Below are 144,179 nucleotides of genomic sequence, written 5' to 3' on the forward strand. Positions count from 1 at the left end.
TTACATCAATATTCTGCTTAGGTTTGCTTTTTTGCGGGGGTGTCTTGAAAAATGCTTCAATTATAGGCATTAGTATCCTGGAATTTTGTTGTCTTTTGCAAGTTAATGTCTTCCATGACATGATCTAAATGCATTGTCTCTAAACAGTTTGGCCAAATGTTGATAAACCTGTACGTTCCCAAATGTCTAAACCTCTCAGGTTTATTGTGGGGTTAAAAATTCTATATTCTTTACTGTAGACCTGAGAAGTGCTGGGTATGGGTTTACTTTATGAATAAATTATCCCAAATTTCTATTGTTGCTTTCATAAAAGGATGATTTATATTAATGCTGACCTCTAAGATTTCTTTATCCAGGGGATCATGTGGAATTTGATTACACAACAATAACTTTGTTCTATCTCTACCCAGTGCTTAAAAGGGTTTGGTTTTAATCAGTACATCAAATCTCTAAACTGACTAGTGCTAAATGATTGGTACAGCCAATCCTTGCACAAGAATGGCCATACTGGGTCAAAACAAAGGTCCATCTAGCCCACTATCCTGTCTTCCAACAGTGGCCAATGCCAGGTGCTCCAGAGGGAATGAACAGAACAGGTTATCATCAAGTGATCCATCACATGTCATCCGTTCCCAGCTTCTGGCAAACAGAGGCTAGGGACACCATTCCTGACCAAACTGGCTAATAGCCATTGATAGACCTATCCTCCATGAACTTATCCAGTTCTTTTAAAAACCCTGTTATAGTCTTGGCCTTCACAACATCCTCTGGCAAGGAGTTCCACAGGTTGACTGTGCTTTGTGTGAAAATCCTTCCTTTTGCTTGATACAGTCTTTAATTACATGAACATTCTATATTTTCCTCAGGATCCCCTGCTTCATTTAGTGAATGGGTAGTTATTCAATGTATGTTTTCATCCTCCTCATTCAATTGTGGACTTCAAGCCTCATTTACTTAATGCCAGCCAAACCCTGCATTGAATACAAATTAATAAATTTCCTTATGAGCAATTTTTAGGCTGTCATCACTACAGTATCTGAGCGCTTCACAAACATGAATGTATTTATTTTCATAGTCCCTCTCTGAGTAAGGTCATAGGTGCTGGAAGTGCAGTAGCACCCCCTGGCTTGAAGCTGTTTACATCATGTACAGGGTTTACAATTTGGTTCAGTGCCTTTCAGCACCCCATTATGCAAATTGCTCCAGCACCCCTGGGTGACGTGATATTATTATTTATGTACTTATTATTAGTAAAACTACCATCCTTCTTCTCCAATCCATGCCCCTCCACTGGATGCTGTCCACCTTCTGGCACCTGCAAGCCCCCTCTCCCTGCATTCTAACCAGACTACATCTTCCTCCTCTCATTGCCTGGGCACCATCAGTAGGAGCAGGAAGATCAGAGGAGAGACAGTCTCCCTGCTCTCAGTTCCTGTGCCCAGCTCCACAGCAGCCCTTAGCTGCCAAGAGGAGCAGATGCAGGTTAAAGTACTGTTTCATCCCTGCAGCTCTTGACTGAAGCATGCTCAATGTAGTTAGAACCTTTGGAGAATTTAGATGCCAAATTTTAACAAGTCTCTACTGAGGATTTGTGAGCAGTGACATTTTTTGTTTGAGAATTATAACTTAGCCAAATAAGGATGAAGTTTAACAGGAAGGGCAAAAGGCACATTCCCAATACCAGGGCCACCCTCCCTGCAGAATTTCAAATCCCTGCTCTGCTCCAAAGTCTGAAGGTGTAAAACTTCTGAAAGTCATTGGAAGACTATTTTTAATATGGGCAAAACAATGTATTTATCCCTAATCTGATTCTTGGTCACAGCGGATCCATTTTAGCTGAAACTTTAAAGAAAAAGAAATCAGCCTGATGAATTTTAGCCTGAATGGTTAAAGTTTGGCAAAGTTAAAAGCAACTGACAATAGGGTCTTTTAATGCGAACTATCTGGCAACTTTAAGTATAGGCAGCCTTATCAGTTCCACCTATAATTTGTGAATCCTACACTTCTAAGAGAGAATGGGAATTACTTGTGTTCATCAGGAATTGTGAATAGATAGCTCTGTTATTACTTCCATTATTGAATTAGCTACAGCAGTCAAATGTAGGTCTAATTGATTTTCATTAATTTCAGCAGTGCACCTGAAAGAAAAGATCTTTCAGCCAAGCCCTTCTGTATTTTCTTTGATGTACTACAGGCAAACAATATCCATGATACAATCTTTCATAAAAATAAGCTGAACCAACAATGTTTCATTTGTAGGGATTGTCATGTATGAGGAGATATGCTAATTTCTTTGCAAATATTGAGCAGTGGTTCTAAATTAAATGTTCAGACACAAAGAATTATCTTGTATTTTAAGGGTACATTTTTGTGGTTATAAAAACTAAAGCCTAATAGCATTGATTATACCCAGGCAGATAAAATTTACCCTGTTTAGAAGATAAACCAAACTGATGCATTTAAGTCCTGTGGTATTGACTATCCAGTTTCATAGTCTGGAAGATAAAGTTTACTTTCTACACCTCATGATTTGTGGTGACTATGGCCACTAGGATACTTCTTTCACCATTTCTGTTTTATTTTACTAGAGTCTCCTGTGGAACACTTAGGCCTTGATTCAGCAAAGCACTTATGTATGTGCTTAATTTAAATACATTTAAATGTTTTTCCTAATAATAGAATTAAGCATGGTGTACAAATAGGGGTTTTAGTGTGATCTTTGTATCTGGATTAGTGAATAGTTTTGATGTCACCCTCATCAAAGGCCCAACAACTTTTTAATCTTCTTAATGCCCTGAGAATATGTATTCATGACCCTTCTGCTGTGTATAGGACAGTATTTCAAAATTTCAGTTATATCACCGGAAGCATTAGCTTCCCCAACTTTTGTCCCCAGTCTAACAAAGCACTTACATATGTGGTTTCTTTAGCCCATAGGACTATTCACATACTTAAAAGTAAACACATGATGACAAACACTTAAGCAAGATCTTCGTTATTAAGTAGCCTGAATTTGCTGATCTTCAAGGCATGCTGCCAAAACCATCTGTCTGAGGAGGACTGAGGGTATGGGGCTTTGAGTTGTGGGGGTGGGATGGGATGAGTATATTCTGTTGTATTTACTGGCTGGTATGTTAATTCTTTTTGCATTATGCAACTGGATCACCCTTCTCTACCACATCAAACACAAACTATTCATCTTCATTTAAGGTTCTTCAAAGCTTAAACCCGCCTTACTTTTCTCTTGTATACTACTGAGATGCTCACTCTTACCTCTGCTCTGCCATTGATGCTGGCCTTCTTAGTTTATTTGTTAAATTTCAAAGGAGCACCTCTGAGTTTTCTCCCATGCTGCCCCCTAAGCATGAGAGGAACTCCCTGTAAAAACAAGACCACCTCATAGTCTTCCTTGAAACTAGTCCTTTGCCATGACACCTTTAAAAAATGGACAGTCTTTAGGCAGCTGATATGAAGTCACCACTGCTTTCCATGCTGGCAGGTTTTGTCTGATTGTTTCCTTGTGTCCCTCCACCCCATCGCCCTCAATCTGTTTGTTATATCCATCTGTTGTCTTTTCCCCCCTGATACTTAGGTTTCATGCTTATAAGGAAGCCAAAAGAACATTATGGTCCTTGAACACCTTTAGTGTTATTGGTATGTTCATAAAGGAGGACTGTTCTTGTGGTCTTATAATAAAAGCATGAGACTGGGTAAATTTCATGATGTTAACTAATTCCTGGGTTGTACTGAATTCTGTTATAATAATTCTTGGATTGTATTGAGCAGTTCCACTTACTGAGGGTCACATAATAGCAGGGGTATTTTTAATCAGTTTACTTAAGATAATTAACTACCCGTATTGGCTCAAAAAAAATCATCTAGTTTGTTTCTTGTCTCATACTTTGTTCCTCTTTGTATAAGTTATCCAGGAGAACTTATGACCTCTTACTACTTTTAATGTGATGCCAACTTTTTTCCATTCCCAGCGGAAGTAAAGCCACCGATCATTTATACAACAAATGTTGGCTACAACCAGCTAATCTGCACCACGTATTTTATTGCTGCTGTGAGGCTTTCAGATCAGCTCTCTATACTTCTCCAGATGTTTTCAACCTGGCATTCTCCAGCTTTTTTATAGTTTTGGCTACATCTTAATAGACAGATTGTACTGTTGGCAGTTCCTTTCCCATTCAGACTTGTATGGATCACCTCCCCTCCCATTTGTAATTGTATAACATACCTGTGGCAACTGCAGCAGTTGACCACATGAAAAATTAATATTAGGAAAGTACTTAGTGACTTTTTAAAGCTATATTTAAATATGATTTAGCAGCTGAAGCTATGCCAGAATCAGGTAACCAGATAGCTCTCTACAGAGTCTTAGCAAGTGTTACAATTTGGGAACCATTGATCTAAGTCTTTTACCAATTTCCTCCAAAGCCTTGTGTGTCTTTTCACAATCCCACTCTTTATACCATCTGTCTCTAACCATGACCATTCACTGAAATACAAGAGAAACCACTTTACATCCTAAAGAGAGAGTCCTTCAAGCCCATGTCTACATTATCAAGCAACTGCACTTTAGCCTGGTTTAGACAGATTAGCAGTTGCTTTGGTTGTATCATATTTTGACTGGCCAATGTGAATGATTCCAAGTCACAAATCCAGGGTTCATGGCCAAACTTTCCCCAAATTCAGGGGTCTGTTCACCCTATATGAGAGAGAGAGAGAGAGAGAGAGAGAGAGACCTCCCCCTCCACCCAAATAATGAAATTCCGATTTTGATCTTCCTGAGGGTTGATGTATGTTTGGGTTCCAGTTTGGCATTATCTCTAGTCTACAGTCAGATTTGAAAATACCTTGCTCTAGCCTACCTGGGCTAAAGCACATTTAAAAAATGTCTTTAACATATTTTTCCTTTGACCCTATTAGCCATCCAAACAATGTTATAATAACCTGGTAGTGGTCAAACCCAACTCTCTTGCTGTGATAATGCAGATGCTAAGGGGTCTAAAAGAGGAATGGGTGAACTGTTTTTAACACAAAGGCAACACAGTGATTAATGACTGAAGGTTTGGATCACAAGTGTCCCAGACCTGCAGCTTTTTCTTGGCAGCCCTGTTATGTTGCCTGTCTCTGGTTACTCTCCCATTGTAGTTCTTATTACACACTTCCTTTGGGTGAAAAACACTTTGTTTCTTCTTCGTGTTGGGCCTCCCCCTTGCCTCTGTCCCTATAAAATCAGGGCGACAACAGGAGCAGGTGCAGGCACAATTGGCTATGATTATGTAGCACAGCTGTTGTGGAATAGAGCCACACGTAAATGTTTTTGTTGCACTATGGATAGAGCTGTGGGCAGGATAGTGTTAGGAATGCTAGAAGGCAGCAAGTGGCTCTCAGAACATACTTTTGCTACGTCTGTGAAGCAAAAGAACTATTTCTTTTCTTGTTCTGTACAGTCACTTTTACCCCCCTTTGATTTTTTTTTACAAAATTATTTTATATCTGCAACCTTGAGCCCCAATCCTGCAAACGCTTATGCACATGTTTAACTTTATGCTTGACTTCAATGGGATTATGTGTGTGTAAATTTAAGCATGTGCATAAATGTTTGCAGATTTAGGGCCACAGATGCTAAGTTTTAGGCCCCAAATCTGTACTAAACTCTATCAACAAATACTCGGGGCCAAGGAGGAGCCCCACTGACTGCAGGGATATGCCATGAGGAGCTCCTTTCGAGATAAAGGCCTTAGTCGACAGTAACCTTTCTTTTGGTCTGGAGTGGATTTTAGAACAGAGTAGGTAAAACCCTGAGCAAGAAGATTGGAACAAAAATGCAAATGACATTTTTTAATGTTTTAAACCTATGCACATGAAGGCTAAAATAACCCACCATAGTAATTTTTTTTTAAACAATACTCAGGTTCCTTATGGCACTTCCTGCACATGGGTTTTCTTTCTTGCTCTTCCCTCTTCTATGTTGTTTTTGTTTTTTAATGTTGTGTACTGTTTTTACCATTTAAACATAATGTACATCAATTGCTAAGGAACCAGAGAAAATACCTAACATTGCTCTGTTTTAATTGTAGCTCTTCTTTCACCTTGTGCAAGTCATTCAGGCCTCGATCCTGGAAGCTAATCTGTGCAGATGGACATTTGCTGTACAGTCAATGGAATTCTGCCTAGGTGCTTGGGTCTGGCTGTGTGGATCAGCTTGCAGGATGGGAGCCTTAAATCCTCTGCCTCACTTTTCTCAGTTGTAAAGGAAGGATAATACTGACCTACCTCATAGGCTTGTTAAAATTATTAATAGTTATACCACAGTCCAGCCAAGAACTCTGAGTGGACCCCTCCATCTGTACAGAACCCACTGGCATCATGCAGTTGCAGGGGACTGCCTACCAACATCACATCACAAGATCAGGGCCTTAATGTTAACTGTGTGCTTTGAAGATGATGTGATATATTTTTGCAATCAGTTTTTATTCAAAACTCTCCATTGATTGGTTAATGATTGTACAGTGCAAAGCTTTGAAGATGTAAAAAAAAAGAGGCCAAAGTGGATTTCAGAAGGGAGTGCTATGTAAAAACTGATGACAAGATATGTTCTGAAAATCAGTATTTAGACAAGTATTATTACTATTATGTTCTCTCAGGATCCTATCCATACATGGAGGGAGGAGACTCAAAATAGTTCCTCTGCTCTGGTATGGAAGAGAGTTGCTCCACAACCCAGTTGCCTCAGTTCCTGCCACAGGGCCCCTCTGTGGATCTATGTGTGAGGAAGAGTTGATTGGGATTTGGTGGGGGAAGGGGCAGTGGTTACATTTGGACTGCATGAACTTTGTGCTGGTAGGGTTATGCTCGAAGAAAGCCATGAGACCAGGGAGTAGTGACCCAGTTGAACCAGGCTCCAAGACTCAATTCTTCAGGGTTTTTGTTGCAGTGTAGATATACCCTCAGTGTCCAAGCCATGGAGTGTGGGGAGGAGACACAGGATTTGTGGAAAACTCTGCAAGGAGAACCTTACTGAGCTTTCTTCTCCACCATCCTGAGTCTTCAGAGATTTTTAAGACAGAAGGGACCATTATGATCATCTAATCTGATCTCCTGCATAATATAGGCCACAGAATTTCAACCATTATTTCCTGAATTAAGAACAGGAGTACTTGTGGCACCAGAGATGAACACATTTATTTAAGCATAAGCTTTCCTGAATTAAGTCACATGGGGCAATTTGTAGAAGGGGGTGAAACTGTGTGCTTTCCCAGTTAGTATCCAAACACCCCATGGCCATTACAGATCATGGATACTGTCTATTCAAAGTATGTGTTCATAGGGTTGCCAGGTGTTGCAATATTTATCGCAGGGTTTACTGTACTATTTGTCCTTTTAAAAGCCCCAGTTCCTGGATTTTGTAGGATTACAACTGAAGCTCAGATTTCATTTTTGTTAAAGTAAATGTCGAGCCCTCAGTCATATAGAAAAGCTTCAGAGGGGTAGCCGTGTTAGTCTGGATCTGTAAAAGCGGCAAAGAGTTCTGTGGCACCTTATAGACTAACAAACTTATCGGATGCATTGACGAAGTGGATATTCACCCACGAAAGCTCATGCTCCAATACATTTGTTAGTCTATAAGGTGCCACAGAACTCTTTGCTGCTTTTATAGAAAAGCTTGACAACCTGAACTCCAAAGAGCAAATAAAAAGACCTCAAAATGCTAGCCTTCAACAATCTTGTGTTTTGTTTTGTTTTTGAGCCAGTGTCATGATGTTGGAATGCTTGGGGTTGGCAATGCTGCACGCTTTGATGTTAACATATTGTAACATGTAATGAGGGATGGGGTCAGGGAGATCACCACTCCAAACAAGGATCTGAAAGCATGAAAAAAAAGTCAGATTGCAGAGTCATAAAAAAGAATCTTTCCATGGGTATGTCTACACTACGGGATTATTCCGATTTTACATAAACCGGTTTTGTAAAACAGATTGTATAAAGTAGAGTGCACGCGGCCACACTAAGCACATTAATTCAGCAGTGTGTGTCCATGTACCGAGGCTAGCATCGATTTCTGGAGCGTTGCACTGGGGGTAGCTATCCCATAGTTCCCGCAGTCTCTCCCGCTCATTGGAATTCTGGGTTGAGATCCCAATGCAAAAACAGTGTCGTGGGTAATTCTGGGTAAATGTCATTTCTCAATCCTCCGTCTGTGAAAGCAACAGCAGACAATCATTTCGCGCCCTTTTTCCCTGGATTGCCCTGACAGACGCCATAACATGGCAACCATGGAGCCCGTTTTGCCTTTTGTCACTGTCACCATGTGTGTACTGGATGCTGCTGACAGACGCGGTACTGCAGTGCTACACAGCAGCATTCATTTGCCTTTGCAAGGTAGCAGAGATGGTTACCATCCCTATTGCACCGTCTTCCATGCCATTGTAAATTGGCGATGAGATGATGGTTATCAGTCGTTCTGTACCATCTGCTGCTGTCATGGGAGCTCCTGGCTGGCCTCGCTGAGGTCGGCCGGGGGCGCATGGATAAAAATGGGAATGACTCCCTGAGTCATTCCCTTCTTTATGTTTTGTCTAAAAGTAGAGTCAGTCCTGCCTAGAATATGGGGCAAGTGTACTAGAGAACCAGAGAGCACAGCCGCTCCGTGTCAGAGCCCCAGAGATCCTACAGAAATGATGAGCTGCATGCCATTCTAGGGGGTGCCCCTGCAACAACCCCACCCGTTGCTTCCCTCCTCCCCCAACCCTCCTGGGCTACTGTGGCAGTGTCCCCCCATTTGTGTGATGAAGTAATAAAGAATGCAGGAATAATAAACACTGACTTTTTAGTGAGATAAAATGAGGAGGAGGAAGCCTCTAGCTGCTATGATAGTCCAGGCTGGACATTAAAGGGTGGGTGGGGGAGGAGAGGAGCCCAGCCTCCCTCTGCTGTGATAGTCCAGGCAGTAGAGAATCTTTTCTTTAGACATGAAAGGGGTGGGGGGTGGGGGGAGGGCTGATGGAGCTCAGCCTCCAGTTGCTATGATGAAGACGGTTACCAGCCGCTCTGTACCATCTGCTGGGAATGACCAGGAGTCATTCTCATTTTTACCCAGGCGCCCCCAGCCGACCACACAGCCAGGAGCACTCACGGGCTGATGATGACGATGAATATCAGTCATATTGTACCATCTGCCACCGGGAAGGAGATGCTGGTGTTCAGCGCTGCAGCACCCCGTCTACCAGCAGCATGCAGTAGACATAGGGTGACACTGAAAAAAGGCAAGGAACATTTTTTTCCCTTTTCTTTCGGGGGGGGGTAGGGTGTAAATTGACGACATATACCCTGAAACACCCGGGAAAATGTTTTTGACCCTTCAGGCATTGGGAGCTCAGCCAAGAATGCAGTACCTCCTCCCTCCCTCCGTCCATGAGCGTCCATTTGATTCTTTGGCTTTCCATTACGCTTGTCACACAGCACTGTGCTGTGGACTCTGTATCATAGCCTGAAGATTTTTTCAAATGCTTTGGCATTTCGTCTTCTGTAATGGAGCTCTGATAGAACAGATTTGTCTCCTCATACAGCGATCAGATCCAATATCTCCCGTACGGTCCATGCTGGAGCTCTTTTTGGATTTGGGACTGCCTCGTCACCCGTGCTGATCAGAGCTCCACGCTAGGGAAACAGGAAATGAAATTCAAAAGTTCGCGGGACTTTTCTTGTCAACCTGGCCACTGCATCTGAGTTCAGATTGCTTTCCAGAGCAGGCACAATGGTGCACTGTGGGATACCATCCGGAGGCCAATACTGTCGATTTGCAGCCACACTAACCCTAATCCAACATGGCAATACCAATTTCAGCACTACTCCTCTTGTCGGGGAGGAGTACAGAAATCGGTTTAAAGAGCCTTTTATATTGATATAAAGGGCCTCACTGTGTGGACGGGTGCAGGGTTAAATTGGTTTAACGCTGCTAAATTCGGTTTAAACACGTAGTGTAGACCAGGCACTAGATTATTCTTTTATAGTGGCCCAATTCCATTTGTATTAACGAGGGCAAAAAAAAAATGGTGGGGGGACACCAAAACCAAAAGTTGCTTGGATGTGTGGCAGGAGAAATGAGAGCTGCTGCTGCAGCAAATCCTCCCTCCTCCCACTGGCTGCCTGAGCTGCCAATCGGTGCTGTAATCCTGCAGGAATTTCTCCTGGGTTTAACTAGGAGTCGCACTGCTGCCTCGTCTCACACGCAGAGGAGGAGGCAGACTCTGGCCTGAGGGAGAAGGGAGCAGATAGCGACCTGCAAAGCTCTGCTCTCCCAGCCGCTGCCTCTGCGCTCCCAAACTTTTGTTCCCTCATTTATTGATGCAGCTGAAACTGTGTCAGGAAAAATAAAATCCTCCCGGGCAGGAGAGAGACATCCCCCCGACCAACCAACTCCGCCCTGTGTCTAGTGGGATTCCTGTCTGCAGGCAGCCAACAAGTGAGAAGCGGCGGCGCCAGAGGCGGCTGCGGGAGGGAGGGAGCAGAGCGGAGCGCCCGGGGTCTCTGCTGCTGGTGCTGTGGGCTCTGGTGGTGGCAAAGCAGCCGGGGATCGCTCGGCGCCTGGGTTTTGCCTGAAGCGGCAGCTGCCTCGCCTGCACCCCGGGAATAATGCGGAGCGCGTGGATACTGCTCACTTGTGGCTTGGTGGCCTACGTGTCCGGGGAGTCGGTAAGTTGGGTGGGAGTGAGGGACGGGGTTTCCCTGGGGGTGGCAGCGCCAACCCTGCGTGGCTTTCTTGGGAAAGCTGCAGATAAACAAGCCTGTATCCCAGCCGGGCACCATGTAGTTCCGAGAGGGGCAGGAGTTACTCTGCAGATGTACAGAGATTCGTCCCTCCTGTTGAGTCTTTGCAGTGACTAGGCAAAGTCCTGAGGAGAAGGGGATTGTGCAGTAATCCCCCCCTCCCATTCTGGTGGGAGACTTTGGGGTGTGTGTGTGTAAAGAGACAGACGAGCCTCAAAGCTGCCTTGGGGAGAAACGCGCTTCTTCCATACTGGCTCAGGAAAGGGGCTTTAGCCCTGCTGGGGGGAAGGACGAGCTGCTGCTACATCTGCTGAGCAGCAGTCTGCTGAAGTCACTTTGATGATCCATCCAAGAGTGTGTTTTTCCCCCTTTGCGGGGGCTGTACATTATGATTCGCACAGACATCTGTTGGTAGTTGAAGACTTCTTTTCTTAACAACAAAAACAAACCCTAGGCCAGCCCGTGGTTGGGGCCGGGGGGGGGACAGGGGGGAGAGTGTGTGAGAGAGACTTGACTCTCCTTGGTGTGACCCTCGCACCCTAGAAGATAAAGTTTAGTGTTTTTCCGGGCTCCGCTGCTGCAGAGTTGGTGGTGGACTGAAGGCGAACGTGATAGGATGGGGCTCAGAATTCACACAGCCTTGCACTAAAAAGAAATTTGAAAATCGTATTGCATTTAGATTAAGCTCGCGGTGTATAAGGTTCTGACAGAAATTACTGTCCTATCATATCTTTTCGGAGGTTTGTGACTTGCAAAAATTATTTCCTTCTCCTGGTTAATACATTTTGGTGGTGCGGAGAGGGGCATTTGGTGGCACAGTTAGAATGTGGAAATGTCTATCTTGTGCTCTTTCTTGCTTGTTTTCCAGTTAGTAATAGGCTTTTCAGCTGTAGAAACCTCCAGGGATTCCTCTGGGCTGTAACAGTGGTGCTCAGGACAGTGGAAGACTTTTGGTCTTTAAGTGGTTGCACTGCTGTCTCCTGCTTTTCCTCCCCCCTTCTCCCACCCAAGTAGTAGGAATTTGGTATTCAGTTGACTCCTATGCTCTGGTTTAGGAACTATATGTGTTTTCTGATTTGCTCTCCAATACACTGCCCTGCCTCTCATTCTTTCCTCGGTTCTTCTGCAGTGAAGGGAATTGTTGCCTTACAAAATAAGTCAAATCCCTGTTCCTGAAAATGCCCTTGTGAGTTGACAGATTTAGTTACAGCACTTACTTGCCCCAGAAGGCTGCATTTTGTGTCTCCATTACCTACCATATGACCTAATTAAGTTATAACTTTTTTGAGGTAAAAGAAGACTACAAAAAATGCTCCCATAAGACGTTTCTGTGTTCTCTCCTGCCTCCCCCCTTACTTGGAGGCTAGAAGTAATGTTCTCAAGTTTGTGAAATTTGGAGTCAACATGACTTCCTGGAGGGATTTGTTTGCATTCTATATTCCCTGTGCAGCTTTCTGTGTAACACTTGCATCACAACTCCAGGGAAAAAAATCAATAGCTCAGCAAAGTTGAAGTCTTATACCCTTATTTCTCTAGCACATAAAGTGACGTTGTTTATCTCAGCTTGCCTCTTTTCATTTTAAGGATTTTTTAAATAAACTTATTGAGAATTTGAGCTTGTCAGACTATTTTATACTTTGAAAAAGGAGCTTCCTGGCGCAGACTGAGTATTTACCCTTGAGAAACATTCCAGGCAATCTGGTATCTAAAATCACAGTAAGGGAAAACAAGAGTGCCTCTGTGAGAGAAACGTAGAAGTGGAGCCTCCTCAAAACGGAGAGAGGTTTAAGGATGACTCTTCCGCTGATAACACTTTACAGATGTTTTTCTCTGAGAAGCTTTAGTATAATGTTGCTGTGTAGGCTTTCAAAAACTACAAATGTATTTTCACTAACTTTGGCCGTCTAGTTAATTAAGTCAGCTGCAAGGATTTGAATCCCTTGTAGGGAAAGAGTCACTTGCCTTCTGTGTCTTACTTTCTTTCTCCATAAAATGGGAATAAGAATACCTTACTAGCATTTGAGGCTTTTTCACTAACGCTTATAAAGTGCTTTGGAATTCTCTAAGGGAAGATGACATGAAACTACATTGCTGCTTCAGTATTTTTAGGGCCTTTAACATTTCTGAATATGAAATATAAGTACCCTGACGATTTAATTCAATTACAATGAACTGCTCCACTGTGGTAAACAATATTAACTCACATGCAATATCTTTTGAAAGTGGTTTAGATATTATTTAAATATGAACACAATAAAGAATCTCTATTTAGTGGTGAGTCAGTCGTTCATGAAAGCCATTTAAGGCTAATAGTTTCTAAAATAACTAAAAAGATATAACCCAGCATAACTAGTGATTTGAGTTTGTATTATGAAAAATAAAAATTCGACTCAGTAAATTATAGCAAGTCTTCAGTGAGGTACAGTATATTTTAATACTTTCTATTTAAAGTTTACAGCTATAATTGCTTTTAGAAGTGCCATAATTGTGAACTTCTGTGATGGTGTGGTAACCATTAAAATGCCACAGCAATTAGTAAAGTATTAAGTTTTATGTTTTGCCTTAGGACTATTGCCTTCTTCCGCTGTGAGCCATGAGGCCAGTTTGTGGGAATGTATCACTGCTGCTTGGTTTATGGGTTAATGGAAGTGCAGCATAAAGTATCTAGGGGAGCAGTGCTGGCTGCTTGCCTTTAATGTATGTAGTGCCTTTGCAGCTAGAGGAAAGTTGTGAAACTTTTTTATAAGTAAAGGAAGAATAATTGCTCTTTCACTGTGTCTCTAGTATCTGGCTGTAAGTATGTACTGTCCTCTCCAGTTAAGTTTTCTTAGAGCTATCTTTAGGAAAAGATAGAGGAGGATTTTATAAACATTGTTATTAATAAAAATGAAGGAATCTTGTAGATAAGAGGAATTAATATGGATGTTTAAAAATCTACCATTTCTCAGGGGGCATTGTCAAGTAGTTGTTTGTAAGTCTGATTCTATTAGCTCTCTGGAAAAAAAAAAAAAGACAAGAATACACAAGAACCTCCAGCATTCCTTTTTTATGGAGATAAATTAGGCAGAATTTTAAAAAGGAGTGATTCTGTTTGCACAAGAAATTAACAGTATCTCTTGAATCTGTGTGCTGTGCTTTATTACAAAAAGCCCAACGATGCACATGATTGGTCTCTTGTTTTTAGTACAAAATAACACTGTGCAGTGACATATCAACATTAATTTAGTAATAAATCTCCGCAGTATGTTTTCCTTCTTATAGTCTGAGTACTGTGAAGTAAAAATACAGCACAGACTATGACACCGTGTGTTTCAGCCATTAAAAGGATAAATATTAGGGCAGTATCCAGTATCATCTGAAAAATATTTGACCTCTTAAGAGCTTAAATCTAAAATCTTTTCCTGTATTGACTCGTTGTGTCCTGGTTGCCTGTGAGTTTTGGGCTATTTGGTATTGAATTGAGAGGAATTAATGATATGGACTTTGGAGACAGATATCTGAGTGAGAGGAAAAATGAAGCAATGAGTCACGTTAGGTTTATCTACCTCCTGGATTGTCCATTTTCAGTAAATTTAGTTTAATCTGCTGGGCTACTCTGAGTATCTCACTGCATTTCTAAACAAAGATTACTTTTAAATCTTGCTTTTCCCACTGTACATACATAGACTGTAAAGACACATTAAGGGGACCATATTTACTCCAAACCAGAGGGTGGGGTATTTCCTTATAGTGTCTTGTTAAGTATCCGGCACATCCACTAAAGCTTTTGCTCAAATAAATTTGTTAGTCTCTAAGGTGCCACAAGTACTCCTGTTCTTTTTGTGGATACAGACTAACACAGCTGCTACTCTGAAACAACGCTAACATAGTGTGTCATAGCTGCTCCTTCTTACTTTAGCTACATTTCTGACTAGACCCATCCCAGTGCTTCATCCATGTATATTTAAAATACCTTGTTAAACATCTGAAATTACTGAACCACTTTGATACTGGCTGTGCTTTGACAGACTTATGCTGGTGTGTATTTTTAATATATTTTTTAGCACTGCCATGTACTTGGAAATATTTTCATTTGTCAGAGGATAGTTGGGGCTGAGCTTCAATACATATTTTTAAACTTAAAATATTGAAACCCAGTTGACTATTTGGCCTTTGGTCATAAACCAATTTCCATTTAAAACATGGTAGCCATGATGCCAGCAATGCATCTAATTTAATACTTGGAAGTCCTTTGGGGCAGAGATGTTGTCTTTTATGTCTCTGTAAAATGTAGTCACTGAACAGATAATTATTAGAAAGTAAATGAGATCCTAATATTCAGGGACAGATTAAGATAAACTCCTTGGCGTTTTGGGATCCGGTCCCACAACTGGATGATGCTTGGACATAGAGGCAGAGGTGTTAGTGCAGCTTGGCTGCCTGCTGTGGTGGGTTTGGGCTGGCTAGGCTGTTTCAGATGATGTGATGAAGATGGACTTTGACTTGCATGGATCTTCCTCACACCAATGAAGAGCAAATCTGCCTTGGGTGGATCTAGACCTCATAATGATGGCCATACTGGGTCAGACCAAAGATCCATCTAGCTCATTATCCTATCTTCGGACTGTAGTCAATGTCAGGTGCCCCAGAGGGAATGAACAGAACAGGTAATCTTCAAGTGATCCATCCCGTGTCGCCCGTTCCCAGCTTCTGGCAAACAGAGGCTAGAAACAGCATCCCTGCCCATCCTGGCTAATAGCCATTGATGGACCTATGCTCCATGAATTTATCTAGTTCTTTTTTGAACTCTGCTACAGTCCTGGCTCCCACAACGTCCTCTGGCAAGGAGTTCCACAGGTTGACTGTGTGTTGTGTGAAGAAATACTTCCCTTTGTTCGTTTTAAACCTCTTGCCTATTAATTTCATTTGGTGACCCCTAATTCTTGTGTTATGAGAAGGAGTAAATAACAATTATTTACTTTCTCCACACCTGTCATGATTTTATAGACCTCTATCATATCCCCCTGCTTTGTTGTCTCTTTTCAAAGCTGAAAAGTCCCAGTCTTATTAATCTCTCCTCACGTGACAGCTGTTCCATACCCCTAATCATTTTGTTGCCCTGTTCTGAACCTTTTTCAATGCCAGTATATCTTTTCTACATGCAGTATTGAAGATGTGGGCATCCCATGGATTCATATAACACTTCCTGCCTTTCCCCCCCAGTTATACATGTCTATCACTAAAACTCAAGATGACCAAAACAAGGCCAGACTGGATGGTAGAGGTGTGGATTTTTAAAAATCCCCAGCCTGTTTTTTGCATCCTGTTTTCCTGTGGTTTTAGCATCTTTGAATGTTGGATTGTTCTCACTTTTTAACAATCCATTAAACATAAATCTAATAGCATTGGCATTCAGTGCTTTACCTAGCTCCTGACAAATTCCTTCTTGATTAGAGATCATTTCTTTATACTGATCAGCAAGGACTCCTCCAGCTAATTAAGAGAAAAGACATCAGTGGTGTGTGTAACTTGTAAAGCAGGGAATCTTGGGCATGCAGAGGAGCTTCAAAAGGGACAGGCAGGAGACCTTAGGAACTAACTGATACATGGAACGGATTTTTGTATGCCTCTCTTTTCATCACCAATTGTCTTAAGATAGCAGCAGCGGCATATGGATGGCATTTATTAATCAGATTATCCTACCAAATTGACTTTTGCCATTCATTCAATAGTTCAAACATTTTCCTTATGGCAGAGAATTACTAGCTTTATTGAGGCTCAGACTTCGAACAAAGAGTGCTTGTCTACTTCTGGAAAAGCACCTTTTTGTAATCTTATTAGATTTGACTGACTATATTTTTTTAACAGAGAGATGTTGTTTTTTGAGACTGGAAAGCTTATTCTAGACACTGCTTTATAAGACGCTGCTTATATCTAAGCCATAAAGATGTCTTTTATGCTGTGCCTCTTGTCTTAACTGCAGCAAGCAATAAGTGAGCAATTTGGTCTTGGTTCAAGTCACATTACTGGAGTGGCATGACATGGTTTCCTGTTGTAGCAAGTATGGGAGAACTACTTTAGGCTGTTCTATGAACAGATTTGGTTTAGTTGTCTTTAGCTCATGCTTACAAGACAAGTGGTAATCTTTACAGACCTGGTAATTTATGCATAGATTGCATTGCATGACTGTTCTGAGAACATGATTTCTCTTGTTCAGATTGAAACATGATTTGAAGTCCTTATTCAAAAGAGAGTGCATTAATGGCTGACCCTGTAACAATAACCATCTCTATTTTGAGTAGCTTTGTTTATTTTTTTGAATAGCATGGTCCTGAGGGATAATATCAAAAGGATGCTAGATATTACAGGCAGTAACCTGAAATGTGTGTGCTCTGCAACAGCAGTGGAAAAAATATTGTACTAGAGGACATACTTACACTGAGTGAATTATTTTTGTCTGGATCTAGAGCAGTGGGTTCATTTAGAGTGAAATAATGACTAATGGTGCAGTGATGAATCTGTGGAATTTGTCCTTGTCAGTAAATAAGCTATTATAGTGCCACATAAGCAATGTTTAACTCAAGTGTGAGTTGGGCATTTCATTCTAAATCCCTATTTTTAGTGCTATACAACAGTTTACTCAAATGTCCCTTTTAGGCTAAATTGTTTCAGCCCAAAGGTGAATTTATTTTGGGAAGTTTAGATAAAATCCATTAATCTATGTTTGAATTATGTACATGAAGACAAATAAACATTCTGAACTCTCTAAAGGTGCAGCACGATTAAGTGATTTGCCCAAAATGAAACCGAAATTCTGTGGTAGAGCCAGGAATTGAATCAAAATATCCATTAGCATTTCAATCATTTAACCACAAGTCTAGTACCATCTGGATTTTAAATATTATGTGATATATCAAATGTTCTTGTTGCTATTATTTCATTAGCTACACAAGTTTGTATTAGTTGTTTTTTTTTTTTTTTTTTGGAGGAGTTTGTATATGATTTAAGGTTGCTTGTAGTCTTTCAGATCTTTTCGTGTATCTAATAACCATCCTTAACTTCTCGCTTGCAAGACAATTCAGAAATGTTAAGCTAATGGGCTAATGTAATTTTAAAAAATACTGCCAGTGCATAAATTATGGGAATTGTAGCCCTTTTCAGACAGCATCTGGATGCTTGACCAGCCTGGCTTTACAAGCATCGGCACCCAAGAATACTTTTCCTACATCCGCAAATGAGTCAACAAAATGAGTCCTTCATCAATGTAAGAACAGTTTTCTAGAGGTCTTTTTCAATCTTCCTCTCCTTCCATGGGGAATCTGTTTTGCAGGTCAGCCTGCCTCCTTCTGCTGCCTGAGTTTTAGCGTCAGGGTAGGTGTTTAGATTCGACAGTGGTGAGCATAGTATAAATGCCTAGCTAGATAAATAGGTGAACTTCTGGCTGAATGGAACACCTCCGTCAGGGTTTGTGCTGGTCTGAATGTGCTTTATCTCATCTGACTTTAAAAGCAGATCTTGGTTTGGCTTGATCAGTATTAGATGGGAGACTGTAGAGGCAAATTACGAGACAGTGCTTGCAGGCCCATGGACGGTCATTCAAAGTGCAGATTCTCCTTTTTGCTCAGTTAAGCAATCCTACTTCTTTTGGATGGAGAGATCCCTGGTTCAAAGTGTTTCGTAAATTGATTCCAAACCAAAAACATCTCCTTTCATTTAATGTCAAACCATTTTTGGTACTTTTCCATATTGTGTGATCCCACAGTCAAATATGGAATTATAAATACATCAGTTTGATGGTTTTTTCTGGTATTTAAAAAACAAAAAACAAAAAATCCCGCAAAGAAGATATAGGAAAAAACTAATTCAGTGTAATGTAAACATACCATAAGTCAGGAATCCAAAGTTTAAGCTTCCCACACTAATATTAAATCTGCCACACTGCACATGCATTTTGAGGCACACATTTAGCATCATAAACAGTAATGCAAAACACTGTGTATGCATCAATAGGCCAGGCTAACATTGCTGGGAGTACATTACACGCTGTGAATTTCCTGTGGATTAGGGACATCAAACATATATTCTGTGATTTTATTGAAGTGGGAATTCACCTCGTATTATATAATTAGGTCTGGCAACTCATTGATGCACAAGACTGACATATGGGTCTCTTGTATCAATGGTGAAAGTTTATCCATGTAAATTTTTGTGCAGCAAGGGGAGGAGGAGTCCAGGAATAGGATGTACGCATATAAAAAAATTAGTGACATGAATAGATTGCTTACGTAAAGTTGATGGTAAAAAGTTCTCCAAAAATGCAGTAGCAGCAGATAATATGTATGGAGAATACGTTTAAAAAGGGATGGAGGGAAGAGAAGAAAACAGTGTTTGTCCCAAGGAAGATTAGTACACAATGTTGGGGATGAGGTTGGGTGTTGCTGCTGTTTTATTAATTCAGTGAACGTTTTATATCTGTCTATTGTATTTAAAATGCCATATGTAGCTTCCAGTCTCTGGTCTTCAGTGGGGTCGTTTATAATTTCCTCCGCATGTTACTTGGTTATTTCTCAGCAATGAAGCTATGTTTTTTCACTATAACATTGAGTGGTTTAAAATGAAGCTGCCATGTTTCTGCAGAAACATGAGATATTCCAGAGAGTGTTTTATGTTGAGTGTTGAACTGGCTATGTTTGTTACACTCCCACTTGTGGCTCAAAGTTGGAAGCTGTTTTTGTTTTTAGAAATGTTGTAGATCTTTAAAGTACCACAGAAATCCCCCGCAGAACCTTGGAAAGACAGCTAGTTAAATAGGCATAGAACAAAACTGCTTTTGAAAAATTGCATTTGGTCTTCATAGCTCTTACCTCTAGCACTCCTGGATGTTAGAGACAGCATCAGCATCTTTCCTTTAATTCCACAAGCTAAATACATTATGCACAGAGGGTAATCTTTCAGAATCTTTTTTGACATATTTTTAAAGCTTTGATTAAATTACAATGTATATTAAAAAGTCCTATTTAATTGCACGTTTAAAATGTTGTCCAGTCCTGTCTAGTTCCTACTTCTTCTCTTAGGGCAGGTCTACACCACTGCTTAAGTCGATCTAACTTGCATTGCTCAGGGGTGTGAAAAAGACAACCCCTAATCAACGCAAGTTACAGCAACCTAAGCGCTATCAACACTGGCACTCTGTTGGCAGGAGACGCTCTCCTGCCGACATAGCTTCCACCTCTTACGGAGGTGGAGTTACTATGCCGATGGGAGAGTGCTTTCCTGTCTGCATAGAGCATCTTCACCAAACGCACTACAGCAGTGCAGCTGCACCAATGTAGCGCTTCTATTGTAGACCTGCCCTTAGAGCTACCCCCTTCTTCAACATCACCTCTGCCCTCTTGAGCTGTAGTGACAGAACAAGTGTTTCAGTTATACACTGGTGAATGTGGTATAAATGCCTTGGTATATAAATAGGTGAACCTCTGGCTAACGGAACACCTCAGGATCACGTTTAGAGTGGAGGTTCTTATGGCTGTACCTGACACTGCCTTGATTGATTGAAAGAGCATAACTGGACTGTGATGGTCCGATTGCTCTGATCTAACCATGTGCATCCTGGACCCAGTCTTCAACCTACTCTATAATATTTGGATCCTTCCTGGGAACTGTTGAAGACTCTGCAGGGATTGAGGTTAAAGGAGAAGCAATGGGAGCTTCGTACAATGGGTACCATTTTAAAAAGTAAACACCATTACCACAGTACTCCATTCACAGCACTGTATCACCTAGGAATAGTAATGTACTAGGGTTACTGTTGGGACCTGGGTCTATACCAGTGGAATAGGACTGGGTAAATCATACAGTATGTCTTACTGGTGGTTGTTTGAGACAATGAACAATACATATTTCAAGGACAATATTGTTTTCCACAATACAATGTAAGATACTTTTACATATGTGGGCACTAAGGCTCAGATCCTGTACTGACATGTTCGTGGGCAAGCCCCTGCACTTGTGCCAGTCTCCACTGAAGTACATGAAGCTCTACCTGTGTGAATGCCACTGTAGGATCAGGGCCTAAATGATATGTGAGATCACTCTGTTTTACATGACTGCCAAGCTGAAAATATCACTTACCCCCACGGTGATGCTATATCAGTCTCCTAGAACTGGAACAGACCTTGAAAGGTCATCAAGTCCAGCCCCCTGCCTTCACTAGCAGGACCAATTTTTGCCCCAGATCTCTAAGTGGCACTCTCAAGGATTGAACTCACAACCAACCCTGGGTTTAAGTAGGCTAATGCTCAAACCACTGAGCTATCCCTCCACCATGCTCTTGTGCTCTGGGAGTATGACCATCTTTTATTGCTGTGGTTCAAATGCAGAAAATCTTCTTGTATCCTTGACTGCTGCTGGATTCCCACATACCACTCTTAACTCATACTATTCTTCTGCCCCCACCTCTCCCAGCTGGCTAGGAGATCATGATCTTTCTTCTTTGGTGATGAATATCTGTAGCTGGATCACTGGATTATAATTTTGCATTATAACAAACTTTATCAGGAAGCTGCAATAACTGCATAGGGTCAGATGTTTGTACGCTTACCGCAGTAGCATCTTATTTCATGAATAGTCCCATTCAATTCAGTGAGCGTATTCAGTGGACTAAGTTAATGAACACAACAAGTGTGTCAGACCCTTGCCGTTGGTGGACTCAGACACACTCAATGCCTCCTTTATAAGATGTTGAAGTATCTTTTCTGAGGTTAAAGTACACTCGTGCCTGTGAACATCTTGAGCTGATACAGTGGCCATACCCTGCCACCTTCCCATGATCACTTGGTTTTTATTTTTTAAGCTCCCCATAACCACTTTGGACCTAATCTATGGCTGTGCACATCTAACTTTGGAGACTTCTTAACTTAGTACTTCTCCAGTTTACAAGAAGAGCATTGAAACTAAGAGGACTAATTTCATGCATAAAAGACTCCATGTTCACTATGATATTCCTTTACCATACCAACCTTCGCTCTTTCATTTAAGTGTTAGAATTTTATATATTGATATACTAGCTGTGCATGTAGTGACATTTGGCACATGGAATCTCAAAGAAGAGTGAGAAATGACCACTTTCAGGAAATGCTATTTGTTCAACCAGGAATTTGTAAAGTACATCTTTCTGCACACTATGGCTGTAAAGAAGGCTGGAGTTGGCACAACTACTGTATGATTAAGAGTAACACATTCCAGTTTTTGTGGTCCCTGAGATGAAATTGTTCTGAGGTACAGTTTTTCAGTAGTTTGTTTTGTTTCCTCAGGATTTCTCTGTGGATCTGTACAGCTTCCCCCCCCCCCCAACCCCCCCGAAGTAAAAGCTTTTGTTCTGCTGAGTTAGCTTAATCAGGTTAGCTAACACAATTGAATTGGGAACCCAACCTAACACCTCTACAACTGTGTTAGCCAGTAGTGCTAGGGGGAGTGCCAAAAAAACAAAATAAAAATAAACACAAAGGATGGTGGGTAACCAGTGGCAGATCTCTTGTGTGTAGAAATAGCTAAGGTTCTCTTAGTGACTTTAACTGTGAATTTTCATACTTTAAACATCAGAATTCTAAGAAATTTTAGATCTTAATTCTGAATAGCTTGACTTTTTAATGATCGTTTTTATAATACAAATCTAATATAAATTATAATTTGCTCTAAAATCACTTTTTTCTACAATCGTAATCCCTATTAAAAACCCATCTGTTTTGTCTGTCTGAGAGTATGATTTATTTATTAACCGTTGTTGGTATATTTGTGGCAAAGAATTAACAAAAGCTGTCCGTAACTGTTCTATGCAGACATGCATTTCTGTGCATGGGTATTGGGAGGAATGAAGATCCAGGTCGGTCACTTGAAGGTTAAAGCTAATGTCTGTGATCCTGATCTTGTAAACTCTTGCGTACGTGCACAGGTCTGTGGGACGACTTGTGTATGTGAGGTTAAGTATGTGTGCATTTATCATAATGGGGTGCATGAGTGGAACAAGGTAATTGGAATATATGGCCTATTGTCCATACTTGCTAGTGGTTGGCATAAAGGCTGAAACTGAGTTGGGAAGATGATGTAATATATAACTTGGTGCATTAGATATCTGGGAACAGATCTGAATTGGGCTACTGAAGTGTGCTTTATGTGGGGACATCTCTGAAGACTACTCAGAACAGAATTTTGACACTGAATGAGTCTTTTTCACTTGATGATGCTTTTCCAAACTGTGTGATAAGTGAGGCAGGGATCCTGCAGAAATAATAGGATTCAATCGTATAATTAAAGGCCATGCACATGCACAGGGAGCAGAGATAAGGTCACATGTGTATGTTTAATATTGACATTTTCTGACTTTGAACTGTTCACTGCAATCTTGATGTGTAGGTTTTTTTTTTTCTTTAGAAAATGTAAGTATATGTAACATACATATTCTCTCACATATACAGAAGGCATTTAACTAGTTTTCCAATTTTTCTGTGGCAGTTTTCACTCACCCTTTTAAATGAAATGCTGCTTCTTGAATTATGTTTTTCCCCCCCTGTTGCTGGAATCTGAAATATATACAACTCTTTGACTCAGTGACTTATTCTGGGGAATTTAGAAATATAGGCCATTTAATTTTCCACAGGTGGAGAAGCAGGCAGCAATATATATAGTACTAGTAATAATTAAACTGTTAGTTCTAATCCGCTAAAAAGTATTTGATCTGAAGTCTGGTATAGTCTTCAAATGGACCCATTCAAAGCAATCCTCACCTAGTTTTGTTGAGGAAGTGAGCAAGCCTGCCTTGTCCTGCTAGTTTGTGGCAAAAGGTTTTGATGGTAGATTCTTCATGTCTTAAACACACCCATCTCGCTGCTCAGCATTTGAACAGAAGCAGCCATTACAAGGCTAGTGTTAAATATAGCATACAGCTTAACAGGAATGACCTTCAATTAAGTAGAGGCAGTCTCTTATTTTGTACTCTGCAGTTGTCAATTAGCCTTTATTATGAGAGTCTTGTTTGCTTGAGACTTTTGTGAATGGAAGCTGAACTTGAAGTATGGTAATCACTACATGCATGAAGAGGAGGTTTTTTAACGTTGTCATGTTGCTCTTTATTTTAATGTGTCTCTCTGAAAAATGGTAAGTAGTTAAAATAATAGTCACTTCATTTTCCACTGAAATAAAGCACCAAATTCTGGAATGTTAATTATTTGCAGAGTAGGGTCCCTTTTTTTTAGTATTGTTGCACGTTTTAATTTTTTTGATTTCTTGCTAAATAATTCACAACAGATGTGACTTGATTATGTCTCTAAATATTGCTCAGGGCTGGGCTACACTGGAGAGTTGCAGCGCTGGTGGTGGGTTTACAGTGTGCAACTTACTCACCGTCCACACTTGCAAGGCACATACAGCGCTGCATCTCTCTGGCTGCAGCGCTGGCTGTACTGCTGCTCTGCCTGGAGTGTAACGATTGCTGTGCTGGTGATGCAGCGCCGCTCCGCCAGTGTGGCCACCAAAAGCGCTGTAATTGGCCTCCAGATGTATTCGGAGGTATCCCAGAATGCCTGTTCAGCCACTCCCAACAGTGCTGCAAATGCTGCAAACGTGGCCACGCTGCAGCGCTGGTAGCTGTCAGTGTGGCCACACTGCAGCGCTTTCCGTACACAGCTGGACGAAGACAGCTGTAAATCCCAGCGCTGTACAGCTGCAAGTGTAGCCATATCCTCAGGCCAAGTCTAGAAAATTTTGTCCCACTTTTCAATAATGGTACGATTGAATCAGTGCCAGAGTTGGCATAGCTCCGGTGTTTGTTACAAGATGTTTCAAAATAAACACCAAAATCCCAGACTCCTAAACCCATCTAAGCTAGCGTTGGTATTGTTGCTGGTAGCAGTCTAGCTGCCAGGCTGTTGGAAAATTATCACAGAATTTTCCATCATAGTCTCAACTTTATTGTGGTGCACTGCCTTGACTTAGGAATTCCATAATTCATAGTTAAGGCAATATAAATACCTAATTACTGTTTACACTTTGGTGCTGCTTCATGTCCAGTTTCTGTGCTCTCCCCTTTTTCAAAATGTGGTTCCTTAGGATACCATAATCCCAAAATGCCAGTGCTCTATGGTTTGGCTGTGGGGAGCTGTGAACTGCTCCCTACTTCTACCAAACTAATCATTACCAGAATTCAATGCTGCTCCTTACTGTGCCAGCTCTGCAATGTTCATGGGACGGATAGGAGGGAGTTTACAGTGCTCAACCAGATACCTACCTTAACCCTGTTTCAGAATGCCTTCAGTCGTTCTCCTTTTCCGGCTTGACAGGCATGGATATTTGATAGTGTTAAACCCTGTAAAGCAAATGTTTAAGCAGAGATGGGTCCCAACCTTATTTGAACACTTTAACCCTTCATCTCTGTCCCCTCCCCCAAAAAACTGTTGGAAAATTAGTGTGCAGAGCCAGCTCTAGGTTTATCTCAAATCTTAGGATTTACTGAGTAATGACTTTTTGGGGACCAGGGGCAATGTTTTGGTAGAGATGACATTTTTCAAATGATGCACAACACATTGGGTGCCCTTTGAAACATAGTCTGACTGCACTGTCTGTGTAAAGGATAAAAACAATAACTGTGAGTTCAAGGTAGAAGGCACAATGTAAATAAAAATTGAGTAAAGCAAGAAATAGTAAGTTAAGGGTGCCTAGTATTTGAAACTAACCTAATTGTAAATTCACTTTAATTACAGTTATGTTGCTAATGCAAGATGGGGGGAGGGAGAGACAAAACACAACCCCCAAACAAACATAGAACCCCATGCCAAATATTTTAATCACAGTGCTTCAATATTGGCAGCATGGTAGTGCAGTTTACTACTTCAGTTTTTCATTGATTATCTTTTTTTCCATGGATACCGCGAGGAAAAATGACTGTTACTCTACCATGACAGCCTATATAAACATGCATGTGCACTTCAGAACAAATCTAAAAGGAGAGAGATCCTGACTTTCTCTAAGTCAATTCCACATCAGTCACTGGCGTAATGTGTCTGGAACATACGGTCCAACCAACGCAGGCTTGCTGCCAAGCAATTTCACGAGGGTAGAAAGAAGAAGGGTTCTGTAGCAGAACTCTCGAAGGATTATCCTCAGCTCAGCAGCTGCTGTCTGAGAGCTTGCTTTTGCACACCCGGCATCATGAGCAACTTATTAACCCTCGGACCCTCCACAGATACTTACACCTACCCTTAAGTGACTCTTTTTACTTTGGCTGCCTAAAAAGAGACACTGGTGGAATTCAAGGGTAAAATCGGAGAGGCGCAATCCAAGATAGGATTGACACACTGCTCTAGAGGACATTTATTTGAGGAACAATCCTATAAGGGTCCATAGACTTTTTAAGCTATATTTACATGTCTGAGCCTACGGTACCCATACATGCAGTAGATTTTTTTAAAATGCATACTATATGCCTTTATATTTTTGTACAAATCACTTAACAGGAAATTCCCCTTTAATGATGATGGTTAAATGAGTGCACACTCTGGTCTTGTGTCTTTAAGTCCTTGGGAACTAAACCTGTTTGTTGTGACATTTCAGTTGGAACTCCATAGTTGAATAGAAAGCTAGCTGCAGCAATAAACTCTGTTTTTGATCACCAGCTGCTCACTGCAACAGCAAACACAGGTAGTGGAACATCAGCTTCCTTCAAAGAAAGGAAGATCTTCCTCCTGTTCTCCTATTGCAGGCAAAGAGTGGCAGAGAAAATTAGAGGAACGAAGGCCAAACTGGAAAGTGTGTGTGTGTGTGTGTGTGTGTGTGTGTGTGTGTGTGAAGGTCTGAGGCATGCGAGCCAGGGAATGGAGGTGAGCCACCACCACCTTCCCATTCATTTTTCATCAAGTTTAACTCTTTCAGTACTGTCACTGTTTTTTCTCAACGCGTGGCTAACTCTGCACAAGATGTAATTTGTTCCCTGTCACATCCCATGCACCATTCCCCCTCCTAGCCTAACAAGTTTCGCCAGTCAAACTTGCCAGAGCAAGAAGCTTGTAGTAATAAGTTTAAATCAAGGCATTTTATTATCATGCATCAGTGTGTTTAAAATACTTCAGAAAGAAGGAATTCTAGACAAACTCTTAATATATTGTTGTTTTAAAATACATAACAGTTTAAAATAATGGAATGGTTTAGTTAATAAAACATGTTGTAAAACCAGGAAAAATCTGAGGTTCATATTTTTCTGCAGAGCCTTAACTCTGACCCTGTCATCCTCCTTACTCATGACTACCATACTCCATCTATATTTCCAATAGTGACTTCAGATCCTTGCCTCATATTGGCCACAGACCCTTCTCCAGTCAATTCATGGAAGAGCACATGGCATCTCGTTTCATTTGTTATCAAGAATGTGAAATATTCCCAAAGAGTTACTTCAGAATTGAGAAATGTTATTCCTATTAGGCAGAGAGAGTGCAGGGGTACCAGATCAGAGTCAAGTTCTTAGTAGACTATGAACTCCAGTTCCCTGGCTTTCAAACATGTAGTTATAAACATCCAATTTAGCCTTTTGCAGTAGCTCCTAAGACTGAACGATTGAGACACTAGTTTAGAAGGTCTGCTACCATGAAAGCAAGGAAGCTGTTTCTGGAGCTATGGTAGTGCAGCAGTTGCAACATCTGAAACGGAGCTTTTGTATCTAAGGAGTTCTGCTCTGCTAAAGTCTGGAGAAGGCAGGTGGGCCATCAACAAACATTCTCTGAAGATTATCAGGCAGCCAGTTTAAAGACAGTGAAAGTAGCACCGATACTTTTATAGCAGGAAATATTTATCTTAAGCTTTTCTAGGAATGGATGGTGAGGTGTTTTGATCCCTATTAATACAATGTGAGTACAGTATGTTGCTACCTTTGGAAACTTTTAGTTTACTTTTACTGTGATTAAATCGTCCAGTTGCGAGGCTGGCTTTTCTTGGGAAGTATTAATTTTTTCCAAGGGGGGAAGAAACAAACACGAGAGAAATGAAGGGGAGAGGAGTTAAATAAGAATATTTTTCTTTCCTTTGGAATTTTTTTTGTTAGTTTTTAGGAATTGGCAGTAGCAGAAGAGTCTGAACACTGAATAGTTAGTAGGTGATACTGTTTTTGTTGAGTCTGAACTAAAAATGAACAGGTGGCTTGCCCTATAATAAATGTTTGCTCCAGAATTAACTCTTTATTTTTTCTAGAGGTGGAGGAACTCTCTTTCTTCCAGTTCCACTTCTATGAGAAAAATAAAATAAATATACTGGGGAAGCAGGATATATATATATATATTTTTGAAAGCTTAGGGAAAGAATGCTGTGATTGAGAAACTGTTGTGGTGGTTTACTGTGAAACTCTCTTTGTATGTCTGATGTTCATATCATGCTGCTTATACTGACAGTTTGGAAAAAATCCACAATAAGTAAAAGGAAATACTTTTTGGGAAAGTTGTAAAGTGGGTGGTATTTCCCGAAAGAACGGAATGTCTCTTTTGGTGGCGTCATGGTCTAACAAGTAAATATGTATTTTGGTAAGGAGCCTAATGCTGAAAACAACTATTGATCTGTCCTTAGTGTGTTTATGATCCTATAGGTCTCTGATAGATCACAGATGTCATGCTGACCCATTTCCCAATGGCTGCTTTTTATGGGCTGTTTGGCAACCTTAAAATAAAAAATTAAAATACATCGCAGTTCTATCACCCTGGAAACTGAAACATACTTTGTCCACATCACGTTGCAACAATGCAAGTTAGCACAGCTCTGTCATTGAAACCCAGCATTGTTCTAATGGAACCACTTCTAGGGGTGAGAGGGCAGTTCAGTGTCCATGTCTTTTCTATCCTTGGCCTCTCTTCTGAGGCTGCCAACAACTGTAAAATTGCAAGGTTAATGTTGGATTGCACACTTGTGACATGGGAGTGTACACCAAACTGATCAAGCATTTTAAACCTCTCTTCTCCCAAATCCAGTCAGAGGAGAACACTAGTTAAAATCTGCCATATGGTGCTAAAAGACCATGCTACTGCTACTGTTAAGTGCTAGTAGTATATGAGACTAGAGGAGTGCAGCAAGCAACTTGGCTAGTGTTGGGCAAGGGGGGAAGAAGAGAGAACTAGGCAAAAGTGAGGATTTACCATGTGGGAAACTGTCCTTGGAAATGGGTAGAGTGGTAGATTAGGGCCAGTAGCTAGACCTAAGGTGAAAGATCTTGTCATAACTCTAAATTTTGATCAATTTTTTTCCCAGAATTTGTAGGCTGGTGTAACTAATGTTCATGCTGGGTTTCTTGTGATTATGATTATGAATTGGACTAAGATCTCAACTTCATACAAGTCCCTATAAAGCAAGTGGAAGTGGTGACCTGAGCTAATTCAGATGAGTAACCTGAAGACAAATTGCTTCAGATCAAGTTGCCAGTCCCCTGAGCCATCAAAATCCTAGAAAAATAGCTTTATAATGGAAGCTGTAACTAAAGTTTAACTATAGGGTCAACAGCACTACTGTGAAAGATGGGTGCAGAGTTAATACTGGATTTATGTAGGCATATACAAGATATGGCACTTAAGTCACACAACCAAGTTGAGGATATGTGCAAATCAGAAACGACATTCATCAGTTATGTATGGGGTGGGCAAACTTTTTGGCCCGAGGTCCATATCTGGGAATAGAAATTGTATGGTGGGCTATGAATGCTCACAAAATTGGGGTTGGGCTGCGGGAGGGGGTGAGGGCTCTGTGTGGGGGTGTGGGCTCTGGAGGGGCTGGGAATGAGGAGTTTGGGATATAGGGGGGTGCTCTGGGCTGGGACTGAGAGGTTTGGTGGGTGGAAGGGGGATCAGAGCAGGTGTGGGAAGGGGTGCAGGCTCTGGGCTCGGGATGCAGGCTCTGTGGTGGGGCTGGGGATGAGAAGTTTGGGGTGCAGGAGCGTGCTCTGGGCTGGGATCAAGTGGTTTGGAGAGTGGTGGGGGGATCAGGGCTGGGGCAGGGGTTTGGGGCATGGGGAGAGGCTTGGGCGCAGGCTCCGAGTGGTGCTTACCTCAGGCGGCTCCCGGAAGCAGTGGTATGTCCCTTCTCTGGCTCCTACGCGGAGGCACGGCCAGATGTGGACCCCGGGCTGTAATTTGCCCATTCCTGAGTTATGTGGTGGTAGGAGAGAACTGCTTAATTTCAGTGTGAGGAATAGGGCAATAGGTTGTGCTGGATCATTAAGTTGAGGAAAGCAAAATTAAAGCATTTAGCAAATATGGCTGGCATGAAAGTTCCCAAATTGTAGGTCCACAATGAATATATTTCTACATAATGTAATTCTGTAATAAGAGATGGAAATTAGAGTGGTGATGTAGCTGTGTTGGTTCCAGAATATTAGAGAGAGAAGGTGGGTGAGGAAATATCTTAGTCCAATAAAAGATAGTATCTCATCCACTGTGTATCTCTTATTATAAACAGACAGGGATTAACTGCTTCAGCATGTGTCCATGCAGGAAGTATTCAGTATATACTTGAGCTTATGATTTTTTTTTACACCTGTGCACTTTTCAGCGAGATAATTAACTATTTCAGGGCCTTGGACATAGTTTGGGCTATCCATTCTAAATGCTTTATTATAGTAAATATTAGCTATCAACATTTCATAACATAGTAAATGAGATTCTTCTGGGTGCAGCATCAGTTAGGAAGGAATCTCCCTGCATAGTTTTACATAAATGGAAAAATACTTCCCACCTGCTACTTTTTGCCTGAGGTTGGAATTTCTCCTTTTCCCTGCTTGTCACTGAGTTTGGATGGAGATGTGGGTATCCTAGTATTCTCCGGGCAGACAGAAACTGTGTAGCTCTTCATGGACAAATCCTCTTAGCAGATGTGAATTCAATTGGTTCACGGTGAGGATTGAAATGGATCATCCATTGAACTGATGAAGTAATTTCTTCCCTAGATTTCAAATGCGTGAATGTATAAGCTACAAAAATATGGCTTAAAACTGGATTTCTGAACAACTTTTCATTTAAAAAAAGAAATCTGCTTTAAGTGTAAACATTCAGAATTAATTGTTTATTTTTAAGGTTAAAAAATCGTATTTCTTCAGAAATTGATTCCTTTAAATTAAAGAAAATCTGATAGTAATGCAGACTGGATATTCAGTGGTGTTAGTTAAACCTAGTCTCAGTGGGATGGGTTTATTGATCATACAAATTGCATTTTCCAGGATGACCTGAAGGCTAAGCAAGCCCCATACAGACAGGTAGCATTTATCTGTTTTTCATGAGGGAAACCTAATGTTTACTTTACCTGACAAAACTGAAAAAGTGATTCGTTCAGTTGATCATAATTTTAGTTTTGGTGTGATACAGCTGCCAACAGGAATTTTAGCTTGGGAGCTTAAAAAAATAAGATTGTCTAGGACACTGTTTCAATGACTTCAAAGCTCTGACAATCAGATATAATACTTGGGAAACATCATGCCTGAAAGTAGGTAAAACAGATAACTGAACTTCTGTTTATAGTCTCTTTGGGCAGCGGTACATCACATACTGTGGTATCTACTAATGTGGTGTCACTGATAAAAGGAGAACCCAGGGGAGAGATCTCTAGTAGAGGTTTAATAAAGATCTCACCTGGGTTCTCCTTTTATTTTGTAAGCCATCACTTCATTAGTAGATAAATTTCTGCACACCTTTTTAAAAAATAGACATTGTTTACTTTAGTCACACACACGAATGTAATCTTATCCTTTCTATCAAAATTACATTATGATCAACTGATATTCTTTTTAGTTAATCTAGTAAAAGCACAAGAAAGAAATTGGTGAAAACTACTTAAAATATGCCTGCGATATGTAGCATTTTAATATTAGTGGTATCTAAGTTAGTGGTGATATTTTTGATGGTTTCAGTTGTCTTAATGCTTACTAAATATTATATGGTTTCTGAGAGAGATGTTTTCCTCAAGACTAAAAGATGGAAGAACCCACATACGGAAAACCTTATCTTGCTTTTTTTATTGTTCTCTGGATGCAGAATGAAGCAAGTGTCTGTAGACCAAACTACTTTGTTTTTGTAGCTTCCAGTGAAACAAATGTATAGAAAATTTATACCAAAGTATGGTCTCATTTAGTAAAGCATTTGTTTATGGATGTGGTTTACCCTAGAATACTTTTTTTTTTGGGGCGGGGGGGTTGGTGGGGGAGGGAGAAGAGTAGAATTTGTCAGAATTTTTGTTGTACTGTTGTCAAAACCACCCAGACTTTTTAAGGAGTTGTACAAATGTTGGTCTCTAACTGGCGCCACTTGTCTTAAGCGAGAATATTCCCAAGGTTACCAGTACAGTTTTGCTGGCATTTTAAATAATGTGGTTTTATTTATTCATTCATTCATTTAAGGCAACTGTTTGCTGGTAACTTGGATGGTTGCATGGGACAAGATTGTTTGAACGTAAATTTCACTTCAAAATGAAATCAGGTTATTGAAGTTCACATTTAAAATGCAAAGAAGTATCCTTTTAAACACTTCCTATGTTGAGCCTGATCCTGAGGCTGAGCACTGTAGCTTCCATTGCATTCTTGAAGAGTAAGAGCAAGTCATTGGGATTTATGGATGCTCAATCCCTCTGTTGTACTCCCTCTATGTAAGGGTACGGATAATAACTTGGCCTAGTGAAATCTTTCTCTCAACATTCTCTCACCTCAACCCACTCTCTTTAAAATAGCCAAGAAACAACTGTTACGTATTGAAGGGGGAAAAAATAGAGAATTGTGCAAGATGTAGTGTTCAGTTACTGGAAATTCAACTTGGGTTCTCTTCATCACTACAAATTCGGTTAACCTATACAGTATAGAGCAGTTTGATCTTTATAGCAGTTACTTAAAGATTCTTCTAGTCCAGGGGTTCTCAAACTTCATTGTACGGTGACCCCCTTCTGACAACAAAAATTACTACATGACCCCAGGAGGGGAGATTAAAACCTGAACCCCACCGCCCCTAGTGGGGTGGGGGTGGGGAGGCAAGGCCAAAGCCCAAGCCCCACTGCTCTGGGCGGGGAGGCCAAAGGCCAAGGGCTTCAGCACCAGGCAGGGGACCTGTAATCTGAGCCCCACCACCCAGGGCTGAAGTCCTCAGGCTTCAATTTCAGCCCTGGGACTTGGACTTGGGCTTCAGCCCTGGGCCCCAGCAAGTCTGACAGCCCTGATGGCCCCATTAAAACAGGGTCACACCTCACTTTGGGGTCCTAACCCACAGTTTGAGCACCGTTGTTCTAATCAATTAACTACATAGAATGACTAACGTGCTAATTATATAATGGTCACCATTTTTCAAAAAGTCAACACTTGCAATATAGTCATCTTTTAGATATTGCAATTATTTCGCTTTTCTATCTCCTAAACAATTGTTTTATAGGTGTTGTGTTTTTAATGGTGACTATTGTATATTTATTAAACTTTCATCATTACAAATAATTTTGAAGAACATAGCTATAATTTACTTAGTTCTCACTACTTTTCACCATCCAAATTTTATTTGTTTTGTAAACTGCATCAGTATGTAGCTTTGTTTGTCCTTAGAATGAGGCATTATATACAGCAAAAGTTAATAGTTAAACCAAACCACCTGTTTAAAATTGGCTACCCATTACAATTCATTCATTCTTCTCACCCTGAGGCTTGCATTTATTTTAAGTCTTTTTTACTCTAAGAGATTACATCAGGGCTTATGTCTTCAATCACACATGACCATCTGAACACAATAAAAATAGAAAATGCATAATTCACGCTGTAGTTAACCATTATAGCAGCATATAGTATATTGTAATTGTGGCTTTGGAGTATGCTGTGAACTGGTATTCAGAGCCATAGACAAAATGGAATGCATGCTATTGTTAACCCACATTCAGAGCATTCACAATGATAGCCCATAAGTCCTTCCCTAATGCAAATGCTTTGATGGTATATTGAGGATAATACACAACACTTGACAGCCCTGTTGGATACACATTAAAGTTTCTAGATTTGAAGGAGTCAGTACTGGATCCAATGCCTATTTCATGTACATGAAATGTACCCATTAGTAGTGTGTTCGATAAAGTGAATATAAAACTTGATTATAGCAAAGGCAAATTGTTAAATAACAAAAAGACAACACTGAAAATCTTTTTTTTTAAATTGATTCATCTGTATAATGTGAGTTCTACAGAAAGTGAAGATTAATGGGAACTCAGAGGTAAAGTAGTTGCATATTGGGTTTTGGGATGGTTTTATTTTTTATTTTTTTATTTTTTTTTAATAGTGGAATTTCTGGGAAAAGAGTTAATAATAATAAGAGATATACCAATCTCCTAGAACTGGAAGGGACCTGGAGTCCAGCCCCCTGCCTTTACTAGCAGGACCAAGTACTGATTTTTGCCCAAGATACCTGGGTGGCCCTCTCAAGGACAGAACTAACACAACCCTGGGTTTAGCAGGCTAATGCTCAAACCACTGAGCTATCTCTCCCATCCTGTTACTATAGCCTTTTAAATAGGTGCATTTTGCCTCTTCCCCATCTCACATCTGGGTAGCTACTTTGGCCACACATTCAACTACCTGAAGGGGGGTCCAAAGAGAATGGAGCTAGGCTATTCTCAGTGGTGGCAGATGACAGAACAAGGAGTAATGGTCTCAAGTTGCCATGGGGGAGGTCTAGATTGGATATTAGGAGAAACCATTTCACTGGGAGGGTGGTGAAGCACTGGAATGGGTTACCTAGGGAGATGGAGGAATCTCCTTCCTTAGAGGTTTTTAAGGCCTGGCTTGCCAAAGGCCTGGCTGGGATGATTTAGTTGGGGATTGGTCCTGCTTTGAGCAGGGAGCTGGACTAGGTGACTTCCTGAGGTCTCTTCCAACCCTAATCTTCTATGATTGGGGTTTGATCTAAGACTCCACCCACTCTTACTCCCCCAGTGAGCAAGTGGGCTATTTGTGGAGCAGAGCAGCCTCTGAACTATAACTGGACCCAAGATCTGGATAGGCCAACCATGTAGATGGTAGGAGGTGGGGTGGGGTGTTGCTTTTTTGCTTGGCTGAGTGAGACAAGGGCACTGTCAAACTCCTCTGAATATTACAGAATTTCATTGAAGATCTTATTCTGAATCAGGACTAGCAGGAGGCTCATGCTTTATTCATCTTGGGTGAAATGAAAATGTTTGAGAGGGGATTGATTTTTTCAGTTCTATTTAGTCAAAGTCATATATGCCTATGGAATCCTTTCTCCTCAAGTGCAAATATTATTTTAGTTTCTTGTCCTGTGCAGCTGTTCTTAAAGGTAGGGCACCTGTAGGAGTGCGGGGGCGGGGGACGACAACACACACTTCTGCTCCTTAGGTGAAAGTGGCATGAAGACAGTATTGTCATATTGGTTGGTGTTTTACTTGGAGAGAGCCTGCACACAATTCACCAGTAGAAACAGTCAGGAACAAACTGACCCAAGGAAAATTGAGAGAACGGAGCATACTAAACAGCTGGAGATATAAGTACTCTAACAATAAAAAATTACTTCCTGCAAACATGTACTGATCAGACATTGCTTCATACGTGTGATTGTATCAGCAAGCAAGGAAGTAGCAAGAATCACCCACAGGTATAGCCCCCTTCTCATGCAGAAACACACTTCATCTTGTTTCCCTGAGCTAAATGTCCTGAGGATATTAGCCATTCAATAGGTAGGCTTATTAGAAGAATGGCAGCTCAACTCAGGAGAAATCTGCGGTTGCCATGCCCAACAGGGCGCACAAATTGAGCAGCACAAGGCAAATAATGTATGTGAAAAATATTTCTCTATCGAGATCCAAACAAAATCTTTCCTTTTCATTCTGCTTGTGGGATGGGAATACTCTACTATGGGAAGTGAGCCATATTCTCTGCTCCGTTACATCCATACAAATCTCAGTGACTTCAGTGGAGTTGCATTGTTGATACAAGGAGAGAAATCAGCCCAGTATATGTTCTAGGAGAAAGTCTTTTCATGTTCTAATCTAGTACGTGGTTTTTGTAGAACAAGAATATGTCTTTTTAAAAATATTTAACGTAATTCAGGTGACTGGTACGCTAGTCTGTAACAAATTAATGGATAAAATACTATTATCATGACAAAGCTCCAAATTGTAGGCTGTTAAATCCTTTAACTGAAAATGTTTCTTTCATATTTCCTTGACAAAACCCCAAGTTGTAATCGATGATTGGGAAACAGCCTCTCACTTTAAATTGAGTAAATGTCTTTTTTAGTTTTTTTATTAAAGCTACTGTAGGTTGGATTGAGGAGCCCTTACAGGTGTAAGGGAGCACTTATTCATGAAAGTAGTCCCATTGGCTTGCTTCAGTGGAACTATTCCAGAGAATGAGTGCTTACAATAGTGAGTAAAGACAGCACAGTTAACCCCTGTGTTAACACTAGTGTTTTGGAACCTCAAATTAAAGTGCTTCCCTGTATCAAGAAAAGGACTGGCTAGATGGTGTCCTGCTTAATAAGATGCATTTAAGGGTGAGTAAATATATTTTAGGGTGTATTAAGACTAATTTACATACTGGTTTAATTAAAATGTGTATTCCCTTTAATAATAAAATATATCAGCTAGCAACCTTGTCTGTTCCTATTAAAAACAGCATCTTGAAAATCTCTTTTCTGCCTGAAAAAATTCTTCCCTACTATTGCTTCAAGTAACACCTAAGATGATCATTTGACAAGTATTTTTCTCTTTTTTTTTTTTCTTCATTGTTTGGGCACTTGACTATGTTTTCTACATAATCCATTTCGTTGTTTCACAATAGACCTTTCTGATTTGAAGAACACCATAAAAACAGGAACATGCTTGTAAAACTACAGAAAGTGGCGGAGGGCCTAAGAAACAGATGAAATAGTCAATTGTTTTATTTATTTTATTTTTTTTAGCTGACTACGTTTCAAGTCAAATAATGTCCCTTCAGAAAGCGTACCAATCTTAATTGTGTGGGTTTTTTTGTTTTGTTTTGTTTCACTTTCACCCTTTGAGGTTTAAAAAGTGGTGACCTAATTATCCTGACATGGAATTCTGTTACAAAAACACTAAATGCACATAGAGCAGAAAAAATGTCCTTCCTTTGTCTAAACTTTGTATTCACGTCACAGATGTGAAGTGATTAAGGAAATTAGAATGTCGGCAATGAATCACTAGGGTTTGCTTATTGTAACTTGGGGAAATACTCTACTTGTGTGGATAATTCACTATTGCAGATATACAAGAAACATTTGATCTCTTGTGTTGACAAATATTTGGAAATATGTGCGGTATCTGCATTTATATATTTTTCCTTAACTACTTCAGTTTGAGTAATTAGGGTTTTCTTTTTACTGATTATTTAAAAAAAACATTTAAAACTTGAAATAGAAGAACTTGGCAGTAGTGGATATGTTGTGCAGTAAATGGGTGAAGAGATGTATATCCTTGCAATAGTCTTTAAACTCAAATAATCAAATAAAATCCTACTGGAAATTTCTATTCTTTATTGCATGTTTTGTAATGTAGTTTCCTTTCTATTTCAATAATTTCCTGGATGGATAGTTTATAATTCAAGTTAGTCAGTTTCTTTGACTCTTACCGCCCTTTTGATTTGCAGTAATCACTAGCTGTAATTTTGGTACTTGCAAATTTGTCCATATCTGTTACGTATGTGACACTTCTCGCTGTGAATAAATATCAGTCAGATTTTATTAAGTCTTAGAGCTTTGTCAGTTTGCCAACGAGAAAAAGGACCAATATGGTTAAGGTCACAGATATGGTCTGGCATTTGAATTACCTGCACTTACTGAGCTAGTGTGATGTATATGTCTCTGACAGAAGCTAACACACACTCCTAAAATAAGTTCTTGAACTTCTAACAGCAAGGAATACAGCAAAAATCAAAGTAGGTCCCAATCCTGCAGTGTACAAAGCGTAGGCAGACTGCTGTGCCCAGGCAGGACTTTGTTGAGGTCAGTGTGGCCCTACCTGGGCACAGCAGTCTGCCTGGGCACTGTCAGTTGCGGGGTCAGGGTGATAATGATTAGGCAAACTGAGAAAATAGTTCCTTTATAAGAGGTTGCACCACCTAACCTTTTGAAATAACTTTAAATCAGTTTTGAAAAGTTCTGCTATTGCAATGGAGAATGAATCACAAAGATAACCCCCTCCTTGCACTCCTCCTGAATTGTTTCCTAGTCAGTGTTTAATTTGACATTGTGATGCTCTGGAATGGCTCAAGAGCTTTCTTAATGGCAGGTTAAAACAATTTGGACTCTCTTCCATAACCAAGAGTCATCACATGCAGGGGCTGTATCTGTATAAGTTGGTGAGCACTGTCCAGTTTCGTGTATTCATATTACAAAAACATTTGGTGTCCTTGCAGGCAGAAATATTTGATGTATTAATCATAGCAAGAGTGTTTCCTGCTCCTCAGAGGTAGGAGCACAGAGAGCCCATTTGAGCCAGAATAGTACAAGGGAATTTGCACTGTACCACCTCATTTTAGGGTTGTTGACCTGACACCTTTCTTGAGCCCCAAATTAAATGAATGAAGAAAATACAGCAACACTGTAGGGAGTCTTCAGCTCAGTGAGTTTTGAGCTCAGTGAGTACCATTTTTTATTTCTTCCCCCTGATGAGGACAATTTGAGCAGGACAGCTGCTGCCACTTGACTAGATTTTACCACTCTCCTATTTGACTGGAGAATAAACTATTTTGCTCTTCTCTGTACTGCAGGAACATTTAATGGCATTTTAACTGATAACTGAATGCACCGGAGGCAGTAGAAATAGATGACTCGTACTGTAAAACAGAAGAATCCTTTCATTTTGTTTTTGTGGCTTCTAATTTAATGTAGTTCCATCTATTTGTGATAAAAGGCAGCTGATTTGTGGGGTAGTTTCCTAGAGGTAGCCTTTCTATGTGAAAATCTATTTTCATGCTTTTTGTTCGGGGGAAGGGAGAAATGAATGGTGGTGGCGGGGAATAGATTTCAGGCATGAACGGTGGAGTATATTTTAGTGGCCTCTCAGTGGAGAAGGGCAACACTCCAAAATCCAAATATTGTCTTACTTTTTCTTTAATAGCTTGTGCATTTGCGGATTTATGGACCTGTTAAATCTTTTGAAAATCACGCGAATGAAAGAAAGATTTAAGATGTTCATAAAGTGTCACCAAAGGGGCTGTCCTCTTTAAAAAAGTCAGCTTTACTTGCTGTTACTACACATTTATATCTGAGATGCATTAAATTAACCTTATTCAGAGCATTTCTGCGGTACCCATTGCTATAGTATCTGAACACCCTGAGAGCAGAGTTACAGCTGGTGTGATCTCCATTTAGAATACTGGATTAAAAAAAAAGTGAACGCTAGATCCTCAGAGTGTCGAATGAACCAGTCAACCACATACCTCATTTGGAACCGGAAGTACACAATCGAGCAGCAGCAGAGACAAATATTTAAAAAAAGGCCAGTACAGTACTGTGTTAAATGTAAACTACTAAAAAGAAATAAATGAGCATTTTTCTTCTTCATAGTAAAGTTTCAAAGCTGTATTAAGTCAATATTCAGTGGTAAACTTTTGAAATAACAGTAAGATTTTGTTCAGAATTATGAACATTTCAGAGTTATTAACAACCTCCATTTCTGACATGTTCATAACTCTGAGGTTCTACTGCAGATACTACCGACCACCTGACCAGGATGGTGTAGACTGTGAAATGCTCAGGTAGGTTAGATAGGCTACAAAAGCAGAAAGCTCAATAATAATGGGTGACTTCAGCTATTGTTATATTGACTGGGTAAATATCACCTCAGGGTGTGATGTAGAGACACAATTTCTAGATTCCATAAATTGTTGCTTTTTGGAGCAGCCAGTCCTGGAACCTATAATGGGAAAGACAATTCTTAATTTAGTCCTAAGTAGACCAGGGGGGATATGATAGAGGTATATAAAATCATGAGTGATGTGGAGAAAGTGGATAAGGAAAAGTTATTTACTTATTCCCATAATACAAGAACTAGGGGTCACCAAATGAAATTAATAGGTAGCAGGTTTAAAACAAATAAAAGGAAGTTCTTCACACAGCGCACAGTCAGCTTGTGGAACTCCTTACCTGAGGAGGTTATGAAGGCTGGGACTATAACAATATTTAAAAGGGAACTGGATAAATTCATGGTGGCTAAGTCCATAAATGGCTATTAGCCAGGAAGGGTAAAGAATGGTGTCCTTAGCCTCTGTTCATCAGAAGATGGAGATGGATGGCAGGAGAGAAATCACTTGATCATTGCCTGTTAGCTTCACTCCCTCTGGAGCACCTGGCATTGGCCTCTGTCAGTAGACAGATACTGGGCTAGATGGACCTTTGGTCTGATCCGGTATGGCCATTCTTATGTTCTTATGTTCTTATGTTCAGAGCTGAACCACTTGGTACTAGTGACAATGGCGTAATTAAACTTAAAATCCTTGTGGGGGGATAATTCCAAAAAACTACACCAGAGTAATCTTTAACTTTGAAAAGGGGAACTGCACAAGAACGAGAACACTTGTTAGACAGATTAAAAGGAACTGTCACAAGGGTTAAATGCCTGCAAAGCAGCATGGGGTCTATTTAACAACACCATAATAGAGGCTCAGCGTAAATATATACCCCAAATCAGAAAAGACAATCAAGAGTTGTCAATAGAGAAGGTTTTAGAACAAGTTGATAAATTATAAAGTAGGTCATCAGGACCAGACAGTATTCACCTGGGAGGTCTGAAGGAACTCAAAGATGAAACTGCAGAATTACTAAAAGTGATAGGTAAATTATCAGTGAAATCAGCCTCTGTACCAGATGACTGACAGATAGCTAATGTAACACCGATTTTAAGAAAAAGGTTCCAGAGGTGAGCATGGCAATTACAGGCCATTAAGCCTAACTTTAGTAGCAGGCAAATTGGTTGAAATTATACTAAAGAACAGAATTATCAGATTTATTTGAACATAATATGTTGGGAAGAGTCCGCATGGCTTTTTAAAAGGGAAATCATGCCTCATCAATCTGTTAGAATTCTTTGAGAGGGTTCATAAACCTGTGGACAAAAGTGATCCAGTGGATATAGTGTATTTGGGCTTTCAGAAAGGCTTTGACAGGTCCCTCACCAAAGGCTCTTAAGCAGAGTAAGCAGACATGGGATAAGAGAGAAGATCCTCTCATGGATCAGTAACTGGTTAAAAGATAGGAAACAAAAGGTAGGGATAAATGGTCTGTTTTCACAATAGGGAAGTACATTAGAATGGCCATACTGGGTCAGACCAAAGGTCCATCTATCCCAGTATCCTGTCTTCAAATAGTGGCCAATGCCAGCTGCCCCAGAGGGAATGAAGAGAACAGGTAATCATCAAATGATCCAGTAATCATCTGGTACCTCATTAGGGTCCCCCAGGGATCTGTCCTGGGACCAGTGCTGCTCAGCATATTCATAAATGATCTGGAAAAAGAGGTAAACAGTGAAGTGGGAAAGTTTTCAGATAAAAAAAATATTCAAGGTAGTTGTCCAAAGCTGACTGCAAAGAGTTACTGGGGATCTCGGAAAACTAGGTGACTGGGCAAAAAAAGTTAGATGAAATTCTCTGTTGAGAAGTGTAAATTAATCCACACTGGAAAACATACCGTATATACTCAATCATAAGCCAGTTTGTTTGTAAGCCGACCCCCACAAGATGGATAAGTAAAAATGGAAAATTTTTATAACCTGTTCATAAGCCGACCCTATAATTCAAAGTCAGCAAACTTTGGCTCCCGGGCCATCAGGATAAGCCGCTGATGGGCCGAGGTGGCTTGTTTACTTTGAGTGTCCGCAGGCACGGTGGTAAACCTAAGTAAACAAAGTGTCCTGGCGCGCCAGATGCTTACCCTGGCGGGCTGGGACAGCAACTGGTGGGGAAATTTTTTGGGGAGCAGAAGCTGGGAGTCAGGGGAGTAACCTCTGTGACCACCTCCCACATGACCTCACCCCTAGCCCAGGACCCCCACACTCTCCCCATCCAATCTCTTCTCACCTTATCTGGGGAGGGCCAGGGAAGGATGTCTCTGGTGCAGCCGCAGCATGTTCCAATGGGCTGGGCCAGGTGGTGCAGCTGCAGCCTGCTGTAGCCTGCCAGACCGAGAGCTGCAGCTGCTTTGGAGGCTGGAAGGAGAGCCGTGTGGCCAGAAGCAGACACTCTGGCCACGCCTCTTCCCTTCTGTCTTTGCTGGCTGTGCTGCCTCTCCTTGCTTCCTCTGTTGGGGGGAGGGGCTGTGTCCCACCTCTCCCTCTCTATACCAGTTCATAAGCTGACCCCCTTCTCTGGTGCTTCCTTTTTTTACTAAAAAAATTCGGCTTATGAGTGAGTATATATGATAATCCCAGCTACATATACATAATGAGGGGTTCTAAATTAGCTGTTACCATTCAAGAAAGATCTTGGAATCACTCTGAAAACTTCAGCTCAGTGTGCAGCAACAGTCAAAAAGGCTAACAGAATATCAGGAACTATTAGGAAAAGGATAGAAAATAAGATGGAAAATATCATGACACTGTATAAATCCATGGTATGCCCACACCATGAATACTGTGTCCAATTTTGGTAGCCCCATCTCAAAGAGGATACAGTGGAACTGGAAAAGTTTAAGAGAAGGGCAACAAAGATGATGAATGGTATATGAAATGGCTTCCATATGAGGACAGACTGAAGAGATTAGGGCTGTTCATCTTACAAAAAAGAACTAAGGGGAGTTGTGATAGAGGTCTATACAATCATGAATGGTATGAGTACAGAAGTGCTATCTACCCTTTCCCACAATACAAATACCAGGGGTCACCCAATGAAATTAATAGGCACCAGATTTAATATAAAGAAGAGAAAGTACTTTTTCACACAACACACAGTCAACTCATTGCTATGGGATGTTGTGGTGGCCAAAAATATATCTGGGTTCAAAAAAGAACTAGATAAATTCATAGAAGCTAGGTCCATCAATGGCTATTAGCCATGATGGTCAGGGATGCAACCTTAAACCTCTGACTACCAGAAATAAGGTTTGAAAACTGGGTGAATCACCCCAACTGTCCTGTATGCTCCCTTTGAAGCTCTGGTGCTGGCCACTGTTGGAGACAGAATACTGGGCTAGATAGACCGCTGGTCTGACTCTGTATGGAAGTCCTTATGTTCTTAAATAAGTGCCGCATCTTGGATTCAATGCTGTGGTAGATGTGGGTAAATGTTGACTTCTTAATTACTGTCAGTGCATGAAACTGATCCAGAATTTGAATGGACACTGTAGGGGTGTGAAAAGTGTTCAGTTTATTAACTGTTAATGTAAGTGTCTCCTCATTTGTCAACACCAGTAAGAAAAGCAACGCTAATTCAGTGGGCAAGAAAAGGTAACCTTTTTATAATACAAGAAGAGGAAGGAGGAATGAGTCAGTGATGCTTATTTGTCTTTGGGTACCCACTTCAGACAGTGTGGAAATGCTCAGTGATAGTCATTGAGTGTTTGAGAATGTAAACACCAGTGGCCTAGAAAGAAGCCCAAACTGGTATTTGCCTTAAATCAGCAGCAAGTAGCAGTTAACCCCCTTTAACTTTTTTGGAGGGAGGGTGGGGTATGGGGGCTGACTGTCAACTTCTATTAAGAGTTCTGTGCAATCTTGTCATAGTATAAGTATATTGAAAACATACACATGGCTTTCCAACTTGTTCAATATGTAGTAGAAACATACAGCATGTGGGTTCCTGGGAAGCTGGGGAACACAGTACTGTTACACTTAAATGAATTCTGTGTTCCACTCACAACTACTTTATTTTCATTTTCTGTGATACTTTATAATCTAGCTTAGTTCAATTTAGGTGCTGTAAGTAAGAAGAGCACATGGATTAAAAAGAGTTAATGTATACACACTGTGGCTACTTGAGTATATGAGGGAATTAAATTGCAAAGATTAATTTTTAAATTAAATGTAGAGAACCTGGTATCTTTTGAACATCATGAACCTTTAAAAATTAAAACCTGGGCCTTGACCTCCAGAGACTAATGTACATGCTTAACTTTATAGTGAATAGTCCCTCTGGGACTCCTCATTGTGCAAAGATGTGCTTAACTTACACACGATCAACCCTACCATCCTCGTATTCTACCTAAAACTGTGCACAGTGTTTTTTATGATAACATTATCCAATACCTAAATAAAAATTCATATTACGAGTAATGAGCTGAGAATGTGAGGACATGCCCATCAGATTTATATTTTTAACAGTTCTTTAGAATTAGGAGGTTTTTACCCGTCTAACAAGAAGTCATCACAGATGGCACAAGCACAAGTGGTGAAAAAAAATTGTTGCCAATACGCTTCAAAGTCCTCATTCTAGTGAGAGAAATGGGATCGATTTCAGGCTGTCGGCCTGTTTCAGGCTTGGGAAGACCATGCTTTCTTGATTTACATTCAGTTAGTGGTTTTGAGACTTTGCAGCTGCAAGTGCTAGAAATGTCACTTTTTTTTAGAGTTCAGTCTTAAATTCTAGAGTATAGTACAGTTCCTGTACTTGGAGCCATCTATCACCCCATTTTATCTACCTGTAATAACTCTGCCATTCTGAACATGCCCTGGGCTTTCACTGTCAGTGTTAAAACTAATAAATTAGGGAATGAGATTACAATGCTGCTTCACCTCCAGTTTCAATCAGCATGCTATACAAAGTGTGTTCTCGTTCAAATAATTAAGGAGCAGTAAGACTTAGGAAAAGAATGATGTGAGCAGAGAAGGAATCCTTCCAACCTCCAGTGAAAAGATGGTGACCCTCTGTAACACTTCTGAAGATGGCAATAATATGCCTAAAAGGAGGTGAAACAATAAACTGACTTTTGCATGTGTGTTCCCGCTACAATGAATTCAATAGAGCTACACTTCACCAGCTTGGGATCTGGCATGTCTATAATGATAACTGAAGAACAAAGATGAGACTGGTGTTTGCTGTAGTAGGTTGGAGATGAATTACTGACCAGCTTTAGAGAGGAAAAATTAGTGCGTAACTAGAGCATTTTTAAACTTTCTGCTGTGTTGCAAGGGAGGGTACAGGATTTCTAGCATATATAGTAAAATATTTATGTGGAGTATATCAAAGAAAACCTAAACCTAGTGTGATGTCTTTGACATAAGGATGGCAATTTAAATGTGACCATTGTGAACTGTTCAGACCATTTTAGGAGAAATTTTCAGGTAATGTACCTGTTAATCATTGTTGCATGTAGCTGTGGATGTTGAGGTAGGAGTTCCCATCATGGATTTGTATTTTCACAGGCACTTGTGTTTAGCGCCCACTGAATTGAATTGGGTAGCTCAGACCTCAGAGCTATTGTTTCTGGCTTTCTGCAAACTCAAGCCAATGTAGTTGCACTGGTTTACACTCTGATCATGTTGTCAAAGATTTCTTGATAACTCTAAGAGTTAGGCTTGGTTTAAACAAGATCAGAAAGCAAGCAAGCAAACAAAACAAACAAAAAAGAGTTCAGGTGCTGGAGACCAAGTGAGAAGCTTGCCAGTGTCTCTTGGCTGGTCATTCTGTGCCTCCTGCCACTCCTTCACCATTTTGGGAAGCACTGGCTTAATCCTTTGCCCAGAAAAAGTGCTGGTAGCTGAGTACCACTACTAAATAGTTAATAACTTATCATTAACAGTTTTACTGCTCTGATTTCTTCTGTTTGTCTGCACATCAAAAAGTGGTGTAAAGTTTTTCTCTTGGATACATGAGCAGTGAAGATTATCCAGTTTATAGCAGTTGTTTTAGGCATAGCCATATGGCTAGTGTAATGAGTATAACCTTTTCTGTGATCACAAGGCATGGAATAAACACCTTTTAAGTTGTGGAATATTGTCTCAGGCTGTGCCTGCCCTGTAATTCTTCTCCTCCTCTCCTCCCCGCCACCTTGTGTGGTGCTGCAGGCATTCCTTGCCTCAGTTTCCCTTCTCTCAGGGCCCCTTAAGAACTCCACACAGTCAAAAAGCGTGTAAGGCAAAACTCCCCTGCTGGGATTCTAACTTACTGAATATAAATAAATGTGAACTAAAGTCTCTCCCCTGGGGCTCAAGAGTTGCACAGTGCTCTTCCCTGGGGCCTGTGGACTCTGAGCTTCTCTCTCTGTGAGCACTTCCCTAACTGTGCCCTATGGCCTTTTATCAGTCCCAGGGTGCTCATTATTCAATTAAATGCCTAGATTGGCTGTTTCTCCTTAAATTAGCTCATCACTGATAGCCTGGACCAGACTCAGCTGAACGGAGTCAACAACCATGTGACAGGTACCTTAAGAGATGTTCGCTGGGAAGCAGTTCTTCTACCTAGATTCCGTAAACTAATGGGTGTGAATTTTCTACACTGCAATTCTTATTCAGATTGCAGCACATCACGATCAGTGGTGAGATGAAATGGTCAAGGAGAGGTTGTAAGTTTCTCTCTTGATCCATCACTGATAAAATTCATAAGGCAAATAATGGTCCAGACAAGAGGCTTAGAGCAGTGGTTCTCACCCAGAGGTACACAGAGGTCTTCCAAGGGGTACATCAACTAATCTAGATCAGTGTTTCTCAACCTGGGTATCAAGGGATGGATTTAGGGGGGTTGCAACTGCAGGGCTAGTGTTGTGGCAAGCAGGGCAATTGCCTGGGGCTCCATGCCACATAGGGCCTTGCTAAGCTAAGTTACATACCTCAGTCCTTGGGTGGTGGGGCATGGGCTTCAGACTCCTGAAAGGGATCCAGTAGTCTGGAAAGGTTGAGAACTATGGGCTTAGAGCACTAAAAAGTGAACTAACTGGATATGTCCCCCTCATACACGGTGAAATTGCACTTTCATGTTTAAAACATAAGCACAAAGTTTATTTGATCTGTATAGGAGGGCTGTTAGAACATTTTAAAGGAAACATTTAAAGAAAACATTTTTATTAATATTGCTTTTTTCCCCCCCAGGAGTTCTCCATACAAACTGTAGCCGGATATGAATTAATATATCAGTGAATAACAGAAATTCCTGGATTTACTGTTGTTTTGTTACTGAGTTACACAGTGCTTAATATAGTGGTCATAACTGGGGCAATGGTACCCTAAGATAGACCTGTGTCTGTACGTCTGTTTGGTTGCCTTGAATAGAGCAGCTCCGTTTACAGTCTGAGTTGTGGAAGGGGCTTGGAGCTAATGGCCTCTCCTGCTCAATCTTATTCTTAACGGTCTTTCTTGTTTCCTTTTCATCAACCTCTGGGTTCCACCCCAGAAATGGAGGACTGACAAAGATTTGTCGATACACACTTAGTTTGTACCTTAAGCCAGTATAAGTTAAGTCTCATTCCAAAGGATCCGTGAAAGAACTTTGGACTGTTCTCTCTCTGCTTTAAGGTCTGGCAGATAAATGTGATTAAAAATAGGTCTGACTGCTAAGAGTTTGAACCCCCAGGTGGCTGACTTTCCATGTAATAAGGCTTTCACCATAATTTATCCTCTCAGCAGTATTAGCCGTGAAAGACCTTCCTTATGCAGTTGCAGGGTTTTTTTCCAGCAGTTGCTCAGAGTCTGGTGCCACTCTTAAAATTAGCAAAGTTACTTCTGCTATTGTAAAATTTTGAGATCAGAAAGACCTATTGGGCCATCTAGTCCATCTCCTTGGCAAAAGAAGATTGCTCCCTATTATATATTTTCTAGTGTATTTTTTTTCCCTTCCTCATCCAGCCCAATTTCAAAGATCTTAAAGCGGAGAGATATCTGCCACTTCCCTTTGAAAGACTGTTCTACAGATAGAACAGGAGTACTTGTGGCCCCTTAGAGACTAGCACATTTATTTGAGCATAAGCTTTCGTGGGCTACAGCCCACTTCATCGGATGCATGCAGTGGAAAATACAGTAGGAAGATATATAGATATAGATATAGATATAGATATATATACACAGAGAACGTGAAACAATGGGTGTTACCATACACATACTAACAAGAGTGATCAGTTAAGGTGAGCTGTTAGCAGCAGGAGAGAGAGAAACGTTTTGTAGTGGTAATCAAAATGGTCCATTTGCAGCCGTTGACAAGAAGGTGTGAGGAACAGTAAGGGGGGGGGGGGAATTTTGATAACTGCTACAAAAAGTTTTTTTCTCTTCTGAAAGTGCCTTCCCTGGTAAGGAAAGAGAGTGGTGATGTCTTGGAGTTGAAAGAAATGGAGGAGGCTTGATGGTCTGCAAAAAGATTTTCTTCTGTTAGCTGCGTTCTATCTGAGTAAAATGTCAACAGCAGCATTGTTTCAGCCTGAACAAGGAGGGTCATGCTTCATGAGTCTTGAAAATCTAATTTCCAGGTGGATGTTAGTACAGTTACTACACTAAGTATGTAGGTGTGTGTAATAAATATATTTTACAGCTTTTCTGGAAAAGCAGGTTAAAATATGTAAGGAGACTTCAAATGATGTTTCAGCCTATGGACTGCCTGTTTTAAGAAATGTAAAAGCAGTTCAAATAATACTTTATTTGAACTATGTTTAAAAGACACATTTTTTTCATCGAAAATGCAAAGTCTTCACCTGCAGGCAACTACACCCTATTTTAGAAAGGGTTCCCACAAAAAGCTTTGCAGAGGCTTGCTTGCCTTACCATTGAGTGTGCATAAAATAGTTATGAAAATATGTGCAATTTGGAAAATTGCAATAACTTTCAATAGTAGTAATTGACACAAATTCTTAACTATATTTCTGTAACTTAGTAAGGACAGCCTACCTTCTCCACCCTTTGCATATATTTCTTTAATGTGTTTTTAACTTTTCTTACTGATTTTCACTTGTGTGAAATATTGAATGAAAATTCCTCCTGTTTCTTGAAGCGTCTTGTCTTTGTTAGGGTATAATGTTTCTTCAATTCATTAAGCTTGTAAGAGTTTCTTGGTACTGAATGAAAAGAATTGTAGGTATTTCAGGAATCTATGAATAGCTATTTCATAATAAAGAGCTAATAAGGGGAGAGCATTTTTCTCGGTAATCTGAGTTTCAAGAGATGTGAATTCTAAGAGCTCAGTGTTATGTGCTCTTTGCTAAAACTTGATACTCTAACTTTACAAACTATAAAGCTGTGATGTGAAAAGGTAAAAATACAGTTTTTGGCAAAAAGATTTAAGGTGAATGTTGAGGTTAAAAAAAAAAAGTTGAAAGGGATAGTGTTACCAGAAATAAATGAAGACATTAAAGTACCCTCCCCTCCCCAGCAATTTGATAACCAATTTCATTTTGCAACAAATCTTTTGCAAAATCCATAATATGCTATAAAGTCATAGAAATATCTAGTGAGTAGCATAAATTCGTTCTCATTTTTATAAAAAAGCAGCTAGAGATGATTATTCTTTCAAAAACCAAAAATGTTCTCTTAAACTCGTGTTCCTTCCACATAATGAATCCTTGCTGTAGCTAAGAGTTCAGTAACTTTAATGACGTCTTTTAGGAAGTGATATTGCTAATAGGAAGTTGTTCAGATAGGTTGGGTTATATCAACTTCTGTCATTGCTGCATACCCTAGTAATAGATCAGGCGCTCTAATAGTTTATCTTTTTAAAGGAACCACAAATGATAAGGAGAAGGAACCATGATTTTACTTTTTGATTACAGCACTTCATTATATTGTCTTTAAATCAGGAGAGCTTATTATACTTCAGTTTACTTGTTTAATTTTTAAACAAAGATACTCTTGAGCTGGGTGTTCAGTTTTACTTTAAACCTCATAATAAGGTAATTGTTAGACATTCCTGATTGGATTGTTTAACAAACATGGATTTTCACTGTACAGTGGTTAATATTTTTCTAAAGCTTATTCCTTTTATAATTTTTGTCTTCTGTTAAAATTCAGTATGCCGTAGCAATTTAAGGCATCCCACTATTTTCCAATTCCACAGTTAACATTGATCACATTAGGAAAAAGTTGTGTTTTGTGGCATTAGGAAAACACATTTTGCCTAACCTTGTACCCTTACTGGAATATGTTAAAAAGCCTAAAACTTGTTGAGACTTTATTCTCCCCTTTTCTTTCCCAAACACTGATCAATAAAAGATTTTTCACAACCCAAACTGGCTGATAACAAGGGAGAAGTTTACATGCACACTTTGTAAGTGACTTATGGTTCAGATGTCCACAAGGAGGGCTATATTACAAGTGTACCTAGAAAAATAATCTTCAGTTAAATGCTTCCACAAATAGAGTAGTCATGCCTACATCAGCAACAGATTTAGGCAACAGAATGTTAGTTTGCTTTGTTACCTTTCTGAAAATGCATCAGAATACTTTTTTTTTTTAAAGCTCAGTTTCAAAAACTTTTTAAAAGATGCCAGCCAAATAAAGGAAAGCTATTTAAAAATAACATTTCCATGCTTGCTAATAGCAGTATTCATTAGAATTTATGTGGTAGTAAAGATCCTGTAATTAAAGGAGCTGATCCTACAAGGTGCTGGGTGCCTCTTGTGAGGTGCAGAGCACCTTCTGCTTCCACTCCAGAGTGTTGAAACTGCTCTACAGCCAAAATGCTTCTGAAAAAAATGTCCAACTTTACTAATTCTTGGTCACTGAGAACGAAAATGATGCTTAAAATTGTTGATTGGCTCTAGTTTTCAAGATATGCTATTGGGTCAGTATATACAACCCTTGACTTGGGAATGGCAGAGGATAAGTGAGTTATAAAGGGAAGGGATCTCAATTTAAACCAGAAATGACTAAAATACATCTTTGACTGGATCTATGAATAAATCTATGACTGGGTTTGGACAGTACTTGCTTTTTAGGCAAAACAATGAATGATGCAATCTAAAGCTGGTATTGCGTCATACATGATATGAATTGCATCGTGTTATTCCTAGAAGTCATGGATAATGCAATCATAACGAAGCTTACATCACTCTGCTGAACAAATTGCCCTATATCAGCTCTAGAAATCATACAGTGTCGTGCTCTCTTATTTGTCAGTGTTTGATTTTGCAAAAGGGACACATTTCTGTTTAGCCAAAGTGAGCAGAGATGCCTCGTACTTGTGTGAACAGTGCAGCTAACTTCTGCTATGTTTGTGGTGAAGTGACTTTTGCATCACAAAAACGCAGTATAACCACTGTGGTTAAGAGAGCCTATCACCTTTATTTTGGCTGCAAAATTGGAGATCAGGACAAGAGGTGGGCCCCACACATATGCTGCAACACTTGTGCAACAAATCTTCGCCAGTGGTTGAACAGGAAAAGGAAATCTATGCCTTTTGCAGTGCCAATGATTTGGAGAGAGCCAACAGATCATACCAGCAATTGTTACTTCTGCATGGTGCCTCCAGTTGGGAAAGGTGTGTCAAAAGAAGAAAAAGTGGACTGTGCATTATCCAAACATTCCATCAGCTATACGCCCAGTACCCCATGGAGAAGGACTGCTGGTTCCTGATGCACCAGAATTGTTCTCACTCGAGTCAGACGAGGAAGAGGAAGAGGATGAAACTTCTGGTCCTGAACCATCAATGTCACAGGACCCACATTTTCTCCCATCCTTCTCCTCTGAACTAAACTTCATAACACAAGGTGAACTGAATGACCTTGTCAGGGATTTGGAACTACCCAAGAGTAAGGCAGAGCTGTTGGGCTCCAGACTACAGCAGTGGAATCTCCTGGCAGGCTATCGGCAAATGGAGCCCATCAGTGCTTGCAGACTGTTGCTGGACAGTGACAAGAGATGCTCCATTTAATGAATACAATAGACAAGCCAAGAAGTGCCAAGTAGACACTGAATAGGACTAAACTATGTACATAATAGTTTTTTGCCTTTTGTTTCATAATAAATTTTATTTATATAACCCTTTTGCTGATTTTTAAAGTGTTACATAAACAGGACAGGTGAAATATTATCATGTAAAGCAACCATAAACACATGAAAAGACCTAGGTTTACAATTTATGATTAAAACTCTACTATCTACACAATATACATAGACATAAAATGTAAAAACTTAAATATCTTAGAAACAGTAGCTAATCAGTTGTTTTAATTGTCATGTTTGAATTCAGCACATCAAAATACATAATAAATAGCACATTTTATTTCTGAAGCAGATGACTTTTCAAAAATTGTAGACCAGTGTAATGGGTGTGCTCGCTAAGAAGCATGTCAGATACCGGAAACCTTGCAGGATGGGGCCAAAAGGTGTATAACTTGGATGTGACGCACATTTGGATGTACACTCTCATTTACCTTTTACTAAAGCAAGTGGCTTGGTTAAGTGCTGTGAATCCTCCTTAAAGAGACACTACTCCTTGGAACAGTAGTATGCTAACAAATTCCTGCTGTGTGAGTGTGAGTTAATGTCTATATGTTAAGGCAGAGGTGGGCAAACTATGGCCCCCGGGCCACATCTGGCCTGCCAGCTGATTTAATCTGGCCCTTGAGCTCCCGCTGGGGAGCAGAGTCTGGGGCTTACCCTGCTCCTGCACTCCAGCCAGGGAGCGGGGTTGGGGACCACTCCGCATGCCGCAGCTACCAGAAGCAGCAGCATTTCCCCCTCCGACTCCTACATTTAGGGGCAGCCAGGGGGCTTCATGCGCTGCCTTGTCCGCAGGTGCCGCCTCTATAGGCTGGGAACTGCGGCCAATGGGAGCTGCAGGGGCAGCGCCTGCGGATGGGACAGCATGCAGAAGTGCTTGGCCATGCCTCCACATATGAGTCAGAGCGGGGACATGCTACTGCTTCCGGGAGCTGCTTGAGGTAAGCACCACCTAGAGCCTGCATTCTGACCCCCTCCTGTGCACCAGCCACCTGCCCCAGCCCTGATTTCCCCTCTCATCCTCCTAACTCCTCAGTCTCTTCCTGGAGCACCCTACTGCACCTGAAACCCTTCATCCCCAGCCCCACCCCAGAGCCTACACCTCCAGCCAGAACCCTCACCCCTCCTGAACCCCAACCCCAATTTCGTGAGCATTCATGGCCTGCCATACAATTTCCATACCCAAATGTGGCCACCCCACCATCCCAGGGCTGAACCCCAAAGCCTGAGCCTCACCGCCCCTGGGAAAGTGAGGAACTGACTGGGTTCCTGCTCCTCCAGCATTGTGCCCCAGGTGTCTCCAGAGAGGGGCAGAGCCCAACCCCTGCTGGCAGCCACAGCAACCAACACTAAGTCAGGGTATCCAGGATCAACAAGCCTTGTTATGAATTCTGAGTGCCTTGGAATATGCTTTTACCTTAAAATATCATGCTAGGGTTTGTTTTGTGATTTACTGGCTGAGCTCATCAGCACCTTGTTTAGAAGAATGAAACCTACCCCATCTCCACTATCAAAGCACAACATAATCTGGCCAGTAGTTAAAAACCATTACTCAGCACAACTGATCTCTCCAGGTACCACCTTATATTAAACTTTCCATTCCTGAGCCAAGTGTCTTCAGAAGCTCACCAAGAATTTCTTCTGACCTCCATTTATATATTGCCAGTATCCTAGATGATCTTCATCCTATGCGTGCCTGATACCCAGGCTGAATTTTATTTTTAATTTTCTGTACTTAAGTATGAAATTCTGCAAACTTGGAAGAGTATAGTTGGTTTACAACAGTCACCAAGAGCACTTCACCCCAGTACTTAGCTCTCTTCACTGGTTCCCTGTTTAATATAGGAATCAAATTCAAGATTTCAAACCTATGATCCTATGATTCAAAGTCTTCCATGGAATTGGCTCATTGTTATCTGAGGGACCATCTCATCTTGTGTGACCATGACCTCTTATAACTGCTGCAAAAGTTAAGGTTGCAAAGTGTAGCACCTAGATATCATGAAATGGCATTTTTAAAACTTGACTGTCTTCTTTTTTGTGTGTTTTTTATGCTTTAGGGTTTCATTATACAGTCATATACTGTTTTTTGTTTTTAAACACAAAATATCAGTCATTCATTTTCTATAAACTTAGATACATGCAAAGTATATTTTAATCAAACAATAGAGGATTGTTATTTTATTTCTATTATAGTGGCACCTATGGGTCCCCACCCATATGAAGGTTGTATTATGCTGTGCACTATTATTGGGTAGTATAATCTGCTCTAGTGTAGATATCTCTAGTGCCACCTGTTTGTAGAGGTGTAGAAATGAAAATGATTCCTGTTAATTTGCACAGCACATTAGATCTCATTCCAAAGTATTTATAATCTAAATATACAGTGTTGTAACCATATTGGTCCCCGGATATTAGAGAGAGAAGGTGGGTGAGGTAATATCTTTTATTGGACCAACTTCTGTTGGTGAGAAGGCAAGCTTTTAAGCTGCCCAAAGCTCTTCTTGAGCATTGTCGAGGGGTCTCCGGACAAGTGCTTCTTGTCAAGTGATTTCATGTGTATATATTTTTAATTTATTAGATTTCATACTGGCAGTGTCCCTTTTAATTGTTCATAAACAAATGGCTGTTTAAATTATTTAATCAATTATTGAACATGCAGGATAAACTTCAAAATTCATCATCATAACATGAGCATTGGAAAAATAAGTTATATGATTGTGCTTTGCATGATATATGTGAGGGGCACAAATCATTTTAGGCTTTACTGGTGTAGAAGTTTTATTTGGCTGCATGCATTTTCTCTGTTAAAAAGGGGTGGGGGGGAGTTTTGATATAAAGCCTTAGGGGGATTGGCCGTAGTATTTTCTTTAGCACCTTGGACAGTATTCTTGAGGACCTATTGAGTGACCCCACATAATCTACTCAAAAACTTGCCCTGCCACTTCTGAGTTACTCAACATTAGAGCAATGGTTGGCACAATATCCTTAATTTGTGTGTTTACGAATGTTCTTTAAAAAGTCACCATAATGTATGTGGGTTTTTTAATATGATGGCATGTCAGCCTTGACTTGGAATTTACTCATTTGCAGGAATTTTTCATATTTGTCTGAGGTCTGGTAGGCAGAGTGTCATTTAACTAGCTAGTTTTGCTCTCTACCCTCCCCCCATATTCTCTAACTCCACAGATTTTTTCCTCAGGGGCTAAGGACCAACACTTACAAGCAATGCAATTCTGCCTGTGTGTACGCTGTACATAGTGGAGCCCTCTTTCCAGCAACACTGTGAAGCTGACAAGGCTGTGTATGCTCATTGTCCTGTAGCTGCTGGTGTTGCATAGGTCGTTCTGTGGTGCAGGAACTCAGCTGGGATCATGCTGCTTGTAACGGTAAAAGGCTTTCTAAGTGATTGGAAAAGGTGAGGGGAACTCAGCCTAATGGGATTCTTGGAGGCCAATGCCAATTACAAAATTGTAATTGTTTTATTCATTTTCCATTCATGGAGCAGGATGAAAGAAACACCGCTAATGACAAGTGAGGATATCCATTCTATCTGGTTAACGAAAAGGCCACTTTTGCTGAGGTCACCTCTTCCTTTTGTGTGAAAGTGTGCATACTAACACAACTTAAAATAATGTTATACTCTCTCACTTACTGGGCTAACTGCATTGCTGCTTATCTTTATTATTAATGGAGATATCCTATCTCTGGAAGGGACCTTGAAAGGTCATCAAGTCCAGCCCCCTGCCTTCACTAGGCAGGACCAAGTACTGATTTTTTGCCCCAGATCCCTAAGTGGCCTCCTCAAGGATGGGACTCACAACTGTGGGTTTAGCAGGACAATGCTCAAACCACTGAGCTATCCCTCCCCCCTCCTTGAATGTACCCCCTCTCAGGTCTCTGTCACCTTTCTCGGGTGGAATCACATGCCTCTACCGCTCTCAGACCAGGCCCTATGACTTTGGTTCAGTACCCTCAGTTGCTTCTGGAAGCCATGACAGGGGTATTCCACCACCAAACAGCCTCCTTAAAGGAAGTTATTTATCTGGAACAAAAGCATTAAAGGGAAAACAGATCTTAACAATAAGCCAGTCTGTACTTTCACCTGCCTTTCCCTAAGGGTTACTATTCTCTCGATCGGTGAAGTCCCAACTTCTTCAGTCTACCTCCATGGAGTATCTCTATGAGCCTGTCTCCTGGGCTGCTTCTGACAGCTGGGCATCCACCTGACCTCCCCTTATGAGAAGGGCTTTTTCCAGCAGTAGCAGAATAGCTGTGCCACATCAGCCTAGGAGTATTCCATTGCCCTGCAATTGCTTCCTAAATGTTTGCTGGGAAATTGCTTCCCTGCTTGTTTTTCTGTACAGCCCTGTAGTGAGCTAGAACAAGACATTCATACAGGAATGTCTCTGACCCAATATACAATAAGTTGCCCTCATCACGAGGTCACATACAGTGTATTCTGCATTTAGATCATCACACAGCATCTCCATGTCTGTTGTGTACTCAAATTAAACTCAGAAGAGAGGGAAAGGAATACCAGACTGGAGTCCATTATGGTCTGTAGGTGGAATAGCAGGCATCAAATTACCAGAAGCTTCAAGCATTTCTAACAGGGGAAGCATACCTTACTCTTAAGGGCTGCATTCACTCAACCTCTCTGTTCTCCTGTAATTGATATGTGTGTAATTCTTTATGCTATTCTGTCATAGGGCATGCCTCCCCTGTATTGCCGCTGCTGAGTCAGTGTGGCACTGTGCATGTTCCCTGTCTCAGTTTCCCTTCTCAGGAAGCCAATGACTCCATTTTAAGCACTCCTGACACTTGACTTTAAAGCTTTTGGCTTTCAGCGTTCCTGCCCTCTAAGCTCTGCTCCCAGTCTCCTCAGGGTTATCTTCTCAGCCTTTATGCCTCTCTTTATGGCAAGAGCCCCTGCACGTCTCCTGGAGCTGGGTAATTCAAATGCTTATTATCTTAAGACTACTTCTCAGTCTCTCTATCTTCGACTTATGGCCCCCCTCTTGCAGCTGGGCTGCAGTTTGTCTCCTTCAGCTGGCCCCAGTTAGTCCTCAGGCTCAGGGCATGGGGTTTGACAGCCTGCCCCTGCTTGTGTCTGCTCCCTGCTAGCTCAGGGCCCTGCAGGAGCCTTCTTCCCCTTTTCATTGTCTGCAGCCATCTGCCCCGCTATGAGGGAGGAGACCGCATTTATGCTGCTCCCTTTCTCCCAACTCATCCCCAGTTGGTTGGGAGAGAGGGGAGTTTTGCACTGCTTTCTCTGCAAGGCTCCTGACCCCATACCAGGGTTTCCTCCCTGTTTATTCCTCAGGAACACTTCCTCTCTCCCAGTGTCTCCCAAGTCTTTGTGTCTATAATTGGATCTTTCAGCTCTGAAAGAGCCATGCCAGGTGGCAAGGTGGACTGACCATTGGATAGTAGTGTTATGGGGAAAACAGCCCTGTCACACCTTACTGAAGTTTTACATATTCGTTGTCCATCAGGATGTTGTAAGTAGTAACACAAGTACGTAGGACCTATAAAATTATGATAATCAGCACATTCAGTTGTAGCAGATTCCTGTAACACAACTTGGTTTGACTCTTCTGACCACCAGCGAACTCCTTCAGTTTCTCATTTCACGTCTGGGAGATTTCTGATGTAAACTATGTTCCATATGTTGAAGAAGTTGTTTAACTCACATTTAGAGCTTTATTGACTCTGAAATAAGGTACAATTTCCATGGAAAAGAGAATTTTTTTTCATGCAGATTTTGCGTGATTGACTGGTTTGTGGTTCATTGCATAATAGAAATGGGATGTTGAATTTTAATCCTTTGATTATACTTCAAGCTCTTTACATACTAGAATGCTAAATTTGTTTAGCAAAGCCCTCAAGGATTACATAACATAACATCCTTTCCTATTTGGTATAAACCTAAATAGTCTTGCGTCTTGTAGATTTTAATGTAGATTAAATTGCAGTGTGGGCTTTATAATGCAGCTATTTCCTCTTGCCTTCCTGCATGCATTCTTTATTTACTTATTTAAAAAGCGCATGAGAATTTTAGTTCCTCTAGGCGGCCACGTCTTGACCTTCCTAATAATTTGTTTGGGGCATTCTTTTGTGTGCTCAGAGTAGTATTCTTAGTCATTCATTGAATAGCTATACTGGATATAGCAATTGGAGGGTACATTGTACTTGCTCAGAACATTACCACGAAGTAACTTTTATAGCAACCACCAAAGAGTATGTAAGTAGCAAAGTGGTAGGTAAGAAGTGTTTTTATGTGTAGGAAACTTCTTTTTTCCAGACAGTGCTTTACCACTAATTGTTAACAGATTGAATTGGACATCTCTGTGTGAGTACTTGCAATGCAGTCATCACAGTGGTATCTAAGTGCTTGCACACTACATTGCTGAATTAGTTGCAATGGTCATATGTGCTCACATAACCACAAGTGTTACCACCTTCTGTTTTTGAAGGTAATAGTTAGGAATTATACCATAAGTACATCTTTTCATACTTAAAACGCTGCCAGAGAAATGAGTGTCACTTTCCAAGTTCAGTGATGATCTAACTATAGTCTGGTTACATATAATATGTCATTACAGACGAATGGGGGTCATTTACTGTGTAACCATCAGTTACAAAAATGTGGGGCTGTATTCTGAAGCTTTTTTTTTTTTTTTTTTTTAAAGTACAGCTTATGTCAGCACTAGGATGCTGAGATTTCATTTGTGTGGCCACAGTAATTGCTCCATTTCATATGTCAGGCATAGTTGGATCTCTGAAGTGTACATATGCCACAATATTTCAACCCTCATATGAGACCTGACAGAATTTGTCTTTACAGTTTTCACTCAGCATCTTAATCTGTATTTTGCTTAAAATTTGACTGACTATTCAGTTCATTAACCATTGGTTCATATATAGTAAAGGGCCAGGAGTGTGTGTGTTGTTTACCATTCCCTACAGTTAAAGAGGGTTCTAGTCATGTCTAGTCTAGTCTAGTCTAGACATGAGGTTCAGCAAAGACTATACAGTATTTTATTTGGATTAATGATGGGAGTTTGTAAAAGCTCAGGCTGTGCCTGGAGTGTCAGGTTTAGAATGACAGGTAAAAAAATATGTATAAAGTGTTTACACGAATGTGTGGTTATGTTGCAAGGAAAGTGTGCCATTTTGGGGGCAGCTATATAGTGTGTTGTCGGTCTCCATGATAAATGGTCCCCATGCTGATCAAACAATAAGGTGACCACCCCATTCATTTACAGCCCTTCCTCATACATCAGGCAGAAGTTATTCATTGCAATTTTAAAGTTAATTAATTTTTAAGTTTAATTTATATTTAAAATTATAAACCAAGTGAGATTTCTAAATATTAAAAGCAACACAAAATCCTTAAGCAGACCCTGATATTCAGAGCACTCTCAAGGATAATGAATGAGAATGAGTCAGGTGAAGAGCATAGTAACAGTACTGCTAGGGTTTTGTTTCTGTGACCTAATTTCCCCCTCTTTCCCCACAGGGTTAAATTTTAACCAGTACTGTGTAATTGAAATGGAAGTTACTGATATTCAGCAGTGGATTGTATGTTTATTTAGCAATGTCTTAAAATACATTCTTAGATCTGTTTTCCACTTCTGCTGAAAGGAGGGAGTACATCATATGAACTGTAAACAGCCCTAGGAGCATAGAAACTGGGGGCTTGTCTACATCACAAAGTTGCAGCGCTGGTGAGGGGGTTACAGCGCTGCAACTTAGGAGGTGTACACATCTGCAGGGCATCACCAGCGCTGCAACTCCTTGTTTGCAGCGCTGGCCGTACTCCCATTTTGTCTCGGGTGTAGAGGATCCAGCGCTGGTAATCAACTGTAGACACTTACCAGCGCTTTTCTTGACCTCCGTGGAATAAGCAGGTATCCCAGCATACCTGAGGATACCTCTCTGGTAATCAAGCAGGTCTCCTTCCCCGCGGTTTGCTCCGGTGTTCTCCGAATCCCCCCCCAAGCGGGTCTCCTTCCCCGCGGTTTGCAGGGTGGTTCGGGGAATGCGAGAGCAAACCGCGGGGAAGCAGGTCTCCTTCCCCACGGTTTGCTCTCGCGTTCCCCGAACCCCCTCCCCGCAAGCAGGTCTCCTTCCCCGCGGTGTGCTCTCGCGTTCCCCGAACCCCCGTGCAAGCAGGTCTCCTTCCCCGCGGTTTGCTCTCGCGTTCCCCGAACCCCCCTTGAAGCCGCCCAACAGCGCTGCAGTGTGGCCACATCTAACACCACTTGCAGCGCTGGTTGCTGTAAGTGTGGCCACTCTGCAGCGCTGGCCCTATACAGCTGTACTAATACAGCTGTAACAACCAGCGCTGCAAAATTGTAGATGTAGACATACCCTGGATTTCACTTAAGCCTTTTGGCTGGATTTTTACGTGTTGCACATTAGCACTAAGGACTGGCTACACTGAAGTGAATGGTGGCTTTGCCACTGATTTTTTTCAGCAGGGCTCTCAGTTATGGGGACTCTTGCTCACAAAATCCATTATCAGATTCTAAGTGCATAGCCACCACTATATTAAAACTTCAGATACCTAGTAGACAGTTAAAGTTCTAGTATTATTCTGCTCTGGAACCCATCCTGTGTATAGAAGGGGAGGATGATTTATGCAGTGTTATAGTTTAGCTGGCAGAAGTTTAGCTGAGTCTGACCTCTCAGTATGGTTCCTTTGGAAGCAAGCTGTCCTGAGCGCTGGCACAGTTCCAATGTGAGTCCCATGACGTGACTAGAACATTGACATCTGCTTCTTAGCATTAACCCATTTAAAGAAAACTGGCTCTGTATTGCTTGGCCCAGTGATGTGGAAATCCACAAAGTAAATATCTATTCAGGAGTAAACTGTGTAAAAATTATTTTATATTGAAGATACATTTTTGTTGAAATGTTAGTGTGTCACAAGTATGTGTGTGTCAAAATAAAAGAGAAATAATGAGTAAGCCCTTAAATCTAGAGGATGACAGTTGTAATGACTCTGGGATTACAACTTTGAGTAAGAAGTCTGGAGAAGCTTCTAAATGCCATAGCATTTCATGGTATTGTTTCAAGTCTAAAGACTACCATTGTATAGGCAGCACAAGATCACAACATAATTCCAAAATTTTCATTTATCTTCTAAATAATCATTTTTTCGAAGCAGGGCATAATGGTGCACCATAAAAATGTGTACCTATAGCATTCTTATAAACCCAGATGTATGCATTTGAGTCATTTTGCACAAAATGGGTAGTTACATGGGCTATTGCCTGCATAAATGAGGGGTTTTGTGGTGCATCTACCACTGCATCCTGCTTGGAAAACATGATCCCAAGAGTTGATATGTGTCAGCCTTAGTGTAAATGAGAAAATTGCATCTGTCTTGACTTTCCTCTAAGTAATGCTAAGAGCCTTCAGAAAAAGAGAAATATATGTTCTTGAAACTTCACCAGGTGTTGGCAGGGAAGCAATAGGAAGTTCAGCACTAGGACCAAATACTTCCTGGTTATAAATCGGCAATTGCAGATATTCTATTTTAAGTATTAAACACTTTTCTACTAGACTGGTGGAAAGGCAGCTTTTATGGTTTCGACCATTCGGCTCCCACACCACTGTTGCATAGTGGCACAAATTATATCCCGTTTCAGCAAGATGATGGCCTCCAGCAGCCTGGTCTAGTAGTCACAGGGCATTAAGTGTGGGAATGAGTCAGGAGACTTGAGTTCTACTCCGAGTTCTGTCACTGATCCATTTTATGAAGTTGGACAAGTCATTTCCCTCTGTAGGCCAAGTTCAGAGGTGATATGCAAGGTGGTGCTAGTTATGGATCAGTAAGGGAGTCTAAATTGATTTTTCAACACTGCAGGGCTAGAAAAGGGTGTAAGTTTTAAACAAGAGGATAGCCTACTTTTAATTTGTACGTTTATAAACTGTTTTTTGTGTTGCTTTTCTTGCTATATTGCTCAGTTTTGGCACCTCTGCGTATAAATTACATGCACTTAGACTCAAATTCCCAGCAGGCTGAGTCTAACTCAAAGGGAACTGGAAGAAGGTAAAAGTTATGCCAGTTTAGTCATGTGGACTCTCATTTGAATTTGGCTCTTAGTTTCCCTATCATTTAAATAGGAATATTGCCGCTTACTTTTCTACTTCAAATTAATCATTTGTAAAGTCTCATATATTAGTAGTAGTAAAAACTTTAAAATGCAGTTTAGTCTTGGTAGCAAATGCCTCTTCCTCTGTGAAGTCTCAGAATGGCAGGGAGCAATATGAATGGAATTTACTTTTGAACTGGATGGAGAAATCCCATTGCCCATCACTTTTAGATCTGGGCTTTTGGACATGTTTCTGGCTCCGGGAGGATTATTTTTCCTCCCAAGAGCAAATACTGACAAAGCCCATATAATCTCTATCCTCTTGCTGCTACACAAACTGTAAAGCAACACAAAGATCCATAAGCAGAAAACAGCTTTGAAGAAATATGGTGGCACTTGTGTAATTGTGAAACAGACAGCATTTTGTAGCTGGGTGCAAGGTGAAATTTATTTCATCTTTACTTCAACTGACTTACATGTGTAATAGAAGGCAAAAATTAAATAGTTCTGTCCTCTATCTCCATACTCAGATGCAGTATGCAAAATAGGATCTGTTTGGTTTTTTTAAGTGGGATATCTTCTTTGAGTGATTGCACATGTCCATTCCACTTCAGATGTATGTGCGACCAGTGCAACAGCATCTGCACACACCTGAAGTGGAATGGATATGTGCTGCGCATCTTGAACAACAGTTGTGGAACAAGTTAGCAACTGATTTTTTTTTTTTCTTCCTACTGCAGAGCCATTGGAAACTGAGTGAGTTAGGACAAGTTAACCTCCAATTTGTAGGTGCTCAATAGCAAGTAGAGTTGGTTGGAAAACTTTCTAAGACAAATGTGACTTTCATTTTGAATGGTTTTGTGTTTTTATGTGTGTGTGTGTTTTGGTTTGTTTTTTTTTTGTTTAACCAGCTTTAGCAGACAAGTTAATGTGGACAGAGAATTGTTCATACTTGTTTTTAAAGTCAGTCAGTCAGTGGCTTGACCATAATACCCTGGTTAGCACCCCATTGCCATTCTATTCCATTTTTAGAGCTAGACTGCTGGCCTATTGTGCATTACATTGTGCCACTCTCTCAGCAGTTGCTGTGAGAGTGGCACAATGTAATGCACAATAGGCCAGCAGAGTCTAGCTGTCACTCTCACAGTTGCTGTGAGAGTGACAGGTGGCTTCTTCTGCATTAGACTCCATAGGAGATTCAATATACCTAACCTTTTCCCTACTGCTGCACAGTATTTTGGAAGTTGAAATGACTTTTATACTGGATTCCAAGCTGGGAAGAATGTTAGCCTTAATGTTGCTTTCACTTTTAAAGATATAAATAATGTAATGAAAAATTATTTGGGTAAAAGTTAAAGAGCAAGTTCTTTCTTTGAATATTTATAGTAGCTTCTGAGCAGATGGGATTGTTGACAAATTAAAGTTACATACTGCAGCTTGGTTGCATTATTCTTGGATTCAAATAAATTAACGTAGTTTTTCCTGATAATTCTTTTTTTTCTCAAACTAATTTTAAAAGAATGAAATAGAAACTGGTTAAGGGTTTTAGTTACATAACCTGCTATATTTGAGCGATAACCAGTAATCTGTGCTTTGAGACCATCACACGTTTCCCTCGGGGACTGTAGTGTGAGCATATGTGTATACACATAATTAATGGAAAAAAGAAAAGCACTGCTGGGATTAGAATCAGGATCTTTATCTTTCTAAAACAGTGTATCTCAAACTGGGGTTGCCACTTGTGTAGGGAAAGCCCCTGGTGGGCCGGACTGGTTTGTTTACCTGCCCCGTCCGCAGGTCCGGCCGATCGCGGCTCCCACTGGCCACGGTTCGCTGCTGCAGGCCAATGGGAGCTGCTTGAAGCAGCGCGGGCCAAGGGACGTACTGGCCGCTGCTTCCCGCAGCCCCCATTGGTCTGTAGTGGCGAACCGCGGCCAGTGGGAGCTGTGATCGGCTAGACCTGTGGACGGGGCAGGTAAACAAACTGGCCCTGCCCGCCAGGGACTTTCCCTACACAAGCGGCGACCCCAGTCTGAGAAACACTGTTCTAAAAGGATGTGCTCTGCCATTAAGATAAATGGATAACTTCAGAAGTATTAACTTTGGACTTCAGTTTATGGAGACCATTTTTTGGTAAACTAAATGCTGTTTTTTATCACCATTAAAGCCCGATGAGATGAATATTTACAGTATAAGTCTGATATAATAGACTTTATTTTTTTTTTTAAGAATAAAGTTCTCTGATAACTTCACAGTATCAGAGTGTCATTCACTTTAAAAAAAGGTTAGGCGTATTATACTGAAGCAGAAAAAAACTTCTGTGTGACTTTATGAAAAGACCCCAACTACTCAAATGAATTTTATTTTCAGCATAGTGTGCTTCATTTTCTCCATCCTCTTCTTGTAGGATTTGTTCTGCTTCATTCATTAATTTTCTTTTAAAACAGAATATGGAAATGTTTCTTCTGTTTTGCAAGGCAGTTGGTGGTACTGAATTGTTATGGGGATCTGTCAGAGATGTTAGATGAGTAAGTGTCTCTTGAAACTTGGTAGCCAGTTGTAGAGTATTGCAGATATCTTTTTTTAAAATCCGATAATATAAAGAGCTTTCTATCTATACAGCTTGTAGAGTCCTAACCTGCTGTGACAAGTTTAATACTCAAACATAACCAATGGATCTAACTTGTTGAGGAGCTCTTAGCAAAAATCTAATTTTGTTCATTTTATCATGAGGTTGGTCTGTCTTAACTTCTGGAAAAAAAAATTGTGCTATACTATTCTAGGTGAGGCCCTAGTCCTGACTAGCTCAAAGGATTTACTCTGTTAGACGTACCGTGGTGCAATGGCGCAATGGTAGAACTTACACAGAAGTTTAGCTTTATAAATATATATATATTTCACTTACACACTTGGAATTTTAAGTTTAAGTGTTCCACTCACATTAATGCTGTCTTGCTCCCATTTGATGTTTAAAAACAAAATAATTTCAGGTTCTTAAATATACATGTGCATGTGCATACTGCTCTGTGTGTGTGTGTGTGTGTGTGTGTGTATGTCTGTTATGCAAGATATTCAATGAAACTGTGTCAAGTCTAAGCTCTTGTACAGTGTTTGTTAGCAGATCCCTTAGGTTACGGCCTTGTGTAGTTTGGCCTGGAACCTTCCTTGTAGTTTTTTTTTTTGTTAAACTTTGTGTAGACCCTTCATATCTCCAGTGCCTCGGCACCGATCTCACACAACCAATTGGTTAAACAGAGCCACTGGTCACCCGCCTGCCAGCACTCGTCGGCGAGACACAAATCCCCGCAGTCGGGGAGATCCTCCTGATGACTGGCCGCTCCGGCTCCTGATCCGGCTCTAGGTCCTGGTACTGGTCAAACAGCGTGAGGCATAGATCACTGGTCTACCAACGCTGATCGCCGAAGATCCCAGATGGCCTGTGCGAGGGACTCATCTCGATCGAATAGGTCGACATTAAGGCACAGTGGTGATCCGGACAATCCTCGAAGAGGGCATGGCAGTGGTCAGAGTGGTCCTCCAGGCCGCTTCAGATGCAGCAGATGCCACGATTCGCACAATGATTTCAACCATTTTCATGCAGAGGGTATCCTGGCTGCTTCTCTCGGGTCTGTCAACTGAGGCTCAGCAGTCGATGCAGGACCTCCCCTTCGACGGCTAGGCCCTGTTCGCAGAGCGGATGGACAGTAAGCTGCATAGATTGAAAGACTCCCACACTGAAATCTCTAGGGCTGTATGTTGCTGGTTCAGCCTGTAAGTGGTTCAAACTGCAGCATCTCAGGGTCAAGGGAGCCAACCCCGGGAGGAGCCACCCCATAAGAAGAATAGGGGCTACAAATGCTGCCTGAGCCACCCACCTCCACCCTCTTCCCAATTAGGTGCAACCCGCAATAAGCAGAGGGGCAAGAGAGCGTTTTGAGGGTGCGCTTGAGGGCGACCTACCAGACTGTAGCCCGGATCCATCTTTCCCGCTGTTCTCCAACTGCCTTTCTTTTTTCCTCCCCGCATGGACCATGGTATCTTTGGATTGCTGGGTCCTCAATACTGCAGCACAGGGTTACACCCTCCAGTTTCTTTCTACCCCCGCTGCCATCCCCCTTCTCCGTCCGTCTTCAGGGACCCTCTCACGAGAGTCTTCTCACACAGGTGGTAGAAGAGTTTCTGCATCTGGGTGCAGTGGGAAAGGTTCCTCGTGAATACAGGAACAAGGGGTTCTATTCCCAGTACTTTTTAATCCCGAAGGCCAAGGGCAGTCTATGGCCCAACCTGGACCTGTGAGACCTCAACAAATACCTAAAGAAGCTGAAGTTCCACATGATCTCCCTAGCCTCCATCATCTCCTCCCTGGATCTGGGAGACTGGTAGGCTGCCCTTAACTTGAAGGACGCATATTTCCGTATAGCTATCTTTCAAGGTCACAGAAGCTTCCAGTGTTTCATGGTGGGACCTGACTACAGTCCTCCAGTTTGGCCTTGTGACAACACCGACAGTGTTCATTCAGTGCATGTCGGTAGTAGCCACTTACCTCAGCTGTCGAGGTATCCAGATCTACTGGTACTTTGACAACTGGCTTGTCAAAGGCCACTCAAGTTCAGTGGGATGTTGCGGTGCTGCAGGCCATGTGCTGATCCCTGGGCTTGCTGGTAAAAGACAAAAAGTTGTCATTAGTTCCAGTGCAGAGGATAAAGTTCATCGGAGTGGTGCTCAACTCTACCTGCGCCAGAGCATTCCTGCCACAGGAGAGGTTTCAGATGACAATGGACCTCATTGTGGGAGTTTCCACATTCCCCTTGACCATGGCCAGGGTTTGGCTGCACTGACTGGGCCACATGGCAGCGTAGACATACATCGTCTGTCATGCCAGGCTTAGGATGAGGCCCTTACAGCAGTGGCTGACGACGGTCTATTCCCAGTCCAGAGATCACCTGGAAAAGGTTGTTACTATCCCACCAATGATACTTACCTCGCTACAATGGTAGACCAATCCCATTCAACAGCTCTCATCACTCGATTGAGTTGATATCAGACACCTTGGACCTTGGCTGGGGAGTGCATCTTGGTGGCCTCCAGACCCAGGGCATGTGGTCCTCGGAGGAGATGATGTTGCACATAAAGATCAAGGAGCTCAGAGCAGTATGCTTGACCTGCGGAGTCTTTCTACCAAACCTGGCAGGGAAGGTGGTGAGTGTGTTGACGGACAATATGGCCTTGATGTTCTAATCAACAGGCAGGAGGGAGCACGCTTGTCAGCTCTCTGCCAAGAGGCACTCCAACTGTGGGATTTCTGCATTGGTCACATGATCCAACTGAAGGCCAGTCACCTCCCTGGCATCAGAAACAAGCTGTCGGATTGCCTCAGCAGATCCTTTTCCTCTCACCACGACTGGTCGCTCCATCCGAAGGTAGCCTGGACCCTCTTTCAGAGGTGGGGAACTCTCCAAGTGGACCTGTGCATCACCAGATAGAACAGGAAATGTCATTGCCTCTGTTCCCCACAAGGCCTGGGCAAAGACTTCCTCTCAGACATTTTCCTCCTGTCATGGTCGGGGCATCTGATGTACGCATTACTGCCGATCTCGCTCATCAGCAGAGCCCTGTCAAAGATCAAGAGAGACAAGGCTCAAATCATCATGGTCACCCCGGCGTGATTGCGCCAACATTGGTTTGGCATGTTGATGGACCTGGCAGTGGCCGCGCTCTGGCACATTCCTGACCGACCGGATCTGCTCTCGCAGGATCCCAGGCATACATCAACTGTATATGGTGTTCTGCAAGGATTAACTTCAACAGACCCCATCCAGCCTTTCTGCTGAAGGTAGTGTCTTCCTTCCATGTTAACCAGGACATCTTCCTCCCGGTGTTTTGTCCCAAGCCGCACACCACTGAGGAGGAAAGAAGGCTGCACACCACTGGGGAGGAAAGAAGGAAAGATGTCAGACATGCTTTGGCGTTTTACCTGGCGCAAACCAAGTCCTTCCGAAGATTGACCCAGCTCTTCGTTGCGACAGCAGACAGGATGAAGTGCCTTCTGGTGTCATTGCAGAGAATTTTCAACTGGATCACCTCCTGCATCTGGACCTCTTATGAGCTGGCACAGGTCCCACTGCTGCCAATTGTGAGGGCCCACTCGACCAGAGCTCAGGTGTTCTCAGCAGCCTTCCTGGCCCATGTTCCCATCCAGGACATTTGCAGAGCTGCGACGTGATCTTCAGTTCACACATTCACGGCTCACTACACCACCACTCAGCAAACCAGAGACAATGCTGGGTTTGGCAGAGCTTTGTAGCAAACTACACGTCGGTGAATTCCTACCCACCTCCCTTGGCACTGCTTGGGAGTCACCTAATATGAAATGGACATGAGCAAGCACTTGAAGAAGAAAAGAAATAGTACCTTTTCCGTAATTGGTATTCTTCTAGATGTGTTGCTCATGTACATTCCATGACCCGCTCTCCTTTCCCACTGTTGGAGTTTCCGGCAAGAAGGAACTGGGGGTGGGGGGGAGGAAGGCAGAGGAAGAAGCTGGCAGCGCCCCTTCTGTGCTCGCTCTCCAGGGGGCGCCAGAGCCGGTCCTCTATGGATACCACTGAGGGAAAATCTTCCAGCAACCATGCAAGTGGCGAGCACACACGCCTAATATGGAATGGACATGAGCAACACATCTCGAAGAACACCAGTTACGGAAAAGGTAACTGTCGTTTTCTGTTTGTGTTGGTCTATTGAATAGTTTAGAATCTTGATGCTTAGGCTGGTGAAACAGTGATTGCTCATTCTATTTCAACTAGTTACGCTTTGAAAAATGTAAATGATCATATTATTCAAGCAATAGAGGCAGGACATAAAACAGCTTTCTAAAGCCTTCAGTGTACAATTTGTTTTTCCCTCTGGAATGCTACGAGCTAAATTCCTAATTGATATTCATTTAAGGATAGCATTTTAAGATGCATTGCAATTGCTTTGGACAAAAGCAGTACAGTAAATAATCCTGTGTTTTGTTTGAAAGCTTTGTCTGAAAGCTAACAAATGTAAATTACCTGCCAGATTTATGAAGCAGAGCTAGGGGAGAAAAAGAGGGCATAGGATAATCAAAACACTCGGAGTGTGTGCGTGTGTGCGTGTGTCTCAAACATGGCAAGAGTATTGCTATTTTGTTTTAACCCTATGGATAGGAAATCCTGCAACTATTTATTTAGGACCTAATTCTGCAACATTTATGTATGCTAAGGAGCACTTAACGTTTATTCTTTTTATAAGTTTTATGGTCGTTCTTTATGAAAATCAATAAAAAAGTGATCACAACAAGGTCACTGAAGTGAGTAGTCCCAATTCTGTTTTGAAGAGCCCAATGTTGAAGCATGGTTCTTTCCTTGAAAAATTATTGCAAAAATGTTCTCTTGATCTTTCAGTGCCTTATTGTATCAAATTTGATAAGTCTGAGTAGGGAGATGGCTTCTACTCCTCTCTCCCAGACTGAAAGTGCTGCAGATTTAACCTGAAAAGCTGGAAGATAATGTATTATTTCTGAATGATGGGTCATTACCAGTAGTAGTAATTCTTCAGGGACATTTCAGCCTTCTGTTACATTTGTGTAACCCTATTCTGTTGGGAGTTGCACAGGTGGAGCTGAAGGCATAATTTAATCTTGTAGTTAGAGCTTAGTTAACAAGTCTGATAAGAAGTCAGACTAGAATACAGGTTAATTCTATAAACAGAGTAACAAGTAGTATAAATTTGGTATGTTTCTTACTCCACAGAGGCAACTTAATACCTCTTTTTGGTAAGAGGGTATCATTTGGACATAGCTATTTTTCTGAGTAAAAGTATAGTTTTAGTATTTGTTCTGAAAACAAAATATGTAGCTTTTTACAGGCTGCAAAATGAGGGGCCTAAGCTAATTGATTGTGAGGCCTGGTCTATACTACAGAGCTAGATCCAGGTAAAGCAGCTTATGTTGACGTAACTCTGTCAGTGTCTATACTACAATGGTGCTCCCACTGATGTAAGTTGCCCACTACATTGTCTTAATAACTCCACTTCCACGAGAAGTGTAGCGCTTAGGTCGATGTAATTAGGGCGATGCAGTGCCTTGTAGACACCCAGTTACTTACATCACCTGTTGGCAGTCAGCCACCTTCTCCCCTGGTGCTGATAGTCGGAGTCAGACTGTCGGGTGCCAGGACTATAGCTTGAGCCCTTCCTCATCACCAGCACTGACAGCCCAAGCTGTCAGCTGGGTGCTGGGCTTACAGCAGGAGTCCCACAGCCCGGGGCTGACAGCCTCAGGGCTTACAGCTGGAACTCCCCCCGCCCCAGGTTCTGACAGCCCCAGCTATAAGCCCAGCACTGGACTCAATTTCACAACAAGGAGCCTACCAGCAGTGAAATTGACATTCTTGTCAGTTTCACAGCTGCTGTTATTTCACATTTGATCTCCAGCTCCACTGAGGGGGGCGGAAGAACTCCAGCTGTGAGCCCTGCCTGAGAGCCAGAGTGGAGATCAAATGTGAAATAATAGCACCCATGAAACTGAAAAGAATCAGTTTCACTGTTGATAGGCTTCCTGCTCTGAAACTGAGCCCTGCACCTGGCTCACAACTTGGCAATCAGCCCAGGGGTGGGTAGGGTGCCAGCTGTGAGTCCTCATGCATGGCTGACAGCTTGGGCTGTCGGCCTTGGAAGTGTAGGGCGTTGTCCTCTAGCTGTCAGTGTCCCACAATGCCTCACACAGTTAAGTCAGTGGAAGCGCTCCTAGTGGGAACGCACACCACCGACAGAGTGGGTAGTATGGACCTGAAGCACTGCAGTAATTACTTACTGCAGTGTCTGTAAGTCAACCTAACTTAGATTGACTGACTTAATTTTGTAGTATAGACAAGTCCTCAGTTTGTAACTAACCTGAGGCTAGAATCATACACCAGCACTTTGCCTCTACTTTCATGATGGAGCTACACAAATCCAGGAAGGTTGCTGTGGAACGTATGTTGGATGTGAGGGTTTTTTTAATACCAGTCACATTCCTCAAACTCAAGATCTTATATTATAAAAGATTTTAAAACAAAACAAAGAATAATTGTTTTAAGTGTGAGAGACAGTGCATTTTTTTCTTACCATTCTGGTAATGCAAGTACCAGATAATGCTTGCTTCTCTTCAGTGTAAGAATTGCCTAAAAGACAAAAATGTGCAGTGATAGAGAAGGCAATATATTGATTTAGTCATATAATTTCTGTCTAACTGAATATTCTGTGTAATTTATTGGTTACACAGAACGTTCAGCCACACGGAAGTTAGACAGGATAGGTAGCTTTGATATTCAGCCGTATTTCTAACCACTATTTTGCAATGATCTGTAGAGCAGAGAAGGATTGAAAATGATAGGCAAAAAATGAAAGCTGACAGACCTCTTTCTTGTTGCTACTTAATAGTTACCTGTTTTGTGTTGTATTGTAAGCAGGGCCTGTGCAATGATCCAGACAAAGCCTAACAGAGATTTTCTTGCTCACAGAAAGTTGCCTAAAATAACTTACTGAGGATAAAAAGGCTGCCCAGGTCAATAATGCTGTGAAATCCTCAATGTGTAACAGCTCCAGGAGGGTTGTAGACATCTAGGCTTTAAAAAGATTTAGTCCCTCGATCAGTTAGCATTGATTGGCTGTGCTGAAACACCTTGTGTGAAGAATTTTCAGATAACTTGGATCTGGATATAATAAGATTCCAGGATAGTCATTCTGAAGCCTATTATGTGCAAGTGTGAAGTGATGGAACAGCCCCAAAAGTGTGGTTGAGGGCTCTTTTTGTTCAGAATATCACTGCGTTGAATCATCACTGGATTTCGTGGGCTGTTACTGTCCAATTTTTAAGTTCTTAGCTATTTTGACTTACAAAATTACACCTGTGTGATGTACAGTTGCAGTAAGGCAAGTGTCTCTCCTCTCTGACTATTGTTATATTAGAAGTAACTCAGCCCATCACCATCATTCCTCTGTAGCTAATTTTCATGCAACAATGTCATTAGTTGTGTGAGGAAGACTGCACAGATTGTAGATTACTTGGCCCATCTGCCGTACCCATGTGCTCACCTGCACAAATCAACACAGATTTCCTTGCACAACCCGACCATACATGCATCAACACAGCCACCCTTACAACTACACAACCAGCATACACAGTGACCAAACACACACAGCCCCTTACCACAGCACACACACCGTCATTTGCCATCCGCACAAATTGACACAACTATCTCAGTACACCCCTTCCTAACCACAAATGAACACACTCCAGCAACACAGTTAGCACACACAATAACACCAGACCTCACTCTGAAGCCTATACTGTCTGTTGAGCTAGCATGAAGTGATGGAAACAGCCACAAGCATGATTGAGAGATCTCTGTTTAGAATTTCACTGGGTTCAATCATCACTGCTATTTGTGGTCTGTTACCATTCAGTTTTTAAGTTCTCTGCCATTTTGACTTTATGAATTACACTTGTGCAACAGCATGGGCTTTTGGCTGTGTTTGTGTGTGTGTGTGTGTGTGTGTGTGTATTCGCGCTCTCTCACACAACACTAAAACAAAACAAAAAAACAAGGAGAGGATAGGCTCTTTCAGTCTGAATGAAACTAAGTTTGAGAGGTCTGCAGCGGCCCTAGATAAGCTAATAGCTATTTATCCCTCCTCATCTTTCCTGGAAAGATATCATAACAGAAGAATGGGAATTTCCTGACATACTTAAAGCTCAGTATTGGGCTGTTTCCCCAGTTACCACTGTGGATTGCTGTGCCCCACTTAGTGGCCTGTTGTCCCCAGCTATCACTTTGGGACTCTTCCTGGGTTGTGGTAATATTAATATTGGGTTTAAGGAAAATGGAAATTCACTCCTGGAAAATTCTGCTGATCAGGATTCTGAATAGAGAGCACAAGCTGGAATGCATAGTGATGGGATTCCTGGAGTATCATGAACTCATGGTAAAGACATGCATATGGTGCCAGCAAAGTCAAATATAGGCCTAGGATTCATCTTCAGTTCAAGGGCTGGTTACACTTCGATTGGACCTTTCAGTGTCTCTACTTAACAAAGAAAGTCTGCTATTGCGAAAACCAGTCTTCCATCCAGCACTAGACAGGTTCAAAACAAGATACTTGGATGAAGTGATTATCACTCTAACGGAGTCAAGAAAGAAGTCAACAAATAGAACTAATTCTGCTGACTGAAGCAAAGTCCATGGTTCACCTAACACATTAAACAGATGAAGCACAGCCTTGAATTCCTCCAAGAAGGCTCTAATGTAAGTTTATGAGATTGTACAAAACTTGCTTTTCTTGAACATGCCAAGAACATTATACTATGGTGACTTGACCTTTTTGCTTGGACAAATCTCAACATTGAATGCTTCCATAGGGCAACTATCCTGATTCCATCCCCACAAGGTTATAGAGCTCCACCTTGGAACCTCCCCCATCCTTTCCTGCAGCATTCAAGCACATTCTGAGGGCGGGACTATGAAGGGGACACAGCAGCAGTTGCTTCCTCAGTTCCTTCAAACTGCTGACCACAAATGGATATGAGCTGCCTTTGGATTCAAGAGCCTCATCAAGTTAGATAAGTGCCTTAGGCCTAGTCTACACGGGGGGGTGGGAATCGATCTAAGACACTCAGCTTCAGCTACGAGAATGGCGTAGCTGAAGTCGACGTATCTTAGATCAAATTAAAATTACGTACTTTGCATCCTTGCAGCACCCGCGGCTCCCCCGTCGATGTTACTTCTGCCTCTCACTGAGCTGGAGTTCAGCAGTCGACAGGAGAGTGATTGGGGATCCAGTTATCACGTCTACACTACATACGATAAATCAATCCCCAATAGATCGATTGCTACCCACCGATCTGGCAGGTAGTGTAGACGTACCCTTACTCTTTTAATAGTTGTTAATAGAGTTAGTGCTGAGTTTTACAATTAGTAAGTAAGCGATGGCGGATCTGAAGATCAAGAAACATTGTTTTAAAAGACAATGTCATGTCACATAGTTTTCCCAGCATCAGATGCTGTGATGGACCATGTTTGCTGGTGGTATTATCCAGTGGTTAGGGCATTAGGGCTGCACTTTCCCCTCGTCTGTCTCTCTTGCACACTGTCCTGCCCCATGGCGGTCTGCTTTTTCGGAGTGTTGACTTGACCCTCCAGTCAGGTCACCAATTAGCTTTATCCCTTTCTGGGGTAACAGAATCTCAAGGAAGATATTGGCTCTTCTGCCCTCACATTGGGACTGTGGGGGGAGGAGGTACGAACTTTCATCCATCTATTGACATCTGCGGGTCTCCAGTCCCAGTTGTGGAGTTTAAAAATTCTTTACCCTCACCTTGCTTCCCCACAAGTGCAAGGGGTCTGGAAATGGGGTGGGGGAGGTTGAGTTCTTTTGTAATGAGCAGTTTGTAGGGGAGCCCAGGGCCCTCTCACTCCACCAGGCAGCAACTGTCCAGAGGCAACACTGTCCAGGACCCAGGCACGCTTAAGGCTGCCTCCTTGGGCTACTTCCTATGACTCTCTCCCCTGCTAAAGTCTCCCAGTGCGACACAAAGTAGTAAAGAAAATGAGAGTAATTGAACCTTCAGCCCCTCTGGGCTCAGCAGGCAAGCTCTTCCTCCCTGGGGTAAGGCTTCTGCAGCATCCTTCTCCAGGAGCTCTCAGGCTAGGTTTCTCTCCCTGTCCTATCAGCCCCTTTCTGAGGTGTCTGGCTCCATTTTAAGCTCCACCTCCAGCTGGAAAATGCTCTGCAGGTGGGGATGGATGGTGTCACGTGGACCCAGAGTTGCTCTTTAATCCCTGCAGTTCCAGTGTGAGGTTTATACACCCCACAACAGATGCCCATGCTTAGCACTAAAATTCTTAGGAGAGAAGCACTCCCTTCTTGTTGCACCATCTGCTAGACTCCAGAACTACTTCTGCAAATAGTCTCATCACTTAAAACCTTCAGATGCAAGGTTTCTGAGGCTTCTGAAAAGAGAGAGATAAAGGCTTGAATTGGCTCTGGGACATTCTGGTTCCTGAGCCTTCTGCTTCCAAACTATTGGCCTTGCCACTGAACTCTGGATTCAAAAAGACTGAGTATTCAGTAGCAAAACCCTTGGGCCCAGTTCCCGGAAGGTACCAATGATAAATGAAACAAGCTTGGACAACAGGTCAGTCTATGCCTGAGGCCTCTGCAGAACTGGAACTTTCAGTCCCAAGAAAAAAAGAAGGCAGAGACTAAACATCTTTTGGTGGTTGGGATTGTTTCCCATTCTGGTGACTCATCAGATCCTTTGAATTGTGAACATGCAGATCAGATATCTTAAAATAAATAAATAAATTCCCTCCCCCAAAACTATCAGAGGATCATCCACTCTAGGAGGTTCGTGAGAAATTGGCAGATCTGAGTACAGTATTCTTTTGCCACAGATATCATATAATGTGGTTGCGCAGGTACATATGGAACCGCATCCCTCAAATCCTCTGTTCTTCACCAAGACCAGAAAAAAGTGATTGGATAAGGATCTGTCACAATATTCTCTTCCTTGCAAAAGAAACGTGAAGCTGATTCCTCACCATCAGTCCTCGGTCACATTATCTCCACCTCTCAGGACCCCTAGGAGAACTGCATCCCCTTATTGCTGTTGTGGATCCCTGCCTCAGTAGTATCCCCAGTTATTTCCTTGTCAGATCCCAGCTCAGAGCTGCATTCAGAGGAGGAACCTGATCCACCCATTTATCCAGAGCCTCAACTTCCTCAGGGCTTTTCTTTTGAGATGGGCTATCCTAAATACATGTATCCTCCTAACTGACATTGTCTAGGAAAATTGGCAGGAGCGGCCAAACTGGACAGCTCCAGAGTTTCCATATCAACCTCTTTCAAAAGCTACAACCTCTGCTCTGCATGAGGCAAGGTTGTTTCTATAGATTTGCGGCACTCAGATTCCTATGCCAACAGACCTAACACCAAAGGATGAGTCCCTTGTGCTGATACTAGACATCTTGCATCAGGACCAGGAATCCATGGGGGGGCTCCTCTCCCAATTAAAACGTGGTTGCCATCCTGAGGATTGCGTCCAGTTACACTTACTCAGCAGAATAGTTTCTTCTTTAAAACTACTTTCTGTTTCACTGGAGAAAACTTCTCATTCTGTCTCTGGCACCGTTGGAAATACCTTAATATTTCTTGGCCAGTTCTGGAGAGTCTCTGGAAGCCAGAAAAATCTGAGGGAATAATCCATCTTCCTGTCACCCAGTGGCTAAAACGGTGGATAAGCTTTATCGGCTTCCATGTGAGGAGTCTTCTTGTGTCCACATACTTCCTCCCTCTAATTTTCTAATAGTGGTTGTAACAATGCATCAACCAAGAATGGAATATTTATGTTCTACTCCCAGTGGCAAGGGTAAGAGGGGGGATTCGATTTTTTGAGAGGAAAATTAATTTCTTCATCTTCTTTAAATGTGAGGCTAGCTAATTACCTAGCCTTCATGGCAGTTCCACCTCTGGGACAAGATTTCACTTTCTACCAAGAATCTTCCTGATCAACACAGCAGACTGATTAATGCCCTTATTAAGGAGGCTGTTACATGATGGCTTTCCAGCCCAAAGGGCAAGACATTGTGTATAAAACATTCAGTTAGCAAATAGCTGGAGGATGAAGGGGTGATCACTAGCAGCCAGCATGGATTTACCAAGAAGAAATCATGCCAAACCAGCTTGATTTCCTTCTTTGACAAGGCAACTGGTTTGGTGGGTAGGGGGAATGCAGTGGACATAATATACCTGGACTTTAGTGAGGCTTTTGACACATCCCACATGATATTCTCATAAGTAAGCTGGAGAAATGCGGGCTCAGTAGAACTACCATAACTGGTTAAACAACTGCAATCAAAGAGTATTTGTTAATAGAATAATGTCAGATTGGAGGAAGGTCTCAAGTGGAGTTCCACAGGGATCTGTTCTTGGTCAGGTGTTGTTTAACATCTTTATTAATGACCTGGATGTAGGAATAGAGAGTGTACTGATTGAATTTGGAGATGACACAAAGCTGGGGTGTAGAGGATAGAACTAAAATTCAGAGGTATCTTGATAAATTGGAAAACTGGGCTTTAGACAACAAAATGAAATACAACAAAGACAAATGTAAGGTGCTGCACTTAGAGAAGAAAACCAAATGCATAAATACAGAATAGGAGAAAACTGGCTTGGTGGCAGTACTGCTGAGAAGGGTCTGGGAGCTGTGGTGGATCACAACCTCAACGTGAGTCAGCAATGTGATGCTGTTGCAAAAAAAGGCAAATGCAGTTTTGGATTGCATTAACAGAGGCATAGCATGCAAGTCATGATAGTACCTCTTTACTCAGCGCTGGTTAGGCCTTAGCTAGAGTACTGTGTCCAATTTTGGTCACCTCTGTATAAAAAGAATGTAGAGAATCTGGAAAGGATCCAGAGGTGAGCGACGAAGACAATCAAAGGGACGGAAAGCAAACCATATGAGCAAAGGCTGGGAGGAACTGGGTATGTTTAGTTTGGAAAAGAGGAGATTAAGGGGGAGACATGATAGTGGTCTTTGGATACTTGAAAGGCTGCCGTAAAAAAAAAATGGAGAAAAGTTGTTCTCTTCTGCCACAAAGGGCAGGACAAGATGCACTGAGTTCAGACTACAGCATAGCAGTTGGAGATTAAATGTCAGGAAAAACTTTCTAATGTAAGAACAGAAGGACAATAGAACAAACTGCCTCAGAAAGTTGTGGAAGCTCCTTCACTGGAGATTTTCAAAAAGAGGCTCGATAGTCACCTGTCTTGGATGGTTTAGACCAATAGCTCTCAACCTTTTTAAGCTACTGTACCCCTTTCAAGAGTCTGATTTGTCTTGTGTACCCACAAGTTACACCTAACCTAAAAACTACTTGCCTACAAAATCAGACATAAAAATACAAAAAGTGTCACAGCACACTATGAATGAAAAAATGCTTACTTTCTCATTTTTACCATATAATTATAAAATAAATCAATTGGAATATAAATATACACTGAAATGTAAATACAATAGTATATAGAGCAGTATAAATGAGTGATTGTATGAAATTTTGGTTTGTACTGACTTTGCTAGTGCTTTTTATGTAAGTAAAAGTGAAATCTTGTAAAACTAGGCAAATATCTATGAGTTGATGTACCCCCTAGAAGACCTCTATGTACCCTCGGAAATGCACGTACCCCTGGTTGAGAACCACTGGTTTAGACTGGAAGACTCTTGCAGACCCTTCTTACCTTGTGGTTCTATGATTCTAGCCCTGATTACAGGACAAGCTACACTTGGGTTCAATCAGGTGATCCCGGTGTAAAAAGAGCAGGGAACTGCAGCTAGTTCTGTAGACACTGAAAGGAGCAAGAAGCTCCTGCAGCTTCCAGAGTTAACAGGGTTGGCGGGGGGGAGGCTGAAGAAGCAGGAGAGAGTTCTCCAAGTGCAGAGGCCTGGGAGAGACCCTGTCCAAGCAAGGGAGAGACTGTCAAGGCTAGCTGGGATGAAGACTCTGAGTTTGTGTTTTGTGAAGTTTTGGGTTAATCAAGAGAGAGAGACTGAACTACTTGGGCCTAGAGGGCCAGAGTATGTATCAGAGGACTAATTAAATGCGACCCATTGTGGAAATTGTTTGAACCACCTTTGAACCGTGAATTCTTAGAGGGCCCTGAAAAGGGGTGCTGCAGAGTTACCTCTGACTTGAAATATTATAGAGGGCAGAATGTTGCTAAGTGCATGCTGAGAGCACCTTAAATGTATCTGATCCATCTTGAAGATAGATAGCTGCAGAGATAAGCCTCAGAAGACAAGCATGGCTATGCTCCTCCTCTCTTCCCCCTGAAACAAGGTCAAGGACTGAAGACCTTCTATTTTGAAGGGGATGGACTTCTTCTTTCTAAAATGGATGAAGTCTTAGAGAAAATGAGACACAAGCAACAGCTAGATCTTTGGGTCAATTGCAGCCTTTTAAGAGGAGAATTCTTACACCAGCCCTTTAGGTATCAATGGCAATATTATCCACCTTATTCTTTAGCTTCGGATTTCAACAAAGGCAGACAACACTACTGGCAGCAACGTCAATGTCCACATCAATCCACTGCTTTTCAGAAACAATGTCCCTTTACATCCAAGATAAATCACAAGAATTCATTTTCTATTACTTCTTTACCAGCAGTTAGGCCTCAGGTTTGTTGTGACATTTGAGAGTAACAAACCAACTTTGAATTCTGTTTAACTATTCAAGATCATTTTTACTATGTTTACATAGAGTGGCAAAAGATCACCACATACAGACTGGTTTGTGCACTATAAAAGATGGGTATACCATTGAGTTTGAAACCCTTCCTCCAAATTGACCTCCCCCTTCTGCCCTATTCAGGGTCTCCTCTCACGTGTTTGTGTTCAGAATGGAAATAAATTATCTGCTTAAGGAGAGAGCAGAAGAAGAGGAGGTTTAAGAAAAACTCAGAAATTGGGGTTTCTGCTCCTGCTGTTTCCTAATTCAAAAGAAAGATGGAGGTATTTGTCCAGCCCTACGTCTGGGGAAGCTGTATATCTGCAAGTTTACCCTAGGATCCATTAACCCTCCCTTTCCTATCTAGATTGGCTTGCTCATCTCGGTCTGAAGGAAACTTACTTTCATATTTTGACAAGATCATCACACAGGAAGTATCTTTGTGTAACCATAGGGTACGACCATTTCTGATACATGGTCCTCCCCTTTGGCCTCATTGCTGTGCATCAAATCTTTACAGAATGTCTATCCACAGTGGCAGCTTTTCTTAAAAGACAAGGAACTTTTGTGTTTGTGTATTTAGACGGTTATTCGAGTAATAAGGTCCACAGAGTCCAGTCTACCCTGGAGAAAAATGGATCATCAGGAGTACAACTATCCAGTTGTATCCAAAGATTCAATTTTATTTAATTAGGGGAAATTATCCCATGCTCTGCAGTAGGATAAATTGTTTTTCTTTACAGGTTGTGTTAGCTAACTTTAATGTAGGAAAACAAAGTGTAATTTAATCTGGTTGTGAACGTTTTCTTCAGTGTGGGGAACTTCAGGGAATGGACTTCCCTGTTGTTGGCGCGTGCCAGTCCTGATTCTGCCACAAACTGCAAGCAGATTTAAGTACCCATTGTAATGGATCTGTGGATCTTACTACTTAAAGGAGACTTTCAGGTGAGCAAATTTTCCTATTGTGCTGCAAATTAAGAATTAGAGATGCAAACTTTCAAAGCCGAATCTGGCATATCCTTTGACAATACACAGTTTTTACAATGACCTCTGAGATTTAATCATTATTTAATTCAGCTACTCTGGTTTTATTTATTTTTTCCTCACTTGCGTTAAGGGATGTAAATAGGATTTTTGTAGCGGATATGTGGGTTTTTCTGTTATTTCTCTGTTTACAAAAATATTTTTTAATTTAGATTGTTTAACGTTAGTGTAGTCTGGAAAATTGATTCGTGGTTCTTAGCATGGGGTTATTTTCTTGAAAACCATGAACTGAAAAAGAATCAATACCGGGCTTTGAAAATGGTAGATTTTTGCAGTGCCCCAGTACGATTGATTACAGCTGCTTTTGTATGGCTTTAAAAAGAACAATCTGTATTAAAAACATCATTCTTTGGTATGAGCTTCAGCAGTTCCAAATAGGTTTCCATGGGGGCTGCCCTGTAATTTGACCACTCCAAAGGATTGCAGTAATCACCAGTGGACCAGGGCGGTGAGGCAGAGGAAAGGCTATTAGGTGAGGAGTTATTGGCATGCATGCCAAAGAGTTACCCTGGCAGCTTTAATCATTCAGCCACATTCTCTAGAGCAGTAAGGAAATATAAGTGTTCTTCTGAATGATATAAAATGGGTCAGCAAAGCCAGAGGAGGGTGGAAAAACTGATGTACGTTACATTCAAAACCACTAACTGAAAGCAGATATGTGCATTCGAGTTTTTATTTTATTTATATTGCCTGCCCCTCTCACCAGTCTCCAGTGGGCACCTTGGTGCTATAAAGAGATGTTAGCATCTGCATTAAGTATTTTAAAAGGTATTAAATTAGTGTCTGTGTCACATCTGCACCTTCAATTTATCCTGTGTGCACAAGGGCTGATCTGCATTTTAAAATCTGATTAGCATTTTTGATCTGTGACAACAATTTGCATGGTGTGTTTCATTCTATTTTTGGGTGAAACTCATCAGTGCTTTTTGGAAAATGTGCAGAAAATTGCTATGCTAAGTAAGGCAAATCAATCTGATGCATATTATTGTCTGAGTAGCTGGCTGCTAATGCCATTCAGAGTGCAACTTGTCCTTTAAAATTTCAAACTGGAGTAACATTTTGGAAACTGAATTATATTTAGTCTCTGTAAAGTAGCTTCCCTGTTCTAGCTTCTTCAAAGATGACTGCTCATACTCCAGCCATGTCAAAGGCGGAGTTGAAGAATAAACTTTTCTCAACACTGATTGATGATGGCTTTGCTTGAAAGTACTGCAAGGGCTCTGAGCATTTTAATTCCAGGATTGTCAGGGAAACTTAGTGTTAAAGTTATGCTTTAACATGGAATGCTACAATCGTTGTGTTGTATGCTTGGCTGAAAAGCAACCTTGGTGTTTCCAAGGTAAAGGAGACAGCAGCTATAGTACTCAATTCTGGGTTCTATTTGTGATTTACAAAAAATCTATCAGTGCAGAATACTTCTAGATATTAAGAAATGCATTAACACATATTTTACATCAACAGCTCAACAACGTGATCTGTTTCAGTTAATATATTGCATTGCTGTTTCCCTCTAGCACACACAGGTTACTTTTATTTTGCTTAGGAAGGCTAATTGATCTTAACCTATGGGTTTATATACCTAGTTATGGGTTTATACACACCCCACACCCAAGCAAACCAATTTATTTCTGCCGCCTTAGCTGTATGCAGGCTTTTCAAGATCTCCCACTGCAGAATGTTGAAAAACATAATTGTTTACAATAATAATAATAAATTTTTTAAAAATATTCTGAATCCTATAATCCAATCAGTTTTTATTTGCCTAGTTGTGTAGCTAGTCTTTGGGACTTTTTCCTAGAGGTTCCCCAGCTGGGAGATGTGCCTCTTTCCCTGAGGTGCAGCAACATTTTGTGGTGGGTAATAATGGCAGACAAGCACAGAAAAAATGGGAAGGCAAAGGTTTGCTCTTGTTTCAAATTCACGTAATTGAATGTGTCTATGAAACATCTTCTGCAACACACAGCCAAGTTCATATACAGGGTTTCAGACCAGCCAGTCAGTGATTGTCAGCTAGGCAAACACCAAATTGGGCATAGAGACCAGAAAGACAAATTTGATCAGCTATTGAATATCCTATCTTCAGCAACTGACAGAAGAGAACAAACACGAGAACAGCCATCAACCCGTGTATAATCTGTTACAGAGAATTAAGTCCTCTCTATTCCTGAATGAGAGCATCCCTTGGGGGTTTAAGATGCTTTATCTTTAGGTGCATTGGTTTCACGTCTTCAGCTGATTTACCTTAAATTTCCTGAGTATTCCCATGGAGACATGGCCTTAGAGAAGGACACTGTCTGTTCTTGAAGTCATGGTGATGACAAATCCCATTGCTAGGATCTGTGCAAGAGAACAGAAAAACTTGTCCATTCTTACCTGATTGCTTCCTTCCTTTTAATAAGAAGGCCCTAGTATCTTTTCTATCCTGGGCAAATTGGCTTTAAAACAAGAGATCAGATTTCTCAACAGAAGGAGAGCCTGTTTGCCTTCTCTTCAGCAACTTAGGCTGTGTCTACACTTGCAGAGTTTTTGCGCTGTCAGTTTCAATGGTGATTGTGAACCAGTGAAAGACAGGCGCTGGTTTGTGTACTCACTTACTTCCACAGATGTCAGAGAGTGTCACATTTGCAGCACATCCGCTTCTACACAGCTTCACTTCTAGCTGTTTTGGTTTCTTGCTGCAGTGGAATACAGTAGCTTTAACAATGGAAGTTACCTCATTCTGGGCAGATTGTCAGTGGTTGGAGGGGATGCCCCTTTCTGTCTTCGATGCAGATCTAGTTCTAATCCCCAAAACTGCAAACAGGTCAAAAACCCACTTTCAGGATCTGTGAACTTTCATATTAGAAGAACAATTTTCATATAATCATGGATAAATATTGTCTCTTTAAGTCCTGTCATTATATAAGGTACTATACAGTACTTATACATTAGGGAGAGATTTTCAAAGGCACAAAGGACCCTACTGCCCTTTGTGCCTTTGAAAAATTTCCCCTTAAGTGCCCAAGGTGCTTTTGTTGCTGTGTTTTTAATTTGAGCCATCAGACTGAAAACACTTCTGTGACAATAATGTTTTTGTTCTGTATTAATTCTGCCTTTAGCAATTATACTTCTAGTTGCTAAAAACAATCTGGCAACTGGTTCTATTGTTTTTTCTATGTATATCTTCAAAACAAAATGGAAGTACCGGTTTACATACTGTTTTGTGATCATTCAGACTGGATTGAGAGATTTGGTCCAACTTTTATATTTCCTATCTGACTCCTATGTCTTTGTCTTTTCCTTTTACCACCTGGAGTGCAACTGGCTTTCAGTAATTCTCTTTATTTTGGGCTCCATGGTTTTTTCAGCAGCCAGAGACAGTCATACTGTTTCTTTATCTACAGTGAGAGATTCAAGGCTTGAAGCTGTAGTTTTTATGCAGCATCAGGAAGTTCTACATTAGAGACAATGAGCATGAATAATCTTTCTGGCATATTTTCTAGACAATACAGTAACTCTGGACGAGAGAGCCAAACAAGCCGTTTGTCCAAAATACTACTTTCAGCACCAAGGCCGTGTATTCATTGCCACAGGAAAATACCAGAGTTACAGTTTTAGGGCTGATGGACATACAAACGCTGAGTACAGGGAAACCCCGCTATAATGCACCCCGCAATAATGCGAATTTGGCTATAATGCAATTGTAAGGTGGCTCTGGCAGCCCCAGGCCAAAAAAAAAAAAAAAAAAAGTGGCCGGATCACTGCCGAAGTGCAAAAAAAAAAAAAAAAAACTAAATAAAGCGGCCGGAGTGCTGCGGAAGTGCAAAAGAGAAAAAAAAAAGAAAAAAACCCGCCAGAGCACCGCTGAAGCGCAAAAAAGAAAAAAAAGAGGCTGGAGCGCCCCTGAAGAAAAAAAAAAAAATGGAATGTGCCTTCCCCATTGCCTCTTCCCACCTACCCCCGCTTAGCCTTTTGGTGAGAAGAGCCATTCTCCTCCCCAGCTGCTCCTCGCTCTTCCTCTGCCCCTTGCACGTCTCCCCTAATCTCCCGAAGTGTTTCCCTCTCTGACTGCATGACTGAGCCCCCGCTGCTGGAGCTGCACCCTTTCAGTTACTGTTATGGGCAGTTTGCAAATGAAAGTAGTTTTCTGCCCAAGAGAAATCAACCGGCTTGAAACTGACCAGCTTGAAATGGTAAACCCCACTATACCGCGACCCCACATTTAGCGCAATCCAATTTTTGGATCCCAATCATCATGTTATAGTGAGGTTTCACTGTAGTTACTGTTTCATGCTTACCTAAGGAAGAGCTGCAAATGGCCTGCATTTTAAAGAACTTTTAAAATAAGCTCTTCACTCTGTCATTAGGTCAAAACTTCTTATCTAATCACAAGAACTGAGAGACAGCCCAATAAATTCAGTACTAGTTCCTATCACAGGACAGCGTTTCACTCTTTGCACAGAAATACACCGGACCCTCACTAGAACGTGGGATTTGAGATCCATGCGCGGTACTGCATTAACATGGGGACCTCGTTAAAATGAGTTGCAATTAAAGTAATTAAATTTGGCATCCATGGCCGCAACCGCGTTACGTGCAAATTCGCGCTATAAAGACACGTGTTCTGGCGAGGGTCCGATGTATGTAGTAGCGCTGGCACAGAAAATTAATTGAGAAGTTTTATTAGGCAATTAAGGGACCTAGGATTTAGGCGCTGTTCAGTTTGGCAGCCACAGACCCACGTCTTTTTCTCCTGCAGTCCGAGAGGCAAGAGTTTTCTCCTATGCACTATATTTTTGCCAGCCTTTCTGTGGGTTTCTCTTCAGCCCTGCTTTGGGTTTTTCTGTAATGGTCCTCGTTTTCAGATGAGTGTGTTCCCTGTGTCTCTCCCAAATACCAGAAAATGCACAGTACCTAAGTTTTAATTAGTTTCACAAAATTACTTGTTATATACAAGCCTGTAGAGGACAGACCCAGATGGCCTAAAGTCTGTCGTCATTTTTTCTTTTTCTCACACAGTGACCTATTTCTAACTGTACTATGATTCTAATGCCTACGTCTTTCTAGCGTGTGTGACTTGGAGACGGTGACATAACATCACTTCTTGACTCTGTTTTGCCTGTGGTCATATGGGATTACATATAAAACACTTCAGTCTGCGAAGAGGAGCAGCAATAAATCATTAATTAATGTTGCTATAAGCTTCAAATTCTATATCACGTAGTTATACCAAAAAAGGAGAACAGAAATTTGAGTGCATCTGTAAATAATACAGTTTTTCCCACCATGCATCATACTTGCTCACTGCCATAGCATTCAAAGTCCAACGTGCTTTAAATGTTCTAAGACACTAGCAATCAAACAGAGCTGTTGCCTACCTTCAATACATGGGGAAAACTGTCTGCAACAACAATATTGTAGAAGTGAATGTCTATTAGGATAAGTAGGAAATGTTTTTCATGTCTAATGACTCTTTATCTTCCTTTCATCCTCTTTCTATTGCTTTGAAGAGCTTTTTTTCAAACTTTAAAGCCCTACTTTTGATAAATGAGTATTCTACAAGAGAAACAAGGAACCAGAAAACCCCATTTTTACTTTCTCTTCTTTGTATCGGGGACAGGGAGAGGCTTTTTATCAAATAGTTATCTGCCACAATCTGATTCCAATAAAATATAATTATTTATATGTTTCTATTTATTTATTCATTCCAATAAAATAATTTGTAGTGATTTATAATGAACTGACAACTTTCAGATTTACAAACTCAACATGTATTTGAAACAGAAGTATCTAGTACAGTGGTGGGCAGCCTGTCAGGGTAATCCACTGGTGAGCCGTGAGACAGTTTGTTTACATCGACCATCCGCAGCTCCCATTGGCTGGGAATGGCAAACCGCAGCCCCTGGGTGCTGCGAGTGGTCGTCCCTGCGGATGGTCGATGTAGATAAACTGTCTCACGGGCTGCCAGCGGATTACCCTGGTAAGCCACAGGTTGCCCACCACTGATCTAGTACATAGATGATGTTAATCTATGATACATTCACTAGTTTTAGATGTGTTCCAGTTTATTCAATAACCAGACTGGGTTTTAATGAGTTTAATTATTTAGACCACAGGATTTTGTAGCACGTGTGCTTGGAATATAAACGTAAGTGGTGGTAACAACTGATGGGTGAGATCACAATCGGGATGTAATGAGTGTTTTCTGTGGCTTCAGGGCTAGATTAAAGACCTGATAAAAGGAACATCCTTGCCAAATATTGTTGCCATTTAATAGTTCTGGAAATGTTGTTGTTACATGTAAGTGACATGTCTATTGTGTAGCCTGGGATCAATGTAGGGTGCAAAGTGCACCTGTCACAAATAAGTGTCATGGAGCCACAGGATCTGGGCTATGCCTCAGCTTTTAAACAGTTCCTTGGAAGAGCCCTTTCAGTGTGGCAGGCCTCCAAGGAGTCCCACTTCTCCTTCAGGGTAGGACCTGCAACCTTGTCACTTCCTAGACTGGAGTCTCTGGGTTCAGCCCACTTTACTCTGTGAGCTCTAGTCAGCGAGCCCAACTGAGACAGACTCCTGGCAGAGACTTGTACACTCTTCAGGGACTAACGCGTCCAAGCAGATGTTTGCAGTGACACCCAACCAGTGCTTCCAAAACAGTAGGATTTATTAGTCAGCTGGAACACACAGCATTGGAAGTCCTTAGGTTAGCATTGAGAAAGAAAGGTTAAAGCATAGCCTATTCTGGTCAAGCCAGAGCAAACCACTAGCCAAGCTGTAGCCCAGTGGTTCTCAAACTTCTTTTTTCCATGGACCACTTGAAAATTGCTGAGGGTCTCGGTGGACCACGTAATGATCTTTCCAAATGTTGTCTGTGCTGTCAGCTAACTATTCTAAAGCGCTTTGGCTAAAAGCACTATAAAAAACCCACCTAAATACTAATTAACATTTTTTGTTCTACAAATAAAAGCACACAACTCATATATTTTAATATCAGTAGTCTTACCTTTCTAATGCGATGGATGTGACCTCTCTCCCCCGCCATGACAACCCCCAAGCTGGGGCTGGGAAGAAGGGGGCGTCTCTCTCTCTCTCCCCCGCCTAGCACCCCCCGAGCTAGGGCTGGGAAGGAAGGGGCATCTCTCCCTCTCTCCCTCACCACAGCAGCCACAGAGCTGAGGCTGAGAAGGAGAGCCATTTCTCCCCTCCAGCTGCAGCCCTGGAGCTGGGGAAAGTCGTCTCTTTCTCTGGCCGCTGCAGCCCTGCACATCCCAAATTGCCCCCACGCCCTTTTCTCACCCCACTGCCCCCTCCCACGTGCCTCCTATTCCCCCCAAGGCTGCCACCTCACATGTGCGTTTTTTCCAGGTTCCAGGCACCTAATTAGTGGAGCCATGTTTGCACAGCTCCACTAACTAGGTGCATGGCCCTCCATTCTCTTGTGTGCGGCTGGCCAGGCGTGCACCTTCGAGGGAACGATCCGCGGACCACCTGAATGGACTCAGACCGCTGGTGGTCCACAGACCACAGTTCTGAGAACCTCTGCTGTAGTGGATTCCATGTCAAGCTCTGTCTCCCTGTGATTTCTTTAGTCAGTCCCAGATGAGAGCTGCAAGCTTCTGCCAGAGCCCAAGCAACTCTATCCCCTCCTGGTCATAGCTCAGTCCTTTATTCCCTAGGCCGGCTCATGCTGTGTTCACAACTCCCCTGGCTGGTGCTTCCTGCTGTTACGTTCATTCATGAGTCATTTGAGCTTGCATTGTCTCTTGAGTCTCTGTGTTGGTCTGGGTTGGTTTCAACTAATAGTTTAACAACTCTATTTATTCCACCCAGACAATGAGGACAGATGGATGGACGGACACACAAGCGTGCACACGTCTTAGTCTGCCCTGAGAGCAAACTTAGTCCTTCTCCCCTTCTCTCCCCCATCCCCGCCCCCCGATAGCAATTCAAAGTATAGAGGGAAACTGAGGTGCACATGGGATTCATAAAAATATTATAGAAAACTCCCACTTCTTCACAAACAAGTTATTTATTCATGCAGCTACTTAGTTAATTAAGAAGATGAAGTTGGAGCAGCACATACACACAAGCTTTGAACTTTACTTAATACAGACAAATATAAGTGAAATAATAAAAATGTAGATAAGTATAAGAATAAGATAAGTACAATAAAGTGGTTTTCTGGATTGTTCATACTTACTGTGCATACTTACCACTTTATGGAGACCACTAGAAACAAAGATGGAAGTAACATTTAAGAAAAGATCACTCCAAGAGGAAAGTGCTCGGCCAGGCTTCCTATCTGGTGGTTCTGTGTCACCATCCCAGTGTCGCACCTGGTCTTGACAACCTTTTTATACACCTCTTCCCATTCCACCCACATATATCTGTGATCATATCTGATCAGGTCATGTCACAGCCCCCTACACGTACATTTTGGTTCTTCTATGTGTGATAGTGTCAATAATTTCCATTATTATTTCTGTAAGCGTGCTTAGCAGATAGATTATATTTTATCAAAAATTGCAAACTCTCCAAGATCAAGTCAGGGGTCAACAATTGTTTCAAATATTAGCCAAGGAAATAGTTACTACAATGGCCAAACTTTTAAAGGACTAATGAGATTTGGATAGTACAACGCTGCAATAAGAGGCCTTCACTGCATGAAACAAACCTTTGAGATCATTGCTGCTTCTGCACTTGACATTCATTTTGGTCACTTGAAGTATCTAAGGCATATCGGTCCCTGGAAAAATTATTTTAGCTTTAAGGCTAAGTCCTATTTTCGCTAAGTCTAACCTTGATGTTAGTGGCTACACTTTTTGCCAGGTATTGAAATTTAAAAATAATGTTTTCTGTATTTGAATCCTGAGCATGATGCATATAGCTATATAGGTAGCCAATGTGATCAGATGAAACCATTTATATTATGGTCTAGTTAGTGACCCTATCCTGCTCTGTATTCTCTTCCTACAAATAGCCAGTCCACTTTTAGAAAATCTAATGTACTGTGTTCCTTGACTTGAGATCCTAGGTCCCCAGAGTTGACACTAGGGTAGTGTCCTTCCAAAGTTTTATATTAGAGAAGAATTGTTTGAATGGGTAAGTGGCTGGATCAAGAATCTCTTTCCTCATTCAAAACAAGTTGCAGGCCCATTTTTCACAGAATTTGATGTAAAGTAGTTGGGACTCCCTGAAACCTTATATAGTATGTAGTAGTATTATGGGAAACCCATTTTTTTCTTTGAGTGAGCTGGTCTAGAACTAGAGCTTGCTTGTTATGAAGTTATTGGTGCTCATCCACAAATACTTGAATATCAAGGTGCTTATAACAGAGTCCTGGGTGAGTTAGGTGGCCCAGTGATTAGTGTACTTAGTACCTCCTTCCGGTGGGTTGATCTTATAGTCCTAGTCCTCTATTCAGAAGTGCGGTGAGGTGGATAGGCGGTTTGAGCCCCTCCTGTCATGGGGGCGGGGTAGGGGAGCCCAGGCCCACCCAGTTCACCTCTCTGGCTGCTGAAGGTGCCCTCTGAGTTACACTGCGAGGGTCACTACCCATCACTGCTTTTCTGTCCTCGCTTTCAGTCCCAGATAAGGTGAAGATGAAAAAGAAAAGGTAACCGAACTGTCACCCAGAGCCGTGCTCAGCAAATTGCCTTACTCCCTCAGGGAGGCTTCTCTGATGCTCATGTCATGAGCCTTCAGGGCAGGTCTGTCCTCCTCCTCAGCTGCCCCACTTCTGAGCATGGCTACTCCTTTTTCAACCCAGCTGGCGCATGCTCGGCAGGGCTGAAGGGGTGGGGCTACCTGGGCCCACTTCTGTCTTTAACCCCTTCTGGCCTGGTGTGGGATTTGTATACCCTGTCACAATGCTGAGTATTTATAAGGTGCTTTAGACTAGCATTTCTATCGCTAGCGGAATAAAATATAATGAAGTTAAAATTGCTGCTGAATACTATCTTGCTTTTTTCCACCTTCTGTGCATTCAGATGGTATAAAGCTTTAGCTTCTAGCTGTACTAGTCCTCAAAATATTGGCAGCCAAAATATCATTCCAGGAGGTGGGGGGAGTTGTATGGTAATTAGAAGATTTGGTTGGCAAAGCACTCAAATGTTTGGATGTTTTGTGTGACATTGGATGGGGTCTGCAGAATTGGGCAGGAAATCTCATCAAAATAAGCTTTCGTGATTGACTTTCAGTATTTCCTGCTTCCAGTGAGGCTAGAAGCATCAGCAGAACAGCTTTTCTTGCAGAATTGAACTATTTTTGCTTCTGATTTCAGCCAGAACCAGGAAATGAAGTGGGGAATAAAAAATGAAAAATAAGTTACCCAAGCTTTTTCTAACATTAAAAGTTCTGGGCACAAGTTTGAGTTGTTTCTTATTTTATACAAACCAGTTCCCATCCTCTCTAGTGTTATGTTTGTGTTTCTCACCTGTTTGTTTTGAGAAGAAACTGATTTCTATGGCAACATTTGCCATGTAATAAAGTTACAGATGTATCTTTAAGTATTCTCAATTTGATACTGTTGGATTTTTACACTTTCTGATTTTTTTTTTATATAATACTGTGTATATTTTCTGCAGCAGGATTAGTTGTTGCTTAGTCTTAGTCATAGTCATTGGCAGCAGTTTTTCTTGAAATACGCTGCTACTTTTCTCTAAGATCGAAGAATGGTCTTTTATGCATGGTGGCTTCTGTTTATGGACAGCTGGATTATCACTCAAGCTGTCACTAGCAGGAGCCAGAACAGGCAGGACATGCTGATGTTTTTCAAGATGCTTTGGAGCTTTGATGAGCTGAACCTTCCATTATTTCTCATTCTCCATTCTGCTACTCACACAATCAAATGTTGTCATTCATTACATTGTGCTGAGTGGTTTTTGTGTTTTCATACTATGGTATGGCTGAAAAATCAAAAAGAAAGGCATAGGAAAACAGATCTGTTCCTCTTCGGCAATCATATCAGTAGCATAATCTTTGTCTTGTGACAGAGACTCATTCCTTTATATGAGATGCAGCTTCAACTGATTCTTACTCCCTGCACACCTTGTCATCTAGAATAATGGCAGTCTGGTGACTTTCCCAGAAACATCTTGCAACAAAGGAACACTTGTGGTTGTAGGACATCTGTTTCCTCCACCTTATACACTTGGTTGATGCAGCTTTAAGCAAATGCCATTTAATGAAAGGGGCTGCTGAGAATAGGTCTTCTACAGGCCATATTTAAGTACTTATTAATTTGCAAATTCCACAGATAAAACTTGCAATCCATGGTTCTTGTTTGAGCCCAGTACGACACTTTTCCTCCAGGATGGAGGAGAGGAAAGAGAGCACTCTTCTAGCCTAGATCCTCCAGAAGGAATGTCAGGTAGGTCTAGTGCCTCTGAACATTCATCAGAGGATATGTTCCCTGATATAGACAGTTAACCTAAATAAACCCACCTCAGTAAAAAGAATCCTGAGAAGAGCTAGATTAGCTCACATTCTCAAATCTTAGGTCCATTTTCATCCAAGAAAGAGTAGGGGCAGAGGCCAAGGTTTTGATTCCTCCTACTCTAAAAGGATCTTGTGCCATGTCAGGGTGGCCTTTGCACTTTCCTCTAGGAGGCTGATTTTGATATTTTACCTCAAACTGAAGATCAGTTTGTAACAAAGTAGGTAACTGTGCCAAAAGGGTGCTTGATAGATTGGAAGGGGAATCAGTTGCCAAAAGTCACCTTAAAATAAATAAATACAAAATCCAAAATGTATCCTTCACAGTTTTCCAAAAACAGTCCTAGAAAAATTTGTATGAGACCATTAAAAGATTTGGGGCTTCCAGCAGAAGAGAAAAGCATGGTAGTGTGTCTGCTTTTTGCTTTCTGTTACCTAGTAGTTCAAGAGGATCAATCTAGTACTTTTGCACTAAAGTGGCTAGATAATTGTCTTTTAGGCTAAAATAAACTCCAAAGGAAAATGTTAAGGCGCAGACTGGAGCAACAAACTCTGGAATTAAGCTACATGACCTAGGTTTGCGTTACGCCTTTGTGCATAATACTTTCCACTGATTCACAGTGATGTGTAATTTCAGTTTGTAATTGGCAATCAGTATTTAAGACATGGTACTTCAGGAATCGGAGCCTCTTGTCTGAGAATAATTCTGTAGGCACAGTTCTTGTCTAACCACAAAGATCATAGTGGTCCATGAACAACACTGTCTTACTCAGTATTTCTAGATGCAATTAATCTTGCTGATTTTAACCTGTCGTTCTAACTGGAAACCTTTCTAACCTAAGGAGGTTGTGGAATGTCCATCATTGGAAGTTTTTAAGAACAGGTTAGACAGACACCTATCAGGAATGGTCTAGTTATTACATAGTCCTACCTTGAGTACAGGAGTCCCTTCCAGTCCTACACTTGTACGATTCTGGGAATATATACAATTGGTGTACAAACATCAGCTTTGGAAATAAGAATAAAAGTGAGGAAAACATTGCATTATATAAATAGCTACCTTTTTAGTGGTTTGGTCTTACCTGTTTTCCAGAGAGCAGAATTGACCTCTGATAAAGACCTGTATCTCGACAATAGCTCTGTTGAAGAAGCATCAGGTGTCTATCCTATTGATGATGACGATTATTCTTCTGGGTCCGGCTCAGGTAAGACATGCCTCTCTACATTTTTTCATTACATTGTAACGTTTTTTTCTTCTTCAGTAAGTATAAGAATGGCTATCTACACCTGAAAGCTGTTCATCACCTTGAAATTATTGCTTTAGTCAGGAGTCCAGGGCACTTGGTTCTATACATGCATTGTGCTGAGCATCTCTCCAGATTTATCCCCTGTCTATTAATGTCATGTTCTTATGCTTTTATTACTCAGTTTGTCCAATAGCTATATCATTTTACTGAATTTCCCTGCATCTTGTCTACAGTGTGCTGAGCTTTCTAGAGTGTAGAAAATAGAAATTTGGGCAGATATTCTCTCCCCCATGGGCAGATATGATTTCTAATTGGATATCCTAATCTTTGATATTAAATGTTTGTAGCAGGATACTAGTTTAATCCAGTCTTATTTTTCTTGTACACACACACATTCAGATAAATATTGTTTATAAATCTACTTACATTTTTTAATAGAAGTCTAGATATTACCAAACAAATCTGATAGCTTTTTCTGATGTAATTACATCACTTTAGTAGATAGAAGAAATGCAATGAATATATTTATATTTGGATTTCAGTTAAGGTGTTCTACATAGTGACACTCACCCAATTTCTTTACAAGTTGATTTAAGTGTCAAGTATTTAAATTTCATTACATGAATTGGAGACTGGTTGAAAGGCCAGCAACAGAGTGGTGATCCAAGTGGGAAATGTGTCAGGTGGGGTACTATGGAGATCAGTTTTGGGGACCCATGTCATTTTCTATTCTTCAGCACAGTAAGATCCACAAATCCGACAGAGGGTCTTCAGCCTGTTGGCTATTTTAGGGTCAGAACTTGTACTTGTTGAGCACTGGCCAAGAATTGTGCCTCTCCTGCTGAAGAGCCTGCTAGTCTTGCTCTATTTCCAAAGCTATAGTTGAGATAGACAGGCCTTCCTGATCCAAAGCTTCTAGATCTTTAGAAAATAAAGTATTGGATTCACACTGAAACAAGACCTAAATGTTACATTGTGGTACATTTTATCTGTTAATTTAGTTGGAACTGAACTAAAATGTTTGCCTTGCTTTTGGGGTTGAGCCGCTTAATGCCTGCTTTCCCTCTCTTCCTGAAGCACTGCAGTAGCATATGGCCATGCCTGATCATGGTTGGCAAGCAAGCTAACGGAAAACCTGGTCCTCTTGAACTCTTTCCAGAGTGTATGCATGGATAAGAGCTCTACTGCTTAGGTGGCTGGGGAGAAGCATCTCCTTACACAAACTTTGGCCCAGCCCAGTAGTAAGCCTGGTGGTATGTGACAGCAGCTTATATTACCATTCGTGGTGCAGAGAGGGAAGTACATAGTAAATACTTTGATTCCATATTAGGCAGTAAACTTTCCTGGAGAATATCCATTGCTAATTCAAGGTACAAATAAAATCAGATTTCCTTTTATTACACGGATTTTCTTCGCCATCTTTCTGTTGTCCTGGTGAGTTGTAGGGTGAACTGTCAACTCTAGTTATATGCTTTCATATTTCTCGACAGCACTGAGCATAGATACAGTAAGTGGATGTTTACCCTTTGTACCCGATCCAGACTCGGCTAAAAGAAGAACGTTGCTTAATGCACACTTGCTACTGAAGTATCAGAGGGGTAGCCGTGTTAGTCTGGATCTGTAAAAGCAGCAAAGAATCCTGTGGCACCTTATAGACTAACAGACGTTTTGGAGCATGAGCTTTCGTGGGTGAATACCCACTTCCTCAGATGCATGCTAAAACCCCTCCAATGCATCATCAAGGATCTACAACCCATCCTGGACAATGATCCCACACTTTCACAGGCCTTGGGTGCAGGCCAGTCCTTGCCCACAGATAACCTGCCAACCTGAAACATATTCTCACCAGTAACTGCACACCGCACCATAATAACTCTAGCTCAGGAACCAATCCATGCAACAAACCTCGATGCCAACTCTGCCCACATATCTACACCAGCGACACCATCACAGGACCTAACCAGATCAGCCACACCATCACTGGTTCATTCACCTGCACATCCACCAATGTAATATATGCCATCATATGCCAGCAATGCCCCTCTGCTATGTACATCGGCCATACTGGACAGTCTCTACGGAAAAGGATAAATGGACACAAATCAGACATTAGGAATGGCAATATACAAAAACCTGTAGGAGAGCACTTCAACCTCCCTGGCCACACTATAGCAGACCTTAAGGTGGCCATCCTGCAGCAAAAAAAACTTCAGGACCAGACTTCAAAGAGAAACTGCTGAGCTTCAGTTCATCTGCAAATTTGACACCATCAGCTCAGGATTGAACAAAGACTGTGAATGGCTTGCCAATTACAGAACCAGTTTCTCCTCTCTTGGTTTTCACACCTCAACTACTAGAACAGGGCCTCATCCTCCCTGATTGAACTGACCTCGTTATCTCTAGCTTGCTTGCTAGCATATATATACCTGCCCCTGGAAATTTCCATTACATGCATCTGAGGAAGTGGGTATTCACCCACGAAAGCTCATGCTCCAAAACGTCTGTTAGTCTATAAGGTGCCACAGGATTCTTTGCTACTTGCTACTGAAGTAGCCAGTCGACCCTTGACATTTCTGCAGTTTCTTTCTTTGGTGTTCATGCTCATGGGTTGCTAGGACAAGCAACTTTTTTAAAACAAAGAATATTTTAGAAAGTCTAATTTTGTTCAATGTTTACTTCAATCTGTGTGACTATCTTCATGACAGTATTAAAAACCGCCTCTCCTTTTCTGCCTCATTTTTGCAAGTAGAAATAATTGGGTGCATAAATAAAATGTAGATGTCTAAGTATTTGGTTGCTCCTGCAGATCATAGTTAAACATCTAAAATCTACTAGTGATAATTTTTCCTTATAAAGTTGCAGGTACAGACTGAGAGGTCTGTTTTGAGGTCTTTTGGATACTAAAAAGAAAGGACAGTAAGATCAGGGAAAGCTTCCCTTAAGTTCCTACAAGACAGGTCTATGCAACCCACATCAGCACTGGATGGGCGGGACCAAGTCCAGAAAACACCCAGTGAGCTCTAGATCTGCTAGCTCCTGAATTGCTACTTCTAAACCTGTCCTACTATGTATTCTGGTAGGGCAGCATGCTCCTCTGAAAACCACAAGGACAAATCCCTTTCAGCTGATCAACCCAAGAAGAGTGGACTTCAAGGATTGAAATGGGTATCACTGGAGGCCTGAAGGAGCACAATACTGGGCACTGAATATAACTACCTCCGTTATCAATATCTCATTTGTCACCATGTGCCATAGCACCATCACATTTGGTGTTAACTACTTGGGCACGATTGACCTGTGCACCACTTATTTTAGCACGCTGTTTCCGTTCTGAGATCATACACAGTACCATGGGATCTGCAGACTACAACAGAGCCAGAATTGCTGTTGCTATCCAAGGTGCTGAAAAGTTCTTTGAGTAGTGGCCCTATGGATACTCCATTCAGGTGTGTATGCATGCCGTGCACCTTTAATCGGAGATTTTCAGTGTCAGTGTCTGTTCAGCCCATGCATTCACTCTACACATCTTTGTGCACTGCATTCAGGCTATATAGGGCTGCATGGGTGAATTGCCCTCTGTTCCTTTTCAACCACCTTGGCCTGAGATGAAGCATTCAGCATAACCGCTTTTGTTGGTCAAGCTTGCCTGGGCTAGTATGTTAGCATTAGAGTTTAGATTAGTTTAGTGTTTTATAGTTAGTGTTAGTTTTTATAGAGCATTGTTTTGGGGGATTTTTTGTCCTTTAAATTCTCTGTCCCTACCCCCTTTGTGGGGGAATATGCCAGGATCACCAGGGTTCAAAGGTTTTTTTCCTCAGCTCAACATTCCCTTAGACCTTCTAAACGAAAAACTTTAGAGATTTCTGAAAGGGGCTCTAAGAAAAGGAACTCTGGATCGCCTCATAAAGAACCCTCACCAAAAAGACTGGTCTCATAAGTTCACCATCTCTGAGCCTTTAGGTTCTCAGCCCAGTACCACTGAGTCTTCAGGCTCCTCTGGGACAGATGGCATAGCCAAGTCTCTGGGCTCCTCTAAAAGCCATGGCTCCAGCCACACTCCAGTAGCTAAAACATCTTTGGTACTGTCAGGACATGATCAAGGCATTAGGGAGAGAGACAGTCTGCTATCAGCAAGCCAGTACTGATAGACATACTCCAGCCTCTGGTACCCAAAATAGTGGGGCCCTTGGTACTGCAGAGGGCTAAGTGGCCACCTCAGCCCACTTCTGCTTCAAAGCATACCATCTGCTTCGTCTTCCAGAGATCTACCTAAGTAGACTTTCACCATGATACCATTAGTTCATCTGGTACCACCGAAATGAAGGTACTCTGAGAGGACCTATCTGAGTCAAAGGAACTGGAGTCTCCCCTATTGATGGGTACCAAGCCCTTTTTGGTACTGAGAGCTACACAATCACCAGAACTGCACCTTTCTCTGGTACTGCCTGATTAACCACCATTTTCTAGTGAAGCTCCTATGGATGTGATGATGACCTCTCTGAAATATCTGAGCAGGGTTCTCCTCTTCACCTCTTTCTGACATCTACAGAGAAAGAGATGATGCTCGGGGAGACATTATGAAGGCCTTCCTTGATGTATGAGCAGCCATGGATGCCACCCCTTATACCATGTAGTTCCCCTCAATGGCCTTATTGGGACCCTTGACAGGCTGTCTGTCAACGATTCTCTAGAGAGTCTAGCCTCGCTTGGTGGAACCGTAGAGACTGACAGTCCCCTTCCTATCTCTTTCTCCTCAGTTACCTGAACAGTAAAAGGAAACATTCAAGGAGCAGGAGGCTAGAACAGATGAGGTCAGGCTGCAGACTGATATCGCCTCATCTGCTCCTGAAGAGGCTGTTGCGAATCTCCCATTCTCCCTGGCTAATGACTTTAAGCAGTTCAAGATTTCGTGAAACAGGTGGCAGATTCTTTACAGATACCCCTAGAAGAGGTCAAGAAGTCATACCACAAGCTGCTTGATATTTTACAGGGAGCATTGTCTGCTCAAGTTACCCTGCCTATTTAATGAGGCATTTTTGGATCCTGTCAAACCTATCTGGCAAATTCCAGCAACAATATCACCCACTTGTCAGAGGGCTGATAAAAAATACTGTGTCCCAACCAAGGATTCTGAATTATTTTCCCACCCTTCTCCTAACTTATTGGTCATTGAAATTGTCGATGAACTTGGGAGACAGCATTGACTTAGTGTGATGCTGCATGACAAGGACCAAAAATGCCTTTACCTTTTTGGTCATAAGAGCTACTCCTTAGTGACCCTGCAGTTTATGATTGCTAATTAATAGGCTCTAATGGCACAGTATAATCACACCAACTACTCTAAGTTTCAGTCATTTATTGAACACCTTCTAACTGAGCATCATGAGTATTTTCAGTACATTTTATAGCAGAATGTCAGCTGCTAATTAGAATGTCCTTACAGGCTTCCATGTATGCTGCTGACACTGCCACTTGTTCCATCTCCATGCCAGTTGTCATGCGGTGGGCAAGGAGGTCCAGAGCTCTGAGTTCCCCAGGGAGATCTAAAAATACAGTTGAGGACCTTCGCTTTGATGGCTTGAAACTCTTTGTGGACAAGTCTCTATATACTTTGAAGGACTCTAAGCTCTCTTTGCAAGATATGAGTATCTCAACTGGCAGAAAAGCTGAGTTTGCTGACAGGCTGCCTCAAGAGCCTGCGGAGTTGAAGTTCCTGATTTCTGAGGGGCAGTAGATAGCTAAAATGTGTCTGCAAGCCTCGTTAGATGCGCTGTGGTCCATGGCAACCTTCGTTGCCCTGAGGAGAACATCTTGGCATCAGGTATCCGACTGAAGACCTCCCCTTTGAGGGCTCTGAACTCTTTTTAACTGAAAGATGGATGACTCTCTTCACTTATTGAAGGACTCTCAGGCTATTCTGCATTCGCAAGGAGAATTTACAGCAACTCCTAGAAGGAACCAGGGAAAACCTTCTTCAGGGAAAACCAGTACTTTCTACCAGCAGAGGTCCACCGAGCCTCCAAAGAGATGGCAGTGCTTTCAAAGGCATCTACATCAGTGGCCACTTCCAAGCACCCCTTTTGTCAGGCTGGTTGAGAGTTGTGCCACTACCAGTCTGCAGAATCTTCACTCCTCCCTCTCCACCCCCAATTTGGACACCACCTCTGACTATTGACTCGGAGATCAAAAGGGGATATTACCATTTATATGGAACTTGTGGTGTCAGAATATTATCCTAATCTCTCCTGGAAGTTTGTAATTCCACATAGTAAACTACACGTGAACTGTCTTAATAGTTTGAATGGCTATTGTTAACTGTATTGTTTGAGAAAGAACCCATTGAATAGAGATCAAACTGTTGGTTCACTTTCATCAAAGCCCACATGGTGGTTACCTGTGAGCATCCAGCTTACTTCAACTGTAAAGGAAACTTTGGGCCTGATCCTTTTAATCTCAGGTGATCTTAAACTTTAACGGGAAAAGTCTAAACCTTAAAACTGAGGCCTCCAGGTGTACCCTGGATCACCCTGGAATTCTCATGGAAGAACTTTAGAATTGATTCCAGAAAGACTTTTACAAATCAACAACCTCACCATCTCTGCTATGAAACTGACCAAGGACTTTACACACATTTGTATGTATATTGATCTCTTAACCATATAGATCTCTTTTTTTTCTTTTATTAATAAATCTTCAGTTTAGTTAATAAGGATTGGCTGAAAGTATGTATTTGGGTAAGATCTGAAATATTCATTGACTTGGTGCGCAATGTATCTGATCCTTTGGGATTGGTAGAAATTTAAGTATGGCGAATAAGATTTTTACTAACCCCTCACTGTATTATCTTTGGATGTTTAGATAGGGTCCAAAGGCTGGATTGCCTAAAGAGGACTGTAATTAGCTTCTGGTTAACCAGTGTGGTATTACAGAAGCTGTTTTGTTACTGGCTTGGTAAATCTAATTATAGAATAAATCACCAGTCTTGGGAATTGTCTTCCCTATTTCTTGCAATCTGCCCTGAGTTTTCAGCGTGGCCCATCCAGACACCATGGTCACAACCCTACACATAGATTAGAGTTTATGGGGGCAGTGACAGACTCCACAACAGCCATTGCTTACCTGTCACCAGACAGATTTAAACACATGACCATGCTCATCTGCCAGCTGCCGAATCAACCACGCGTGTTGGTGAGAATTCACTCAAGTCTCTTTGGATATGTGGCTTCCGGTATGTTCATCATGCAGCATGCCAGACTACATCTACGTTGTGTGTAAAACTGGCTGAAGTTGGTGAACTACCAAGCGGACATCATCTCGTATGAAGTATCTATGCAAGTTCCTCCCAAAGCCCTCTCCTCACTGAACTGGAAAGGAGTACTATTCCCTTAATTCTCCCCACCAAGACTCTGGTGATTGATACATCCCTCCTAGAGTTTGGAGCACACCCGGACCACTGTCAGGTTCCTTAGGGCATCAACCTTATTCCATTCCTATCAGGCCATAGAGAACAACTTCATTCTGTTCCATTAGCGCACTACTCAGATGAAACCCAGGCAGACAGTGTTGTCATACTTCCTATACATTAGAGTAGGCCTTCTGATGTCTGCTATTTCCAATCAGATAGGAGGAGAGGTAGTTGAATTTGAGAGCTTTCTCTAATGAAACCCAGTATTGTACTGTTAATTCAGACAAGTAGTCCTCACAGATATCCTAGCATTCATTCCATAAGTAAAATCAGGAAATATTCCTCCAGTTAAGCATGAAAGTTCACTCCTTAGGAGCACTGACAGTCCCAAGGCAAAAGAGTCATGTTTCCTGTATTGAGATCTGCTAGACAGCAACTAGATAACCAAATTGTGCATATTGACCATCCAATCTTAGTCAATGTCTTTCTCTTGACAGAAGTCTTCTCCGGGCATTAGTACCAGGGAGAGAGAGAGAAGATATTTTTATATAATCTACTTTGTTTTGGGTGTCCATATTTAAAGGATGATCCTGCTTCCCACCCTGGAGGCACACTACTACGAAAATACCATCATAACAGATCTGCGGACCTTAGCACAAAGAAGATTATGAAAATACATCAATGCTTACCTGAAAAATTCCTTTCTTTTTAGTAATAAGGTCCACATATCCAGCCCATGCTGGAGACAAATGGATCATCCAGAATAGAGATGGAAATTGATGTCTGAGGATTTGTGTTTGTTATCATTAGGTGGAATTTACTATACTTGGAATATATTTCTCAAAGTGTATTTATCACATTCTGTAATTTAAGTAAGTAGAATTGGAATTATTTAGCTACAGAAATTTTCTTAATTGGAGGAACCTTCGGTGGTAGGACAGTCCCCTGCTGCTAGTGCATTACAGGCCTAATTCTGCCCTCAAACTGCAAGCAGACTGAAGTACTCATCGTAATGTATCTATAGACCTTATTATTTCAAGCAGGGAAATTTTTAGGTAAGTGTGGATACCTTTTCTTATTGGATGCTTTTCCCCTCTTCTTTTTCTTTACAGGATATTGTTTTCAAATATTTGACCAGGCCTTCATGAAGCCCCAAATTGACAACTTATTTCATGCGGTCTTTTTCAGAGGAATTGTCTATGCCTAAATTAGGGTGTTGTTTTAGAATTCCCTTAACATTATTTCACAGTGGTGGATTTTAATATATTACATTGAAAGTTAGATTTTTTTTTTTTAATTCCTTCACTTTTGCTTTCCTTGACTCTAGTACCCTTGTGCTTAATTACAGTGTGAAACTGTTCCTTACAATGCTGAATCCAAATAGTCCTTGGTCATGGGATCCAAACTTCCCGATGACTTTTAGGTTATCAGTCAGTTCATCTAGCTGCCAAGAAGTCATTCTGGGATGACCTATCTTCTCATTCAAACTTTTACATCCTGTATTCTATAGCTATATTCTGAAAGCTCTCTTCTTTCTTAAAAAAAATGTTCAGAGAGTTTTAAACTCTAAAAGCCTGATAACTGACACAGAGAACTGCAGAAACATTTTGGTAACTACAGTGGATTGTAGCAGTTTATCTCAAAGGTTTTGTGGCAAAGCAAGGTTGTTATGAATGATCATGGGCAGAACATCATTTATTTTTTGGTTGGAACTCTACTACAGTTAAAATGTAATGCATATGAATGATTTTCATGCAGAGATTTCCTGAACATCATTGTTTTGTTTTAGGAGCTGAAGATGATGAAGATAATACAGTGATAGCAACGTCTAGAACACTTCCAAAGATACCGTCAACTAGTGATGCGCCTAAAGCTGAGACAACTACACTGAAAACACAGACCAAGATTCCTGCACAAACTAAGGTTTGTGGGCAGCTACTTTTTCCTGCAGCACAGTAATACTTTTTACATGGTTTTAATCAAACATAATTATGTATGCCTTAAAAGGTTATTTGAAAATATACTTGTTGAATGGTTATGCCTATAATAATCATAAAAACCTTATCTAATATTTCTACACTCCGTTAAATCAAATGTAGAGTTGGCCATAGAGCTTCTAATTCCCAGTATAGAACCAGTGTACCAGCTCTAGATTTCACTTCCAAGAAGAGAGTATCGAACCCAGGACAGCACATCATCTCATGAACACATAGGTATATGTAAACATGCAATATAGTCTTAGCCGTTCATTATGTCTCCAAAAGGGTTGCTAAATAAGCCATGTATTAAGCTGACTTCCCCCACTTGCCGATAAAAAGGATAATTTGGTTGTTTTTGTGGTATGCTTTGTGCTTTTTTCCAGGTTTCTCTTGAGGAAAATACCATCCTTAAAATTCTAATATGGTATTGTGCAATGCTTACTATGTTGTTCTCCGATTCCATTGGCACACAGATAGAAAACAGTGTAAATGACAATGTTTAAAAGAATAGTTGGCAGGTATTCACATCACAGAACCACTATTATAAGTGGCAAAGAGTTCTGTGGCACCTTATAGACTAACAAACGTATTGGAGCATGAGCTTTCGTGGGTGAACACCCACTTCATCAGATGACATGCATCTAACGAAGTGGGTATTCACCCATGAAAGCTCATGCTCCAATACGTTTGTTAGTCTATAAGGTTCCACAGAACTCTTTGCCGCTTTTACAGATCCAGGCTAACATGGCTACCCCTCTGATACTATTATAAGTGAGACACATGCTGACACAAGTACCAGAGATGCCAGGATTGAATGCTTATGACAAGAACTGCTCCTTTGTGCTTAGAGATGATCTTTTAGGTCAGAGACTTGTTGGCTGAGTACTCTGGGGAAGTTTGTGCTGTTGCTGCCCATGCTATAGGCCTGTGGCTGGAGAGTTAGCTTTGGTCAATATTTTCCAAACTGGCTAGTGAATCTTGGGTGCCTAACTTGACATACCTTGAAAAGGGTCTGATTTGCAGAGCGCATGTTCTCTGTAATTCAGACCCTTTTCAAGGTATGTCTAGTCACTTTTGAGCAGCTTTCCCTTTGGTTGTGAGGGCTGTCAGCCTGTCAGTTTACACAAGGGCTATATTTATTATTCCTTGTTTAGAGGGAGAAAAACGTAAAATAAAATATAAAGAAGGTCATGTACAAATAAGGTAATTAAAGCCATTTTTAATAGGTATGCTTGGGCATGCTGAATCCAGTGCTTATTAAACTATGGGGCAGAAGCTTTGAGTATGAATGTTCCTTTCAAAAAAGAAGAGCTGATCACATATACAGCTTTTAGGAAAACAGTAAAATAACCAGTTCACTTAGTTTCTGTACATTGAGAAGATTTTTGCTAATGTTTTAATAGCTTATTGCTGTGCTTGGGTGTTTTGTGTATGGATAATAAAATTTTAAAAATATTGAAAGCAATGTGGAAAATACTCTTGGAAAGAGAGAATTGCACTTAATATTAAAATATTGACGTGGAGACTGCGTGATATAGACAAAAGCAGGGAAGGGAGAGATGGCTCTGTGAAGGGGCTTAGAGAAGAGGACCAGAAGGTTGATCTTCCTTTATTGGTGTATTAATGTGAACAGAAAAGACTGATCTTTATATGCTGATCTTTCCGGTTATAGATCCATTCCAAAGACAGACTAGCAGCCAGACTTCTAAATCTGAGGGAAAGATTAATTTGCTCCCTATCACTCGATGAAAAGGGGATGGCTCACCCTGAAAGCAGCAGAGAGCACAGAACCAATAATTATCAGGAGCTGAGGCTTAGTATTATTTGAATGTTACGAAAACAAGGTCTTCTTTAATGATCTAGTCTGTGTCCCTATATCTTTGCAGAATATTACTCATAGCTTTCTGCAGAATCACTTTAGCTCAGTGGTCCGTGACTAGGGCTCTTAGGTGCTATGATAATACAAGTAATAAATATATAATAATCTTGTTTGCTGTGTCAGTCTCCGGTAATGGTGACTCCACAATCTTCTTAATGAGGTCTCATTGACCTCACTATGATAGCGATTACTAATTATACTGTCCTTTTGCTTCATTTTAGACCTTAGCTGCTTTTTAAAAAAAGTGCTTTGACTACTACTTCCTTCTTGCTAGCCTAAGTAATATATGAGAAATTATCATAAAGACGTGGTCTTTTCTCTAGACTGTACAGTCTCTGTTCTCTCTTCATAAATCATGTTTTCTACACCTTTCATCACTTGTTGCCTTTTTTGGATTCTTTTAAATTTTACTGTAAGGCGGAACCTAAAACTTCCTGTAGAATGTCAGAAGTAACTTCACAGGTGTTCTACAAAGAGGACTAATGATTCTTTGGTCTTGCATGTAATATCTTTGATACATTTTGTTACAACATTATCACTATTATTATGCTGAGGGACTGATATTTACACACCCATGATTTGTTTATCAGCATATAATCATTTTTTTTGTGCTAATCTTCATTCTCTTGTTTCAGACATGTGCATAATATTCTCTCCCCATGTAAAACACATTCATCTATCTGTATTAAATCAGACTGTATTGATTTCTGCCAAATTCTGTACTGTCTGGAAATCTTGCTATATTTTTACTTGACTTTCCCTGCGGTTAGCTGTCCCTCCTAACTGGCTTATCAGTGAAATTGTGTTTTTTTTTTTTTAATTTGGTTTCATCAGGATAACCTATCCAGGGGAATGATGTATGAGAATCAAAGCAATATAGATGCTGAATGTTGATCTTGCAGTGGCATGGCCACTGAACAGATGTAGCATTTTCATTGGCCTTAGTTTTTTATGTTTAGTAATTCTATGGACATTTACGACTTTTCATCTTGTGACTTAACTCAATGCACTTTTACAGATGTGGAAAATATAATTGCACAGATTTCATAGGTTCAGGTTTCATGTTTCAACATCATGATGACTGTATCAGTTTTATATACATTTACTACTGCTTCCCTACTTTGTTATTGTGTTGGAATGTACATGTTTAGATATGATTTTCTGACTACCCAGGTTAAAGAAGTATCATTCAAAGTGCAGAAATGTACATTTGTGTAATGTGATCATTGCTTTTTTAAATGTATTGTAGTCACCTGAAGAAAGTGATGACAAAGAGAAAATTCAGAAGACTAATTCTAACGCTAACAAAAATAAGAATGACCCAGGTGATGACGCTGATGTATTTACTGAGAAGCACTCAGAAAACCTTTTTCAGAGAACAGAAGTACTTGCAGGTAATTAGCTGCTAGTTCAGGACTATTTTACAAGGTAATAGGAAAAAATGTAGAAAATACAAAGATGTTACCTGCAGAATAATATAAATCTCAAAATTCATATTGCCTCTGGGGTGTTACCCTCCACATTGCTATGGGGTCCCTGAGGATTATACATTTCTGCAGAGCAGCCACTGTTCCTTTGTGGAGAATTAGATGGGCTTCGTCCAGAGTTATTTAATCTATAGCCTGCCCTTTTGCCGATTATTTGCAAGGTATTCCATCTCCCAGAAATTCAGTGCTTCCTCCTGGGAATTCTTAGTTTTCACAACCCAGGAAGGGAGAATTGCAATTTGAACTTGGGTTTCCATGATAACTTGTAGGGCAAAGATCTATGCCCAACCTGCCTGACCCTTCAGTCCCTTCTCCTGGCAGTCTCTATCCCTCTTGAGTGCTGTTTGGGGGACAGGGGAGATGATGTCATGGAGGAAGCTGCAACCTCTCTTTCCACGGAGAAGCAGGGATGTCTGTGTATGGAGGGTCATCTCCATGTGTGGACCAGGGAGACACAAGCTGTCCTCTCATTTTGTATAGCTTATAGCAGAGCAGAACCAGCTAGTGTCACACTAGTATAGCTATGCTGTTTTTCTTATAATCGGCACTGATTCCAGGACTTTATAACTGTGAAATCCTCCTATCCATTGAAATTTGGCATCCAAACTGTTCTGGAAGTGCATTTATTTTTTGTGGCGTATCCCAAAAAGGGGATGGTGTTTGAGCCGTAGAAGTGAGCTCAAGCCATAAAATTCTGGATCTGAATTTCCCTGAAGCTCAAGGGGTTTGGATAAAAGAAAACTAGCATTGACATAGCATATCCAGTGGAAATACTCAGATTTAATAAGTGTTGTTTGAATTGTTAGCTTGTGCGTGCTGGCAAATACATGACAAATGAAATGTCGTCCTCTTTGGGCTACATGAAAGGGATACAAGGTTTATCATCAGGAAATGTATTTTAGGCTTAGGTCATGGATAACAAACTGAAGGAGATGTGGCATGAATCAATTTCTTCCTTGGTAAAACAGAATAGTAATCAAGAGTAAATTATATGTAATTTTAATGTTAGAAAAGTTACTTCCCTTTGTTAAAAGTAAGTTCAGAAGCAGTTAAGATTTTATGGTTATATTTGATCGTGTTGTTGATTATGCTCTGGGAGCATTATTAACTTTTTGTTAACTAAAACTATTACTACTTTGAGCTGTACTTTTTAATTTCTTTAGAACTATGGGCCATATTGTGTCTTTGACTTTTAAACGAAACTCTTTATTGAAATGTTTTTCTGTTTAAAAATCTCTTTATAATGATTTCATAAAAAAGCCAATCAAGATAATCACTTAATTGGAGCCAGTTTTTTAAATTTTAAAAGGATAGCAAATAACTAGTAAATATTTTGTGTACCGGAAAACAAATGTGGAGCTATGGGTCTTATTTTGGCATATTGTGAATGTTTGTTCATTTTATTGCAGCTGTTATTGCAGGTGGAGTTATTGGCTTTCTCTTTGCAATTTTCCTTATCTTGCTGTTGGTATATCGCATGAGAAAGAAGGATGAAGGCAGCTACGACCTTGGTGAACGTAAACCATCCAGTGCTGCCTATCAAAAGGCACCTACTAAGGAGTTTTATGCATAAAATTCCTACTTAGTGTCTCTATTTATGAGATCACTGAACTCTTTTAAATAAAGCTTTTGCATAGAATAATGAAGATCTTTTTTCTTTAAAGAGCCATTATGGCACCTTTATGATAAAATCCCATTGTATTTAAAACTTTTCATGTATTCCTTTAAAAAAATGTAAAATTAAAACTTAACTTTTGCCATGTTCTGTGAATAACAGTGGTAAAGCATTATTTTGTAAAACCATTGATGTTCACTGAATCATTTTTAAAACTTTATGCATAAATATAAAATAATGAAAATGATTGTTTTATCCTATGGCTCAATGAAAGTTGTTTAATTTTTGTCAGCATGTCTCAGATTGATCTTACAAGTTAGTTTTTATTTCATTAATTTATCTGTTTCCAAAAAATGCCTTTTTGTAGTTGTCATGGTGCAATTTGTCTTCGGATAATTCAGAAAACAGTAACTTTTAGTGTAAATGTAATTTTTCACCTATGTAAACTTTAATCTCCACTTTGTATAAATTTGTGTCCAAATATCAATTTTACACTTTGCATTGTTTCTCAATGTAACTGTAGCTTCAGTGAAATTTGTAACAGCCAATTAATGTGTAAAATTGGATTATTACTACAAACTGTATAGTCATATCCTTACTAAACAAATCTTTAAGGAAGATTTGAAGTAAGCTACTGACAAGCCTAAGCAAACCCAAAGACTCTAACAGTATTCTGAGAAGTTGCTGCAGATTTCTATTGCCACTGTATTTGTTAATTTCTTGCAATTTGAAGTTACAAGTAGGGGTTTAAATATCAATTTTTGTTCTTAAAAATATATTTAAGTTGTAAACGTCTTTTAAAGCCTTTGAAGTGCCTATGATTCTATGTAACTCGTCGCAGACTGGTGTTCATGAATATATAACAGTAAAAGAAAATGTTGGTATTTTATAAGCACAGACAATTCTAATGGTAACTTTTGTAGTCTTACGTGGATAGACATAAATTGTAATTTGGGAACATAAACACTACTGAATAAATCATGTGGCCTAATACTGAAATTTCATAGTCATATACTTTTTTGTACTTTTTTTATCTTATTCCTACTTGGTTATGTTTAATATCACAAATTATGTCTAATAAATCTTGGAGGATGTTCTTCGGAAACCAAGACCAAGAAAAGCTATTGATGAGGCTCATGCTTTGAACAGAGATTCAGAAGTGGCACACTCAATGTTTCTTTGTGTATATGCTTGGAACTTGCCTGTTAATTTATGAGGATTTCAGTCTTTGCATTATATACAATGGCAGCATTGGCACAGACATATACTTCCTGCAAATTTAATTTCAGGTTGTAGAACTCAAAGGACTCCACAGAGTTTCATTTATTATGGATATAATTTCTTTATTCATTCTTCTATTCCATCTTTGGAGGACCTCAGCTTGATTCAACTCAGACTCCAGAAGGAGAATTGAGAAGTGGAATATTTTTATATGAGAAGACAGACGTATTCCAAGTAGAAGAGAAAAGGCTCTTTTGGTTAGGATCCAAGTAGCTTTGCAACAGATAGACATATGGAGATGACAACAGCATGCTTGCCTAAGTTAGGCTCCCTCCTCAGGTCTGTTAATTTCTTCTTTTCTGTTTTCTTAATTTCAAAACTAGGTGGGCAGAACATTGAACTGAAGTACTTCTTACAAGTATATATCTTTGTATATACATCTCTAGAGAAAAGAATCACATAACTTATATTTGCTGCTGCCCCAAGTTCAGTGGTCATTTAGGAAAAATTAAAATTATTCTGCACTATAATAGTTGCTTTTTAACTACTTACACTTCCTGGCAGATTTTCTGAAGCCATATGTCTTCACCAGTTAAAAACGGGGTAAATATTTAACAGGTATATATCATTGCACAATATTTAGTGAAATTCAATTCATAAAATAACTGCTTGGAATAACTGTGCCAAGAAAAGAAAATTTCAGGCAAATGCTGTGCCACTGCTTTAAAATAAAATATTTGTTAACGTGCCAAAATAAAGTCTCTCATGCCTAAACTAATATTTCATTTGTATAGTCTGGCATCCAGTCTTCTCCAAGCCCACATTACTTATGGTAGATTGAGTTTTCTTAAAGGTGCAGTAAATGCTATTTAGTTTAGTTGTAAACATTAAATGCATGACAAATTGTCTACTTTTTCTTCCTAAGCAGATCATTATCAAACTGCTTGAATAACCAACCTTTTCACTTCTGAATTTCAGATTCTTTTCTTTCTAGCTACTGTAACTACTGTATACAGCATTTTAGCATATATAATATAGATGTTCATTATTTTTGTTAAAATTGTTCTACACAAGTTCTCTATTATTATGCATATCTCAATTCTTTTTTTTACAACCAGCAGCAATGACTAGTTTATGGTCCTATTTGAGTCCTCTTCTTTTCCCTGGACATCACCCCTTCAAACACACCCCATAATGTGCTGTGGAATTTGGAAAGCTTTAACTGTGTGGGCATTTAATAGCGTCCCAAACCCTCCTGAAATGTCATTTGTTTAACAAAGCAATCTGCAGTGGGAATGAAAATAACATTATTTATTGCCTTGAGTTACAACTGACCTTTCCTCCTTTTCACTGCCTGTGCCAACACTGTGCTATTAGAACAAAATTCTAGCAAAGCTCTCATCTTACTTACAAACATCACTTTAGTTTTCATTCATAAATCTAGAGAGCAGGCTTCTGTCAAAATCATCTGTTTTCTAGCAATGGTATTAAAAAGGAAATTGGCATCTGTGCACAATTTCAGTCTTCTCTTAGACCGAAATTTCCAAGTGTCTTCAGTCTGCTGCCCTTTGTTTTCCTTCTGGATGTGTTCTAGCACTGGAGCCAGCTATTAACGAATGTTGCTTGGCAGCTGCTAGACTCAGAAGCCAAGCTATGGAACACTTCCCCCAACCCCACATCACCCTCTCCAGCAGTGGCATCTATATATATATGGGTTGGCTGCTTCTTAGGACTTTTGGCTGGCCTCCACTAGTGCTTTTGTAGCAACTGTGAAACTCCTTAGAATCTGATACAGCATTTCCTTGTGACTAAGTTATAGTACTTGTCTCAGTGCAGTTTTTGTGACTCAATCTTGACTATAAATATTTTGCTTCTTATATTTTTGCAAGTGAAGTCCTATGTAAATAACCTAAGTGTCTGTCTCATGTCATTTCTTTTATGGAAGAATATTAGTTGTACTTCGAACTGTTGAGATCTTGGAACCTCTGCTTCTCCATACATTTTGCCATTCCATATTTTTAAGTTTTTCTCTTTTTAGTGAGTGTCATATTAAAAAAAAGTAATTGGATAAGTAAGAACATGTAAAATGTTCTTATAGTTTCAGAAAACTAGCTTACTGTTTACCTACTGATAGATACTTGATTCATGACTTTGGGTCATATCTTACCATCAGTTTTAGCAGAACTCCCATTGAAATCAAAAGGGAATTCTGCTTAAACAGACTTTTTATTTTTTTTAACAAAGCTCCATTGTTTGAAGTGCAGATACCATTTGTCTAAGGGTATGTCTACACTACGGGATTATTCCGATTTTACATAAACTGGTTTTGTAAAACAGATTGTATAAAGTAGAGTGCACGCGGCCACACTAAGCACATTAATTTGGCAGTGTGTGTCCATGTACCAAGGCTAGCGTCGATCTCCAAAGCGTTGCGTTGTGGGTAGCTATCCCATAGTTCCCGCAGTCTCCCCCACCCACTGGAATGCAAAAACAGTTTCGCGGGTGATTCTGGGTAAATGTCGTCACTCAATCCTTTCTCCGTGAAAGCAACAGCAGACAATCATTTCGCACCCTTTTTCCCTGGATTGCCCTGGCAGATGCCATAGCATGGCAACCATGGATCCCGTTTTGCCTTGTCACTGTCACCGTATGTGTACTGGATGCTGCTGACAGACGCGTTACTGCAGTGCTACACAGCAGCATTCATTTGCCTTTGCAAGGTAGCAGAGACGGTTACCATCCCTATTGCACCGTCTGCTGTGCCGTTGTAAATTGGTGATGAGATGATGGTTATCAATCGTTTTGTACCGTCTGCTGTTGTCATGGGTGCTCCTGTCTGGCCTTGCTGAGGTCGGCCGGGGGCCCATGGACAAAAATGGGAATGACTCACTGGGTCATTCCCTTCTTTATGTTTTGTCTAAAAATAGGCCTGCCTAGAATATGGGGCAAGTGTACTAGAGAACCAGAGAGCACAGCCGCTCCATGTCAGAGCTCCAGAGATCCTGCAGAAATGCTGAGCTGCATGCCATTCTAACAGGTGCCCCTGCAACAACCCCACCCTTTGCTTCCCTCCTCCCCCAACGCTCCTGGGCTACTGTGGCAGTGTCCCCTCAGTTGTGTGATGAAGTAATAAAGAATGCAGGAATAAGAAACACTGACTTTTTAGTGAGATAAAATGAGGAGGAGGAAGCCTCCAGCTGCTATGATAGTCCAGGCAGAACAGAATCTTTTCTTTAGATATGAAGGGGGGGGGGGGGCTGATGGAGCTCAGCCTCCAGTTGCTATAATGAGGACGGTTACCAGCCATTTTGTACCATCTGCTGGGAATGACCAGGAATCATTCCCATTTTCACCCAGGCGCTCCCGGCCGACCTCACCGAGGCCAGCACTCACGGGATGATGATGACATTAGATAGCAATCATATTGCACTATCTGCCACCGGGAAGGGAATGCCTGTGTTCAGCGCTGCAGCATCCTCTCTACCAGCAGCATGCAGTAGACATAGGGTGACACTGAAAATAGGCGAGAAACAATTTTTTCCTCTTTTCTTTCAGGGGGGGAAGGGTGTAAATTGATGACAATATACCCTGAAACTCCCAGGAAAATGTTTTTGACCCTTCAGGCATTGGGAGCTCAGCCAAGAATACAAATGCTTTTTGGAGACTGCGGGGACCGTGGGATAGCTGGAGTCCTAAGTACCCCCTTCCCTCCCTCCATGAGCGTCCATTTGATTCTTTGGCTTTCTGTTACGCTTGTCACACAGCACTGTGCTGTGGACTCCGTATCATAGCCTGGAGATGTTTTCAAATGCCTTGGCATTTCGTCTTCTGTAACGGAGCTCTGATAGAACAGATTTGTCTTCCCATACAGCGATCAGATCCAGTATCTCCCGTAAGGTCCATGCTGGAGCTCTTTTTGGATTTGGGACTGCATTGCCACCCGTGCTGATCAGAGCTCCACGCTGGGCAAACAGAAAATGAAATTCAAAAGTTCGCGGGGCTTTTCCTGTCTACCTGGCCAGTGCATCCAAGTTCAGATTGCTTTCCAGAGTGGTCACAGTGGTACACTGTGGGATACCGCCCAGAGGCCAGTACCGTCAAATTGCAGCCACACTAATCCTAATCGGACATTGCAATACTGATTTCAGCGCTACTCCTCTTGTCGGGGAGGAGTACAGAAATCAGTTTAAAGAGCCCTTTATATCGATATAAAGGGCTTCATTGTTTGGACGGGTGCAGGGTTAAATCGGTTTAACGCTGCTAAATTCAGTTTAAACGCGTAGTGTAGACCAGGCCCAAGAAAAGGAAGAATTTAGAAGAATATTCCTGTCAAATATAAGCTGTTTTTATTGGAAGGATTGTGCTAGCACAGTATTGTGTATAGAAGGGCAAGTCTACATGACAGAATTAAGTCAACCCAAGTTATGTTGACATACAGCAACCACAGTAATTAAATCTTCACCAGGAGCGCTTGCACCAGTTTAACTGTCAGTGGGAGGCATTGCGGGATGGCTTCTGAAAGGCAGCAACAGTTGATGTAAGCACTGCAGTGTCTACACTGACACTGCGTCGAACTAACTACATTGACCTAAGCGCTGTGCCGCTCTCAGAGGTGGAGTTAAGTCGGTGTACTGGGCAAATTACATTGGTGGGAGCTGTGTTTTAGTATTGACACTACAGAGTTAGGTCAGCGTAAGCTGCCTTATATTTACCCAACTGTAGTGTAGATCAGCCCTAAGAGAGCCGGAGAGTTGGGGTTAGGGAAAGAACAAGCATCTCTAAATACTAACTAGCAGTTCTGTGACAGGGAACTCTTATTCATATTATGTAGAGGTGTCTAGGGGAATTAAGCAAACAGGAAAATATTTTTCTTAAATTTGTAATCAGTTATATCACTTACCTATGCTTGACCAAACTGTGTTGTTAAAACTTCCTATAAATGCAAGTGACCTTTTCCTGTTGGTTTCAATAACAATATGGGGACTCCAAAACTTGGATGTATTCATACTTTACAACTTGGTTGTGCCTTCTATTTTTAAATGAAATTTCTCTTAAGTTTGCTACAATTTTTACTCACCCATGCATTACAGGCAACTGATAGAAAATAGATTAACTGGCAAACCATGGCTTGATCCTGTAGAATTTGTTTTATGGTAGCTCTAATTCTCTTCTGGGCCATGAAGCATTTTTTCAGTAAAAACAAACTGATAAGGTGAGTGCCCTGTCCTCCCACAACTGGGCAGGTCCTGGGACCAGCCATGGCTCCAACAGAGACACATGGGCCTGAGCTGATACTGAGGTATCTGGTTTCCTATTGATTCCTGTGGATCACCAGGTTTGGACTGAAGGCCATGAGGCCCATTCCATGGGTCGTGAGGGGTGCGAGCAGGGAGACCCTGTCCCAGCCACCCCACTTGAACAGACTCTCAGTGAGATTTCCTCAGCTGAAGAAATAATGCAGGCCTAAACAGTATCTTTTCTAACCGCTCTGTGGGGTGGGAGGAAAACATGTTCCCTTGCCTTGTTCCCAACCCACCTAGTCTCCACTGCCTCCTCCAGCATGCAGCCAGACCTGCTGAGCCTGAGGTGGCAATCATCCCCCCAGCCCCCATCTTTCCATGTAAGAGGGAAGGTATGGGTGGGTATGGAGGATCACCTGATGTGGATTAGGGGATGGAGAAGTGAAATGATTCAGCAGTTGCTTTGGAAGCATACAGAAGAAAGGATTTATGGAAAACATAGGCATCTAACTCTCCTCTGTATTTAGTACAATAGCGTTTAGCTTTTGGAGGTGGTGTGGGAATGATCCCAAAAACAGAATTTTGGGCAAGTAGGAGGAAAGAGACAAAGGGAGAAGTCCTGACAGCATATGTTCTTCACTGGAAGTTACAAAGCATTCAGCATTTTGAGTTGCTATCAAACTGCAGTGACTTTCCTTCCCTGGTACTTAATGAAGACAATATTTATGCAGGAGAGTGGGCTGATATTAGTGCTACGTACCGGAGAGGATCATGAAGCCAGGGAGTTGCTGTGCAGAAGGCCAGAGTTGTTATCTGCTGCAGATCCCAGCCTTAACTTCTTTAAGTTACTCCCTCTCCCAGGTCTGGTCTACACTACACGTTTAAGTCAAATTTAGCAGTGTTAAACCGATTTAACCCTGCACGCGTCCACACAGTGAGGCTCTTTATATCGATATAAAGGGCTCTTTAAACCAGTTTCTGTACTCCTCCCCGATGAGAGGAGTAGCGCTGAAATCGGTATTGCCATGTTGGATTAGGATTAGTGTGGACGCAAATCGACGGTATTGGCCTCCGGGCGGTATCCCACAGTGCACTACTGTGACCACTCTGGAAAGCAATCTGAACTTGGATGCACTGGCCAGGTAGACAGGAAAAGCCCCGCGAACTTTTGAATTTCATTTCCTGTTTGCCCAGCGCGGAGCTCTGATCAGCACGGGTGGCAATGCAGTCCCAAATCCAAAAAGAGCTCCAGCATGGACCGTACGGGAGATACTGGATCTGATCGCTGTATGGGGAGACAAATCTGTTCTATCAGAGCTCCGTTACAGAAGACGAAATGCCAAAGCATTTGAAAAAAATCTCCAGGCTATGATATAGAGTCCACAGCACAGTGCTGTGTGACAAGCATAACAGAAAGCCAAAGAATCAAATGGATGCTCATGGAGGGAGGGAGGGGGTACCGAGGACTCCAGCTATCCCACAGTCCCTGCAGTCTCCGAAAAGCATTCTTTGCATTCTTGACTGAGCTCCCAATGCCTGTAGGGTCAAACACATTGTCCGGGGTGGTTCAGGGTATATCTCGTCAGTTTACCCTTCCTCCCCCCGTGAAAGAAAAGGGAGAAAAATCGTTTCTTGACTTTTTTCAATGTCACCGTATGTCTACTGCATGCTGCTGGTAGACGCGGTGCTGTGGCATTGAACAGCAGCATCCTCTCCCCTCCCTTCCCTGGTGGCAGACGGTACAGTGCAGAAGGACTGGTAGCCGTCCTCATCATCATCCCATGAGTGCTCCTGGCTGGTCTCAGTGAGGTCGGCCGAGGCAGCCTGGGTAAAAATAGGAATGACTCCTGGTCATTCCCGGCAGATGGTACAGAACGGCCGGTAACTGTCTTCATCACAGCAACTGGGGGCTGAGCTCCACCAGCCCCGCCCCTTTCATGTCTAAAGAAAAGATTCTGTACTGCCTGGACTATCATAGCAGTGGATGCTGGGCTCCTCTCCCCACTACCGTTTAATGTCCTGCCTGGACTATCATAGCAACTGGAGGGTGCTTCCCTCTCATTTTATCTCACTAAAAAGTCAGTGTTTGTTATTCCTGCATTCTTTATTACTTCATCACACAAATGGGGGGGACACTGCAACGGTAGCCCAGGAGGGTGGGGGAGAAGGGAAGCAACAGGTGGGGTTGTTGCAGGGGCACCCCCTAGAATGGCAAGCAGCTCATCATTTCTGCGGGATCTGACATGGAGCACTGTACTCTCTGGTTCTCTAGTACACTTACCCCATATTCTACGCAGGACTGACTCTATTTTTATATACAACATAAAAGAGGAAATGACCCGGGGAGTCATTCCCACTTTTGTCTTTGCACCCCCGGCCAACCTCAGCGAAAGTCAGCTAGGAGCACCCATGACAGCAGCAGATGGTACAGAATGACTGATAACTGTCATCTCATCACCAATTTACAATGGCACAGCAGACGGTACAGAACGATTGGTAACCATCTCTGCTATTTTGCAAAGGCAAATGAATGCTGCTGTGTAGCACTGCAGTACTGCCTTTGTCAGTGGCATCCAGTACACATATGGTGACAGTGACAAAAGGCAAAACGGGCTCCATGGTTGCCATGCTATGGCATCTGCCAGGGCAATCCAGGGAAAAAGGGCCCAAAATGATTGCCTGCCGTTGCTTTCACGGAGGAAGGAATGAGTGACGACATTTACCTAGAATCACCCATGACACTGTTTTTGCACCATCATGCATTGGGATATCAACCCAGAATTCCAATGGGCGGGGGAGACTGCAGGAACTACGGGATAGCTACCCACAGTGCAATGCTCCAGAAATCGACGGTAGCCTTGGTACATGGATGCACACCACCGAATTAATGTGCTTAGTGTGGCCACGTGCACTCGATTTTATACAATCTGTTTTACAAAACCGGTTTATGTAAATCGGAATAATCCCGTAGTGTAGACATACCCCTAGATTTGCACAGAAACAAGCCCAGCTTCTGAGAGAAAACATGCTGAGAACTTGCATCTCCTTTTATCATACACATAGGAGGGATTATGGGGGCGTTAGGTATGGTTATGAAATATCCCATATTGTGGTGTTCTCTTACTTGTAGAGTTTGCATTAGATTGGGCATGTTTGGCTTAAATGCTAACCCCTTTGAAATAATACTTGTTTACGGAGTAGCCTAAGGAGTTTGGAGATTTTGAATTAAAGTGACAGCATGTTGTGGTTGAAAACTGTGGTAAGTAGGCCAGGGTTGAAGTCCACAACCTCTCTTGACCAAAGGTCAAGCTGAATTAATTGACGTGGCCCCTAGTTCTGACATCTCACTTCCAACTCTAAATGAGAGGAAGTAGGAATGTTTGTTTAAAAAAAAATCCAGGAAAAATATTACAATATATCTAATTGTTTGTTTTAAAGAAATAGACCCTAAATTCATCGCAGGGTGTGATTTTAATGCTCTAAAATTTCTAATGTGGTTGTTCTGTGATTTTTTTCTCATAGATCTTTTGTTACTTTGCTGTGTGCCAAGGACATTTTTGGATTTAAAAAAAAAAGTGAATCTAACATGGAAGTATATAGAACAATAACTTCCACCAGACAACAACTGTAATCCAAGAGCAGCTTGGGGCTTCTCTTGTTGTGGGAAACTGATCTTGCTGTTGGGGAAAAATTCTGTTTCCTAGTTATCCTCCCACTCGATGAGTCCCCTTGCGGTCTGAGGATATAAACAAACTTTGGTGCATTCTTTTTAGTATTCCTTGGTGCAATGGAAGTGTCTCTCTAAACACAGCAGCTTTTAAGAGCTCTGGGAGGATATTTAGGAGAAATGGGAACACAGTCTTTTTTTCTGTTTTGTCGTGTCACAACTGTAGTATTAAAACTTGTCTATCTCTAAATACAACAGTGAACAAAGTTGACTAAACAACTTATACACTAAATGGTATCTTTTCCATGAATGTAGTATTCCCATGGGAAGAAGTGATACTTTTTAATCTTTGAAGCACAGGAAGTGCAATAGTCTTGGTTCAAAGTTCCTGTGGAAAACTTTTTGACACGCACTTGTTTCTACTCTCAGCCCTCCCTCAAAGAAAAATTTAAAGTTTGTTTTTTGTCTTTCATCCTTATGATTTCTATTACTACAAAACTAAAGAATGAGAGTTCATTCTAGAAAGAAAAATCGACAAAATGAGCATGCTTCCTTCTGAAAGTAACAGATCAGCCCCAAAGACAGGTAGTTTAATGTTTTGTTTTTGTTTTTAAATCCAACTGTGAAGGAATTGCTTCTGGGACTGTCTCCCTTTGCTAGTAATATACGTTAGCCTTTTGGGCAAAGAAAATGAAACTCCAGCAGAGCAGTCTTTTATCCAGTTATTAACACTCAAGTCTGCAACCCTGTCTTGGATCTATGTGAACCACCTTCCTATCTCTCAGGGTTCTCCCCTCATGGTGCAGGGGCTCAATATTAGTTGTTCTACCAGATCCTCATTCTCTGAGCTGCACCCCCACCCCCATCCCAGATCTGTGCAAACCTTCTCCACTTCTGTTAGGGTTTACCACTCGTGGTCTAGAAACATCACCACCTAGCTGGTGCTTTAGTTCCACATAGGGGACCCTGTGCCCTCACTCTACTACATGCTCCAAGCCTGAAACTCTAAACAACGTAAGCAGAAGTCTATTTCATCCTCAGATATTCATTTCATACTTCCCTGAGGCTACTTCCTATGTTTGCTCTTAAGCATCTGAATTCTAAAGGCATCTTTTCTCCAGCCTACACCATCCTGGGTTCCTTCTCCAGCTCCCTCTGAAACCAGCTTCTTTCCCAGCACACATGCTTCCAGTCTACAGTTCCCATCCTCTATCCAGCAACTACAGCCTGCAGAATGCATGTCCTTAAAGGGTTGAGACCCAGTAAGTGGTGGGCCTGCCATTTAAAGGGCCAGTAGGTCCTGTTACACCAACCCTCTACAACCCATTTCATGTGCTTGCATTTATATAGCACCTTTAGTCAAAACTCACCCAAAAATACTTTACAAACATTGACTAATTCTACAGACTGCATCACACCATCCTCTAAACTGTATGATGTGGATGCAATGGAAGGAGTGAAAAATCTTTTCCACTGTCACCAAAGTTGTTGGAAACAAGACAATCCAAAGCTGCTACATCTTTTAAATCTCATCCTGAAAGTGCCTTTAATAGGAATAATGTGCCATTGGCTCTCTGTGGATTAGATATGATGATGAATGCTGCATAGATATGATATAAATGGAATGACTAAATATATTCCAGTTCCTAGAATGGCATTGCATAAGTGTGACTTAGGGCAGCGTCTGGACTGAAGTCTTTATTATAGCTGATGATTTCCTATGAAAAGAGGAATGCTTCTGGGGGCACCGTGAAGAGAATTTCAGCTAATGCCTATCCATGCTCCAAGAAGTTGAAGTAGTGCTTCATTTGGATATTGTCATCTATCTGGAGTTTTAAATTTTGGGGCAGGAGGTGTTGTGTAGGGAGGGGAAAATAACTTGAACCTTGCCTCTCTCTATAAAATAAGCACAAATACTGGGATGGATAAAGGTGCCTAAGTTCTACAGAGATGATGCGTTACAGATGCTTAAGAAACACAGAAAATCATTTGTAACTTTCTTCACTATAGTGAAAGATTATTCTCATCTGTCATTCAATATGTAATCTGTGCTAAAAGGGGCACGTGGAAGGAGCATGTGCTCCCTTGGGGGTCTGGTTGGACTAGCAACTCTGGAGCAGGAAGGAGAGCCTGATGAAGATTTTCTAGTAGCCTGGAGATCTGCAGAAATATAGAGGGATGAGTCCAGGGATCTCATGTTATTCATGACGTCCCTGTGCTGTTTTGGGGCCCCACAAATTACAGCACAACTCATACCGTGTGTGGGATACCAGTGCAGGTTCCTTCCCCTACACATGCCCAAACCCTTTCTGTGGTATGTGAAAGTAATGAACAAGAAGTTACTGACACTCCGAGCTATAGCAATTGACAAGGGAAATCACAGGGTCAGTGACTTGTGACTCCCAGGCAAACACCCCATACTGAGCAGCTGTTTCCACCCCTCCCACCCCTGTGTGTGTAAAATGAACTCCTGTGTATAGCTGTGGAGGGGCTAGAGGTGGTTATGTGATAGGGTAAATTCTACCATATATCTGCTGCTTGCTTGCATATTCCCCTTCTGCCCCCCTTTGCACCAATCTTGTGCACTGTTGGGATGTGTGTTCTCCATGGTGTTGCATGAAGGGAAGGAAGCACAAGGCCTTAAGCAAGCAAGGGCAGAGCTCCAGTGCTTTAAATTCCCATAGTAGCTGAATGCTAGCATTTGTTGAGAACTTTAGAACATTTCTCTCTTCTGACTGAATTGAAACTGCAAAGACTGATGGAAGGAAATAAAATCTGAAAGCTCAGTTATGTATTGGTCTGTCTATATATATATACATATATATACACACATACAAGTACCTGCCAACCGTAGGAAATGTTACATAGAGACCTTTGAAGAGGAAAACAGGGAAACATCTTTTAATACCATTGAAATACATTGAACTCAGGGGAACTTTTGGAGAGACAGTGGAACAAATGGTAAATAATTTATTAAAAAATAGGGATTATCTTTCTAAGCAGAGATAGCTGGCAAATGGGAAATCTGTCCAAGCCTATCTTGCTTACTCTTAAACATACCCCACCCATACATCTGCAGACCTCTCCTGGCAGATTCTAGGGAATCTTCACATGCTTTTTTTCCATTCATACTTTGAGCACTACAAAAAATACTGTATAGGGAATGCCAATGCTTTATTCTTATTCTTAATTATTTGTATTCCAGTAGCACCTTGGAAGCTCCAACCAAAATCAGAGCCCCACTGTGGTAGGCAACACAAAATACAGAGTAATAGACAGTCCCTACCTCAGTGAGCTTACAGTTTATATAGATGGGGCAGACAAAGGGTAGAAAAAAGGAATTCATTTTAGACATGGAGATCTGTGGCACTGAGAGATTAAGGAGCATAGGAATTGCCAGCCTGAATCAGAGGTAAGGTTCATGTAGTCCAATACTCTGTTTCTGATTGTGTCCAGCACCGAATGCTTCTTCAAAGGAAAGCGTAAGAACCCTTCAGTAGGTGGATGTGGAATCTTTCCCCATATTACTCTCATCCTGATCTCCAATAATTAGATATCACCATTTCACCTTAAATGGTCCTTTGAAATATGTAACAGGTTTCAGAGTAGTAGCCATGTTAGTCTGTATCAGCAAAAACAACGAGGAGTCCTTGTGGCACTATAGAGACTAACAAATTTATTTGGGCATAAGCTTTCATGGGCTGCAGCCCACTTCATCAGATGTATGGAGTGGAACATACAATACGGAGGTATAAATACGCAAAAGAATAAATGGACACAAATCTGACATTAGGAATTATAACATTCAAAAACCAGTAGGAGAACACTTCAATCTCCCTGGTCACTCAATAACAGCCTTAAAAGTGGCAATTCTTCAACAAAAAAAATCTTCAAAAACATATTCCAAAGAGATACTGCAGAACTGAAATTAATTTGTAAACTGGACACCATCAAATTAGGCCTGAAAAAAGACTGGGAGTGGATGGGTCAGTACAAAAACTAAATCAATTTGTTAGTCTCTCAGGTGCCACAAGTACTCCTGGTTTTCACAAAAACTAATTTCCCCTTGCTAAACACTCACACCTTCTTGTCAACTGTTTGAAATGGGGCAACTTGTTTACATTGGACTCATTAACACTACAAAACTGATTTTCCACTCCTTGTCAACTATTGAGACTAGCCTACTTACCACTTAATGGAAATGGCTCGTTAGCACTGATTTCCCCCCCTTGGTAAGGCAACTCCCATCTTTTCATATGCTGTGTATTTATACCTTCCTACTGTATGTCCCACTCCATGCATCTGATGAAGTGGGTTTTAGCCCACGAAAGCTTATGCCCAAATAAATTTGTTGGTCTCTAAAGTACCACAAGAACTCCTCTTGTTTATGAAATATGTGTTAACTACTTATGCTAAACAATCTGTTCTACTTTGTATTTAGCTGTGACACTCTGAGTACATTTCCCAGACCTGAAGAAGAGCTCTGTATAGCTCAAAAGATTGTGTCTCTCAGCAAAAGAAGTTGGTCCAATAAAAGATATTACCTCACCCACGTTGTCTCTTTAATAACCTGGGGCCAACAGGGCTACAACAACACTGCATACATAAAATCCCTCAGGCAGACCTGCCCCATATGTCATCTTTAATTGAAAGGAAAAAAGGGAATCATTCACTGGCAGTTAAAGTGCTGTATGTGCCACAATTGCTCTTACAGAGAATATTTTGTTATTTGAGTTGCAATAAGACATTTATGATCTTATTAATCACTATCTATACTCACCACTAAGAGACACCGAACCAGCAGCAATGTGTGACACAAAACTTCTTGGGGCAGGATATGCAATGAATACTCAGAAACCACAGGAAACAAACAAGACAGACAGTCACGACAACAGGTTAGTTTTGTAACATTTTGATTAAAACAGTCACTTCCTCTGCCTAAACAGAGGTTTCAAAAACTGACAATTTAAATGTGGGAGATGTATTAATGTATGCTGTTTATGTGCAATTTTCCATATACTGAGGAAGACACAACTTAACATATTGAAAAATACAAACAAAATAAGGAAGTGGAGGGGCCAGTCTGGCAGAGATGGAGTGACTTTTTATAGTAATACCTTCTCCTTTTTCAAATTTCTCCTCAAAACAGGATCAAGGCCTAGGTTTGTCTTCTAAGACCTTGTCTACACCAGTGGCTCTCAACCTTTCCAGACTACTGTACTCCTTTCAGTAGTCTGATTTGTCTTGAATACCCCCAAGTTACAAAAATTACTTGTTTACAAAATCAGGCAAACAGCACACTATTACTGAAAAATTGCTTACTTTCTCATTTTTACCATATAATTATAAGATAAATCAATTGGAATATAAACATTGTACTTACATTTCAGTGTATAGTATAAAGTTAAACCAATGCAACTTTGTATACACTAGGCCATAGCATAATGAACAGTTGTCAGAGAGAACTAATACAAAGACTGTTCAGAGAACATTGCAACAATCAACCACTTACGTTCTGTTATTATTGAAATATTATGCAAGGAGGATATGAATGAAGACAAGGAACTTATTACATAGGGAATTCTCATGTAACTTCTTCTGACATACCCGCTCGTTCCATTAAAAGGAGCAACTCTCCATTGATGTAGGTGTTCACTTACATTTCAAAACTACAATTATTGAAATAGGCCATTCTAGCAACTCCTTCATCCAATAATAAATAAGGTAAACATTTTTAACAATATGGGTAATTAACAATTGGAACAAATCACAAAGGGTTGTGGTACACACTCCATCAGTGGCCAGCTTACAATCAAGGAAGTGCTGCGGCCTTGTGTGACGCAGGTCAGACTAGCTGATCACAATGGTCTGGCCTTAGAATTTGTAACAACTCAGGAAATAAAATCATATTTCAAAGGCCAAACTCTCTCCTGGCATGGGCGATGGGTGAACTCCCACTTTGGGGAGGTCCTGCCCATCAGAGTCCTGAGTGCCAGGTTGGCCCTAGCGCCAGGCCGAGACACTGACCCCAGCACTGGGCCACCACCCAAGCATTGGGCTGAGCTGCTGCCCCCCCCAAGTGCCGGGCCGGTCTCAGCCACCGGCTCAACCCCCAGCACTACTGACCCCAGCACCGGTGGCCAAAGCTCATGGCTGCCAGCTAGAGCGGAGCCCCCACCAGCTTCCGGTAGAGGGCAGGGAGGGCACGGCCTCAGGGCGCAACATGGGCAGGGCCATGGCATGGGTGGGGGGAAGCTTAGCTGCCCTGGCCTGTGATACCCATTGCCCATGTTCCTGGTGATCGCCACAGGAGTCGCTGGCAGGGCACCAGCAGGGGCTGGGACTGATGACTAGTGCTTAATTTGTAATGAAAGAGGTGCCAGGGCTCAAGCAATTGTCTACATTCATAACGAATGCGATGCGGGGGCTACGACCTGCCAAAGCTGGCGGCGGTGCCAGTGCTCAGCCCCGGTACAAATTAAGCCCTGGGGCAGGGCTTCCTGCGCCCCCAGCGAGCCCCCCACAGCTAGTGGCAGGGCAGCGGTGGGGTTTGTGAGGAGCCTGCTCCCCGGGCGGGTCAGGCCTCGAGGCAGAGGCGGCCGCGCTGCAGCTAGCGGCGGGGATCGGAGAGGGCGCGGTCCCCCACAGGGCGGAGAAGGTCTGCCAGACCCGGACACGCCCGGCACGACTCGCAGTGGCCGAGCTCGGCCGGCTGAGGCAGCGGAGCTGAGCGCGGGAAACTCTGGTTAGCGCCGAGCGGCTCAGTCTCGCCGCCCTTTGATCTGCCGCGCAGGTGCTGCAGCCGCGGGCTCCTCTCCGAGCCATGGCGTCAGGCTGAGCCGCTGTGGGACCGGCGGGTCTGCGCGGGGAAGGTGCGTGAGCCGCTTCTCTCTCCCGCTGCTGCTTGCGGGCGGCGGGGAGGCGGGGCTGCTGCTGCAGAAGGCGGCGCGGGGCCCGGCCTGCCTGCACGACTCCTGGGGCCCCTTGGTCGTGGCTGGCCTGTGGCACTACCGGGGCTGCGTGCCAGGGCCCCAGCGCTGTGCCGGGAGCACTGCGCCCCCAGCCTTCCCGTGACGGACAGAGGCACCAGGGCCGCCTGCATTGGCGCCAGGGGACCTCCAGGGGCGGGTGGGCGCTGCTGCCCCGCTCCTTGTCTGTGCTCTCTTAGTGGGGCTGGGGCAGGGGGCGCTGTCTGCCAGCCGGGGGGGGGGGGGGGCATTAGTGCTGCAGAGGATTCTTTGCACCCCGTCCTTCCTCTGGCTCCTCCACGGGTCTCTGCAGCTGGGCCAGGCTGCACTCAGGGCTCTGCTCAGCCACCACTGGCACCCCTCAAAACTACTCGTTTCCAAGCGAGTTCAGTGGGAATTGAACGTTGCAGCTGTACAAATGTTCAAATTAACATCAAGTTGACTGCGCCCCGGTTAAAAAGACAGTGGGAGAGGGGGTTCCTAAAGGGCTGATGGGTGGGCAGCAGAGGTGAAATGTAACTGACCGCTGCTTAGTACCTTCCTGCACTCACCAGCCCTCAAAGCTCACAGCCTGCAGCCAGTGCCAGCCGGAAACGGGACAGGGGGCGAGGCCTTGCTGGCTGACAGCCTTCACGCAGCGGGGCCTGCACTGACGGACCAGCGGGGGAACCACTGGCCCCACACACTGCATCTTCTCCGCGCCATCAGCCTTGCACACCCACTCCATTGGCCACTGAACCCCACCGCCACTCACCGCAGGTGGGCAGGTGGCTGACAAGCAGGGATCCAGCCAGCAGGAGTTCTCGCCAGTACTAATGGGGGTGGAAGGGAGACAGAAAATAGTGGAAAGTTTTCCCATTTTTAAGAAAAAGTTGGGTCAGCTGCAAGACAGTGCTGGGTTTACAGTGGCACCATGGAGCTAGGCCCATGCTCAGAAAGGGCCCAGGCCTGCTCTGCTTGCACTGCATCCCAAGACCCCGCTGGCTTCCCCCACACCCACACGCCTGTTACAATAAAACACAGATCCTCAGCTAAAGGGAAAGTGTGTGTGTTATGCTTTCCCACCCTCTTCCTTCCCTCGCCCCGTCCTTTAATTTTCTTCTTTTTAACACACTGAGATTTGTGTCTCCACAAATTTACTTTCAGGAACACACTGTAGCACCTGTGTAATGTGTGATTCTTGGTATAACCATGAGCAAGACTGATTCCATGTGTTGGGATGGAGGACTTGCTAATACTCTTATCCAGCATGTAGTTCTCTCTGCTTCAACTACAAAAGATTTATAAGGTTTAAAGCTAGGATGAAAAAGACCAGTCAGATTTTGCTTGGGTTAGGATAAAGGCTCTTATTGGAATTCATTCTTAGGGTGGTCTGTTGTCTCATGTTCTTCAGAAATACTTCATAATCTGAATAAAAAGCATCCACTTCATAAAATGTAAGTTATGTATTGTTGGTCTCTTGAAAACTTAAACTGTTTTTTTCCAGTGTTGCATTTGCTGTGGCTTAGATGACAGCTATGAATAATGCCCACGATACAGTTTTTTTTAAGCTGGCTGGACACTGTTTTATAGATGAGGTTTGTGTAAAATATAGACAGACCTAGGACCTGACCTGCAGAAGTTTGTAAATTCACGCTAAATCTTTGGATTGCCTTGGCTAGTTCCTTGGTATTTAAACTATTGTTAACAGCATAAAAATAAAGTATCAAGACGGACAAGAACAGATTGCAAATGTGGGCTGGGAAAGAACCACCCAACATTGACCATAGTTGGGAGACATGTGAATTCCTCTTATTTGGTTTATAGTATGGTTTTGCACATGTCGCATTCTTTAATGCCAAATAGTAAAGAAAGTGGCTTATAAGGCCAAGTTTATTATTGATATAATTGCCCAATTATAGATGCACTGGGGATTCATTTATTCATTTCTGCTCCAGTGACTGGAAAATTTTTTACATTCTTTGTTGGAAAGTTGAAAGTTTGGTCTGGTCATTTATGCCTTCCCTTCCAATTGTGAGAAGTTGGAGGAGGAGGATGGCTGCACACTAAAGAAGTGGCAGCTGCAGGGGAAAAATATCTCACTTATAAAAAGTACCAAGTGATTAGAATCTTCAGATGTAATGAGTATTAGAACGTGCTGTGTGGCCTATGCATCAAATTTTGTCGTTCACACATTGTGTTTCAACAATTTTAGATGCTTGTTTCTATGCACATGGAAGAGTCTGAAAATGTGAAATTAAATAGAAATCTTTTTTAAGCTGACCTGAAGTCAGTTATGTTCCTCTCTAACGGATGTGATGAAGTCTTAACTAACTCATCTGTAATGTTCTAAATTCTAATTTATTGATGAAGAAAAACATCCTAAAATTTAAATTTCTGACAGAAGCTGTGGAAAAAATACTGGCCTTTGTTTTTGGTGTTAAAAGGGAAAAAATGTTGTGTCATTTTAAAAAATATATGCCTACATTTTGAAAGGTGACTAGCGATTTTTGGGTGTCCAAGCTTAAAAGCAGCTTTTTTTTCCTTTTAAATTTCTTTTCCCCCTCAAAGGTCCAGTGCTCAGTATTTTCTGGAAATCAGGCCCCCATAAAGTATCTCAGCTAGAACACTCAAAAATTGAGGCACAGAAGCATTAGTTGGTTTTGAAAAATAAGGCTATAATTTTTTATGGGTGGGTTTCAAAACTTAATTTTGAATTACTGTCCCAGCATATGCAGTGGTCTCCATTAAAATGCCAATATTAAAAAACAGGTATCAGATATCACACAGTTTCCTCTTATATTTAGAATAGAAAGCTTATTTGGTAACAACTGGCAAATAGTGATTCTGATATTTTCTACTGTACTGTCTTAGATGGAGTGTAAAGAGAGACAGACAACATAGGTGCGGTAATATCTTTTATTGGACCCACTTCTATGGTGAAAGGGACAGGCTTTTGAGCATCACAGAGCTTTTCATAGAATATCAGGGTTGGAAGGGACCTCAGGAGGTCATCTAGTCCAACCCCCTGCTCAAAGCAGGACCAATCCCTAGACAGATATTTACCCCAGTTCCCTAAATGGCCACCTCAAGGATTGAGCTCACAACCCTGGGTTTAGCAAGCTAATGCTCAAAACTACTGAGCTATCCCTCCCCCAAGTCTGGAGGAGGTAACCAGAGTGTCTAAGCTAAATTCATGATGGGACATATTAAGCATGAGGGTTTCAAAGATGCCACTAAAAAGGAAGTGGACAATTAAGGGTTAGGAAGCAGCAGGATATGTTACAAGTTGTTGTAATGAGCCACAATGTCTCTGTTAAGTGGATTGTTTTAAGTGTCCAGCAGAATTTTGAATTTAAGTTCTCAGGCTTACCTTTTGAAGGTGTGCAGGTTTCCTTTAAGGGCGAAATCTGAGAGATCAGATACTGAGTGATCACTTTGTGAAATGTGTTTGCCCTTGCTCCTCCCCACTCCTTTCCCAAGGTCACACCTCCTGCTCACTCCATTCCTCTCCCTCTGTTGCTCGCTCTCCCCCACCCTCGCTCACTCGCTCATTTTCACTGGTCTGGGGCAGGGGCTTCGGGTGTGGGAGAAGGGAGTGGTGGTGAGGGCTCCGGCTGTGGGTACGGGCTCTAGGGTGGGGCTGGAGATGAAGCGTTTGGGGTGCAGAAGAGGGCTTCAGGCTGGGGGATTGGGTTTTGGGAGGGGGCTCCAGGCTGGGGCAGGGGTTGGGGGTATGGGAGGAGGTACAGACTATGGGCTGGAGGTGCAGGTTCCAGGGTGGGACCAGAAATTAGGGGTTCAGGGTACCAGATGAGGATCCGGGAGGAGGCAGGGGGTTTGTGTATGTGTGGGGAGGATGAGGGTGAGGCCTCCATTTGCAGGTACTGGTTTTGGGGTGGGGCCAGAGATGATGGGTTTGGAGTGCAGAAGAGGGCTCCGGGCTGAGGCAGGGGGTTGGTGTGTGGGGGAGGGGAGATGGGCTGGGTGGGGTTGGGCTCAGAAATGAGGGTTGAGGGTGCAGGATCAGGCTCCAGACTGGGGAAGGGGGTTGGGGTGCAGGCTCCGGGCAGCTCTTACCTCAGGTGGCTCCCAGGAAGCTGCCAGCATCGCCCCCCAGCTTCTAAGCAGAGGCACGACCATGTGGCTCTCTCTGCTGCCTGCACCTTCAAGCACTGCCCCCTCAGTTCCCATTGGCCATGGTTCCTGGCCAATGGCAGCAGCTGAACTGGCGCTGGGGGCGGGGGTAGCATGCAGAGCCTGGTGGCTGTCCTTCCACCTAGGAGCCAGAGGGAGATGCCGTCAGTTTCCCAGGAGTTGCGCGGAGCCGGGTAGGGACCCTGCCTGTGCCGCTAACCGGACTTTTAATGGCCCAGTTAGCAGTGCTAACCAGAGCTGCCAGGGTCCCTTTTCGACTGGGTGTTCTAGTCGAAAAATGGACACCTGACAACCTTAGTGATAGGATGTTTTTTGTCTCTTATTTTTTTGAGTTCATTTAGGAGCAAAGTGATTGTCTGGTTCCACCCACATAATTGTTGGGGGTGGGGCATTTGCTGCATTGGATGAGGTACACCACATGTAATAGGCATGTGTAGGAACCATGGATCTTGAAGGATGTGTTGTTGGGGGTATTGATCATAGTAGCAGTGGAGATATGTCTGCAGGTTTTTGCATCTGTTGTTCTGTCAGGGTTGGTGCTGCTCTGAGTTGTTTGTCCTGGTCTGTGGGGTGCTTGCTTCTGATTATGAGCTTGGTGGGATGTTTGAAGGCCAGAAGGGGGGGGAAGGGGAGTTGGGAAAGATTTCTTTGCAAACCCTTTTCATAAAGTGATCACTCCCTATGTGACCGCTCAGTCCTCACCCTCTGAGAAAACAGCACACCTTCAAAAGATAACCCTGGGAACTTATATGCATAATTCTGCTGGACACTAAAAAAATTATGGATTTAACAGAGACACTGGTTTTATGGCTCATTACAACAATTTGTAACACACCCTGCTGCCTGCTAACCCTTATTTGCCACTTCATTTTAAGTGGTCTCCTACAGCATGTGCGAAACCCTTATGGTTCAACAAACTATCCTGCCTTTTATTTAGCTCTGATACTCTGGTTACCTTCTCAAAACCTGAGGAAGAGCTCTATGAAGCTCAAAAGTTTGTCCCTTCCATCAGCAGAAGTTAGTCCAGTAAAAGATGTTACCTCACCTACCTTGTCTCTCTCAACATGGCTACAACAATACTGCAGACAATACAGTATTGGAATGGAGTCATTCATAGACTCCAAGGCCAGAAGGGCCATTATGATTATCTAGTCTGACCTCCTGTGTAACACAAGCCATAGAACTTCCCCAAAATAATTCCTAGAACAGTCCTTGGCACACAACTTGATTTTTGCATTGTTTGCCAGGAATCTTTTCTCCAGTCCTTGTCCTAACGTACAGGTATTTGTACAAACAAGATTATTAAAGGCACTTGAAAAAATTCTTTAAGCAGATGCATTTTCCACATTGGATGTGAGGGAAAAAAACAACAGTGCAGAAATCCTTTACTGCTGAAAGGGGGTGGAACTCAGTACAAATATCTAATGAACATGCATTTAGATTAAAATGCTGTCTCTCAAACTGTATATGTAATCTTCTGTAAACATAATTCATGTTGCTTGCCAAAACTTTCCTCCTCACACGGACCAGATGAGTGCCAGATAGTTTTTAAAAATGGTGAGAAAATCAGTCATCTTTTCTTAAATATTTTACTAAATTTATTTTATCCCTCAAAAGTTCCAAAATATATATGTAAGAGTTTAACTTGTCTATATTTTAAACAGTCTAAGGAATCTTCTGTGTGTACTAGTATTATGATTTTTTTAAATTGTGCAATTCTTTCACTAAATTGCCTATACTAAAGGGTCAGGGATTGTAACCGTATATCTTGTAAAGGAAACAATATTAAAAACCTGCCTCAAATTTATTTGTAAATAAATGTCTTAAATTTTGTAGAGGCTGAAACATAGCTTGAGGCAAGGGAGAATGTCTTGGTAAATAAAAATAAGAAAGTAATTAAGAATACATAAAAGGGTGTATATTTAAAACATAATTGATGGCTGCCCTGATTTCAAAAGAGCTGTGCAACAATTTATGCTAGCTGAAGATCTGCTCCATAGGCCAGCCTTTGACCTGATGTGTTGATTTGAGCAGATTTAATTTTCTCAGGGGCTAAGAACCACTGCAACCCTGATGGCCTGCCTTCCTGATACTGATGTGAGCATACTCTGTTTTTTTAACAGTTTGACTTTGTTTATTTTCGGTCGCAGTTATTGGTGGTTATAGTGTCGGGTCTGTTCTCAAGTTTATTAACAGTGGGGAATTTCCTACCAGATCACTAGCAGGAAAAGGGGAAGAAGTTGCTTTTGTTCTTTTTTCACAATTCTACTCAATATATATAGGTATCCCGCATTTTTAATATTTTGCATTTTGATAGTGTCTGAGCAGGCTGTTGACTATGCACATATAAAAGAGAAATGGGTTTTAAGTAATTTCAGTGATTCAAGCACACCTGGTAAGCAAGGGCAGCTCTAGACATTTCGCCGCCCCAAGCACAGCGGCATGTGCGAGGGGTGCTCTGCCGGTTGCCAGTCCCGCAGCTCCAGTCGACCTCCCGCAGGCATGCCTGCGGAGGGTCCACTAGTCCCACGGCTTCGGTGGAACCGCGGGACCAGCAGACCCTCCTCAGGGACGCCTGCGGGAGGTCCACCAGAGCCGCGGGACCAGCGGACCCTCCGCAGGCATGCCGCCGAAGGCACCCTGCCTGCCGCCCTCCCAGTGACTGGCAGAGTGCCCCTCGCAGCATGCCGCCCCAAGCATGCGCTTGGCATGCTGGGGCCTGGAGCCACCCCTGCTGGTAAGGCTCTTATGAAATATTATTTGTGTGACAATAGACTTCAGAGGAAGTATTATGCTCCCATGAGATTTTGTCTCAGGGCTTAAGTTATCTCTTTTAAATCAATAAGAACTCATTTATTTCACTGGTTTAGCTCCTAAAACCACAGTGCAGACCAGGCCTCTGAAGTTATTTTCCTTCTGTTTTGACAATAGGATTTGATGTACTCATTCCTGATATAAGTACTTCTGATGGTCCTGAATTGCAGGTCTCCCCTTCTACCAGTGTTTTCTTATTATGTGTTTCTATCTCATATGGAAGAAGAACACTCGATTCCATTTACACTGCACTAAGATGTCTTGTGGAGTTCAGGATGTGGAGAATTCTGAAATGGTTTGGAAGGAAAAAGAGCTGGAAGCTATTAATTTCTTTAAGATTAATCATATACTTTGGTGAAGTCTTATCATCATCCTTAGACATCTCTATAGAAAAAGTGTGTTCCTAATCGCAGCTGAAGTGCTCAGTGCTGTACAGGACACAAAAGGAAAAGAGTGTGTGTCTCAAAGAGCTTACACACTAATAGAAAGAAATGATGAAGATAAAATGCCCTAGAAAGACTACAGGAAGGAATAAGAGATTTTGATTTTAATGATTTGTTTGGTTTGTTTCACTTGCAGGCATTATGGAAGAAGCCTTAAGGGGGACATAAAGCAGGAAAAAAGGTGGCTTAATGAACCAGTTTGGGGAGCATTTCATGATAGGGATTGGTTTTGAACAAGGCATGCAGACAGAGCTATAAGACTTAGTTTTGTTAATTTTCTCTGTTTGCATCTGTAATAATCACAACACCTATGTAGATAAGTTAAAACACATTTAATGTAAGTCCTTGCCACTAATAGAAATATTTTTTCCTCTGAAGGGCAGAAATCTTATTTGATTTCTACCTGCAGTCCTCCTCCTGTTGCTCCAGGCAGATCTGTTTTTGTCAGAGTGTTTCAACACATGTAGTGGTATCGGATAAGGATTGGTACATAGATGTGACTGGTTAATTTTGTGCTCTCTAGTAAGCAAGCCTGGATACTTCCTCTCACCTGGTAACTCCCTGACATGTTTTGCAAATGCTGCATTTTTTTCCTGATATTATTCAGACTCTCTTATGATTTCTAGAAAATGCTTTGTGCTTTCAGCCTCAATGCATAAGCAACTTAATGTGAGATTTAAGCTTTTGTATTTGAGGAGTATCATATCACTTAAGATGTTAAATCCCATATATTCTTTCATGCAGATCATTTTGCAAATTTTATTTAAAGTAAAGCTGATTAAAAACAAACATACCAAGTGAATACTCTTCTGCTGACCCTGAGGTTAAATCAGTGGATGAATTCAAGAATTAGGAACTGTTTACTCAATAATGGGCACTATGTGTATGAAGCAGTTTGATATTTGTATTTTCCTGTTTTTTAAAAATCAGTGGTTCTTTTTTCCTGTCTATGATCCTACAGTGTAGGCTTGGCAGGCTGGTCAATTAACTGCTTATTATTTGACCCTGGTCAAATATTTTCAAATACGCCATCAAGAATGCCCCAATATAGGTGGTGGCCCACCTTTCTGACTGCATCACTGTGTGGTTCTTTCTTGGTTTCATAACTTCATTTGATTTGTTTCACATTTTTCTGAGTTAACATAACTCAGTAAAGTAACTTGTTTTTTGGCATAAGTATCTATCTAGGCTAAGCCTATTGGAGACCATAAAGTTTTACTTGTTATTGTTACTTCTGTTATCATTCTAAAAAATGAGTGTTTTAAAATATTATTTGATCCTTTTTGACATTTGACATTGGCCTGCTAAACCCAGGGTTATGAGTTCAATCCTTGAGGGGGCCATTTAGTGATCTGGGGCAAAAATCTGGGGATTGCTTTGAGCAAGGAGTTGAACTAGATGACCTCCTGAGGTCCCTTCCAATCCTGATATTCCATTCTAATTTGGACATGAATCAGGACTGGGAGTGGCTGGCTCATTACAGAAGCAGCTTTGCCTCACCTGGAATTGACACCTCCGCATCTGTTATTGGGAGTGGACTACATCCACCCTGATTGAATTAGCCCTGTCAACACTAGTTCTCCACTTGTGAGGTAACTCCCTTCTCTGCATGTGTCATTATATAAAGCCTGCATCTGTAATTTTCACTCCATGCATCTGACCTGAGGTTTTTTACCCACAAAAGCTTATGCCCAAATAAATCTTAGTCTTTAAGATGCCACCAGACTCCTTGTGTTAGAGAAAAAAAAAACACACTTAGGTGGTGGAGAGATGTTGTTTGGGGGGACCAGATGGAGACACAGGGTCCTGTGGAGTGTCTGAAGAAGCTTGGCATGTTTAGACTATCAATAAGGGAGAATAAGCCTTTAGGTAAGATAGACATGCATGCACATATGTATGTTGTTTTAAAATCCCTTTTCTCTAAATATTTTAACAGTAAGTAAAAAGCGAACAATACTTTGGTTGTAAGAAGACTGTCTGGTCACTATACACACCACTGATCACAGACTCCTGAAGGGAAGAACCACAGATACTAAACCCAGTCAAACTTGCAGGATAAGTGTGATTGATATACAGGGTACTGTAGTGTAGCCTAAGACCTGCAGGGGCAGAATGTCACCTTGCAAATTCAAGCTGTGTCACCTGTGACCCAGATCTATGGAGGACTTGAAGAGACGTTTACCCAACAAGACTGATGGTGTCTGGGGGATGTTCTGTGGGTTTCTAAACCAGTGTCATCTCCTGTTCCTACTGTGGCTGCAGACATTTCCTACCAACAAGGCCAAGGCAGCACTTATTAGGTTGCAGACCGACTGGCCATTGACCTGGGCCTCCTCAGTCCTGGAAAAGTCCATTCCCCCCTTGAAGCAGTTTGAAGAATTTGTCCAAGCCACGTTGGTGATTTTTTGTGATGCAAACCACTTGTGCAGGGCAGAGGCTGCAGTCCGGACCCTAAGGCAGAGTTAGCCGATAATTATGCTGCTGACTTCCAGAACCTAGTGCCAGACACAGAATGGAATGAGGCCGCTCAGTGCCGTCATTTTTAGCATGGTCTTAATGGTGATGTTAAACTTGTTGATAGTCTAAAACAACATACATGTTTTTACTTTTAATCTAAACCAACCCCAAGCTGTCTGAATTGAAGTGATTGTTAGCACCAGTGGGCCTGCTTTTAAGCTCAGCAGCAGTTGCAGCAGGTTGCTGGCTGCTAAATGCTTATGCCCACAAGTCCTAGCATTCCTGTGCCCGCCCTATTTCTAGTCTTGTTCTCAGCCTTGTTCCTGTTCTGCTACAGTCCTGTTTGCTCCTGGGTCTGACTCTCTACTTGACTCCTTGATCCTGACTCCTTCTCCACCCACTAGGTTTGGCCACGCATGTCTGGGTCATGATATGTTGCCTCTTGAGCTAATGAAATAATTGATAGCACTAGGAAGTCGTCCTCTGTGTGGACAAACACTAGCCAGGGAGGGGACACTTTGCCACTGGGTTTGACAGGTATTTGCTGACTTGAGAGTCTTGGGTTCTGTGCTGACTCTGAAGGGGATCTGCTGCCTATTCTCCCTCAAGTGTGACATCTTCAGCCCCATTCCTTCAGTCTCTCCCTGGCCCAGTGCTCTCTCGTCCCAACTCCTGTCTTCTTGTCCCAGTCCCATTCTCTTCCCCTCTTGCTGATTTCAGTCTCTTTGCCCAGCAAGTCCTAATATCACCATTCTGGACACCCTGTCCCAGTCCCTGTCTTTGCACTCAGCCAATCACAGTTCTCCCCTACACTGAGGCTTCTCCCTCTACCCCCCACCTCCATTGGCTCCCAGTCCTACCCCTACTTTCCCTCCCTGGTTCCTAATCCCAGTCTCTGCTACACCATCTCCCAGTCCCAGTTTCTGTCTCCTTCACCCTGCTAGCCTCCAATCCCAGGCTCCCTTCCCAGTATCTCCAGGTTGCTTACCCCAATCTATTTCTCTCTTCAGCTCTGATCCAGGTCTGGCTCTTATTTCCTCTGCAGTCAAATCAGGCAGCTTCTTCCTCCCTGCTACCTGAGCCCAGAGTGGTGAGGAGAGGCATTGAGGGCACAGAAGAGACAGGCTCCAGTCTCTTAGTTCTGGTGCCCAGCCCAAGCATAGCCCACAGTAACCACGAGCTGCAATGTAGGAAAAGTTCAGGGGAATGAAGCTGCAAAACTTCAGCAAGTCTCTCCAAAATATGTTCAAGCTATGATTTTTCAAATGCTTATAACTTGGCTAAATGTGAGTGGATTTTAATGGGGAAAACAAAAGGCGCATCTCTGGTACAAGGGCCACCTCCTGCCAAATTTCAAGTCCTTTTCTCTAAAATTACATACATGCCACAGGTTTTCAAAGGTAGTCACCTGAAATTTTTAACATTGGAAAAATGTTGGTTTTGTTCTCAAGAACAGCCAAACTGCTTTCACTAAACTTTTCCCAAAGAACTGTGTCTGAAGCAGATCTCCAGCATGGGAAATCTGAGCCCAAATGGTAGATGTTTGGCAAAGTTATAATACTGAAAGTAAGGTCTGTAGTGGACATGCCAGACAACCTAATAAGAAGTCATGCAACTAACCCAACCTATAATTAATGCCAAACAGAAACTACATTTTCATTTTTAATTTTTGTTTTATACCTCACTTTGTGTTCCTTGAAATAAATGCCCTCCTTTTTTTTGTGCAAGGCTGGGGAAACTGGGACTTTGCTTATGCTCTTTCTCTGTCTGTTGGTGCTAAAATTGAATTGACTAGAATCTTGGTTTCTGAAGTTCCAGAACTCACACTGCAATTGATAATTATTGAATGGAAGTTTTGTAAAAGTGTGTCAGAAGACTGTTATTTTTTTTATCTATAAAACTATGTGTACATATACCATATTTTAAAAACCTGTACAAACAATATGAACTAGGGTCGATAGTGTCTAATCCCCTCCACCCTCCCCTCCCCAGCTTCAGTTGTACTATAAAAGCAAAACTGCCTCTTATACTCTCCTATATCCTTTGACAAAAGCCTGAGAAGTTATGAAAGTCAGCTCACTTTAGCCTTCTCTGCAGTATGAAAAGTATTCATTGGTGACAATGGGCATCAGCATTATGGGCAGCTAAAACAGTTGGCTGCAACTGTCTCCACAAGCAATCATGTTCAGCACCTGCTCAGCTGTACCCATTGGAAGCAAACAGTAACTGTCATGGAGACAAGGCTTTGAGCTCTGCACCAAATGGGGAAAGTCAACTTCAGAGTTGAGAGCATCCTAGTGAGGCTGCCTAACCTCCAGAAGTTCACATGTAGGGATTTTGAGCTCCACTTGCAGTGATAAACATGCAGTGAGGTAGTCTCAGGTAGTCAGGACCTGCTCTTTATAGGCCTTTATAGATCAATGTTGCCACCTGGAATTGCCCTGTTTGGCAAACAGGAAGTCAGAGACAGAGGCCAAAATACCGTTAACTTGACCAAACTGCATTCGTATTCTGCACTGGCTTCTCAAAGGATTGCTCCATGTAGAGTTAATCTAATTTAGATGTCTCAAAAGCATAGATAAATGTGGTGAGGTCCACAGCCTGAGATAAACGTTCTCCATAATGCTCTGCATTACCAGAAAAAGAAAAGGAGCTTTTGTCCACCTGTGAATCTAGGAGCAATTGAAAGTGGGTAAGGCTCTCATGTAACTATCAGCAGTCCCATGCTGTAAACCTCTTGAATGAAGGATCCCTCACGTACTCTTCTGATGTACACCAACCTCCCTGCATCACCTCCCCTTTTTTTGTATTGAGTTTTAGTCAGCTTTTGGCCCTCCAAACCCTTATCTCAGCAAGAAACTGAAAAAGCATAGAAGCTGCATTATCTAGGTTTGATGATGGCATTTGGCAAGGTAGAGGTTTCATTTTGCTTGCATGTTGATAGCCAAATCATCTCACTATTCCTCTACAGTAGAGGTCTCATACCCACTGACTTACTGTAGGGGTGGGAGGTTCACATGGTTCCAGTTTCCTATCGGCAGATGAGCAATTTCCCAGAATCACCAGTAGTGTGGAACTAAATCAAAGAGAAGTGTCCAGAGGGAATTGAGTCTAAAACCTTTATTCTCTGAATGCTCATGGGCCAACAGGCCTGGGAACTCTGATTAACGTAAACTCTAATAACTGGAAATACCTAAGAGGGTACGTTAAAGACAGCTGAAGCTCTGGAGCAGCACTTAGGCACTGAGGAAGAACATGTTTTTCCCCTTGCTGTTTTCTTTCCTGTTGTACTTGGTTTAACTTAATTTATCGTGAGGAGTATTACTGGTCATGTTTAAAGGAAAAGGGCTAGCATGTATTTGGGGAGGGTGAGAGGGCTTTCTATATACACTTTCATAATCTTTAGTGCTGTCACCAGTGTTGTAAGATATATAGCTCAAGATGGCATATGTAATCCTATAGTCAGCTTTTACTTGCCAAGAACAGTATCCTCCCCTAACATTTATGACCTGAGTACAGTACCAGCCTTTGTATTGTCAAATTCAAGAATCCTGTTAAGACCATGAAACAAATGGCACAAATGGATCATTTGGCAGCTGGGACAAGGAAATTGTGAACATTTTTAAGGACTGATATATATATATATTTTAAATACCATGAGGTTCAATCAATGAATCTATTGAGAGACGATTGTTTCATAGTTTACAAAATTAGCCACGCCCTGGTGAATATTCTTAGAATTTTGAAAAACTTTCTTCCTTGATGGACTAAAGCTAAACTTTTTTGGGATTGTAGCTATTCCTACATTGATTGAAAAGCTTTTGTTGGTGCCTTTTTTTGTGTTAAAGTAAATTGTAAAGAGATTTATTTCTGCTGTAACAGTTGATCTGTATTAACAGTATTTAATAAGAGACTACTTTTATACCATTTTAATATATATTTCTAAAGATTTTTCCTTTGAGGAAAATCTGAAAGAAAAGGTATCCATAGAACTTGCTGTTTGTCAAGTGTTTTGGAAGTCTTGTGCAGTAGGTCACCATTAAGGGCAATAGGAAGTATGATTAAATTGACAAAACAGTATTGTAAGTACATTTTGCATTTATCTTTGTAGATAATCCAGCATCTTATTGGTTTAAGTTTTCAGGAGACAATATAGTATGTATGATGTGTATGATACTAATATAGTGCTTGAAGAGATTTAGCATAAATGCTATATTGTTGAATTAAATATGTTGTATTTCTAGCACATGAATGAGATTTGAACTTGTAAAAATGATAATTCAATTACTTCTCATGGCTGGTGCTATTGTGCACCAAGTAATAAATAAGGGCAATCCTCTATTAGATGTCTTGGAGCCTTAACTCTGTTTAAATCTACTCAAGATTATACTATTATATCAGGGTTACACTAGGTAATGGTCTGTCATTTATAACTCTGCTTTTTCAGTCTGATACCTGGGATTCATAGACATTTTAGGCGTATTCTACTCTGCATAATGTGCATTTATTTGTCAATAATTCTTTGTGCTCCTCTGCTCACTCCTGGCCCCTAATATTTTAGTGGTTTCAAGCTGTGTAATTTGACATAGCACAAAGGCATCATGTTTGAAAACAAGCAATGCCTACATTTAATTTTAAATGTTACATTAGTTCATTTCTATGTGTGAGCAAATATTCCTTGAGAACAAAGATTTACAGATGTTTATTACTTGCATATACAATGAGTTGCTATAGTTTACATTTAAAAATAATTGCCTTGAAGATTTTTCTTACTAGAAAATACAAGAGTTAGAGTTAAAGCTTGGAACAAAATAATTACATTTTACAACTCTACTAAGAATATGAAAGTTAATTTTTAAAAACGCTTTTCAGAAAAGGGATTGCATGACTTAGGAATGAGGTCTAGAGTCTTGACCTGTAAATGGCTAGTCTAACTCTTGCCGTAACAGTCACTAAAGTTGTTAATATCTGATTGACATTTGGCAGTGTTACTTCATTTTCCAGTTGTAAGTGTCCATATTGTGACAAATATGGCAATTTCCTGCAATGTCTTTGAAATACCTTATTATATTTAGTTTATGTGTTACTGTGGGCAGGGATTGTGTGTAACCTCTATAGGGGGGAAATGCGATACTGCATGAGGTTACAATATCTGTCTTTGGGGTCCATTGATTTAAATAAATGGTTTGTGTTCTACAACTAACAATGGGAGGTGATTAGGCAAATTCATTCAGGTTCTAACACCTTCAGAGAAGTACTGCCTGCCGTGTCACATAAGTGGGACACGGGCAGTCATATCTAGTGGTTGGAGGAGTCATACCTAATGGTCAGAGTGGGAGTCATGCCTAGTGGTTAGAACAGGAATCGGGGCCTAGGGTCAGAGCCTGAATCAGAGGCTGGGTGCCCAAGCCAAGGGTCACAGTGAGAGTTGGGAGACTGGAGTCCAAGGCCAGATGCCAGAGCTGAAGTCAGAGGTTAGGAATCAGAGCTGAGGGTCAGAACCGGCTTACGTGGAATGAGGCAAGGCAGGAGCAGGGCTATGTCCAAGACAGGAGCTGGGCTGCGGATAATAAGGCACAGGAACTGTCGTAGCCATAGGTGAGTGCTGTTAACTGCTGAACTGTTACTGAGTATAAGACCTGGTCTGCTAATGATGGCTATTCCAATCAATCAGGCAGCCTACTTCAAACCAGTTGTGCTTGTTAGGTTGGCCAGAGCTGGCTCTGCTGTAGGCCCTGTTTCCTGACACCACCCACTGGAGAGGCTTATATATACTGGTTCAGACTGGATTTTCAGAGACCAGTAGAAAAAGAAAGGGCTTTTGGGTCAAGAGCCTGAATTTAACTGACTCGGGGTCTTCTTTCTGATCCAGGAAATGTACCTTCTATCCAAGGAGGGGCCCCAATCCTTGTGGAAAGATCGGAAAGACTAGACTTACTAGGGCCTTGCGAGATTGATGGGTGACCTCTGTCAAACTTTTTAGCAAGCAAGTAAGTTTTCATATGCTTTTTCTGTAATGCTTTACCTGAAGAATAAATGTGCTTGCTCAGAAAAGGCTGGATAGTAGCTTATAACTGTGGGCAACACACTAGTCATAGCCTTTGGAGAGTAAGGAAAGTGTAGACGGTCTTTCAAGGAAGCATGGCTTGCTGGAGATATTGCATTATAATCTAGGAAGCGGTGCAGCCTTAAAACCCCAGTCAAGAGGGAGTGAGATGTGGATCTCTGTCCAAGAGAGGTGACAGTTAGGAGCTAGGAGCCTAAAGTGGGTGCCCTTGGTGGACCACGAAGGGAGAATAAAAGTGCAGTTGCCCTGATACTTGGTGTTCTGACTCCAGTTTCCAGTCGTAAGTGGCCCTACCACAAAAAAACACCATCACAACAGGCATAAATTGGCACTATGCTAGCAATCTCAGTAGACAAGCCAAAGACTGAATGGACATGACGACTGAGCTACTCTTCCACTGACCTGCTATATGACCTTGGGCAAATCACTTCTGTGCCTCTCTCTTGCCAACCTTTCTTTTGTCTAATTAGATTGTCAGCTCTTTGTGGCAGGGAATGTCTCTGTGCTGCAGTCGCAATTCAGTCACAGTAGCACAGGCTGTACAAGCCCACTCGGGACCTGGATATGTATTCTAGCCTGTGCTGTTGTCCTGCTGCTGAGTCTACACTGCTATTGTTATTCAGGCTAACTAGATCACAGCTAGTTTGTGTATGTCTACACATACTGCAGTCACACCTCTAATTGCAATGTAGACATAGCCTATATGTTTGTGACATGCCTAGCACAATGGGACCCTAATCTCAGCAGGGACCTCTACGTACTAATTGAATACAAATAATAATTAATAATATTAGGTATCTTGAATACTAACTGAATTCCTTTCTCCTACAAGAATGTAAATGATACTGTCCAGTTAACTTTTGATCTGTGCAGTAGTGAAGAAAACTAATTTAAAACTCTCTTCAGTGACTGAATACACAGACAGTCTAAGAGCCCTCCACTTTAAAAAGCAAAAACAAAAAAACCCTCTCTGTTCTTGGTAGACACTGATCAGAGTAGTGAAAGGTACACTCAATGGTGAAAACTTATCCCTTGGGAATAGGGTTAGCTAACAAGTACTGTTGGAGTTAAATTCAGCACCAAAAAGAAAGAGACCTTGTTTCAAAAGCTTGTTTCTTCCAATGGGCTGAAAGAACTATCTTCAAGCTATTTATAAACATCTTAAATATATTTCTTTATTGTTGGTGATTATTGGTCAATACAATATCTGCTCTCCATTTCTTCCATCAAGCTTTTTAAAAACTTGCCTTTTGTTTGGTATGTTTCAGTAGAACACAAAGGGGAATATTGGCTCAACTAATATGATACACATAAGTTGATACTAGTGTTAGTATTACTATATCAGAATATGTTGTTTACATAGTAGCATTTTGCCCTTGTCATAAACCTCATAACTGATAGCACACACAATTGAAATAAATATCCTTTTTTATCCATAATGCTCATTAGCAAGCTTGTAAAAGCAGCAAAGAGTCCTGTGCCACCTTATAGACTAACAGAAGTTTTAGAGCATGAGCTTTCATGCGTGAATACTCACTTCGTCGGATGCAAGCTTGTATAGAGTTGCTGGAGAGAAGATCTCTACCACAATAGGAAATAATTTAAATTATGTTCTTTTCATACAGTTGGTGCTTGTCAATTCACCACTACTTGTTGGAAGTGGAAAGAGAGGCTCTGAAGGAATAACTTATAACAAAGAAGCAAAACACCAGATACCAATTTCCCCAATAAGTCCAGCAAGATTTTCAACCAGGAATCAGCAGACTTTTCAACTTTACATAGTCAGTTGTATGTAAGCACCCTAGGAATGTGATTAACCTATTTTTTCTGAAGTTTCAACAGCAAAAAGAAGGTAGCAGTCATAGTCGAATAATGAAAATGATCAGATAAGAAACTAATATTTTGAACTGTAAAGTTTGTTGTAGCATTGTGTTGAAATCTCTAATACTTTTCAGAGATGCTGAATAATCTGCATCTCCCATTGACTTCATTTGGAACTGTGGATGCTCCACAAGTGTGAAAAATCAATCTCTATGTATCTCAACTGAGGCAGTCAAAATCACTAGATGCTTTTGAAAATTTTGGTGTTAATCTTATGGGCCTGTTTTTTCAAAGCATTTACAAATAGCTTGATTTCAATGACTTATACTCCTGTGAGCAAAATTAAGCAGCTTCTGAAATGCTTTGTAGGATTGTGGCCTTAGAAAGATGTAGTACATTTCAAAGGTACATTTTTTAATAACTGCAATGTACCCAGGTAATTTCATTGAAGTCAGTGACGTTACACCAGGAAAGTCTGTATCAGCACTTTTTTTTTAAAAAAGGAAGTAATTTAGGCCCTTTCCTTTTTCAGTACTTCACTTGTCCAGGTCTTATTTTTGGTGAAACGCTTTAGTAGAAAATATTCACCCTTAGCACTAAAATGTAACTATTGGCAAATTGCATTAAAGAGAGTCTCTGCATTTTCTGTCAAAAGTATGCAGCAATTTTGAGTGTACATGTCTTCAGCAAAGCTGAACAGCCTCTGCTGGAATGCTCCTTGGAGGAGCTCCAAGAAATGTCTTTGTAACTGCTGCATGATTTGGCAAATGGGTTGTATTCAGCTTCCATAATCCACAGGATTAGCAGACCAGCCTTTGCAGGGGTCTGACTGATAAAGTCACAGCCCCAGATTGACTGCTGTTGAGGAAACTTGCTAAAATTCCAATAGAACTTTCACCCCTCAGCCTCAGAGACTTGCATTATCCAGGTGAGATTTGTTGATCAGTTGCTCCATAGATAACTGTTCCTGTTTTCAGCTTTATCTTGGCACGTAAATTTCCCCTTATTCAGCCAGATTTGCTCTGCTAGGCTTAGAGTAGAATCCTTGAAATCAAAACATTGGCATCAGACCTGCAGGAGTACTTCTTAACTAGCAAATCCAGGATACAAGACATTTTGTTTGACCTTGTTTTGAGTGTGGCTGAACGACGAAGCAATGTAGCTAGCTCAGAATTTGATTTCTTAGTATTGGTCCCTTTGCCTCTTACGTGTAAATTCTCCTAGTCTTTGAGTCCCCAAAACTCCAGCCTTTAGCCTCGTCTTTTCTCTCACTTGATCACATCCTTTGCCATGGTCCAGATCATCCTGTCCTAAGGTAAAAACCATGGGAGGGAGTTATGGGGGAGAAGGTATTTGTGAGGTATTCTTATTTGTTCAGTTGTAAAAGATGGCTTTTGTCTTCCTGTGGAAAAGGCTGCAAAGTCTACCCACATATCTGGCCACCTCACACTCTTCCCATGTCCCTACCCACTGCCTCTGGTCCAGCAGCTCATGTTTCCAGTGCATTGTCTGCTGGTTTTGTGTTGGGGCGGGCTCAGCTCTTTCAAATGTTTATTATTTTTTCCTGCTGCCAAAAGTTTCCTGAGAAAGTGAAACAGGAGAAGGAAAATGATAATCCTTAACAGTTTATAGCTCAACCAAACCCAAACTGGATGACACGGAGAAATGAAAGGCATGTGTGTATTCCCAGGCATGCTCTAATCAAGAAAGGTACTAGAGATTCTCAGACAAAAAGTTGCAAGAATTTTTTATAATGGGAAGTGTTATATGCCCTAAATATAAGATGGTCTGTCATCCCACCCTAAATATGCATGCATCCTTTTGTCTTTTCTTAAAAATCAGTTCCTTCAAATAAAATGTAATTTTATTTCTGTTCCGTGACTTCCCTTAAGTTTGTAAATATCTTGCTAGTATAGAGATTTTGCCCAAAGGTGAATTCAGTATTTGAGGGGTGGCTGCCAACACGTAGGAGAGAGAAAATGTTTCCTCCCTACTCTTGTAATGTGATGTATTTGTGCATGCTGTCCAAATCGTCACTGATTTTACAGTTGCCTTTTCACACCACCAGTTTGTATCTACTATAAGTCACATCAGTTGTAACATTCACATCATTGTGCCTCTTTTAGGATTATTGCTTTAAAAATATCCTCCTCCCATTGAATGTGTTTCACTCAGTTACTTCCTTATTTGAGATTCCAGCTAGACTCACATCTTGGTCTTGTGCCTCTAATCCAAAAGGATGACATTTTTCCTTGGCAAGGATTTTTAATCTTGGATTACTT

At 41.6% G+C, this 144,179-nt stretch overlaps 2 protein-coding genes across 3 annotated transcripts in view; both read left to right on the forward strand.

Moving 5' to 3' along the window:
* Nucleotides 1-10,223: 10,223 nt before the first annotated feature.
* Nucleotides 10,224-108,055, forward strand: SDC2 (syndecan 2). The gene is made up of 5 exons (XM_050941382.1): nucleotides 10,224-10,704; nucleotides 92,544-92,655; nucleotides 101,892-102,025; nucleotides 105,210-105,354; nucleotides 106,857-108,055. The coding sequence occupies exons 1-5, from the start codon at nucleotides 10,645-10,647 to the stop codon at nucleotides 107,018-107,020; spliced, it is 615 nt and encodes a 204-aa protein (XP_050797339.1). The 5' UTR covers nucleotides 10,224-10,644; the 3' UTR covers nucleotides 107,021-108,055.
* A 15,682-nt stretch (nucleotides 108,056-123,737) lies between these two features.
* The window catches only part of CPQ (carboxypeptidase Q), a 268,011-nt gene continuing 247,569 nt past the window's right edge, over nucleotides 123,738-144,179 (forward strand). For both annotated transcript variants that reach the window (XM_050941018.1, XM_050941019.1), the window contains exon 1: nucleotides 123,738-124,062. The gene's annotated coding sequence lies outside the window, so the exon portion shown is untranslated. The remainder of the gene's footprint in view (nucleotides 124,063-144,179) is intronic.

The sequence above is a fragment of the Gopherus flavomarginatus genome, chromosome 2 (assembly GCF_025201925.1).
Source record: "Gopherus flavomarginatus isolate rGopFla2 chromosome 2, rGopFla2.mat.asm, whole genome shotgun sequence".
Lineage (NCBI taxonomy): Eukaryota > Metazoa > Chordata > Testudines > Testudinidae > Gopherus > Gopherus flavomarginatus.

Excerpts from the sequence above, each read along its gene's own strand:
- SDC2 (XM_050941382.1), top strand. The coding sequence starts at position 10,645 with ATGCGGAGCGCGTGGATACTGCTCACTTGTGGCTTGGTGGCCTACGTG. Across the intron at positions 10,705-92,543 it reads CCTACGTGTCCGGGGAGTCG|AGAGCAGAATTGACCTCTGA; the intron begins GTAAGTTGGGTG and ends CCTGTTTTCCAG. Across the intron at positions 102,026-105,209 it reads AGATTCCTGCACAAACTAAG|TCACCTGAAGAAAGTGATGA; the intron begins GTTTGTGGGCAG and ends AATGTATTGTAG.